Genomic DNA, 143506 nt, shown 5'->3' with positions numbered 1-143506 from the left:
TGCAGGGGTTTGCAGATGGACACATAGCGCTCAAGGCACATGATGGTCAGGAGGGAATGCTCTGATCCAATGAAGAACATAAAGAAAAAGAGCTGAGCAGCACATCCAGTGTAGGAGATGTCCCTGGTGTCCAAGAGGGAATTGTGCATGGCTTTGGGGACAGTGGTGCAGATGGAGCCCAGGTCGCTGAGGGCCAGGTTGAGCAGGAAGAAAAACATGGGCGTGTGCAGGTGGTGGCCACAGGCTACGGCGCTGATGATGAGGCCGTTGCCCAGGAGGGCAGCCAGGGAGATGCCCAGCAAGAGGCAGAAGTGCAGGAGCTGCAGCTGCCGTGTGTCTGCCAATGCCAGCAGGAGGAAGTGCCTGATGGAGCTGCTGTTGGACATTTGCTGTGTCTTGGCATGGGGATCTGTAAGAAAAGTAATCACGGAATAGTTGGGTTTGGAGAGGACTTTAAATATCCCAGCACAGCCTGGGGGAACTTTTCCCCCCTCTCCCTGCTCAGGGTGCTGCTGCCCGGAGCTGTCCCTGCCAGCAGCTGCTTCCCTGTGCCCAGGGCTGGGCCCTGCCAGTGCTGCCAGAGCCCAGCCCAGCCCTGGGGGCTCAGCTCTGCCCTGCAGACCCCTCCCAGCTCTGGCACTGCCCAGGGGCAGCTCTGGCTCTGCAGGCTCTGATGGCAACATCACAGGAACCCTGAGGAGACTGGGAAAGCAACACTAATGCTGCCTCTAAGGGGCCCTGCAAGGATTTCTGTCACTGCCTGGTTTATTAACATCTGAGAGAATTTTGGGGGTTTTTTTGGGGTTTTTTTCTCAACCTGAACTGAGAGATGAATATCTATGTGCACTTTCCTATCCAGGCAACCCAGAACAGTATATTCAAAAAGCAGGAAATTCCCTTTCATGCAGCCCCTGCCTTACTGTGCTCCCTGTATAATCTATTTCTTCTGACATTAAATGCCATCCTGGAAGCAGTCCTGAACAATGCAGCATCCTCCCCAAAAAGGAGAACACTTCCAAGCCTGACCAGCTGTCTCCTCCCACCCAGTCCTTGTTCCCCAGTGCTGGGAGCAGCTGCCAGGGCTGGCTGAGAGCTGTCCCTGGCAGGCAGAAGAGTCCCTGCCCCAGCACACTGCCCGGGGCTGCAGGACCCTGCTCTGCAGGACAGCCCTGGGCACCCCTGGCTGCTCTGCACAAGAGACAATCAGAGAATGTACTCACAGAGTCTGTAGGCATTGGGATGTTCCAGCTTTAGGAGATGGCTCCAGGAGCTGCAGCTGCATTGTCCTGCAGCCAGAGGTTCCTGTGCCAAGGGCTGGAAGTGATTGTGCCCCAGCACTTCTAAGCACATTCCCAGCCCTGACTGATTGAAGCTCTCTGTGCCTCTCTGCTGGGCCCAGGGTGGCTGCAGGCACTGCCCCAGCCCTGCTGGGCTGGAGAAAAGCTGCTCATCAAGAGAAATGTGCTTTTGAAGCTCTTATTGGTTACCAGGAGCTGCCTCTGTGCCAGGAACCCAGCCCAGCTCAGCAGCACAGATACAGCACCAGGACTTTAATGAGCCTCTGGGGCCTTGTGCTCTGGCCCTGAACATCAGTCCCTGAGAGGGAGCTGAGGAAACCTCTCCAGAACTCCAAGTCAGAATCCAACTCCAAAATTACTTGGACATTTAATGGGTCCCACTGAGGGACAGGACAGAGAAAGTGTCCCCAGACCCCAGGCAGAGCAGAGATCTGCAGGCAGTGATGGCAGGTGGGGACAAAGAGAAGCAAAGTCTAGGTGCCCTGGGGCACAGCAGGCTCTGTGCCACCAAGGGCTATGAGGAGACACCTTGTCCTGAGGCGCTGGGGCCTCCTGGCACAGCCCCAGCCAGGCTGGGCACTGTCAGCCCCTTGTCCTGCCCTCAGCATCCCCCCCTAGCCCACATCCCAGTGGCCTCAAGGATCTGCTGGAAGGAGTCCCTGGGGAGCCTTGCTCAGGAATGGCCCTGGGGGCTCCTTCATGCTCACAGAGTTTTTGAAAGGACTTTGGGTTTGGCTTTTGCCTTGGAGTCTCTGAGAGGTTTGTGCAATCATGGCCTCCAATTTTCTGTGGTAATTACTCCCTGGAGAGGCTTTGTCCGTAACAACACTCAGTGGGGCTCATTAATACTGCAGGGTACTTCAGTTATTTTAACGTACTTGGTGTTTCCCTTTTGATACACACTGTGTGAAAGGTTTGTGCCATCGTGGCCCCAATTATCTGCTTTAATGAGTCCCTGGAGAGCTTTGTACTGAAACTTAGAAGGCTTATTAACACTTTGAGATACTAAAGGTTTTTAAGGTACTTTATGGATTTAAGTATACTTTTAAGTACTTTTAAGGAATTTCCTTCCAAAATTGAGTCTCTGAGAGGTTTTTGTGCCATCCTGGCCTCCAATTCTCTTGTCCAAGGTGCCCATGAGGAGCCTGTGTTGGGTATCTTCCTCCTTTCTGTTTTATAACAAAGATGGAACTGAAAGAATTTTGTAAGACTTTCTAAAAGCATCCAAACAAACATGGGACAATTAACAATACAACAATAACCACTAAGAGAATAATTAGTCCTGTTTTAGCTAGACATCATCCAACCCTTTAGTCCCTTGGACTGAAAGAGTTTATTGAACTAGTCGTTGTTTTCCACTAGAAGCTTCTTGAACCCTTCCTTCAGTACCTAAATGCTCTTGTGGATTGACTCGCTGTGGCTGGAGAGGTTCATGCAACACATGCCCTCAGAGTCTACACAGCCATGCCCATGTGCCCAGAGTAAAAACTCTATCACTGTTCTGCAAGGTGGCATGTTTGATGGTCTCTATGTCTGAGAGCAGGCCCCTCAGTGTGAGGGAGGTAGCATTGATTTGCTTACTTAACAGGCACCCAGGATGGTCTAATTGTCCTAGAGCTTTAGCTGCAGCCACCCAAAGTATTTCAAATTGGGGGTGCTACCATCTAATACCTGAATTAAAGCTTTCAAAGCCATCTCTTTGATATCATTCAATACTTCTCTGGCGATACCTACTGCTTGATCATCTGGTAGGCTGTGTTGTCCTTCTCCAGCTAGATGGTTGATTTTCAATTCCGCCCTTGCTTCATTATTAGCATAGTCATTGCTATTAGCATAATAAACACTTCAACCCCTCTTCCCATCGGGTGTATTCTGTAGGTGACAACAACATAATATATTTTAAATCATATGAGGTTGAGACATGTGCTGTAAACATGGCCCTCATTAGGTCATTAAAGCAAGGTAAGTCCTTCCTATGGTCTTTAGATACAAAGATCCTTGATTTCCCTGCAAACCAGTAGCTGATACCTGGGATTCTGCCCCCTTTTTTCATAACATAACAGGGCAATAAGGAATTCCGAGGCTATGTGCCAGTCTCCTTCCTTAACTGGAGGCATGGTCCAGTGTGGAGAGGGAATGATTGACAGTGAGGGCAGGACCTGTAGTTGTGTGGTTGGAGTCTGGAGCTTTTTTCAGGGCAGAGGCGAAAGTTGTGGTAGCAGGAAGTGGAGGAGCCAAGATGGAGGGTGGGTGGTCAGGCTCCTGAGCCATATTTTGGCTCGTTCTGTCTTGAGTATCCAGGGCATGATGCTCCAAGACAGCATGGCCATTGCCATCTTGGACCATCATTAAAGGTTTGAGAAAGGCAGGTTTGAGGGGAGTTCCCGAGTTACGAGTTACCAACGGATTGAGTTTTCAAAACGCTGCTTGCTGGTCAAGTGTTGTGTGGAAGATGAGGAGCACGCAGGGTGCAATGGGGTCCCTTTTGATCAAAAATTATACAGATCAACTCCCACTGAGTCGCAAAATTCAGTGGTATGGATTTCATCAGCACAGGCATCTGGAAAATTGTTAATGATCATCCTCATTATTGATTTTAATTTGTTCTTTGAATGACACCTAGGACTTGAAACTCACGCCCAGTTCTTCCGGGGTAAAATCTGGCTGACTCTGAGTTACAGCTGGGCTAATTCTCACATTGCTGATTTGCAATGGTCCCTTGGGACCATGCAGCCCAACAGAGCCACAATGATGTCCTTGGTTCCACGAGGCTCCACAGTGTCACAATGTCCCTTGGATCCATGGCACTCTGCAGTGTCACAGTGGCCCCTTCATTTCACAAAGCTCCCAAATGTCACATTGGTCTCCATAGGAAGAAAGCCACGGAGCCCCCATGTTTCAGCAGCTGATGCATGGCAACCACCAGAGGCCAAGGCAAGCCTGACCTGTCTGTCCTGGCGTGTTTGCTTGGACCAACCCTTGGATATTTGAAATTATGGATGTGGAATCCTAATTTCAGACATTTGTGCCTGGAGAAGACGGATGTTTTTCTTCCATAAAAAGAAAAGCACAGAGCCCTTTCCAGTGTTTGCAAAACAGGTAAGTGCTGGCACTTGGGAGTCAAAGACCAGCCAGACCTGTCTGTCCTGGCAACTTTTGTCTGGCAGTATTCCTTGGATACACAGAAATTTGGAGGTGGAATCCAAGTTTTGGCCATGGATACCTGGAAAAGATGGACAATTCTTTTCTATACAAAGGAAATCCCAGAGCCCCAGTGTTTCAGGGGCAGATGGGAGTGGCCTTCCACATTCCAAGGTCGGCCAGACCTGTCAGGTAAACCCTGGGAGTCCAAGGCAGCCACACCTATTTCATGTTCCCTTGGTTCCACAGGGCCCTGCAGTGTCACAATGGTTCTCTTGCTTCCATGATGCCCTCAGGTGTCATAATGGCCCCTTGGTTACACAAGTCTTTAAGGATCTAAATGGTCTCCATGGTTCCAAAAGCCCAGGCTATCATAATTATCTATTTGTTCCATGAAGCTCCTCTTTGTCACCGTGGCCCCTTGGTTCCATGGCCTCCATTGGTACCACAATGATCCCCTTGGCTCCAGAAGTTCCCATAGTGTCACAGTGGCCCCTTCCCTCCACGAGGCCCTGCAGTGTCACAATGGTCTCCATGATCCCATGGGGCCTTGCAATGCCACAATTTTCTCCATGGATCCATGGTGCCCTGCAGGATCAAAATGACCCTTTGGCTCCATGAGGGCCTGAAATGCTACAATTGTCTCTTGGTTCCACAAAGCCCCATGGCTTCACATTGGCCCCTTGGGACCATGCAGCCCAACAGAACCACAGCGATGTCCTTGGTTCCATGAGGCTCCACAGTGTCTCAGTGGATCCGTAGTACTCTGCAGTGTCACAATGTTCCCCGCATTTCGGAAGACCCCAAAGTGTCACAATGGCCCCCATAGTTCATCAAGACTCCACAGTGTCATAATGGCCCCTTGGATCCATGGTACTCCCAGTGTCACAATGATTCCCTTGCTTCCACAAGTTCCTACAGTGTAACAATGCCCTTTGGCTCCACAACCCCCCACATTGTCACAATGGTCTCCATAGAAAGGAAACAACTGAGCACCGGGGCAGATGAGAGGCAGTCACCAGAGGCCGAGTCTTGCCACACTTGACTGTATTGGCAGAATTTGTTTGGGAGAAACCCTTGCATATAGGGAATTTTAGAGGTGGAATCCTAATTCCAGGCATAGAAGCTTAACAAGAAAGAGAACTCTTTTCCATAGGAAGGAAAGCACAGAGCCCCAGTGCTTCACAGTCAGATGAGAAGTGGCCCTTGACATGTCAAATTCAGTGGGACCTGTCAAACAGCCCCCAGGAGGTCAAAGCAGGCAGACCTGTTCCATGGTTCCTTGATTTCATGGGTCCCCACACTGTCACAGTATTCTCCTTGATTCCATGAAGTCTTGCAGGGTTACAATGGCTTCTTGGTTTCATGAGCCTCAACAGAGTCACAAGGGTCCATTGGGTCCATGCAGCCCCGCTGTGTCACAATGGTTCCTTGCTTCTATGGGCCCCAGTGTTTGATTTTTGACCCTTGCATGCATACTGCTCCTGAGTTGCACAATGGTCTCCTTGATTCCATGAGGCACCATGAGGTCACAACTGACCCTTGATTCCATGAGATTCATTGTGGTTGCTGTCAGAGGCTGGATGAGATTGATGTCCCGAGACACCTTGGGATGCTCAGAATGCCCATGTGGGGCCAGGGCTGGGTCAGGCCTTGGTTTGTGGTGGGACAAAACCCCACCCCCAGCCCTGGCCTGGCAGAGCTGTCAATCACACAGTACGGGCAGTGCTAACATAGTTCTGATTGGCTGAGCTGTCAATCAATCACACAGCAGCCGCTGGTGCCTACCATGGCTCTGATTGGACATGCAACTGGCAGTCTCACCCCAGGGGCGGGCCCATGAAGGAGCAGGGGGTTAAAAGCTGGGGCACGAGGCCAGTCCAGGGTCTGGATCCTGCCTTCTCCTGTGGTTCCTCTCTTCGCGATGCTGGAACCCCAGCAGTTGGTACCTATGTGCGTGTCGTTCTATGGATCTTCTGTCTTTCTGTTGTTCTCTCTTTCTCCTCCTTCTAATCCTACTTACCTGGAACATTTTTGGGCAACTTCACATATTAAGGGTTAAAGGATTTTAGGTTAAATGTGTGGGAATCCAAGGCACAGGGAATATTTCTCTGTCTGCTCTGAGAGGTCCTGACCCCCAGAGAAACACTGCCTTTCAACTTCCCCCATGGAGAGGATTTCCAAGACTTTGAGATAGATTAGAATTTACCAAAGTGTGAAATAGGTAATAGAGAGTACTATGGTATGTTCCTTGGGTGAGAAATTTAGGTTTTTGAGGTTGTTAGTATGGTGTAGATAGGAAGCAAGATGGAGGAATTGGGGTGTAGTCCCTGTCTTCTTCATCTGCTCTATTTTCTGCACTGTTGGTAGCACAAGGTGATTGGTCATGGAAAGCACAGTGCAGAGGATATGTGGACAGTCAAGGGATGAGTTATTGGTAGATAAGTAGAAATAACGCACCTTTCAAGTGTTTATTGGATGAGACAATGTTAAAAGAGCTTGAAACTGTACATTTTGGGGCCATTTTACAGTGCTTTTCCAGTGCACTGAGCCTGGTGTGGACAGCAATGCAAAACTTTAGATGAGATATCAATAAACAAGAAGCTGAAGACTGAAAAAGTCCCATGCATCTCTTTTTTCCTGGCATAGAACTGCTACAGGAGGGATTCCCCCATCCAGGGATCCCCAAGAAAGGCCCAACATAAAACGAACATCAATAAATGGTGTTATCTGAGTGGATTTTTGTGGAAACACTTGGCTGACAATGTTTGGAATAAGTTGGCTTTTTTCCATAAAATTGTTTACTGAAGGGTGTTGTCTTAATTGGCCAATCATGTGAAATGTGTTGATTAAAGGACCAGTGAAGTCCACCTGTAGCAAACCAAGGTATAAAAGAAGAGGATTGAAAAAACAGGTGGGTGTTAGCCCTTAGCCTTCTGATCTGAGTCTGTGTCATCTCTGATTCAATGGTGATGTTTGGGCATCTATGGGGGCTATTGGGAATCCTTTCTGCACGTTGTGACCCAACAGGAGTTTCCCTAATAAATTTTGCCTGAAGGTCTCACTGTGCCCATGACAGGAACGCCTGTGAGTGTCTGGGACACCCCAGCTCTTTGGCAGCCAGGGGACTCCTGGGATGTCACCACAGAGCCCCAGTGAGTGCCTGTTACAGATCGGTGCCTTTGCAGCCCAAGGTCCCCTGGGATGTCACCATGGAATGGCTGTGACTGCCTCTGACCACACGGCCCTTTACAGTCCCCAGAAATGCCTGCCAGGTGTCCATGGAGCCCCTGTCTGTGCCTGTGACATTCCAGCTGTGGAACAGCCTGGAGACTCTTGGAAAGTCCCCAGGGAACCCCTCTGAAGGCCTCTGACAAATCTGACCCTTAGCGGGGAACCATCACCAGGACCCTGTTGCTATGGTCAATTTCCATGGCAACCGTCACCAGCCCCCTGTTGCTATGGTCAGTCCCTCAGCAGCTCCATGGAGACGCCATGCCAGGGGTGGTTGCCATGGACACCAGCTCAGGCCTGCAGCCAGAGCCCGTTGCCACGGCAACCATTGGCCACCCCATCCCCAGGCTCATGGGATCCCAGAACCACAGAATTGGCTGAGCTGGGAGGGACCCATCAGGATCCTCCAATCCAACTACTGGCCCTGCACAGGACACCCCAACAATGCCAGCCTGGGCCTGGCAGCGCTGTCCAAACACTGCTGGAGCTCAGAGAGCCCTGGAGCTGGGACCCTTCCCTGGGGAGCCTGGGCATGGCCCCAGCAGCCTCTGGGCAAAAACCTTTTCCTGACGTCCAACCTGACCCTGCCCCTCAGCTGCAGCCGTTCCCTCCACTCCTGTCCCTGAATATCCATGTCGAAGGAGAGGAGGATGCACCAGAAGAAAAGGGCAGCTGGGCATCATCCTTCCACAGGGAAGAGGGGGGGCAGAAATCTCTCGCCCTGCCTCTAGATGCTCCCACAGGGATGTGAGGGCTGATCCCAGAGCCCCAAGGGTCACAGTCAGGGCTGCCCTAGGGAATGCTCACCTGGTATTGAGGGGCAGCGTGGGAGCACCTGGATCTTGGAGCACCCAGCTGCCCCCCATGTTTGCAGGTGCCTGAGGAGGGCTGGGACGATGCCAGGGACATCCTGCAGTGACATCCCCCCTGTCCAGCTCTGGGTGATCTCAGTCCCAAACCTGACCCTGATCCTGGTCTCAATCTCACTCCATGTTGAGACACACTCACAGTTCTGTATTTAACCTCATCCCAGTCCCAGACTCGACTAGCCCCAGACCAAATCCCAACCCCAGCCCTGAAGCCAATCCCATGTCTCGCCTTAACCTCAATCCCAACTCAAATCCAAATCTCAGTCCCAACTCCAACCCCAGCCCTAATTCCAGTCCCTTCCTAAATCCTCAGTCCCAAACGAAATCCCAGGTTCAGCCCTTCTGGGGCTTTGGGGTGTCTCTGTCCCTCTGACCCCGATGATGTTTGGGTGGGGTCACAGCAGGGCTGAGAGGGACAGAGACCCCCCCGGCCTCCCCAGGTGTGAGAAGGTCGGAGAGCCCCCCCAGCCCCGAGCACCCTCAGCGGTGAGAGGGACACAGAGTCCCTGGTCCCCAGCCCTGAACAGGCATTTCCGGAGGCCAGAGGGATGGAGACCCCCTGAGCATCCCTCAGGATGAGGGGACAGAGACCCCCGAGCATCCCCTGGGGTGAGAGGGACAGACACTGCCCCGAGCAGCCCCTGGCACAGGGGTGAGAGGGAGGGAGACCCCCCAGGCATTCCCTGGGGTGAGAATGATGGGGGACCCCTGGGGAATGGTCTGGGGTGACAGGGACAGGGACACCCACTGGGGAACGGCCTGGGGTCACAGGGACAGGGACAACCCCCCCAAACTCTTCCCAAGAATCCCCCAGTGCGAGAGGCACAGAGACCCTTGAGAATCCCCTGGGCACTGGGCAAAATAAACTTGGCAGCAATCAAACTTTACTCTGCATAAATCACTTGATGAATATTTGATTTTCCCACAAGTCACATATGATGTAAATGCAAACAAATCCCAAACATGATTACAGTGAAAATCGAAGCAATTCTGTGTCAATTACAAGTCAGATCAATTCTTGCACAGCTCCAACTCAGCTGCTTGCAGGTTCCAATTAAAGAAAAGTGCAAATTTGGCCCAATACAGATTATTAAAAAGAAGGAGAAGTTCTGTGTAGCTGTCACAAAGGTGACAGGGACGAAGAGAATAATGACTCTCACATTTGGCAAAGCCCCCAAGGGTGTGAACTCAGGAGTTATTTGGGAATTTAGCTACTTGAGCTGGGCTTCTTGTGGGACTTCCAGCAGCCCCTTGTGTTCCTCACCTAGGGGTGAATGAACCTTGTCAGGCTCACTCGTATCACATGATCCCTTTCCTGCAGTGATTTTAGTAAAGTTTTCAAGGAAAGACAACAAAATATTTTCTTTTTCACTGGCCACCTTCAACAGCTGTTTTCCTCATCAGTTCTCCCATAAGTCTCTCTGAGGAAGCTGTGTCAAAGTTTCCAGAAGTTCCTCCAGAGAGAACCACAACCTCCTCAGAGGAGGGAGCCATGTAGTTGTCAAAGGCACTTGGGGTCAGACAACAGTGCCCTGAACTCACTGTGCCAAAATAATGTCGCGATTTGGTTAAGAAAATTCTTAGAAAGATGCCTCTGCCCCAAGTAAGGTGCTAACAAGACCAAACCGAAAGTGGATTTTATTGAACAGTAAATGTGAGGTAGAGAGAGAGATGGAAAGAGAAAAGGGGGGAAGAGCAAGGGAGTGACAGGGACAGAGACCTCCCCTGAAGCAGGCAAAGTGTGACATTGTCCCCTGTGTGTGTGTGGCCATCCCAGGCTGGGGGTTTACACCTGAGCCAGTTTGGGTAAGGGGGGTGGTGTTCACCCCCTGAGCAGGGATTACCCCACTGTTTCAGGCTGCAATGTAAGATGTAACCAAATGCATGTTTTCAATTCCCATCTTCATCAACTGCTATAAACAGGTGGGGCAGTGTTCTTTATCTCTTCCATGGCTCACCCCTGATGACATCCTCCAGGGGAGATATCTTCTGTGAATGGGCCATTGAGTTTTACTGCAGGACTGATAAAATTCCATCATCCCATTGTGGGATGCTCCGCCCAGGGGGAGGATCCAAGCATTCCTACCATGATATAAGCTGAGTCTTTCAACAGCAGGAGCAGCTTGCCTACTGGATTGCCAGAGGACAAGAGCTCCATAACCATCACGGGACCTTCAGAGGAAGACCAGACCCTTCTACAGGATCACTGCTTCAACAGAATCACGTTCATCACTCCAACAGGACTGCACCCACCATTTATTGGGACTGCTGCCACCACCCTGACTAACAGTTTGTCAGATTATATCCTGACTCTGTCAGTTTAAGGCACTGTTTCTTGTTGTAGTGTGTTTGTTAAGTTTCCTTGTTTGCTCCCCTATTTTCTGTATTGCTCCCCCCTCCGGTTGATAATGGTTCTGCCCTCCCTGTTTTTCTCGCCTGTCTATTATGTTGTTCCCATGGCAACTCCTGCCACTGGGGTTGTCAGTCCTTTTAGTTATATAATTCCTCCTCCCCCTAATACCCTTATATGTACATTTGTTTCTCCTCCCTGGGCCCAGTCAATCACCCCCACTCCTCCTATTTTGCCAGAATCTTCTTCCCTAGGGGGGTTATGATTGGCTGTGGTCCCGGGGCCCCTCCCTTACTTTGTATTGATTGGGTATTCCCTCATGCCCGTTATGTTAAGTTCATCCCTTCACCCTTCCCTATTGGTTCTGTGTAAACCCCTCCCTGAAACACCAACTCCCTTTATAACCTTGTTCCACCCTCCATTCCTGGTCTCTCCCTGGTTGTCGTCTTGGGCTTCATCTTAAACCTGACTTGACCCCATCGAGAGTCCAGCTCCTTATTTGCCATCGTGTGTGCAGCGAGATCAGTCCGCAGGTGTGCACAGCCCGAGGCCCTCAGACGCCGAGGGGTGCTCGCTTTGGATTGCAGCTGGGTTTCGGCCTACCCTCTGCTAGCCAGACACTGACCTCCCAGGCCAGATACACCTCGCCGCAGTTTCTGTATCATTGCAATTTTGGTTTAGACTCTCCCCCAGGTCTGCCTTCAAACCAGTACAAAATTCAATGTGCTTATCCCTTGTTTTCCTCCCACAACAGAATTTCCCATCCCCAAACCTTCACCAGATGGAACACAAGGCTGCAAGGAAAATGAGGATCCCCCAGGACCCCCAGACAGGTGAGGAGAAAATCAGTGCCCTTTCCCCTTCTCTCCCGCTCCATCTCCCAGCATGGCCCCCAGCTGCAGGACAACCCCGGTGCCAGTGACATCCTGCTGGGGATGCATTGAGGGGATCTCCTTCTCCTTCCCTCTGGCACGGAGGGAAATCCCATCCTCTCCTTGTCCTTCTTCCCCCAGACAAGGAGCTGAGGAGGGAGGACAAATCCCTATGGCAGGACATGGTAGAAAAGGCCATTGTGAGCAGCTCCACGGTCTGGAATCCAGCAGGGAGGAAAAGCCTCTGAGGTAGAACAGGAGGAGGGGCTGCAAACCCAGCCCAGGGTGCTCTGAGGATGAAAGACCCACCCTGTGCCAGGAAGGTGGACAGAGCTTAAGCCAAAGCTCAGAGACAGTGGAGGAAAAATCTCCATGGCAGAACCTCATTGAAGATGTCATTTTGAGTGACTCCACAGTGCAGAATGCCAATGGGGAGGAAAATCCCCAGAGATCCTGCAGGAGGATGGGCTTCAAAGCCAGCCCAGGGTGGCTGAGGAGGAAAGACCCACCCTGAGCCAGGAAGGTGGACAGATTTTCAGACAGAGTTTGGAGCTGGTGGTCCATGAGCAGATTCATGATGGGGAGAAGCCCTACAAGTTCTTGGAGTGTGGGAAAAACTTCAGGCAGAGCAGCACCCTGATCAGCCACCAGAGGATCCACACCAGGGAATGGCCCTATGAGTATGGGGAATGTGGGAAGAGCTTCAGCTACAGATCCACCCTCATGACCCACCAATGCATCCACACTAGGGAGAGTCCCTATGAGTGTCCCCAGTGTCAGAAGAGTTTTCACATCAGGTCCCATCTCCTCAGCCACTAGCATATTCACACAGAGGAGAGGCCCTTTCCGCTGCCCTGACTGCGGGAAGAGTATCTAGCAAAACCTCCACCTCATCAGGCACCAGCGTATCCACACTGGGGAGAGGCCCTGTGAGTGTGGGGAATGTGAGATGAGCTTCAGCTGGAGCTTCAGCCTTAGCTGCCACCAGAGGATCCACACCAGGGAATGCCCTCCCTACAAGTATGGGGAATGTGAGAAGAGCTTCAGTCATAGGTCCCAGCTGATCATCCACCAAATGATGCACACTGGGGAGAGGCCCTATGAGTGTCCCGAGTGTCTGAAGAGGTTTCAGACCAGCTCCAATCTCCTCAGCCACCAGTGGACTCACACTGAGGAGAGGCCCTTCTGCTGCCCTGACTGTGGGAAGGGCTTCAAGGACAACTCCATCCCCATCACCCACCGGCACATCCACACTGGGGAGAGGCCCTACGAGTGTCCCCAGTGTGGGAAGAGTTTTATTGGCAGCTCTGACTTGACCAGACACCAATGGAGGCACCGGTAAGGGAAGCCCTGGAAATGTTCCAACTGCCGAAGAGCTTCGTGCACCGCTCCAGCTTCATCCCCCATGGGAGGATTCACATTGGTCAGAGCCCTAGTGACCCACATTTCCTGTGATCCATGTTGGGAGGACACCTGGCTGGTTATCCTTTTGGTTTGGCCCTAATTTTCTTCTGATTTTTCTTTATCACTTAAAAACACCTGAAATATGACAAAAAAGAAAGTAATTGATCAAGGATATCTAAAATCCTACTATTTCAAAGGTGTTTGAGGTGGAATTTATGGTTTGGGAACATATTCTGGAAGATTTGTGTGTTCTTGGGGGATTTCAGGAAGTATTCTCCATATCCTTGCACTCCAGAATTCAAGATAAATTGGTCTGTCACCTCAAAATTATTCAATCCCACTGAAAACACCTCAATTTTACCCCAAAATGGCTCAATTCATGTCAAATTGCCTTGTTCCCACCTCAGAAAAACTCAGTCCCATGCCATATCTAGTTGATTCCACAATCTCCAGGGTGAGATAGTGTTGGAAGGAGATTGGGAGAAGTGAGATCAAAATTTGAGGGTGTGGGATCAGGATTGTGTAGGTCTGGGTGTGTGTGATCTATTTTGATAGTAAATAAAAGTTTTAGAACTATCGATTTCTGTCCCATTCATTTTCCATCAGTTCCAGTTCTGTTTTTCAGAGTGTCACCTTCTCAGCTGATTGTGTTTGTGTCCTCCTTTCTCTCCTGCCTCACTTTGCCTGCTCTGTTTCTCTCTCAGTGTCTCCCTTAACCCAGGGCAACTCCCACCAAAGATCCTGCCCTGATTTACATCCCAATCCATGAGCTACAACAACCGTGGGTGAAGTTATGGAGGTTGGCAGTGAAACGTCACTGTAAGATCTTGCTCCACTTGGCTTTTGGCTCCTTCTTAAGAGCTTTGCCTTTGAGGGCAGAAACATCTTTTCCTGGCTGGGAACTGGAATTCCAGCCCCTGGGAGTGGGTGCCATGGATCCCAGAGGGGCATTCCCGAGGCTCCTAGGGAGCTGCTCCTGCCGTGCCTCCCAAGGAGCTGTGCAGGGCCAGGGGACAAGGTCCAGCAGCTCTGTTGCTTCTGCAGTGCCACAAGGGCCCCTGGTTCCATGAGTTTCCCTACTGCCAGCAACAGTTCCTTGGTTCCCATGATGCCCTGCTGATCCTGATGTCACCATGGATATTTGGTGCCATGAAGTTCTTCAGTGTCACAATGGCCTCCCTCACTCCATGAGCTTCTGCAGTGTCACAATGGACTCCTTGGATGGGCAGTGTCACCATGGACCATTGGCTCCATGCAGCCCCGCTGGGTCACCATGGACTCCTTGGTTCCAGGAGGTTCTGGGGGTGTCTCCATGGTCTCCTTGGATCCACAGTGTCACAATGGACCACTGGATCCACGTGGCCCTGCTGTATCACCATGGGCCCTTGGTTCCATGGGACTCGAGTGTCACAATTGATTCCTTGCTTCCATGTGACCCCCTCACTGCAAAAAAGGGCCTCTTCATTCCTTGAGGAACACAAAAGTTTTGTAGAAACAAGGAAAAATCCTGCTTAATACACCTGGAAATATTTGTTTGCATTCAAGAGAGATGTTAACGGTGAGGATGGCACCAGCAGCTTCTGTCTGCAACAGAGATCCAGGGAAAGGATAGGGACAGAAAATTCAGCTGGGAGACTCAGAGAATTCTGCTCCCAGAGATCATTTCTGCTCACACTGTCCCTTGGAGAAAGTTGACAACCATTCCAGGCAGCCTGGACTGAGCAGGTGGTTCCTGAGTGGGTTTGTTGTTTAGGAAACCTGCTCAGGCTTTGCCATTCTTTCCTTCCCAAAAGGAAAACTCCTGGGCCTGTGTGGAGGTAGAGCTCTGAGGAGAGTAGGTGGGACATGGTGCAATGGGCTGGACATGGAGCTGCAGAGCTCAGGGGACAAGGTTCTGCTGCAGGCCACAGGGATGTCAGTGCCAGGTGGACCATGTCAGACATGGTGAGGCTGGGGGTGAGGAGCAGCTTGTCCAAACAGGGTCAGCCCTCAAGGGGCTCATTCTTCTCTGTGCCCAGACTTCCTAAGGAGACATTCAGCATCAAGATCACCTGGGTAATGCTTCTCTCAGCTCTTCTCTGATCTGGAAAATAATAAATACTCACTTGATTAAAGAAAAAAAGTATGTGGTGCATTTTGAAATCTTCCTCCTTAGCAGAACTCCAAACTGACTCCAATCAGCTGCACAAACCCTGGAGATGGATGGATGGATGGATGGATGGATGGAAGGAAGGAAGGAAGGAAGGAAGGAAGGAAGGAAGGAAGGAAGGAAGGAAGGAAGGAAGGAAGGAAGGAAGGAAGGAAGGAAGGAAGGAAGGAAGGAAGGAAGGAAGGAAGGAAGGAAGGAAGGAAGGAAGGAAGGAAGGAAGGAAGGAAGGAAGGAAGGAAGGAAGGAAGGAAGGAAGGAAGGAAGGAAGGAAGGAAGGAAGGAAGGAAGGAAGGAAGGAAGGAAGGAAGGAAGGAAAAGAAGGAAAAGAGCTCCTGAGGGCTTTCTGTATTTTGATGATCACCACAGTGGATTTGGGGCTGTGTCCAGGACCCTCAGGCACTGAGAGAAGGCTGAAGAAGCTGCTCAAGAAGTCAGAAGCAAAATTCCAAGTGCCTTGGAGCATCGCTGCGCCCCACTGAGGGCAGGGAGTGCCAAAGGCTCCCCAGGGCCTGCTGAGAGCATATCCTTGAGGCCAGGATTGCAGGCAGCCGTAGGCTCTGTGCAGGGAACTGCAATGCTGAGCAAGACCTGGGCTGGCTGGGGAAAGCAGAAAGGCCAAGCCCTGAGCCCAGCCTGGGCCAGCAGGGCCTGTCCCTCACGAGTGGCTCGGGGCTGTTTGTGGGGCAGGGGGATGTGAGGGGCAGCAAGGACGAATGTCATAAAACTGTGTGACACTCCAGATCCTTATGGAACCAAGGGACCAGTGGGACACTGTGGGAAGTTGTGGAACCAAGGGGATCATTGTGGCACTGTTGGGGCCCATGGAACCAAGGGGCCAGTGTGACACTGTGAGGCCTATTGGGAACAAGAGGCCATTGTGAGCCTACAAGGCTGGAACACCCCAGAACACTGAAATGCTGGGGGTAACCAAAGGTTCATTGACTTGTGTTTGGTGCACAGGAGAAACACCAACCAGATATTGTCAACATGAGCAGATGCAAAGAATATTCTTGGTAGGAAGGGACCCACAAGAATCATCAAGTCCACCTCTTTAGTGAATGGCCCACACAGGGATTGAATCCACAGCCTCGGTGATACCAGCACCATGCAAAAACCGGCTGAGCTAAGATGTCCAAATGACTCAAAATTTTACTGGCAAAATATCAGCAGTCAAGGAACTTGGGCAAAGGGTTTATTACAACATCCACTTTAACATAAGACTTCTATCAAAGCATTAACTTCATTAACTTAGCCCATTTAACCTAAAGACCTTCAACCCTTAAGATGTTTAGTTACGTAAAATGTTCCAGGTAAGTAGGATTAGAAGGAGAACAAATAGAGAACATCAGAAAGACAGAAGATCCATAGAAAGACACACACATAGGTACCAACTACTCAGATTCCAGCTACACCAATAGAGGAACCCCAGGAGAAACTGGGATGCAGGCCAGAGACTGGCCTCGTGCTCTGACTTTTAACCCCCTGGGCCTTCATGGGCCCGCCCGTGTGCTGGGACTGCCAGTTGCTTGTCCAATCAGATTTAGGGTAGGCACCGGCTGGTAGTGTGTGATTCATTGACAGCTCAGCCAATCAGAGTGGGGTTGGCACAGCATCTGCTATATGATTGAGAGATCTGCCAGGTCAGGGCTGTGGGTGGGGTTCTGTCCCACCACAAACCAAGGCCTGACCCAGCCCTGGCCCCACATGGGTGTTCCGAGCATCCGAAGGTGTCTCGGGACATTGATCTCATCTAGCCTCTGACAGCGACCACGGTGGCACTACGGAACCTCATGGGTCAGTTGTGACAATGCAGGTCCAGGGACACCATGGTGACACTACAGAACCTCAAAGAATCAAGAGTACTGTTGTGCAACTCAGGGGGCCCTGTGGAAGGAAGTGTCAATAATGAAACTGTGGGACCAATATATAAAAGGAACCATTGTGACACAGCAGGGCTACATGGAGACAATGGACCCTTGTGACTCTGTTGGGGCTCATGAAACAAAGAAGCCATTGTGACATTGCGAGACCTCATGGAATAATGAGACCATTGTGACAGTATGGGGCTCGATGAAATCAAAGGAACATGGAACAAGTCTGCCTGGTTTGGCCTCCTGGAGGCTGTCTGACAGGTCCCACTGAATTTGACATGTCAAGGGCCACTTCCCATCTGGCTGCGAAGCACTGGGGCTCTGTGCTTTCCTTCCTGTGGGAAAGAACTGCCTTTCTTGTCTAGGCACCTTCACCAAAATTGGGATTCCATGTCTAAAATTCTCTATATCCAAGGGTTACTCCCAGACAAAATCTGCCCATACAGTCAAACCTGGCTAGACTTGGCCTCTGGTGACTGCCTCTCATCTGCCCCTGCAACACGGGGACTCACTTGTTTCCTTCCTGTGGAGATTGTTGTGACACTGTGGAGGATTGAGGAACCAATGGGCCATGGTGACACTGCAGGCCCTTGTGGAACCTGTTACACTGTAAGAACTTGTGGAACCAAGGGGAACATTTTGATCCTGCAGGGTACCATGGATCTAGGGGGCCACTGTGACACTGTGGAGCCTTGTGGAACCAAGGGCATAATTGTTGCTCTGTTGAGCTGCATGATCCCAAGGGGCCAGTTTGAAGCCATGAGGCTTTGTGGAACCAAAAGATAATTGTAGCATTTTAGGGCCTCATGGAGTCAAAGGGCCATTGTGATCCTGCAGGGCACCATGGATCCATGGAGACCATTGTGGCATTGCAAGGCCCCGTGGAATCATGGAGACCATTGTGACACTGCAGGGCCTCATGGAAGGAAGGGGCCATTGTGACACTTTGGGAACTCGTGGAACCAAGGGAATCATTGTTGCACTACTGGGCCCCAATGGAACCAAGGGGCCACAGGCACAGCGAGCCTTCATGGAACCAATAGACCATTAAGATACTGGTCACTATATTGTTGCTTCGACTTTATCTCAGGTCTTTGAATCCCAACCCTTGTTCTGTGCTTGACTTCTCCATGTTAATTGTTTTTCACCCTGTTACTAAAGTTCTTTTTGGGCAACTCCATTGATCCTGCTTGTAGGATCATTGGGGGCTAGGACGGTTGGGACAGACAGAGACAAGAGATATCTGAAGCCAGTTCTTGGAACTTGTGGTTTATTGCAAAGGGTGTGGGTGCAGGGGCCTTGTTTGAAGCTGCCAGCCACAGCTCGGAGCAGGCCTAAAAGAGGAGATCGAAGAGACACCCAAAATGGATGCCCAAAAGAGGAGGGGAGTTCCCATTACAATACAATAAATCTTCTTCTGTGCTGCATATTCTAATTTTCACTAACCAATCTAGTACAAGATACAAATCTTATAGCATTTATATACAGTCTATAAGAATGGTTACATTACCATACTGTGCTACATTTTAAACCCTAAAAACAACTCTTTGGACTCCTTCTGCCAAGCTAGTAGGGTCTGCTCTGACCCTTGGATCTGTCTGCAAGCAGAGGGTATTGTTTCATCAAAGGAAGATTACTTTCAGCTGGCCATACCATTCTTTTCCAGTTGTTCAGTAACTAAGGCTTGGTGTCTCAAAGCTTGATTTCATTTCAATCTCACTTATAGTTTCCATACACTCAAAATCTTTTGCCAGGCAATCATATTTATAAGACTTTCCTGTCTCATCTTACCCAGCATCTGCTTCTTTTCATTTTCACCACCCTTGCCCTGAAGCTGGGGAACCAGAAAGGTTTGTCACAGCCACCCTCATTGCGACCTTTGCCACCCAAACAGAGACCCTGACATTTAGTCTCATCAGAGTGGTTAGCTGATGGATAGACCAGTGCTCCCCAGGATTTTGGATTGTGTCAGGCTGGCAGATTCATCACTCCTTTGAGGGATCTCGGCCAGGATCCCCAGGGACAACGACAGTTTCACCTGTGTAGGATTGCAGGTGGGTTTAGGGAAACGCAGGACAATTATTGCTCATTTTGCCACTGTGTTTTTACAATATGCACCCAAGTGCCATTATTGATTTGGGGTGCTCCAGTGGCTGTTCCACCTAAGGTGGAGAAAGAGAAAAATGGGCAGCCAAATCTCCAAAGTAGAAAGGTGCATATATGGATGCTCTAAGTTAATTCTCACTGATCATGACCAAATATCTTCAAAGAACAAATAAAAATCAATTGTGAAGTGGATCATTAAAAATTTTCCAGATGCCCCTGAGCCTGACTGTCCTCCCTCCATCTTGGCTCCTCCACTTCCTGCTACCACAACCTTCTCTTCCACCCTGAATGAACCTCCAGACTCCACCCCCAGCACTGCAGGTCACGCCCCCACTTTCAATCATTCCACCTTCAGCCTGGGCCATGCCTCCAGAATGCCAGCCCAGGGGTATGCTATCCTAAATAAAGACCCTTCCTCCCCAACACCTGACAAAATGGCAGTGCCCTTTGCCTCACCCTCCGGCAAAAATATAACCCCATGGTCACAGATACTAAGCCCAACTGTCACACTATTTCTAATCCAAATGTTTCTCCTCCAAGTTATTCTTCCTCCTTAGAAAACAGTTTGGATTCCCCAGAGCCACCTTGCCCCTCAACCCCAGAAGATCCCCAGGAAAGGATCCAGAAAGAAGCAGTAAAGGAAGGAGACTGGCAAATAGTCTCGAAACTCCTCGTTGCCCCGGTATGTTATGAAAGAAGGAGGCAGAATCCCAGGTATCAGCCATTGGTTTACGGGGAAGTCAAGGATCTCTGTAGGGCAACTAAAGACCATAGGAAGGACTTACCTTGTTTTAATGGACTAATGAGGGCCATGTTTTCAGCACATTTCTCAACCTCATATGATTTAAAATGTATTAGGACCATGTTGTTGTCTCCTACAGAATACACCCTGTGGGAAGGGGGATGGAAGTGTTTATTAAATCAATTAATAGCAGACTATGCTAATAATGAGGTAAGGGCGGAATTGATAAACAATCATCCAGCTGGAGAAGGACAACACAGCCTACCAGATGACCAAGCAGCAGGTGTCCTGAGAGAAGTATTGGATGATATCAAAGAGATGGCTTTGAAAGCTTTAATCCAGGTATCGGATGGTAGCACCCCCAATGTGGACTGCCTTGAGTGGCTGCAGCTAAAGCTTTAGGACAATCAGACCATCTTGGGTGCCTGTTAAGTAAGCAAACCAATGCTACTCCCTCACATTGAGTGGCCTGCTCTCAGACATAGACACCATCAAACATGCCACCTTGCAGAACAGCGATAGAGTTTTTACTCTGCGCACATGGGCATGGCTGTGTAGACACTGAGGGCATGTGTTGCATGAACCTCTCCATCCACAGCGAGTCAATCCACAAGAGCATTCAGGTACTGAAGGAAGGGTTGAAGAAGCTTCAAGTGGAAAACAAAGATTGGTTCAATAAACTCTTCCAATCCTGAGGACTAAAGGGTTGGATGATGTCTATCTAAAACAGGACTATTCATTCTCTTAGTGGTTGTTGTTGTGTTGTTAATTGTCCCATTTTTGTTTGGATGCTTTTAGAAAGTATCACAAAATTCTTTCAGTTCCATCTTTGTTGTACAAGAGAAAAGGGGGAAGATACCCAACACAGGATCGTCATGGACTCCTTGGACGAGAGAACTGGAGGCCAGGATGGCACAAAAACCTCTCAGAGACTCAGTGTCGGAAGAAAAATCCATAAAAGTACCTAAAATTATACTTAAATCCATAAAGTACCATAAAAACCTTGAGTATCTCAAAGTGTAATTAGCCCTACTGAGTGTCAGTGCAAAGCTCGCAAGGGACTCGTTAAACCAGATAATTGGGGCCATGATTGTAAAACCTCTCACAGAGTCTCTATCAAAAGGGAAACACCAAGTACCTTAAAATAACTGAAGTACCCTGTAGTATTAATGAGCCCCACTGAGTGTTGTTACTGACAAAGCCTCTCCAGGGACTAAGTACAGCAGATAATTGGAGGCCAGGATGGCAGAGACATCTCAGAGACTCAAGGCAATAGCCAAACCCAAAGTCCTTTCAAAATCCTGCAGTCCCTACAGGGAGCATTCAGGAGCCCCCAGGGCCATTCCTGAGCAAGGCTCCCCAGGGACTCCTTCCAGCAGATCCTTGAGGCCACTGAGATGTGGCCTAGGGGGGATGCTGAGGGCAGGATAAGGGGCTGACAGTGCCCAGCCTGGCTGGGGCTGTGCCAGGAGGCCCCAGTGCCTCAGGACAAGGTGTCTCTTCCCAGGCCTTGGTGGCACAGACCCTGCTGTGCCCCAGGGCACCAAGACTTGGCTTCTCTTTGTCCCCACCTGTCATCACTGCCTCCAGTTCTCTGCTCTGCCAGGGGCCTGGGGACGCTTTCTCAGTGGTGTCCCCCAGTGGGACGCATTAAAAGTCCAAGAAACTTTGGAGTTGGATTCTGACTTGGAGTTCTGGAGAGGTTTCTTCAGCAGCCTCTCAGGGACTGATGTTCAGGGCCTGAGCACAAAGCCCCAGAGGCTCATTAAAGTCCTGGTGCTGTGTCTGTGCTGCTGAGCTGGGCTGGGCTCCTGGCACAAAGGCAGCTCCTGGTAACCAAGAAGAGCTTCAAAAGCACATTTCTCTTGATGAGCAGCTCTTCTTCCAGCCCAGCAGGGCTGGGGCACTGCCTGCAGCCACCCTGGGCACAGCACAGAGGCACAGAGATCTTCAATCAGTCAGGGATGGGAAGGTGCTGAGAAGTGCCTGGGACAGAATCTCTGCCAGCCCTTGGCACAGGAACCTCTGGCTGCAGGACAATGCAGCTGCAGCTCCTGGAGCCATCTCCTAAAGCTGAAACATCGCAATGCCTAGAGACCCTGTGAGTACTACTTTGGGTATTTCTGGTGCAGGGGAGGTGAAATGCTCGTGAAGGTCTAAAATGCTGAGGGGTTCTGATCAGTCATACAATATTTCCAAGATAATGATTTTGGCAAAAAAAGGACATGTCCTAATACTTTTTACTCAGTTTCCTACTAGTGGAGATTGGCAGGGAGGAGAGATAAATATTAAAGGTTGATTATGATTTTTGACAAATACCTGAGACATCTGAACTGTTACTTTAAGTGATCAATAAGTTCACAGAGATTTGTGGTCTGTGAGTGCTGGCAAGGAGTGATCAGGTACAGGGAAACACCTGCAGGAGGGAAATCTCCAGGAAGCAAAAGGAAGATCAGGCAAGGAGAGAAAACAATACCCAGAGATGCTGTGGCAGGGAGAGTTTAGAGATGTGCACAGGATCCCCTCCAGTGCAGCCCCTCCCTCTGAACAAGCCCCCTCCCTCCTGTGCCCCCAGCCAAGCCTCTGCTCTCAGGGCTGGGGCTTCAAGGCCTGCAGCCCTTCCTTTGCAGGCAGAGCTGCAGCAGAGCTGTGGGGCAGCTCTGCAGCCCCGGGCCCAGTTCCCTCTGCAGAGAACAGGACTGGGAGCAGCTGCCCAGCCCTGGGGGCTCTGGAGGGGGCACAGCTGGCTCAGGATGATGCTGTCCCCAGTGCCCAGCTCTGGGCAATGCTGTCAGTGCAGCCAGGGAAGGAGCTGCATCTTCCTCCATCCAATGCCATCATAAGGACACTTGGAAGTGTCCCTGAGATCTCAGTCCAAGCTGGGAGCTTCAATCCAGGGTGCAAATGTGTCCTAGAGCATCTCTGAGTTATGAGATTGATGGGGAAAGGCGGAGGTGTTGTGACACAGAAAATGCTGCTGGGTTGGTGAAATGAGCAAAGTGAGTCCTTGGCTACAAATGTGGAGCTGGGCTGTGGTGGATGCATCTGCTCTCAGCAGTAGGTGGTGGCATTCTAAGGGAAGCATAAGAATGTGCTCACCTTCCACCTGAGAAAGTTTAAAGCCCAAAGAAACTCTGAACAGGTCAGAATGACAGACCATCTCTCCTCAGTCTGCATTCATCACCTTGACCCAGGGAACTCACTCTGTTCTCCCTGAGGGCCTCAGACACTCTTATGGTTTGATATCCAAAACTACCAGCAGAGACATGGGGGGAGCTTATGAAGAAAACCTCAGAACTCTTAAAAATTAAAGACAATGCCTGTGTGTTACAGAGGAGGATGTATGGGAAATGGCCTTGATTTTGTTTACAGGTACCTCCCCAAAGTCTTTACTGTCCTTTCTCCATGAACAGGTCCCAATGTGCAGCCCCAGCAAATGTCCAACAGCAGCTCCATCAGGCATTTCCTCCTGCTGGCATTGGCAGACACGCGGCAGCTGCAGCTCCTGCACTTCTGCCTCTTGCTGGGCATCTCCCTGGCTGCCCTCCTGGCCAACGGCCTCATCATCAGCACCGTAGCCTGCGGCCACCACCTGCACACTCCCATGTTCTTCTTCCTGCTCAACCTGGCCCTCACTGACCTGGGCTCCATCTGCACCACTGTCCCCAAAGCCATGCACAATTCCCTCTGGGATACCAGGAACATCTCCTACACTGGATGTGCTGCCCAAGTCTTTCTGATTTTTTTTTTTCTTGCAACAGAGCTTTCCCTTCTGACCATCATGTGCTATGACCGCTACGTTTCCATCTGCAAACCCCTGCACTACGGGACCCTCCTGGGCAGCAGAGCTTGTGCCCACATGGCAGCAGCTGCCTGGGCCAGTGGCTTTCTCTATTCGCTGCTGCACACAGCCAATACATTTTCCCTGCCCCTGTGCCATGGCAATGCCCTGGGCCAGTTCTTCTGTGAAATCCCACAGATCCTAAAGCTCTCCTGCTCCAAATCCCAAGTAAGGGAAGTGGGACTTCTTGCTGTCAGTGCCTGTCTGGTATTTGGCTGTTTTGTGTTCATTGTTTTCTCCTATGTGCAGATCTTCAGAGCTGTGCTGAGGATCCCCTCTGAGCAGGGACGGCACAAAGCCTTTTCCACCTGCCTCCCTCACCTGGGTGTGCTGTCCCTGTTTATCAGCACAGCCACATTTGCCTATTTGAAGCCTCCCAACATTTCCTCCCCATCCCTGGATCTGGCCCTGTCAGTTCTGTACTCGGTGGTGCCTCCAGCCCTGAACCCCCTCATCTACAGCCTGAGGAACCAGGAGCTCAAGGCTGCAGTGTGGACACTGATGACTGCATGCTTTCATAAACATTAAACTGCTGGGCAATATCTGCATATGACTTGTAATCAAAGTCATCTTCACTACTTCTTTTTTGCTTAAGTGTGGAGGTTCTTTTCCTTTGTTTTATGTTTAAATATAGTCCAGAAAAAATGTCGTTGTTTCTGCCATTTCCCTTTTTTTTTCTCTCTCCAACTTGCCTGTGGCCACAGACTCTGTCAATGAGGGGCTGCACTCTGGGCGTCTTTAAAGTAAATAAAGGAACTCCCAGCCAAGTTTTCTGCAGAGATGCCCTTTTGTTGCCTTCTCTGGAGCTGCAGCAGCAATGTCTGTGTGCAGAGCTGGGGGCAGATCAGGGCTGGCACAGTAGCAGTGCCCAGCAGCAGCAGCACTTGGTGTGGCCCTGCCCCGCTGCCCTGGTGGCCCTGGTGTCTCTGCAGGGCCTGAGTGCTCTCAGGGCCGGGCACAGCCCTGGGGGTGGCAGTGCCAGGGCTGCAGCAGGGACAGGCCATGGGCACTGCTGGGGCAGCGCTGATGCCTCAGCCCAGGGCCTGGGGGCTCCAGGCTCCTTGCCCAGGCTCTCTCAAGAACACACCCAGGCCAATGCTCAGCACAGAAAAGCCCCGTGAAGAGCCCCAGGCTGGCCGTGGGCAGGCTGAGGGCAAACAGCATGGCTGGGGCTCTGCAAGGGCCCTGGGGCAGATGGGAAGGAACAGCATAGCAGGGGCTGATCCATCCCCAGTGCGCTGCACAGCCCAGGGCAGCGTCCCAGAGCATCCTCATGGAGCTGCCAACAACATCCCTCCTCTGCAGCCCTGGCCTCTCCCCCAGCTCACACAGGTGCCCCATCCTTGCAGGCACAGACACGGCAGCACTGGCTCAGCAGCCCCTGTTTGCATTGCACACAGCAGGGGGAGCACCCCCATGGTGTTGGTGTGGGGACATGAACCTGAGGGAGCACAAATGCCATCAGCCCCTGGGGCCACTGCAGACGCTGTTGCTCAGAGCCAGGGCTGCCTGACAGCCACCCCCAAACTGCCCTGAGCATTTCCTCTGCTTCACATTTGCTTTCTTTACTCTTCCTGATACAAATTTCTTCTAATTCCCCACCCCAGGGGACCCAGAACTCGACACAGCACTCGAGGTGCTGCCCAACCAGTGCCCAGCACAGGGGAAGAATCCCTGCCCTGCTCCTGCTGGCCACACCATTCCTGATCCAGGCCAGGAGCCATTGGCCTTCTTGCCCACCTGGCCACATTGCTGCCTCATGTCCAGCCTGCTGTCCATCAGTCCCTGCAGGTCCTTTTCTGCCTGGCTGCTGTCCAGTCACTCTGTCCCCAGCCTGTAGTGCTGCAGGGGTTGTTGTGGCCAAAGTGCAGGACCCGGCACTTGGACTTGTTAAACCTCACCCTGTTGGATTTGGGCCCTGGATCCAGCTTGTCCAGGGCCCTGTGCAGAGCCCTCCTACCTCCATCCTCCATCAGATACACACTCACACCCAGTTTGGTGTCATCTGCAGATTTGCTGGTGTTGGACACAATCCCCTCATCCAGACCATTCCATGCAGACATTGGAATCCACGCTGGCTGGCTCTGATCCCTCGGCCATCCTGTGGGTGCCCTGTGATGGCACTCAGGGTGATCTGTTCCAAAACCTTGCCAGGCACCCAGGGCAGGCTGACAGGCCTGGAGTTCCCCAGATCCTCCTTCCAGCCTTTCTTGTGTATGGGCTCACACTGGCACCTCCAGTCCCCTGGGACCTCCCTGCTGAGCCAGCACTGATGGTAAATAATGGAGAGCAGCCTGGGGAGCTCATCCACCAGCTCCCACATCCCCCTGGGATGGATCTCATCTCCTCCTAGAGACACCTGTGAGCATCTGAGTGGCTGAGCAGGTCCCCAGCTGCTTCCTTCTGGATTACAGGGGCTGTTCTGCTCCCTGTGCCCTTCCACCAGCTCAGGAGAATACTTTTCTTGAGGACAACTTGACTTATTCTTGAAAACTGAGGCAAAGAAGGGGTTAAGTACCTCAGCCTTTCCCTCATATTTGGTAACCACATCTCCCCTAATAATGAATGGAGATTGTCCTTGTACCTTGTTTTGCCATTAATGTACTTATAGAAACACTTTTATTATTCTTCACAGATGTGGCCTGGTTAAGTCTTAAGCTTTCACCTGTCTAATTTTCATTTTGCATGAGCTAACAAATCCTTAAACATATCCTGAGATACCTACCTCTCTGTCCGAAGGTAATGCACGTTCTGTTTTGTCCCAAGTTCCTGCAAAAGGCCCATCACATACAGAATGTCACCTGTTGGGTAAAGCACGCCTCAGAGGAGGAAAATACAAGAGTCTATAAATTAAAAGAGGGAAAGCAAGCTAGTAAAGTAAAAGAAGAAGAGGCTGGGAAGGCTAACAAAAATTGGGACCTCCTTGACCACTTACTTCAACCTACCCTTGCAGTACCTCAAATCCTTCCTCCAATTCCTCTTGCTGTGGAACCAATTCCTCCTCCTCTCCCAGCTGTCATTCCTTTACCACCTCCTAACCCAGTTATACCTCCAACACCTTCCCCTCAACCCTCTCCTTACTCTCTTTACCCTTCACTACTGTTCCCTTACCTCTGCCATCTCATGCACCCCTTATTCACCAGCAAGTTCCGGCTCTGCCTCCCTCAGCACAAATGAGAAGCCAAACAACATCTCAGAATCTCATGCCCAAGAGTGAAGTTAACCAGTCAGCCTCCACAGCTGATGTTGTAACACCCGGTCCAAAGTGGGTAAAGTGGAAAAATTGTTCCCCCTCAGAGAAGTTCCCATGTGCAGGGTGGCCAGTGAGATTGGATTTGTAAATGCTCCCTTGACTGCATCCAAATTTTGAAATTTTAAGAAAGAAGTTCAAAATTTAGTGGAAGACCCAGTAGGAATAGCAAATCAAATTAATCCATTTTTAGCCCCCAATATTTATATATGGGGAGAATTGAACTCCACCTTTAACATCCTGTTTTCCCCAGAAAAGACTCGATTAATAAGAACTGCAGGAATGAAAATTTGGGAGCAAGGAAACCAACCCAGGCCCCCAGGTGACAAAAAAAAATGCCTTTACTGGAGCCTGACTGGGACCCTAATCAAGAAGAGGGGAGAAGGAACATGAGAGATTACAGGTCCCTGATGACCAGAGGGATGAAAGAATCAGTCCCTAGAGAGAGTAATACCAGGTTAGGGTTTGACGGCACCCAGGGAAAAGATGAGACCCCAGCACCATGGCTTAATAGGCTAAAGCAAAACTTCCAGATTTACTCTAATGTTGACCCAGACAGCCCAGAAGGCCAATCTTGGGTTCCCTGCAGTCGGGGATGACCCCAAGAATCCTTTTTTCTCAGCCTGATGTTTCTAAGAAGGAGTCTGAATTCTTCGGCTCTGGTTTCCAAGGTTGTTTATTGTTTCTTATCTATAACATTTTTTCTCTGGCCTGCCAAGATGTTTTTAGCAGGTCAGACAGAGGCACACTCCCCATCCCAGGGCTGGTGTCTACATTTTATACTATGAACTACGTGTACTTTATTTATCATTATTTCCCAATACCTATCACCTATGTTAGACAGTCTACTTCTACTCTAAACCAATTCTAAAATGCCACCATCACCAAGAACATGGAGACTAAGAAGAAGAAGGAAGAAGAACAGGACAACATCCACGTCCCTCCATCTTGCCTCCTAGACCTCTATATAAAAATCCCCAAAATACCATTTTATACCCTCTGACAGATTCATTATCATTCTACTTAAATGTTGTGACTTGTAATTCTTCATACAAAGGTGGTAATTTGCTCCATGGGTTAAGATCAAAATCCCAGGCGTCTTTGGCTTCCTGCCAGGACTCCCCAGCCCGCTGCCAGGGATCCCCAGCCCCCTGCCAGGGGCACATGTCCTCCAGGGCACCCAGAGGTGTGTCCTGGGTTCCGACAGGCCAAGTCCTTCTCAAGATACAATTTGTCACTACATCCTGGCAAGATATCAGATGAAAGTTAGAAAGAATAGAGGACTGGCAGGAAAAAAGTATTAATGAACTGCTGTGAGAAGCCATAAGAGTGTATATAGAAAGAGAAGAAGAAAAGACAAAAAATAAAAATTAAAATGATGGTAGCCCTAGCCAGAGAAAGTGTGAGAGCCAACGAATACTGGCCAGTAGAACCACTTAGAAGGGACAAAGGTTTTATTGGACCAAAATAATTGGAGAAGAGTACTGTATATCTAGGAAAGGGAAAATATAGAAAACACCAGTAGGAGAAATGTCCTGTAAGGTATTCAAAAGTAAAACATCCAGTAGCTAGACGGATCCCTAGGGAGCCCAATAAATACTGGTCCATTGGGAGGAAAGAAATGGGGTGTATCTACCAGGAAGGATCTAAATTCCATGAGTGTACTGGAAAAGGAATAAACCCAGTCTAGGGAGTGAGAGAAGTACCCAGGTACTGGGAATTTCCAATGACTATCACTGATGCTTCCTGGAAAGCTCCAGAAAACCTGGTTTGGATATGTGGGAATGTGGCTTACACTGAATTACCCAGGGAGTGGAGCAGCACTTGCACTATTGGAATTATTAAACCGTCATTTTTCTTACTCCCAAAAGAGTATGGATCGAACCTAGGGGTCCCAGTATGTGATGATTTGAACAAATCTAGCTGACCAAAAAGAAACAGAATTGAAATTGAAGGATCACAGACATGAAAAAACACACTATGGACCCCCCAGGAAATAATTTGCACTTATGGACCAGTGACCAAGGCTCAAGATGGGTCCTGGGGACACCGGACCCCAATTTATACGGGGTTAAATCAGATTCTGAGATTACAAGCAGTACTCGAGATGGTATCGAACTGAGCCTCTCTAGCTTTAGACCCCATAAATGACCAACTATCCCAGACTAGAACTGTGGTGTATCAAATGAGACTAGCAGTAGATTATTTACTAGCCCATGAAGGAAGCACATGTGGAAAATTTAACTCCTCGAGTGCTGATTAGAAATGGATTACCGCAGTGAATTAATTAGAAATATCTCAAAGGAAATCTGGAAGTTAGCTTATGTTGGAACACAAGAGTGGACCCCTACATTCGATACCAGCTAGTGGGACAATTTCTGGTCATTAAAAGGAAACTGGTGGGAAAAAAAACCTTTTTCATCTATGTGAAATTGCTGGTTGGATCCTCCTACCTTGCATGCTCCCCTGTATAATCTGAGTTGTAACATCTGCTGTACAAGCAAGTTTAACGATACCAAAAGAGCTTAATAAAAAAGAAGTAAAAGTAATCATGATATTGAATGATCAAGAACGTGAAGATGCCAAGCAAATTTACAACCAGTATTAAAAATTGTACTTCAAGAAGAAGTAATTGCTGAATGATGCAGGCTTGAGCCCAATTGAACAATTAGAGGGGGAAATAGTAGAGAATCGATTATAAAGGAGTTGATATAAAGTTCATTGTTAAAGGAGTTAATATAAAGTTCCAATGTTAGTTAGAGATTGTTTGTTGAATGTTTAATAGTTATGTCAAGTTCCAATGCTAGTTAAAGGATTTATAATTATGTAAATCCCCTCAGTGTCAGGTGTCACCCCCACTGCTCCTGTCAGCGTTCAGAAGCACATAATCATGAGAATGATTCTATGCAGGTGCTTTTATTGAAGAGCTCTGGGTGTCAGGGGTACAAACCCAAATCTGTCTCCGACATGCATTCAGGATGAACATGTTTTTACATTCAATCCTTATATAACTTTCTTGTTAATTATTAAACTTATATTCTTCTATTGTATACATAGATTTCAGCCAAGCATGGCTCCTCGTGACGTCCCCCCTCAAACATCTAACATAGTTTCTCATGATTTTTCTTATGATTATACAATAATTATATTTAATTACTAAACAATCATCACATTGAACAATTATATCATTTATCATATATTGCTTAAGTAAATGCAATTTCACATGATCTGGCAAACACAAAGCCTAACATTTTCAGAGTCTATTTTTCACATTTTTCTCGGGCCCTCCAAAGTCTAACTTCTTTCTACTTCCCCGAATTTTATGATTTTAAAACCTTATACTATCACTCCCACTCTCATCTAAGATGTTGAACCACCCGACACCATAAAGAAGAGGACTGTGTCACATAATAACCAAATATGAAAATCCCATAAGACCAGGAAGAAAAGAATGACCTAACAAAAACCCCTAGAACAATGACCCACCATGCAAATGAAGAATTAAAATAGCACCTCTTACCAGAGAAAACATAATACAACATCAGGACCGTGGTCAGAGCTTTTTGCCTTTGTCACCCTAACCAGAACAGGCCAAAAGCAGCACAGGGACCATGGACCTGAAACCAGCAGTGCCTACCCAGAGACTCTTGAAAGGAGAGAAAACCCAGCCAAGCCGGGCCTTGCCCAGCACTGCAGTTCCCTGCTCAGAGCCTTGGGCTCCCTGCAATCCTGGCCTCAAGGATCTGCTCTCACCAGGCCCTGGGCAGCCTTGGGCACTCCCTGCCCTCGCTGGGGCCCAGCCATGCTCCAAGGCACTTGGAGTTTTGCTGCTGACTCCTTGAGCAGCTTCTCCATCCTTCTCTGTGTGCCTGAGGCTCCTGGAGCCAGCCCCAAATCCAGCGTGGAGCTGATTAAAATACAGAAAGCCCTCAGGAGCTCTTTGTCTCCCTTCCATTGTCTTCCAGTCTCCAGGGCTTGTGCAGGGATTGGAGTCAGTTTGGAGTTCTCTTCAGGAGGGAGATTCCAAAGTGCACATAAGGATTTTTGGTTTTAGTCAAGGAAATATTTTTTTATTTTTATTTCAGAGAAGAGGGGACAGAAGCATTCCTCAGGTGATCTTGATGCTGAATGTCTCCTTAGGAGGTCTGGGCAGGGAGAAGAATGAGCCCCTTGCAGGCTGAGCCTGTTTGGACAAGCTGTTTCTCACCTCAAACCTCACCATATCTCACATCACAAAACATGAAAAAAATTTAAGCATTTTTCTTCTAAATAAAATTTAATTAAGTAACAAAATTATATTTATATTATTCTAATTATGATAGTATTATTCAATATTTTACTACCTAATTTTTATATTTATATTTAAAAATCAATACAATTTTAGCAAACAAAAAAATTATTTCTCATTAGTTCAAAGTAAACACAATACCGTTCATTAATTAATTAAGCTTTATTGGCTATTTATTTCTTCCTCTTTATGGTAACTAATAATATTTGTAGTCCTTTTGGCACCATTTTTATAAACTTTTTCTCTAATAGGGTCAAGGGGCGGCACTTTGGGGTCCATGGAGACATTTCTGGGGCCCAAATGGGGCAGTTTTGGGTATGGGGAGGGAATTCAGAGAGAACTTGAGGGTCTGGAGGACACTTGGGGGAGCCGGGTGGGCACTTGGAGGGGCACTCAGGGATTCTGAGGGACAGTTCGGAGTGCGGGGAAGCACTTGGGGGTCAAGGAGGGCCCTTGGAGGTCAGGGAGGGGAATTTGGGGCCCTTCGGGATCCGGGCGGGCCCTTGGGGGACTCCAACGGGGCGCTCAGGGGAGCAGGGGGTGATGGGAATTGTAAGCACGGGTATCGAAGGGTTAAACGGGGTCACGGAGCATCACGGGAGTTCTAGGCGCAGCTGCAATGGCTCTCGGTGAGGCGCGGAGCATGATGGGAGCTGTAGTCCCAGAAGTGGTTCAAACACGATGTTTGGGGGTCCAGGAAGGCTCTTGGGGCACACTTCTGTGTCCAAGCCGCGACTTGACGACCTTGGGGGAACTTAAATGGTTTGGGAGCACTTGCAAGGATCTCTGGGTGTTCCAACCGGGCTTCTTAGAGCGCGGGACACGGCAGGATTTTTTGGCACGGGACTGTGTTCTGAGGGGCTCTGGGGCCGCGGGAGATGAGAGGAAATGAATTCCCAGAAGTGGCTGTACCGGGCATCTGTGGGGTTGGGAGCACTCAGGGGATCCGGGGACGCTTTTGTCCGAAATGGGCGCTGAGGGGGCACTGAAGGATACTGGAGGGTCTGGTGGACACTTAGGGAACATATGGGGGCGGATCCCGCGGTTCTGTGGAGCGCGGGACCTGACGGGCTTGTAGTCCCGGCTGCAACGGTGCTATACCCGGCCACGGTGCATGATGGGAGTTGTAGTCAAAAATAAAAGATGGCGTCCATCGAGGTACCGCCCCCAGGCCCAGATCTCTGGCGCTGATAGGCTGCTGGAAGTGATGGGCGGGAGCCTCGGCAAATGGTTTGTGGAGGAGGAGGGAACAACCCATGCACCAGCCTCCACTCCATCCCAGTACAGCCCATTTCAACCCAAGTAGAACCCAGTACAAACCCAGTATCCCTCCAATCCCTCCAGGTACAGCCCAGTCCCTCCCAATACGCCTGAGTTTCTTCCCTGTCCCTTTCAGATTCCCCCCAATGTCATGCACAGGATGCACCAGTGTCCCCAGCCTTCCCCGCAATGTCCCCAGTGTCCCCAGTATCGCTAAGTATCACTCCCAGTATATCCTGGTACCTTCCAGTATGTCCCAGTGTACCCTCAGTGTCCATCCCAATCCACCCAGATTCCCCCTCAGCATTCCTTGAGTCCCCAGTTTGCCCCAGTCCTCCCCAGTGTCACTCCCAGTATGTCCTAGTGTCTCCCACAGTGTTCCCAGCGTTCCCCAGTATGTCCCAGTCCTCCCCAGTGTTTCCAAGGTCAGTTTCATTTCTCATGGTGGCCGTGGCAGCCAAACCCAGCAGTGGGGTCAGTGCAGTGCCCATGGCCACAGCCCCTTGCAGGGGCCCAGTGCAGCTTGGGCTGATGATCCACCCTCACAGCTGGCCCAGGGCAGCTCTGCAGTGCCTTCGGTGGCACCTGGGGCTGGCACACACCTGAGCAGTGTGTCTGTTTGCACTGGCGAAACTCAGCAGTTTCAGATTACTTTTAAAAACCCCAAAAAATGTGAAAACCCCTCTTAGGCTGGATGCAGCCAGCTCTCCAAGCACAGCAGGGCCCAGGGCAGTGAGGACAGACAGGATGGGGCTGGGCAATGAGGAGCAAGGTTGTCCAAACTGGGTCAGAGCTCCAGGCACAGCTTCTGTGAGCAGGCCAGAGCTGCTGAGGGGAGACCCTGGGTCAATATCAATCACAGAATTCTGCAACCAGATCTGCTCCAAAGAGAAATAAAATAAAATACTTCCTTTAAAATAGGAATGTGTATTTTTTACAAGGTGTTTGAAATCTTTCTCCATAACAGGACTTTGATAATTTTAATGACACTCTCGGGGCTTTGCTGTTGTTTACGTCAGACTCAGTCCCTGAGAGTGTCTTCAAAAAACTTCTCAAGAACTCAAAGTTAAATTTAAACTCCAAAATTTCTTGAAGTTTTAATGGCTCCCACTGAGGAAACGACTGAGCAAGTGTCCCCAGGTTCCAGTTAGAGCAGAACGCTGGAGGAGGTGATGACAGCTGGGGACAAACAAGGCAAAGGTGTCTCTGGTGCTGAGCAAAGCTGGATGTGTTTGAGGAATGCAAAGGGCCAAGGCCTGAGCCCCAGGCCCTGGCCAGGCAGATCCCATCCCTCCCTCCTTGCTCAGGGCTCTTGCCGGGATGGGCACTGGCATGTGGGGATGCGCAATGCCAAGGGCAGGAGCATGGGGCGGCCCCTGCCAGGCTGCTGAGCAGGGACAAGGAGGCCATGAGGCCCCAGCCCTGCAAGGGTCACTTGTCTCCTGCTCCTGCCTCAGGCCCAGGCCCAGCAGCCATGGCCAAAGTGCTGCCCAAGTTGGCTCTGGCAGGGCCAACTGGTAGAATTACATGTCCATGTGAGATTGAGGGTTATGCCTCCTAGACCTCAGGCCTGAATAAATGATACCCTCTGAAATAGCAAATGAGTGTTAAGGAGCCTTATTCTGATATTTAAGAGATTTGCTGACAGCGGGGCCTCATATAAGCAAGGAGTCAGCTGTGACACTGTGCAAACTCATGGAACAAAGGGTCCATGGTGACACAGCAGAACCCCATGGAACCAAAATCCATTTTGGCACACTGGGGCCACATTGAACCAATGGCCTGTTGTGATACTGCGGATCCAAGGAGACCATTGTGACCTGAGAAATCTCTTGGAACCAAGGGGCCATTGTGACACAGCAAGGCCTGGTGGAACCATGGGTCCATTGTGACACTGCAGAACCTCACGGAACCAAGGTGACCGTGTCCTACTGCAGAACCTCATGGAACAAAGGGTCCATGGTGACACTGCAGAACCAAGGAGACTGCTGCTGGCAGTGTGAGAGCTCATGGAACCACAAGTCCATTGTGACACAGCTAGGCCTCGTGGAGGCAAGGGGCCACTGTGACACTGCAGATCCAAGGAGACTGTGGAGAGTATTATTAATAATTGGTTAGCTGAGAAAGGCCATACTGACATAATGCCGCTGGTTAAGCTGAAGGAGAAAATTCAGCAGTCAGCAAGCTGAAAGGAAAAGTCAGCTGTGACCTTGCTGCAACATGAGGATGGGGAGTAGAGATTAGTCCTGAATATATCCTAAGAATATGTAGAAAGTATCAAAAGTAGAACCATAGGAATGTAGAAGTAGGCGTAGGTGCTGATATGTAACTGACCAATCCTGAGCTCAACTTTTGCAATATGTATGAAGCTCATTATTAACTGTATTTAACCCGCCGTACTGATCAATAAAATCGAGCCTGTGATGATCAAATTGATGTCCTGGTTCCCTTCCGTCGACAAATGGTGGAGAATGCGGGCATAACCGAATCTCTGCCCTTTTTCTCGGATTAAAAGGAAAAGGTATTACGCCACGGTCCGGAAGTTGGGTTTGGGTCCCTGCAGCCGGGACGGTGCCGGAATTTGAAGCACCCTTGATGGTCACAACTGCGAATCAAGCCAATACGTGTCGCAGGAGCCTGGAGAGCTGCAACAGCGCGCGCTGATTAATAGGTATGAATAGGCAAGCGGCATATGATTTATTTACCGCCTATTTAGAGCGGCGTGGAATAAAAGTGATAGATTTAAAAAAGGAGTTACCAGGGTTATTAGCTTATGGCCATGCTAAGGGTATCTTTTCTAATCCTCATACAGTTCATGAGCTAGCAGAGTGGAAGAAGTTTGGGGAAATATTGTGGGATACAGTACTAGACGATGATAAGTCAGCAAAGAAATTCGGGAAGTTATGGCGGGTGGTGTATAACACGTTACTTCAGCAGGTCTCTGAGAGAAAGGCAGCAGAAAGGGCAACAGAAGCTCATAAGAGGATATAGGGTATGGTCGTGAAGATGATCCCCTGGCACCTTCTGTAACTAAGGTACTTATGCCTAAGAGTCCCCAGCAAAGTGGTGTGGAGGATTTTCCTATAGGCGCAGTGGAACCGTCTGCACCTTTTCTGTCAGAGGGGGAGGGCGAGTCGGATGGTGGGGGTAAGAGCAAACCAGCTTTGCCTCCGCCACCAGCTTCAGGCGGGTTGGAAGGTGGGGGTGGGAGCAAGCCAGCTTCGCCTCCGCCGCTACCCCTCAGCGAGCCGGCTCCGGTTACGGCTCCGGCGAGGGGGCGTTTCCCCCGCGCGAGCCAGCTCCGGCGGGGGGGTTGCTTCCCCCGCGTGAGCTGACTCCGCTTGAGTCGGCTCCGGTTTCAATGTCAGCTCCAGCGGGGCTTCCCCCGCGCGAGCCAGCCTCTGCTTCACTGCCCCCACCCGCGCGAAACCTCGGTGTCTGCACCGAAGCGCCAGCAGCATAGCACCCTTAAAGAGTCTGATCCCGTCCCAGGGGCGCACCGTGATCCATGGGGGGAGATGGCTAAACAGAGGAGGGAAGCTTGGGCTGCTTTGGCAAAAGAAGTAATGCAAATGGGGGATGGTGAAGCGGTGGAAATAGCTTCTAGTCTTGCATGTCCAGTTACATACACACCACAGTATGATGCACAGGGGAACCTTACGCATAATATAGCAGAATATACTCCCTTAGATTGGAAGCTGTTAACTCAGCTATGTTCTACGGTTAGTCAGTTTGGAGTAAAAAGTGAACCTGTTAGGCAAATGTTAGATTATCTTTTTAATACTCAGATTTTATGTCCTGATGATTTAAGAGGAATAGTTCGGTTGATATTCACTCAGCATCAGCAGTTATTGTTTAATGCACATGACCCATTACATGGAGTAACAGTAAAGGAGCTGATGGGCTTAGAGGCATTTTTAGGTACAGAGGCACAGATGATATCGGGAGCTGATAAACTTAGAGAGTCTATGTGGTTAGTGTGTGCTGCAATAGATATGGTTAAAGAGCCAGGAGGGTTACCAGCTTATATGGGCATTAAACAAGGTAGGGAAGAATCATTTGGAAATTTTATTGATAGAACAGCTACTGCTATAGATCGGGCTGGTGTTGCAGGGCGCTATTGAAGCAGTGTGCCTTGCAAAATAGCAGTCCAGCAACCCAAAGAGTGTTAGCTACTTTAGGGGCAAATTGGACTATTGAGGAAGCATTAGAGCGAATGGCATTAATGCCAACAGCTTCACAGGCATTTATAGCAGAAGCCTTAAACGAATTAGGATTAGGGTTGCAAAAGCATAGTCTACTCAAAATCAGGTGTTAGCTGCTCTTGCTCCTCTCCAAAGCGGCTCACTGGCATTCACGCAAGGAGGTTCAAAACCATTCATCAAGTGTGGCAATGAGGGACAGATACAAGTTGCCACCGTGACATCAGAGACACCAGCAGCTGCCATAACATCGCTGCTACCTCCTGTCTGCAACCCGCAACAACAGGGAGCCTCGGCTTGGACTTATCAGCAGCAGTAGACGTCACACTAATGACGAACCGGCCTGAGAGGATACCCACTGGAGTAAAGGGTCCTCTTATATTAAATGGACAAACATGTGGAGCATTATTGCTGGGACGTTCTTCTACAACTATGTTGGGATTATTTGTTTTGCCTGGTGTTATCGATGCGGACTTTACAGGGGAAATACAAATTATGGCTTACACCCTTTATCCTCCGAATAAAATTACAAAAGGAAAACGCATTGCACAATTGGTACCACTGTCACAAATGACATCAGGAATACAATCATTTACTGGGCACGCACGGGATGAAAAAGGTTTTGGCTCTACTGGTGTTACACTTTTAACTGTGGATTTACAAAATAGACCAAAACAAAAGGTTTAAATTACCTATGGGCATCAAAGCATAACCCTTTATGGATTACTGGATACAGGAGCAGATACTAGCATAATTTCTCCAGAAGCATGGCCACAACATTGGCCTCTATTTCCTTCATCAAACATGCTCACAGGAGTGGGAGGATTTACATTGGCAAGCAGGTCACCGTCTTTGTCTGTGTGCATCGAGAATCAACAAATATCTGCTGTGTTTTCAATTGTTCAACTGCCTCCTACAGTTTCCTGCTTAATTGGAAGGGACATTTTAACACAATTGGGAGTGGTGTTAACTAATCAGCACCCTTTGGGGTAATTGCCATTGCTTGGACTTTCCCCATTCCACTCACCTGGAAAACGGATACACCGGTGATGGTTAAGCAATGGCCATTAAAAGGGGAGAGTCTTATGCATGCCCATGAATTGGTACAGGAACAATATACAAAAGGGCACCTACGACTGTCCACAAGCCCTTGGAATACACCTATTTTTGTAATCAAAAAGAAATCAGGGAAATATCGTTTGATACATGATTTGAGGGCTGTAAATGACCAAATGGAACCAATGGGGGCCTTACAGCCTGGTCTTCCAAATCCAGCTATGATTCCAGAACACTGGCCACTTTTAATTATTGACCTAAAGGATTGTTTTTTCACTATTGGCCTGCATCCTGATGACATGAAGAGATTTGCTTTTACTTTACCAGCAATAAATCGTGGGGAACCAGATAAAAGATTTGAATGGACATCTCTTCCGCAGGGCATGCGCAACTCCCCCACTTTATGTCAGCTTTATGTTGATGCTGCATTACAGCCACTACGTCGTAAATGGCCAGCAACTATAATATATCATTACATGGACGATATTTTGTTTGCACAGCAACAGCCATTCTCCTCTTTACAGATTAACACCATTAAAAATACTCTTGCTGCATATTCACTTGTTATTGCTGCAGAGAAAATTCAGACTACAAAGCCCTGGAAATATTTGGGATGGACTTTGACGGATCAAATAGTGATACCACAAAAATTGGAATTACAATTGGACATTAAAACTCTACATGATGCACAGAAGTTGCTGGGAGACTTACAGTGGCTGAAGCCTATTGTGGGAATACCAAATCATTTATTAGAAGCCCTACGGCCTTTGTTAAAAGGAGTGGACCCTACTACTCCTGTACACCTGACAAAGGAGCATCGTCTTGCCTTGCAGCAAATTAGTAATTGTGTACAGCAAGGGTATGTGTCTCGTTGACAACTCGACTACCCCATTGACCTTACTATTTGGAATAGCCCTTACCACTTGCTTGGTGCTATCTCTCAGTTGCAAAAGAAAACGGGGGAGATACGGGTGTTGGAATGGTTATCACCACCACTACAGCACAAGAAAACAATATCTTCAAAAATTGAACAATTGGCTGCATTAATCAAAAAGGGGCGTCTCAGAATTCTTGAAGTGGATGGTAGGGAACCTGCTACTATTAGATTGCCTATGGAAAAAGAAACCTTGGACTGGTACTTGATAAATTCAAAGAATTTACAAGAAGCATTATTGATGTCACCTGCTAAAGTAGAGACTAGTAAATTAGTGCCTAGAGTTTTGCAATGGATGACAGAATGGAACTGGATTACTCGACCTTTGAGAGAAGAAAACCCCATAGAAGGAGCTATTACAGTTTTTACAGATTCAGGAAAGAAATCAAGACGTGCTGCTGTCACCTGGCAAGAAAAAGGACAATGGAAGCATCAACTCCTCACAGCAGACCCTGCAGATAGCTTAAGAACTTTGGAATTGTTAGCAGTAGTATGGGCGGTGTCCAACTTACAGGAGCCTTTAAATGTGGTCACAGACTCTATGTATGTTGCAGGAGTAGTCAAACGAATAGAGGAAGCAGCAATTAAGGAAGTGAATAATAAACGATTGTATGAGTTACTGATACAGTTAAGGAAGGCTTTACGAGAGAGAAATGCAGCGTATTCTGTGATTCATATTAGGAGTCATAAATGGTCTGAAGGTTTAGGAGAAGGGAATGAACGTGCAGATAAATTGGTTACCCTACCCATTGATAATTCTTGTCCTATTGACAAGCACACATTGGCCAGAGAAGCACATAGTAGATATCATAAAAATGCAAGAGGTTTAGCAAAACACTTTGAGCTGAGTTTGTCAGAAGCCAAGGCCATTGTCAGAGCATGTCCAACATGTAGTTATCATAATGGTGGGATAGGTCTAGGCATCGGGGTTAATCGTCGAGGTTTAAAAATAAATGAGAAATGGCAAATGGATGTTACACACATAGCTAGATTCGGTAAGGTCAAGCATGTGCACCACCATAGATACATATAGTCATTACATATGGGCTACGGCTCAGGCAGGAGAGAAAGCTATACAGGTTATCAGATGCCTGTTAAGTTGTGTCGCTGTTATGGGAGTTCCAAAGAGTATCAAAACGGACAATGGTCGAGCTTATGTAAGTGCTAGGGTCCGGAAATTTTTGAATCAGTGGTCTGTTAAGCACGTGACAGGTATTCCACACTCTTCTACTGGACAGGCAATAGTGGAAAGAGCAAACGGTACCCTTAAGCAGTATATTGAAAAACATCAAGATTTGACAGATCCACAAGCATGTTTGGCTAAGGTTTTGTATGTGATTAATCATTTATGCATTTTTGGGGAAGATGATACCCCTCCTGCAATGAAACATCATCCGAGGTCAGGTCAGGAAAATACTAAGGAAACAGAGGTCTGGGTTAAGTATAAGAACCCAAGTACAGGATTATGGGAAAAACCTGCAAAAGTATTATATTGGGGTCGGGGGTATCTTTGTGTTTCCTCACCTACAGGACCTTTGTGGGTGCCTGCTAAGTGGACTAAACCTGTTTTTGATGCAGCCTCTGGTGGATCGCCTTACGGAGGAGGACAAGGAGCGGCTGGGGAAGAAACTGCTTCTAGTCCTACAACCACTACTGTTACAATTGAAGGAGTACTCAGAAGCGGTGGAAAGAGCACTGACACGTCACTACCGGACAGCCCAGGAGTTGATTGGTTTTATTGACTCATTATCAACTTTTCGCTTAACAAATCCAGCGAAAGAACATTGTCTTGACTGTCACAATCCACATTGTGCTGCCTGGATAGCTCTACGTTGTAGGGGTTGTGAAAGAACTTTTTGGATAGAACAATCATTATTGTGGGATTTGTGGTGTCACACTTGTGAACACGAGCACACGTGGGGCAAAAGCTGGCAAGATGAATTAAGGAGACAAACGGGGCAAAACGCATATATAGCTTTAAATCTTTATGAGTCTCCTGAACAGAAAATTCTTGCTTATTATCGATGGGAGGTACAATGTATTGTGAATAGAATTAAGGTTCAAAGTAAATCACGTATAGTTTCTATAAGGTGTAGGAAATTAGTGCCTTTAAAACAGCATTCAATTGTAAGACCCTTCAAAGGGGATCCTGATAGGGCATTAGATTGCTGCATTGACAAGTTGCAAAAATTGAGTTTGCAAGTGGCAAGACCGGTAAAATCAAGAGCAGCAAGATTGAAGACAGATAAGAAAAAGAAGACAAAAATGGAACGGTCTCATTTGAATAAGGATATCAGTGATTGCTAATTAATTTTCTATGATTAGAACAATTTTACAGTTGTGGGACCCTCGAGAGGATATAGTTGTTGAGGAGGTTAACGAACAAGAACTACGATTACGAAATAAGATACGCCTTGTATTAAAGAAAGAGCTTGAACTATTAGCCTCATATAGTAAAAAAGCTGAAGAGGCTTTGCGATCACCACCATTGAATTGGTTGCTTTAGATTGAAGAAACAGACTTTTATACTGGTCCTTACTTATATTCACTTCCTTGTTATGTTTGCAAAAGAGATAATGATAAGTGCTATGCATGAGTAGCTTTGCATTTTGCAGATTGTAATCAAGTTTATTGGTATTCACAGAAGTCAGTAGATTATTTATAGTGTGCACCTTGTTTTAGAAGGTAGATTTGAAATTTTATCTGAGTTAGAGCTCTTGAACAAAGTACTGGCCTGCCAGGACGGACAAGATTACAGCTTTTTGAAAGTGCAGAACAAGTAGTTATAGCATATCTTAGATGGAAGTTGCAGGAAATACTTAGAATATTTGAAATTAATAAAGCCTCACGCATCATAGCAGCTCGCTGTAAAGCTGATTTGCCTTCAAACTTACCTCATGCTATACCTGTGAGCAAGGATGCTGATTTAGAATTAGACCAGCATATTCAAAAATTGACTCAGCCTTACAATAGACAATCTAGCAAACCAGGGAAAAGACAGCGAAGAAAAGAAAAACAATGCAAGCAGAAGGAAGAAAAGGAGAAGCAAAGCAAGCAGAAAGAAAAATGAGGTTTGTTTTTGTTGTACTGCTCAATGCTGTAGCAAGTGAAGCAGTAGGAGTAACACACTTTAGTCAACCAAGGGAAAATTTATGGGTAACACTTGCTAATCAAACTAACCAATCATCACTTTGTCTTAGTCTTGGAGGAGTCACTAACCCATTTCGAACATGCCTGGTGGGACTTCCGGTGTGGTCTCCTGGAGAATTTTGTAGTTTGATAAACAATCAAACCTTATGTATGTCTAACATGTCAAACATCACATTGCAGGTGCAACAAGGGTATACTGTAGGTCAGAGTGATGGCTATCGTCAATGCTTACTAATCCAATCACTTAACACCTCTTTGCATTCTCCTCCTGAAGAATTGGATCTTTTTGGAAGTACAAATGCCAGCCTATCTAACACTACAGCTGGTGGATGGTTTAGCTTCAAACTGTCGGGTGCTCAGAATTTAAACCAACCTAAAGAAACATGGGCCACCCTAGATTCATCCCTGAATGTGAGTGAATTCTCTCCACAGCATTACAGTCAATGTAACGGCACAAATATCACAGCACCAATGAAATTCCCCACAGGAATGTTTTTGATTTGTGGAGACAGGGCATGGAATGGTATACCAGCTAAACCACAGGGTGGACCCTGTTTTTTGGGAAAATTGTCATTGTTTCATCCTAATGTGTCCTTGCTAATGCAGCTGAGTCAAAATTCAAACAGGAGAAAATGTAGCATACATGATTTAGACTGCAGCAAGATAGGAGATCCACGGTTTTGGGGCACATTCAAACAGGTGGTGGTTTCAACTATCTTGCCAGGAGGATCTGCCAATAAAGCCATGAATTTAGCAAAACAATTTGGATGCTGGGCAAGGGATGAGCTGAACAAGACATCACAAATTCTAGACATGCTAACTGCAGATGTGCAAAGTGTTAACCATGCTGTTTTGCAAAATAGAGCTGCTGTAGATTTTTTGCTCTTAGCACAAGGGCATGGATGTGAAGAGTTCGAGGGAATGTGTTGCATGAATTTGTCTGATCATTCAGTGTCCATTCACACTAAGATAAAAGAACTGCAACAGGGACTTCACAAACATAAAGAAGAAAACGGTTTAGGAATTGACGAATGGCTTAAAGGCTTAGGACTTGGACCGTGGCTGAGGAACCTTGTGATCTATGCTATAGGACTGCTGGGTGTAATTTTACTATTTTTGCTTATTTTGCCTTGTATCTTTAACTGTATTCAAAACATGGTCAGCCGTACAATAGCAAAAACATGACAAACTAATCTCCTTGCACAAGAAGAAAACGGGGGAAATGTGGAGAGTATTATTAATAATTGGTTAGCTGAGAAAGGCCCTACTGACATAATGCCGCTGGTTAAGCTGAAGGAGAAAAGTCAGCAGTCAGCAAGCTGAAGGAAAAGTCAGCGGTGACCTTGCTGCAACATGAGGATAGGGAGTTGAGATTAGTCCTGAATATATCCTAAGAATATGTAGAAAGTATCAAAAGTAGAACCATAGGAATGTAGAAGTAGGCGTAGGTGCTGATATGTAACTGACCAATCCTGAGCTCAACTTTTGCAATATGTATGAAGCTCATTATTAACTGTATTTAACCCGCCATACTGATCAATAAAATTGAGCCTGTGATGATCAAACTGATGTCCTGGTTCCCTTCCGTCGACAGAGACATAAGAAAATATAATTCTGTGATAGATATAATGACAATTAGGTTGTTGTCTAATGTGATATATATTTGAACATCAGAATGTCTGGACAACTCCCTGAAGTTCAAAGCATGAAGCCATTCAGTTGAGAGGCGCTGTAATGACCAGAGAGCATCTGAAGAAGGAAATCTGGGATCAATGGGAAGGTCATAGATCAGGCTGGTCGAGTGAAGAGATGTCCTTAGACATGGCCATTTAAACATGAGAACTGGAAACACTGGAAGGAAGAGGATCATGAAATATTAGACTAAGTGTTGGAGACTAACATAGAGAAGAAGACTGATATTTTTTCCTGGAATCAGTACAAGAATCCAGTAGATCCAGAAAATTCGTGTTCCTTGTGGAAAAATATGCCATCTCCTAAAAGTACTCAAGTGAGTCAGATAATAAAGATTTGCTTGTATATTAGGAAACTAACAGGTATTAAAACCTCTGCCCCTTTACAGGCAGACATCAGCTGTGTGCCCATGAACAGGAAGTGCCACTTGTGCCCTGAGGTGCCCAGCTGGGATTAGATCTCTCAGAGAGCACCTGAAGGAGAGCAGAGCACTTTGCAAGCTGCAGGTCCCTGAAAGCCCTGCAGGGCTCCTGTCCCATCAACATCTGCTCTGCTCCAGTCTGAAACAGGGCCCAGCACGGTGCCGGGATCCTCAGAGAGCTGTGTGCTGGAATTCAATGTCCTCCCCATCTCGCAGCAGCCCTGCATTTCCCTCCTGCAGCCTTGGTCTCCAGCACAGCCATGGAGGCTCTTTGGGCTCTGGACTGTTGCTGCAGCCCCCAAGGGCAGCTGAGCTCTGCCTTTGGCACAGTCACGTCTGGCCAGCACAGGCCATGCTCAGTAATTCCCTGTGTGTGCCTGGCCTTGCTGTCAGCCCCAGCAGTGGCTGCGTGGCCCCTTTGTGGTCCTGTGCTGGCCCATCCATGGTGGCCCAGCCCCTGTGCAGGCCCAGCCCAGGCCAGTAGCATTGCAGCTGGGAACGGCCCCTGTGCCGTGGTGCCCACAGCATCCTTGGGGCTCTGTGCCTCATGGCCTCCCTGCTGGGCAGCCTCTGCCAGCTCCTGCAGAGCCCAGGGCACCTGTGGGGCTGGCACAGACAGCCCTGCCCCGGGCTCTGCCGGCCTCTGGGCCAGCAGAGAGGCAGCCAGGGCCGGCCATGACCAGGAACAGGCCCTGAGCCCTGCAGGAGGATGGAGCTGGGCCACAGCCAAACTCAGCCCAGGCCAAAGCTGGGCTCAGCAGCCAGGGCTGCCAATGCATGGGGACAGAAGCTGGTGCTCAAAAATGTCCTGGGCCCCTCCCTACTCTGTCCATGCCACCAAGGGCACAGAGCAGCCTCCTCTCTGGGCCACTTGCCTGTTTGCAATGCCTTGCACAGGCGCTGGCCCTGCCCCACAAGGCCTGTCCTGAGTCCTGCCCCTGCACGCTCAGCCAGGCTGAGATGGACACTGATGGTTTCTGGGCCAGGCTCTCTGAGCCCAGCCCAGCTCCCTGCAAGCTCTGCCAGCTGCCCTGAGCTCTGGGCAGCACCAAGGGCCTCTCCCCAGCCCAGCCCAGCCCAGCCGGCTCTGGCCCCAGAGCTCTGCTCAGGCCAGGCTGCTCTGGGCACTGCCCCACGGCCTCAGCGCCTGGCAAGGGCACAGCAGCAGCTGCAGCTGCCACAGGACTCAGCCCCAGCCCTGGGGGAAGGTGCTGGGCCAAGGGCAAAGGAGGCTCCCTGGCCCTGCCCTGCTCCCCTCAGGCTGAGGTGCTGAGAGCTCTGCAGTCCCTGCTGCCATCCCATCTGCCCAGGGCAGCACAAGAGGCCCGTCCTTGGGGCCCTCAAGAGCTGCTCCTGCTCCAGGCCCAGGGCCCATGCCAAAGCTGGGGCAGCTACAAAGCTGTGCCCATTTCTGTTCCTTGCTGCTCTGATGGGGATTGTTTCTCAGCCACTCAGAGTTTGTTGATGAATTTTCCTCCTGCAGAGGCCTCTTCTTTCTTGAGCTCTTCAGTTCAGTAATTCATGGGAAAAGGCTCATAAACATTTGTTCAAAACACCTGAACAAGAAAAGCCACAGGGAATACTCCAGGTTTTCAATTCTTTCGTGGTTAATTAGACACATTTCTGAAGTCTATTCAAACTGAATATACTGTATTGAAAACAATGAAGAGAGAACTGATTTATCCTGTTAAATTTTCTTTTCCTCTTTATAGAGTGATTTCAGCAATGTCCAATTCATATTGACCCCATAACCTTCTAATGCAGTTTGAATAAATATTAAAATCAAGAGCTTTAAAGCTGACGATCAGTAACGCTTTGTCCCCACCACTTACCCACAATTTCCCTCATCCAAGCCCTGAGAATCGTATGGATCAGGAACAGGTAAGATACCATCCCTGGAAGTGTATAAGGAAAGACTGGATGTGGCACTCAGTGCCATGGTCTGGGTGACATGATGATGTTGGGTTCCAGGTTGGACTTGATGCACTCCAAGGTCCTTTGCAGCCTGGTTAATTCTCTGATGATTGTGACACTAAGCAAGGCCCTGGGGAAGCAAGGGGCCATTGTGACACTCAGCAAGGGGCCTGGTAGCACTAAGGGGACAATGGTGACACTGCGTGTGACATGGCAGCACAGAGCCAAGGGGCCACTGTGACACTGTGGGACTGAATGGAAGCAAGGAGTCCATGGTGACAGACAGTCTGGGTCCTGCTGGAACCACAGAGGCCACTGGGACACTGTAGGGCCTTGTGGAACCAAGGGGCCATTGTGCCACTGTGGAACCAAGGAGACCCTTGGGAGAGCGTGGGGACAATGGAATCAAGTAGACATTGCAGCATTGCAAGGACTCTGGGAACTGAGGGAACAATTGTGACACTGTCCAAGGATCCCTGGTGACACAGCAGGATCTTGTGTCGTCAGGGCTCGATTGTGACACTGCAGCACCAAGGAATTCATTGTGGCAATCTGAGGCCTCATGGAACCAAGAGGCCACTGTGACCCTGCAGGGCCTTGTGGAACCATGCAGAGCATTGTGACGGAGCTGGACCTGGTGTCATGATGGGGCCGTTGTGACACTGCAGGCCCCATGGGAGCAAGGGGCCAGTACAGCTCCTCAGGGACTCCTGGAATGAAAGAAACATGTTTGACACCATGGTGGCCCTTGGGACCAAGAGGCCATTGTGACACTATGGAACCAAGGAGAGCATTGCTGCACTGCCAGAGGTCGTGGAACCAAGGATCCACTGTGACACTGCAGGGCCTTGGGGGACCAAGGGCAATTGTGACACTGTGGAGCTCAAGGATCCAAGGGACTTTGTGACACCAAGGGGTCCCATGGAACCAAAGGGACATTGTGACACCAGGAGGCCTCATGGAATCGTGGAGAAAATTGGGACACTCTGGGGCCCAATGGAACCGTGGTGAAACCAAGATGTCTGGGAGTGTGGATCAGCTGGAGGGTAGGAGGGCTCTGTAAAGGGCCCTGGAAAGGCTGGATCCAGGGCCCAAATCCAACAAGGTAAGGTTTAAAAAATCCAAGTGTCAGGTCCTGCACTTTGACCACAACAATCCCTGCAGTGCTACAGGCTGTGGACAGAGTGACTGGACACCAGCCAAGCAGAATGGGACCTGAAGGGACTGATGGACAGCAGGCCGGACATGAGCCAGCAGTGTGCCCAGGTGGCAAAGAAGGCCAATGGCTCCTGGCCTGGCTCAGGAATGGTGTGGCCAGGAGGGGAAGGGCAGTGATTCTTCACCTGTGCTGGGCACTGGTTGGACAGCACCTCGAGTGCTGTGTCCAGTTCTGGGTCCCCCAATTTAGGAAGGCTATGGAGGGGCTGGAGCATGTCCATAGAAGGACAACAAGGCTGGGGAGGAGTCTGGAACACAAGTCCTGTGAGGAGTGGCTGAGGGAGCAGCTGGGGTTGTTTATCCTGGAGAAGAGGAGGCCCAGGGCAGACAAGGCGGTGTCAGGGCATAGGCTGGACTTGATGATCTCCGAAGACTTTTCCAGCCTTGCTGATTCTGGGATTTTACTGGAACCACCCTTGGAGCAGTTGCAGGATGAGCCCTGGGCCTCCTCCAGCCCCAAAGCCCATCCTGTCAGTCCTGCAGAGCCTCTGCAGCTCCTCCTCACTGCCCAGAACAGGGAGCCCCAGAGCCAGACACAGCAGCCCAGATGTGCCCCCCTGGCCTGGGGTGCCTCTGGCAAGGGAGCAGCAGGAGGCACTGCAGGAGCCTGCAGACAATTGCTGCAGCACTTGTAGGATGATCCTGCTGCCCAAGGGACATTCCCATGGTGCCAAGTAAGGAACTGCAATGGGGAGTGGGGCCAGAGAGGGAAAGGCAAACAGAGATGGTCTGTTTGCAGGGCAGGGAACAAGGCTGTGTTATAGGAAGAGATTTGTAGTAGGAAGAGTAAAGAAAGTAAAGGTGAAGCCAAGGAAATGCTCAGGGCAGTTTGGGGGTGGCTGCCAGGCAGCCCTGGCTCTGAGCAACAGCGTCTGCAGTGGCACAGGAAACTCCCAGCTGATGGGAACAAACTTTCTGGCTGACTGCCGAGGCCACGACAAAGCTGAGTGGTTTCCCTGGTGTCCCCCAGGCCTTGCTGGCCCCAGGGGCTGATGGCATTTGTGCTCCCTCAGGTTCATGTCCCCACAGCAACAGCATGGGGGTGCTCCCCCTGCTCTGTGCAATGCAAACAGGGGCTGCTGAGCCAGTGCTGCCGTGTCTGTGCCTGCAAGGATGGGGCACCTGTGTGAGCTGGGGGACAGGCCAGGCCTGCAGAGGGGGGATGTTGTTGGCAGCTCCATCAGGACGCTCTGGGACACTGCCCTGGGCTGTGCAGCGCACTGGGGATGGATCAGCCCCTGCTCTGCTGCTCCTTCCCGTCTGCCCCAGGGCCCTTGCAGAGCCCCAGCCATGCTGTTTGCCCTCAGCCTGCCCATGGCCAGCCTGGGGCTGCTCGTGGGGATTTTCTGTGCTGAGCATTGGCCTGTCCATGTTCTTGAGAGAGCCTGGGCAAGGGGCCTGGAGTCCCCAGGCCCTGGGCTGAGGTGTCTGTGCTGCCCCAGCAGTGCCCATGGCCTGTCCCTGTTGCAGCCCCGGCACTGCCACCCCCAGAGCTGTGCCCGGCACCGAGAGCACTCAGGCCCTGCAGCAACACCAGAGCCAGCAGGGCAGTGGGGCAGGGCCACGGCAGCAGCACTGGCAACACGAAGTGCTGCTGCTGCTGGGAACAGCTTCTGGGGAAGCCCTGATCAGCCCCCAGCTCTGCACACAGACATTGCTGCTGCAGCTCCAGAGAAGGCAACAAAAGGCCATCTCTGCAGAAACCTTTGCTGGGACATCCTTTAGTTCGTTTAAAGGAAGCAAGGGCATAGTCCCTCATTGACACAGTCTGTGACCATAGGGATGGTAGAGAGAAACAAAATGGGAAATGGCATAAAAAGTGACCTTTCTTTGTGGACAAGATTAAAAAAGTAAATAAAAGAAAAAACCCACAACCAAATGAACAAAAAGTATAAAAAATTACTTTTATTACAAATGATTGGCAGAAATAGGCCAGCTCTTTAATATTTCCAAAACCATCCAGTCAGCAGTCTCCTCACAGCAGCCTTGAGCTCCTGGTTCCTCAGGCTGTAGATGAGGGGGTTCAGGAGTGGAGGCACCACCGAGTACAGAACTGACAGGGCCAGATCCAGGGATGGGGAGGACATGGAGGGGGGCTTCAGGTAGGCAAAAAACCCAGTGCTGAGAAACAGGGAGACCACAGCCAGGTGAGGGAGGCAGGTGGAAAAGGCTTTGTGCCGTCCCTGCTCAGAGGGGATCCTCAGCACAGCCCTGAAGATCTGCACATAGGTAGCAACAATGAACACAAAACAACCAAATAGTAAAGAAATGGAAAAAACAATGAGCCAAAATTCCCTGAGGTAGGATTTGGAGCATGAGAGCTTGAGGATCTGCGGGATTTCACAGAAGAACTGGCCCAGGGCATTGCCATGGCACAGGGGCAGGGAAAATGTATTGGCTGTGTGCAGCAGTGAATAGAGGAAGGCACTGGCCCAGGCAGCTGCTGCCATGTGGGCACAAGCTTTGCTGCCCAGGAGGGTCCCGTAGTGCAGGGGTTTGCAGATGGACACGTAGCGGTCGTAGCACATGATGGTCAGAAGGGAAAGCTCTGATCCAATGAAGAACATAAAGAAAAAGATCTGAGCAGCACATCCTGTGTAGGAGATGTCCCTGGTGTCCCAGAGGGAATTGTGCATGGCTTTGGGGACAGTGGTGCAGATGGAGCCCAGGTCAGTGAGGGCCAGGTTGAGCAGGAAGAAGAACATGGGCGTGTGCAGGTGCTGGCTGCAGGCTACGGCACTGATGATGAGGCCGTTGCCCAGGAGGGCAGCCAGGGAGATGCCCAGCAAGAGGCAGAAGTGCAGGAGCTGCAGCTGCCGTGTGTCTGCCAATGCCAGCAGGAGGAAGTGCCTGATGGAGCTGCTGTTGGACATTTGCTGTGTCTTGGCATGGGGATCTGTAAGAAAAGTAACCATGGAGTATTTGGGTTTTGAGAGGACTTTAACTATCCCAGCACAGCCTGGGGGAACTTTCCCCCCTCTGCCTGCTCAGGGCTCTTCTGCCTGGAGCTGTCCCTGCCAGCAGCTGCTTCCCTGTGCCCAGGACTGGGCCCTGCCAGTGCTGCCAGAGCCCAGCCCAGCCCTGGGGGCTCAGCTCTGCCCTGCAGACCCCTCCCTGCCCAGGGGCAGCTCTGGCTCTGCAGGCTCTGATGGTGACATCAGTGCAACCCTGAGGAGGCTGGAGAAGTGATATTGACACTGCCTATGAGGGGTCCTGTGCTGATTTCTGTCACTGCTTGCTTTATTCAGAGCTGAGATCAAATTATTTATTTTTTCTAAACATGAACTGAGAGATAAATATCTACGTGCATTTTTCCATCCCAGCAATCCAAAGCAGTAGATTAATAAATTTTTCTCTTTTATGCAGCCCCTGCCTTGCTGTGCTCCCTTTATAATCTACTTGGAAATGTTCTGCAGTTAAATGCCGGGATGGGAGCAGTCCTGAACAATGCAGCAACCTCCACACATAAGGAGAACACTTCCAAGCTTTACCAGCTGTCTCCTCCCACCCAGATCTTGTCACCCAGTGCTGGGAGCAGCTGCCAGGGATGGCTGAGAGCTGTCCCTGGCAGGCAGCAGAGTCCCTGCCCCAGCACAGCGCCCTGGGCTGCAGGACCCTGCTCTGCAGGACAGCCCTGGGCACCCCTGGCTGCTCTGCACAAGAGACAATCAGAGGATGTACTCACAGGGTCTTTAGGCATTAGGATGTTCCAGCTTTAGGAGATGGTTCCAGGAGCTGCAGCTGCATTGTCCTGCAGCCAGAGGTTCCTGTGCCAAGGGCTGGCAGAGATTCTGCCCCAGGCACTTCTCAGCACCTACCCAGCCCTGGCTGATTGAAGCTCTCTGTGCCTCTGTGCTTTGCCCGGGATGGCTGCAGGCAGTGCCCCAGCCCTGCTGGGCTGGAAGAAGAGCTGCTCATCAAGAGAAATGTGCTTTTGAAGCTCCTCTTGGTTACCAGGAGCTGCCTCTGTGCCATGAGCCCAGCCCAGCTCAGCAGCACAGACACAGCACAAGGACTGTAACGAGCCTCTGGGGCTTTGTGCTCAGGCCCTGAACATCAGTCCCTGAGAGGCTGCTGAAGAAACCTCTCCAGAACTCCAAGTCAGAATCCAACTCCAAAATTTCTTGGACTTTTAATGGGTCCCACTGAAGGACACAACTGAGAAAGTGTCCCCAGGCCCCAAGCAGAGCAGAGAACAGCAGGCAGTGATGGCAGGTGGGGACAAAGAGAAGCCAAGTCTTGGTGCCCTGGGGCACAGCAGTGTCTGTGCCACCAAGGGCTGTGAGGAGACACCTTGTCCTGAGGCGCTGGGGCCTCCTGGCACAGCCCCAGCCAGGCTGGGCACTGTCAGCCCCTTTCTTCCCCTCAGCAGGCCCCCCTAGCCCACATCCCGGTGGCCTCAAGGATCTGCTGGAAGGAGTCCCTGGGGAGCCTTGCCCAGCAATGGCCCTGGGGGCTCCTGAACGCTCCCTGTAGGGACTGCAGGATTTTGAAAGGACTTTGGGTTTGGCTTTTGCGTTGGAGTCTCTGAGTTTTGTCTGCCATCCTGGCCTCCAATTATCTGCTGTAATTATTCCCTGGAGAGACTTTGTCAGTAACAACACTCAGTGGGACGCATTAATACTTAGAGGTACTTCAGTTATTTTAAGGTACTTGGTATTTCCCTTTTGATACTGACTCTGTGAGAGGTTTGTGCAATCATGGCCCCAAGTATGTGCCTTAATGAGTCCCTTGAGAGCTTTGCACTGACACTCAGTAGGGCTAATTACACTTTGAGATACTCAAGGTTTTTATGGTACTATATGGATTTAAGAATACTTTTAGGTACTTTTATGGATTTTGCTTCCAATACTGAGTCTCTGAGAGGTTTTTGTGCCACCCTGGCCTCCAGTTCTCTCATCCAAGTAGTCCATGACGATCCTGTGTTAGGTATCTTCCCCCTTTTCTCTTGTACAACAAAGATGGAACTGAAAGAATTTTGTAATACTTTCTAAAAGCATCCAAACAAACATGGGACAATTAACAACACAACAACAACCACAAAGAGAATTAGCAGTCTTCTTTTAGGTAGACATCATCCAACCCTTTAGTCCTCAGGATTGGAAGAGTTTATTGAACCAATCTTTGTTTTCCACTTGAAGCTTCTTCAACCCTTCCTTCAGTACCTGAATGCTCTTGTGGATTGACTCGCTGTGGATGGAGAGGTTCATGCAACACATGCCCTCAGAGTCTACACAGCCATGCCCATGTGCCCAGAGTAAAAACTTTATCGCTCTTTTGCAAGGTGGCATGTCTGATGGTGTCTATGTCTGAGAGCAGGCCACTCAATGTGCGGGAGGTAGCATTGGTTTGCTTACTTAACAGGCACCCAAGATGGTCTGATTGTCCTAAAGCTTTAGCTGCAGCCACCCAGGGTAGTCCAAATTGGGGGTGCTACCATCTGATACCTGGATTAAAGCTTTCAAAGCCATCTCTTTGATATCATCCAATACTTCTCTCAGGACACCTACTGCTTGATCATCTAGTAGGCTGTGTTGTCCTTCTCCAGCTGGATGATTGTTTGTCAATTCCACCCTTGCCTCATTATTAACATAGTCTGCTATTAATTGATTTAATAAACACTTCCAACCCCCTTCCCAAAGGGTGTATTCTGTAGGTGACAACAACATGGTCATAATATATTTTAAATCATATGAGGTTGAGACATGTGCTGTAAACATGGCCCTCATTAGTCCATTAAAACAAGGTAAGTCCTTCCTATGGTCTTTAGCTGCCCTGCACAGATCCTTGATTTCCACATTAACCAATGGCTGATACCTGGGATTCTGCCCCCTTCTTTCATAACATACCAGGGCAACGAGGAGTTTCGAGACTATTTGCCAGTCTCCTTCCTCAACTGATTTTTCCAGATCGTTTCCTAGGGATCATCTGGGGTTGAAGGGTGGGGTGGCTCTGGGGAATCCAATTCTCGGGAGGAAGAATAACTTGGAGGAGAAACATTTGGATTAGTAATAGTGTGACAGTTGGGCTTAGTATCTGTGACCATGGGGTTATATTTTTGCCGGAGGGTGAGGCAAAGGGCACTGCCATTTTGTCAGGTGTTGGGGAGGAAGGGTCTTGATTAAGGATGGCATACCCCTGGGCTGGCATTCTGGAGGCATGGCCCAGGCTGAAGGTTGAATGATGGAAAGTGGGGGCATGACCTGCAGTTCTGGGGGTGGAGTCTGGGGGTTCATTCAGGGTGGAAGAGAAGGTTGTGGTAGCAGGAAGTGGAGGAGCCAAGATGGAGGGAGGACAGTCAGGCTCAGGGGCATCTGGAAAATTTTTAATGATCCACTTCACAATTGATTTTTATTTGTTCTTTGAAGATACATAGTCATGATCAGTGAGAATTAACTTAGAGCATCCATATATGCACCTTTCTACTTTGGAGATCCGGCTGCCCATTTTTCTCTTTCTCCACCTTAGGTGGAACAGCCACTGGAATACCCCAAATCAATAATGGGACATGGGTGCGTATTGTAAAAACGCAGTGGCAAAATAGGCAATAATTGTCCTGCGTTTCCCTAAACCCACCTGCAATCCTACACAGGTGAAACTGTCGTTGTCCCTGGGGATCCTGGCCGAGATCCCTCAAAGGAGTGATGAATCTGCCAGCCTGACACAATCCAAAATCCTGGGGAGCACTGGTCTATGCATCAGCTAACCACTCTGACGTGACTAAATGTCATGGTCCCTCTTCAGGCGGCAAAGGTCGCAATGAGGGTGGGTGTGACAAACCTTTCTGGTTCCCCAGCTTCAGGGCAAGGGTGGTGAAAACGAAAAGAAGCAGATGCTGGGGAAGATGAAACAGGAAAGCCTTATAAATATGATTGCCTGGCAAAAGATTTTGAGAATATGGAAACTATAAGTGAGATTGAAATGAAAGCAAGCTTTGAGACACCAAGCCTTAGTTACTGAACAACTGGAAAACAATGGTATGGCCGGCTGAAGGTAATCTTCCTTTGATGAAACAATACCCTCTGCTTGCAGACAGGTCCAAGGGTCAGAGCAGACCCTACTAGCTTGGCAGAAGGAGTCCAAAGAGTAGTTTTTAGGGTTTAAAATGTAGCACAGTATGGTAATGTAATGATCTTTATAGGCTGTATGTAAATGCTATAAGATTTTTATCTTGTACTATATTGGTTAGTGAAAATTAGAATATACAGCACAGAGGAATATTTATGGTATAATAATGGGAACTCCCCTCCTCTTTTGGGCATCCATTTTGGGTGTCTCTTTCGATCTCCTCTTTTGGGCTTCCTCTGAGCTGTGGCTGGCAGCTCCAAACAAGGTCCCTGCACCCACACCCTTTGCAATAAACCACAACTTCCAAGGCCTGGCTTCAGAAATCTCTGGTCTCCATCCGTCCCAACCGTCCTAGCCTCCGATGATCCTACAAGCAGGATCATTGGAGTTGCCCAAAAACAACTTTAGTAACAGGGTGAAAAACAACTAACATGGAGAAGTCATGCGCAGTGCAAGGGGCGGCATTCAAAGACATGAGATAAAGGCGAAGCAACAATATATACACTCGAGGGTAGAACACTCTAGAACAATAATCATATAAGGGACACAAGTAACCAGTAGGGGAGGAGAACTTGGACAACTTAGCATAATACACTAAAGGCTTATGGGGGAACTCTCTAACTCACCTTAAGTTAAACAAATGATTCCCAGGGCTTGAAACTCGAGCCCGATACTTCCGAGGTAAAATCTGTCTGACTGAGTTACAGCTGGGCTAACTCACACACCGCTGCTTTGCTCTGGTCCCTTGGGACCATTTGGCCTAACAGAGCCACAAAGATATCCTGGGTTTCACAGTGTCACAATGGTCCCTTGGATCCATGGTGCTCTGCAGTGTCACAATGGCCCCTTCATTTCACAAGGCCCCCAGATGTCACATTGGTCTCCATAGGAAGGAAATCGCGGAGCCCTCATGTTTCAGGAGCTGATGAACAGCAATCACCAGAGGCCAAGGCAAGACTGACCTGTCTGTCCTGGCAAGTTTGCTTGGAGCAACCCTTGGATATTTGAAATGATGAATGTGAAGTCCTAATTTAAAATATTTGTGCCTGGAGAAGAGGGATGGGGGGTTTTTCATAAAAAGAAAAGCACAGAGCCCTTTCCAGTGTTTGGAAAACAGGTGAGTGCTGCCCCTCAGGAGTCAAAGACCAGCCAGACTGTCTGTCCTGGCAGCTTTTGTCTGGGAGCAATCCTTGGATACACAGAAATTTGGAGGTGGAATACTAATTTTGGCCATGGATGCCTGGAAAAGATGGAGAGTTCTTTTCCATAAGAAAGAAAGTGCAGAGCCTCAGAGTTTCAGGGGCAGATGGGAGTGACCTTCCACATTCCAAGGTCAGTCAGACCTGTCAGGTGAACCCTGGGATGCCAAGGCAGCCACACCTATTTCATGTTCCCTTGCTTCCACAGGGCCCTGCAGTGTCACAATGGCTCCTTGCTTCTATGAGGCCTTGCAGTGCCGCAATGATTCTCTTGCTTCCATGATGCCCTGAGGTGTCATAATAGCTCCTTAGTTACACAAGTCCTTAAGGATCCTAATGGTCTCCATGGCTCCACAAGCACAAAGTCCCACAGTGCCATAATGTACTTTGGTTTCCATGAAGCCTTACTGTGTCCAATGGCCCCCTGGTTCCATTGGGGCCCAGTAGTGCAACAATGATTCCCTTGGTTCCACAACTTCCCATAGTGTCACAATGGCCCCTTCCTTCCATAAGGCCCTGCAGGGTCACAATGGTCTCCATGATTCCACGGGGCCTTGCAATGCCATGGTGCTCTCCATGGATCCATGGTGCCCTGCAGGATCACAATGGCCCTTTGGCTCCACGAGGCCCTCAAATGCAGCAATGGCCTCTTGGTTCTACAAAGCCCTGCTGCTTCACACTGGCCCCTTGGGACTGTGAGGCCCAACTGGGCCGCATGTTCGAATAGAACAGAAAAATGTTCTTGGTTCCACGAGGCCCCAGAGTGTCACAGTGGCCCCTGGAATCCATGGTACCCTGCGGGGTCACAATGTTCCTCTTGGTTCCACAAGTCCCTAAGTGCCACCATGGCCCATTGGTTCCACAATGCTCCGCAGTGTCACAATGGTCTCCATAGGAAGGAAAGAAGTGAGCCCCAGTGGTGCAGGGGCAGTCACCAGAGAAGCAGTCACCAGAGGCCAAGCCTAGCCAGACTTGTGTCATCCTGGTTTTTTAAGATTTTCTAAGCCTTCTGATGTTGACATTCTTGTAGTGAACTTTCTCACACACTTTCTGTAAATAACTCATTGTTTAGCATTCCTTTATGGAGGAGGAGAGAGTTGAAGGGCTGTTGGTTTGACCAGTATCATTGGAGAGGTGGCACTGTCACCTTCCAATCCGCTGTCACTTTTGGAAAACTATAAAAGTTGGAGTCAGAATATAAACTTCCCTTTTTTCCTTCACCTTGAGAACAGCCATGTGTGCTTCTGTTCTTTCCTGTCCTCTAGTGACATCTGGTGACTGCCAAAGTGTACTGCAGCCTAGGCTGAGACAGAGTCCGGATTGCCGGTGAGGTTTTATTGTCGCCCCTCTTTGGTGCTTTGCCTGCTGTTCTTGGGGTGATGGCAACCTCTGTGGGTTTCGAGAAGGATTCCCTCATTTTGGACCTCTGGAGGGGGGGTTCTGGAGTGGAAACAGGTTTCTATTTCCTGGAATGATTTTGAGCGATTGTTTCTGTGGGCCCTAGAGCGAGGGCTCTTTTCGGACTCTGGGAAGGTGTTCTCCAAGGAGGAGTGGTCTCTCGTGGGGGTCCGCCGCATGGAGGCCCTCTTTGATGATTGCACTGTAGAGGTGGGATTGCTGCTGGTGCAGTGGAAAAAGTGTGAGGATCTTTGGCGGGGGTCTGGTTCTTGTACCCCTCGGAGTTCCCAGGGGACCCCTTCGGGGTCTCGGAAATGGACGAGGGGAAGTTTGAGTTTCTGTGGTATGTGGAGCTCTCTCCCCATCCTGGGACGATGTGCTGAGGGACGGGTCCAACACAGGGGATGGTGATGGTTCCCCTGGGGTGGATTTGGCTGTGCCAGGCTCCCTTGTGCCGCTCTGCAGTGATGCGGCTCCACAGGCTGCACCTCTCTTGGCACCCCTCCCCTCCTCCATGTTGGGGACAGGGGCCCCTCGCCGGTCTCGTCCTGTCGCAAACATCTTTTCATTAAAATCCTTTTCATTAGGATTTTTCCTGCTGAAGCTGGGACCTTTCAGCAACAAAGTGTAAACAATGGTTATCTGCTGCTGTGCAATGCAACAGGTGGATCCGTGATTTGTTTCCTGTGGATGTTTGGATTTACTGACCACTCACGGCAGAGGTGGGTCTCGCTCTCTGCCAAGACACAGATCTTTGTTATTCATTCTTTTCGATTCTATTCTTAGCTAAGCCTTCTGAGAAACCTTTTGCTTTCTATTTCTTTTTAGTTTAGTTATAATGTAGTACATATATAATAAAATAATAAATCAAGCCTTCAGATCATGGAGTCAACATTCTCGTCTCTCTCTCATCCTGAAAACCACTGTTACCACGGTCACATTGTCCCAGCCCGCAGTGGGTTTGCAGGCCATGCTGGAACCTGTGCCCACCAAGGCGCCCCTGCCAGGACTGTGGCATGACAGGGCGCTGAGGTATTTACCTTTAGCGTGAATGCCGACACGGCCGGTGGGAGGCTGGTGGGTTCCGGGGGCCGTGGCCCCTCCTCTTTGATATTGTGGACGCTTCCCTCGTGCCAGGTGACTGTGTGTCTGAGGAACCCCGAGCGTTTCTGGCGAGAAGCCAAAACTAAGATTGACAAGATGACTGAGCCTGTCTCTTCATGGCATCTGCTGGGTCGTGGAGCGGCCTCCTCTGGCTCTGCCAGTGCTGCAGGGGGTGCAGGGGGGAGTGGTGTTGACCTGTCTCCCTGTCAATCATCTGCTCTTGTCCCTGTGGGGCCCCAAGGACCAGGACACAGCAGGTGCTGTGGCTTTGCCAGGGGGTTCCCAGGCTTTCCCTATGCTCAGGGGTGTCACTCACAACACCCCTGAACCCCTTTCACATAAGCTGGAGCGGGAAGTCTGTGATGTGGTTGCTCAGCACTGTTATGAATAAGAAGCTTCACTAGGCCAATATTCAAGCAGCAATCAATTTATTATTTAATATGGTAAAGTATGAGCAATACAGCTCTGTGTACAGTGGGGGAAGTTTTCCCTCAAACTGCACACCGATAATTGAGGGTTACAGGTATTTATAGGGGTACTCATCAGGTTTTTTTCAGCAATTTTTATTTCCAACCTTTTACTCATCAGCAATTTTTATTCCAAATTACTACATCAAAATTCTATACACTATTGTGATTTTAATTTCTCAGGATGTATCTCAAATGAGTATTCTCAGATGGTGACGGTCCAGTTTCCGAAAGAAGAAAGACGAATCCCATCTGGTGGAGTCCAGCTTCCCAGATGTGTCCACCTTTGACCTGCAGAGACTCTAAATCTCATAACAGTGATGTCCAGCTTCCCTTCGGTCGAAACCATAAATCCTTGAGGTGATGCTCATCTTCCTTTCTCAAGCTGTTTTTCTCTGCTTCAATAAGGCGTGAGATAAGCATATTTCCTTTATATATATTCCAAAGCTATAGTTTCAAGGATAAAAGTAATACTCTAAAATTACACTTCAAAAGGTTATTATTGCAGAGCTTATTATTGATTAAATGCAAGCAAAAAGCAACATCTTTAACACCTTAATTCCAGTGCTCTTAAATCAACCAGGGTTAATTGCAAACAAAAGATAAGTTCAAAAGCCTTTTTCCATGCTTTATTTTCTTCAGTTAATATTAGAATTCACAGCTCTCCCATTGTCGGGGTCCACACATTTCGCATTCACAAATACACGTCGCCTGTTTGTACCTGACATGAAACACAGCTTTGCATCTCACACTGCTTTGCTGCAAAAGTCCTGCTGCACACACTGCGCAGTGTGGAAAGCCAAGAGAAGCTGCAGCTGGTGGCAATCTTGTGACAGAAGCTTGACCTTGTTCTCCATGAGAGGTTCTTGGGAAGAGCAGACAGGAGAAGATTCCTGGAAAACTTAAACAGCTTTCCAGAAGTGAAATGAAAATGAAAGAAACAATCCAAGATGTTTTCCTCTGTTTATTTCTATAGTCCCCTTTTCCATGTTGCACTGCTTCTCCAGCCCAATAATTCCAGATGCGCCTCACCTCTAAAATTGGTGACTTAGTGATTTTTAGATGCTACAAAATACCATAAGCCACACACAGTTTTCCTTCCCCTGTTTTTACAGGAAAGCAACACTGGAGATGTAAGTGCAGTACTGGGCTCAGGTAGGAATCCTACCCCAAGGGAAGGTGGCCCGACAGTGTTTGACGCTCAGCAAGGACAATGCACAGCAGCAAGCGAGGGCATCGCTGTGGCAGAGTGCAGGAGTCAGGGCTCTGCATCTGGGCTCAGCACTGCAAAGTTCCCGTGTTTGGGCAGACGGAGGGGCTGTCCCCGGGGCGTGCGGGGCTCGAACGTGGGGCTCGTGGGGCGAGCGGGGAACGGACACGGGAACGAACGGCCCTGGTGCCTCAGTTGCAGCGGCGGCAGCGGCGGCAGCAGCGGCAGCAGAAGCGGCGGCAGCAGCAAAAGCAGATAGATTAGAAAAATCGTTCTTTCTCTCGCTCTTTCTCTTTCTCTCCCTTTCCCACTGTCGGGCACCCTTCTCTCGGGGTCCCTTGCCCGGCGTCCCTCTCCTCTCCCCGCCTCCCTCCCCCCTGCAGGGCCAGGCCACGCCCCCGGCCCGCCCCCGGCCCCGGGCGGGGCTGCCCCGTGCCCGGCCCCGGCCGTCCCGCCGCGGTCTCGCCTCCGCCCGGCTCTGGCCGTGCTGGCGGTGGCGCTGCTGGGCGGGCATCTGTGCTTGGGGCGGGGGCGGCATCGCCACCCTTCGGCTCCGCCTGGCCCGAGCCCGGCCCCGGACCCGACTCAGGGTCCAGTCCCGACCGCGGCCCCGGCCCCAGCCCCAGCCCCGGCCCCGGCCCTGGCCCTGGCCCCGGCGCCTCCCGGACCCCGTGGAGGACACGCGGCGCGGTCACCGCCGCCGCCTCCGCTGCGGCTTCCCCGGCCCGAGCTCCGCCGCTCGGCAGCGCGGCCGCCGGCCCCGAGCCTCCCGTGCCACGTTCCCGGGAGCGAACGCCTGGGCATGGCCGGCCCGGGGCGGGTGAGGGGCGCTCGGGGGCCCTGGCTGGCCCCGGGCCGAGCGCTGACAGCCGCGTCCCGCCCGCAGGGACGGCGCAGGAGGCCCTGCAGGAGCGGTACCGGCTGGGATCGCTGCTGGGGCGCGGCGGCTTCGGCAGAGTCTTCGCGGCCACGAGGATCTCGGACGGCGCCCCGGTGAGCGGCGGGGCCGGCGGCGGGCGCAGGAGGAGGGGATGGAAGAGGAGGAGGGCAGAGGGCGGAGGATGGGGCTCGTAGTGCGGGCAGCGAGCTCACCCCGCTGCTGCCCTTGACTTGCAGGTGGCCATCAAAAGGGTGCCACGGAACCGCGTCCAGCACTGGGGCGAGCTGGTGAGTGAGCGGGGCCAGCAGCCGGGGTTGCCGGCCGGGGATGAGCCGGGCACCGTCACGGTGGGAGCCGCCAGGATGCCCCGAGGGAGAGCGGGCGTGGGGCCAGCACAGGGCACAGAGCATCCCGGGCTGGCTGAAGGCTCCCCGAGCCCCGGCATGGCATCAGCCCCACTGATGGCATCGTGCTCCTCCCGCAGCCCGACGGCACCAGCGCACCCCTGGAGGTCGTGCTGCTGGCCAAGGTGTCCACTGGCTTCCCCGGTGTGGTCCAGCTGCTGGAGTGGCTCGAGCTCCCCAACTGCATCGTGATGGTGCTGGAGCGGCCAGAGCAGTGTCAGGACCTGCAGCGTTTCATTCGGGCACGGCGGTTCCTGCCCGAGGAGGAGGCGCGGGAGCTGTTCCGCCAGGTGCTGGAGGCCGTGCGGCACTGCACCAGCTGTGGGGTCCTGCACAGGGACATCAAGCCAGAGAACATCCTGGTTGACCTGGACACCGGGCAGGCCAAACTGATTGACTTTGGCTGTGGCACCTACCTGCAGGACACAGTCTACACTCACTTTGCAGGTGAGCCTACACAGGGCTGTGCTCCCGCTGCTGACATCTCATGGCCCAACATCTCCCATCCCAAGCTGGCTGTGGCAGCGGGAGTTCTCCCTTTTGCTGCCAGTCAGGGCACTGAGTCTTCAGCTGAGTTGCTTTAGAGTGGGGCTGGGTGGGCAGCGATCTTCCAGCCCTGCTGGCAGCCTTTGCCAGCCACTCCGCCCAAGACTGGGGCTGGGCTGGGGCAGCCAGCCCGACCAAAACCCCCGTGGGTGGGGGTAGCAGAGAGGGGGGCTGGAACCTGTGCCCCAGCCACTTTGGTGTGCAGATGAGAGGAAGGGCTTGGACTGCTCCACTCGCACTGTTTCCCTTGGCTTCATAATATTTTCGGGCAATGTAGGCAGGGAGGATAAAGGCAGGTTTTTTCCCCAGCATGGAGTGGGTTTTTCCTTTGCATGTCATGGTCGGGCCTAGCCAGGGCTGCCCTCTTCCAGCACCAGAGGCTTCTTTTCCAACCCTAACTTTGTGCACAAGTCCCAGGTGCTGGCGAGAGGGCAGTGGTCACCTTGTGTCCCCCTGATGCAGCCCCCGCAGCCGCAGGGATGCTGGGGCCAGGCTCTGGGAGCAGCAGCATCCCCCTGATGAACTCCATCTGTATTCCATAGGAACACTGTCCTACAGCCCCCCGGAATGGAACGACTTTGGCTGGTACCATGGCGAGGCAGCAACGGTCTGGTCCCTGGGCATCCTGCTGCACCAGATGGTCTGCGGGGAGCACCCTTTCAGGAGGGGCCAGAACCTCAGCTGGGGCCAGCTCCCGCTGCCACAAAGGCTCTCTCAAGGTGGATCCTCTTCTCTGGGCACGGGGGGAATGCCAGTGCTGGGAGCCAGCAGCGAGGTCATGGGCATCCCTCTCTGGCAGCTGCTGAGGAGGTGGCACATGTCCTGCTCTCCTCCAAAACAGGGAATTGATGGGAAAGTTTAGGCCCAGCTCTGAGCACATCCAGCATGGCCTGGGCACGGGAATAGTGGGGTAAAGCAGACAGGAGCCTTCTCTGGCTGACCGTCAGTTTCTGCTTTCTCTCCCCAGAGTGCAAAGACCTGATCAGGTGGTGTTTATCCGTGAACTCCTTGGACAGACCCGCACTGGAAGACCTGTTCTGTGATCCTTGGATGTGGGATATTCCTTTGCCATAGAAGAAGGGAGAGAGCCACAGGCACACTTTGATCCAGGGCCCTGGTAAGTTCCTGCTCTACATATGCCTTGGCAATGAGAAGCAAAGGAACCCAGAGCTTTTTGTGCTGCCAGTGTCACTGCACTGGGGTCATGGGATGGGAACACACAGCCCTTGTGCTGGAGCTGAGCTGCTCTGCCCAGCACTGGTGGCCGCCATCCCAGCTGGTTTTGTGTGTCCTGGTTCCCTGACAGCTGGGGCCCTGGGCAGAGCCCTGAGAGCCTGGTCTGCCCCCAAGGAAGGAGAAGGAGCCCCTGGAGAAGCTGTACCCGGTGGGGATGCTGCTGTTGCTGCTGGAGACAGCAAGGGTGACATCAGGGGTGACAAGCTCTTCCTCAGCCTGGCCACGGGAGGCTGAAGGTGATGCACTTTGATTCTGGCACCTTCTTCAAAGCCAAACTCCACAGGGAATTTGCAGATGAGTCCCCATCTGGGGAAATTCTGCCAGATGTGGGCATGACCCAGCGTGGCGGGGAACCAAAGGCTCCCCTTTGCTGGGGCAGATGCAACTCATTCTTCAGTCACTGCCCAGATGCTTTTGGCAGGGCTGGGAGGATGGGCTGGGGTGGGTACGAAATGGGAGTGGGCTCCTGGCCCTGCCAACAGCCCCCAGCACCCACCGTGCCCCGGGCTGGGGCTGGGGCTGGTGAAGCCAGCCCGACACAAACAAAGACCCATGGTGGGAGCAGAGGTGGGGCTCCAGAACCTGTGCACAGCTGATTTGCTGTGCAGGCAAGGAAGGGCTGGGCTGCTCCACTGCCCTTGTTTGCTTCAGGGTCACCGTGATTTTGGGGGGCAGTGCAGGGGGGAAGAAAGTGTAGGTTTTTCACAGCCATGGCTGGGTTTTTCCCTACCATGTAGGGGTTGGGCCTTCCTCAAGGCCCTGAAACAGATAAGAGTTTTTACCGTTTTTCTTGTTTTCCCTTTTTGTCTCTAAACTCTTTTTAATAATGTGTTGTTTGTTTCTCCAGAGGAAGCATTCCAGATGGTCCAGTGTGGATGGGGAAGCACTTGGGAGCAGCTGTGGCGTGGATGGGCCATGCCCTTGGAGAAGGCTGAGGCCATGGTTTGGGAGCAGCTTTCCTTGCAGCCGTGGGTGGCGTGAGGTGGGTCCCTGTGTGCTTGGCAGGGTGGGATCAGAGCTTTTGGGAGATGGCAGCGAGCACAGGAGCATCCTGCTCTGGGCAGCTGTTGAGGGCTGAATGTGCCGTGGCTGGCTGCAGGCTGGGAACATGTCCTGCCCTCCTGCTCTGTGCCAAAGGCAGCAGGGATGGGCAGCTCTGGGCACAGCTCTGGGCACAGCCAGCATGGCCTGGGCACCGCAGGCCTTGGCACAAGGGCACAGGAGCCCTCAGCTGACGAGCACTTTCTGCTTTCTCTCCTTGCAGCCGGGCTCTGCGGGTGCTAAGGCTGCTCTGGGCTCTGCCAGGGCTCTGCTGGGCTCAGCCCTGGGCCCAGCTGGGCTGGCTCTGCCCTCACATTGCTCTGACAGCTTTGCATCAGACGAGCCCATTGTGAGCACAGTGCCTGAGCTTTCTGCTTTGGCAGGTGAGTGAGACTCTGCTGCAGGCCCAGAGATTGCAGCTGGGGACACACATCCAACTGGCAAGGACCCAAACTCTCCACAGTCCCAGCTGAGCGCCTGGATCTGCACAGGGTGTTTTGTCTGTCCCATTCGTCCTTCTTGATTGGATGGAATTGTGCAACTGCACTTTGTTCCTCCTCTAGAAGTGCTGTGAGTGGGCCAAAGCTGGCAAGTGGGCCGTGCTGCTGAGGCAGTGCAGTCTGGACCTGGTGGATGGAGAATTGCCCTTCTGCACTGCCAAACCAGAGCAAAAAGCCATAAGTGGGACTTTGTGACTCTAAGAAACTCCTGGTGGTTTCAAAGGGAATGTGCAGCTCATTCCCAGGCTGAGAAGGAAGGTCATCTTCTAAAGGATTTGGGCTTTGACAGAGTTTCCATTCCCAGTCCTGCTTGGAGCTGGAAGGGCACAAAGCAATTTCCTCTTGCTTCGAGCACAATTTCAAACACCAGTGTTGGGAACAAAGCCCAAAATCTTTTAAGAGGCTGCTGAGGTCAGTAAGATGGATCCATGCCATCAGCACATTTACAATGTAAATGACTGAGTTCTCTTTTTAAAAAGATCATTTACCTCTTAATGCAAAGAATGTATCTTTGCATTTATGTTTTGGTTTTTTCACTAACGTTGTGTTATGTTTGTTCACTAACACTTGGATTTTATTCTTAACTTTTACAATTTACCTATTTTTTTCCTTTTTCTTTTTATTTCCCTCTAAATAGAAAACATGTCCTACAAAAGGAATGTCCTTTGCTCCTGATTCCCGTGTGGAGCAGCTCCCTTCCTGCTGGCTGAGCTGCTCAGGCAGAGCCCGGCAGCTCCTGGCCCTGCAGGGCTGAGGCTTTTCCCCCTTGCTGGGCACAGACTGATGGAGCAGCACTGCTCAACACGGGCACACACAGAGGGACCAGCAGCAGCTGCCTTTGCCAACCTGAGGCTCCAAGGCCCAAACTCTGAGCAGCCAGGGCTGGAAGAGACTGGCAGGATCTGATCCCTGACTCTGGGCAGACAGGGCTGCACAAATGACCCCACAGCAGCAGCAGCAGCAGCAGATGGAGCTGACTTTGAGCACAGCCCCTGCCCCTCTTCCCTCCCGTGTGCAGCGGTGTCACAGCAGCCTGAGGCACCTGGGAGCCCCCAGTGCCAGCAGGGACTGGAGATGGCAGCCCTGGGCTCCTGGAGGCTGTGAAAGGAACAGAGCTGGGCACTCCCTGTCTATGGGGAGCTTCCAGATGGAAAAGGCTGCTGTGCCCAGGCAGCTGCAAGGGCACAGAAAGGAGGCTCTGGAGCACTGGATCTGTGCCAGTGCCACAGTCCTGGGCAGCAGCCAGCGAGCCCTGGGGCAACAGAGGGCACAGCAAGAGGGACAGAAGCAGGCAAGGGCAGAGACTGGGAAGAGCCAGGCCCGGGAGCAGGAACAGCTGCTCCATTGCACTCTTGGAGAAAGCTCTTGGCTGGTTCAAAGCAGTGAAAGGCGTGAAGGGCAGAGAGGAGGCCACAGCAAACAATGCTCCTGTTTGCACAGCCTCCCCTCTCCGTGTCCCAGAAGGAATTGCATGGGCTGTGTTCTTCTCTCCGAGTCGTCTCGTTCAGCATGAGCAGCTCAGCACCAGGAGCTGAAGCCTCAGGCCACAGGAGCTGGGCAAGACGGAACTTTTGGAGCAAAGGAATGCTGCTAAAATAGCCCCAGCTGAATGCAGTGGATATAATCATGGAATCACAGAATCCTTTTTGTTGGAAAAGCCCTCTGAGCTCGCCCAGTGCAGCCGCTCACCCAGCAGTGCCAAGCCCAGCACTAAACCACGTCCCTGAAGTGCCAAGGCCTGGACACCAGGCCTGAGTGAGGCCTGGACAGCAGGCCCTGAGCCAAAGGTGGCCTCTGGATGAACCTTCCAAGCAAAGGTTATATTTGTATCTGCTGCCTGATGAAGTATGCATGGTTTTTAGCACTGAGATAGATGTAGCCACTCATTAGTGAAACATGTATTGACCTTTGTGTATTTAGAAGCCAGACAAGGCCATGAAATCTGACATCTGGCCTTGTTTGGGGCTGAAGGATCAAAGTCAGCTCCCTTGGTTCCTCCTTGAGCCCTGGCCAGGCTTTGGGAGGGACCCAAGAGGAGGATGAAAGCAGATGTTGCCACCCTAGCAGTGCTGTCAGCTTGTTGATTCAGCACTGTCAGAGCTGGGCCCTCTCCCAGCGGGGTTGGAGCCTCACCTGGGTCTGGAGGCACCTGCAGGAATTCCCAGTGCCCAGGAGTGGCTCTGCAGCCCTTGGCTGTGACAGCTTCCCCAGCTGCTGTGTGGGTCTGGGGGATGGTAAAGGCTGAGGGTAAATGCTGCTGGATCTTTCTTAATCACTGCAGGCAGTCTTTGGTGGGGATGGTTGGGTGCATTGCTGAGCTGATCCTTTTGTGATTCTTTGCTACTCTGAACTGCAGGAAATGACACTGATTCCTTCAGTTGGAGTCTGTGTCTCTGGTGCTGACTTTGCCCACTGGTAAAACAAAACTGGCACAGTCTGGCCAGATCCCAACAAAATGTCACTTGTTCAGTGTCAATGTGAGGAATCAGTCCCCTCAGAAATACCCTGATGGGAAGCCCTTCCCTGGAGTTCCCTGGCTCTGGAGTGGGCTGAGGTTGGATCCCTGTGTGGGCAGTGGGGCAGTCAGGTAAAAGAAGCTGCACCCCTGGATGGCTTCAAATGCATCCAAAAATTGCAAATGGAAAAGATCCTTTGGGTTTGGGCAGACAAAGATGAATTTGTTGAGAATACATTGGGAACAGCACCTTCAGAAGAAACAGTTATGGTTGGAATGCTTCCACATGGAGCAAGAGAAGAAGGTTTTTATCCTGAGCTCAAATGCATTTGTGCAAGTGAAATATCTATATACATAACAATTATATATGTATTTATAGTATAATAAGACCTCAATATATCTATTTATATATATTTATTTATGTCTGCATCTATCTATATTTCTATATCACTATCTATGTATAAAATTATATAATAATGTGAAATAGTGCTGACAATACTAATTTTGTAGCTTTACCTGCTCAGGGATGTAACACTAAATACCCTACAGAACAGGATTGGCCAGGACCCTCATGTCAGTGGTCAACTTTTTGAGATTGTATACAATGAAAAAGGGAGAAAGGGAGGAAATTGGCTATTTTTGCAGGGTTTGCTGATACTGTGATGCAGAGTGCTTTGTCTGTTCCTGTGAAAAATACAGTGATTTTGCCTCCAGGGTTTTTCATGTACCAGATTATGCACAAGCTGCAGGATTGGTTAAAAGGGTGAAGGGGTTGTTAAAAGAGCAGTTGGAAAAATGAGGAGATGGGAACCTTTGCCCATGGAGAACCCATCTCCCAGATGTGCTCCATGCCCTTCACAATGGCCCACTGGGGAAATGGAAACCCCCTGGCTGTGCACGGCTGCCCCCAGTTTGCAAATCCAGCCATGGGCAGTGAGACTTGGGCTGCCTGGGAAATTGTTCTGGCTGTGATGGCCCCTGGCAGGGCCAGCCCAGAGGCTTCAGGGCTGGGCCTTCATGCATTGGAATTAATGAGAAGAAATTCAAGGCAAATGAGAGCTGTCAATTCTGAAACAGGAATTCAGATTCCTCCAGGACACTTTGCTTTGGTAACTGCTCCCTTGGAGCTTGGCATTGCAAAGTATTCCTGTCATGTCAGGAGGAAATTATGCAGAATATCAAGGAGAAATTACAGTAATTCTGTTAAACTATAGTGACCAGGATTGGATTGTTCAACCCCATGACAGGGTAGCACAATTATCAATCTTGCAATTTTAAGAACGATTGTGAAAAAAAAGAGATCCACCTCCAGTCACCACCATTTGTGGAGATAAAGGGTTTGATGCAGCAGCCCTGATAATGGAGCCAGAGTGTGGGTCCGGAGGCCAAATGGCCCTCCCAAGGCAGCTGAAGGAGCAGCTCCTAGGAAAGACAACTCTGAGTCCTGAACCCTGGGCAGGAACAATGGGAATGCGTCCCTGCAGCCAAGGATTCTGTGTGAGAACAAGTAGATCTGCCAGGAGATTGTTTTACACATCCTGCCAGACCAGATCTCCCTGTTTGCCCCAAGGGCCCTTTGGAACATGCTCTGATCCACGGGGCTCCATGGGAAGGCTGCTTTGACACTGAGGGACTTGCACAGGAATTCCATCCAGGAGCCTGGGTGCCCCTCAGGGACTGGGACCCGGCCCCTTCCAGCCAGAGGGGAAAGGGCCCCCCCAAGCCCTGTTAGCCACAGACAGCATGGTAAAGCTGAACAGCAAAGGGCCTCGGGGCATTATTCTGGAATTAAAAAGGTGCCAGCTCCATGCACAACATAATTCTTGTTCCTAACTTGAATGAGATTGAAAAAAAAGAATGAAGAGCAGTGTCACTAAAGTACTACTGATGTCTGTAAGGTGTACCTTGATAGTCAGCCAGAATATTTGTCTGCCACAAACACATCTGGTGTTTCACCAAGGAATTGGTCATCAAAATGTAATGATGGGTTATGATGGATTGCTGAGCCTCTTTTGTAATTCTTTGCTAATGATGATGTGCTTTGCTGAGCTTATCCTTTTGTAAATCTCTGCAGCTGTGCATGATATAAATGACACAATTCCGTTCAGTTGGTGTCTGTGTCTTTGGTCGTGACCCTGCCCACTGGTGAAACAGGGCCCCCTCTTGCCTAAGTGTTCCCTGGGAAGGCAAAAGCCCTCACTCCAAAATTCCCCCCTTTCTCCCTGTTCCCCCCTTCATACCCTGAGCATGATGTGCTCTGGTCTGGGCTATGCCCAGGGTCAGTTGCGGTCCCCTGTCCTGGCTGTGTCCCCTGCCCAGCTCCCCCGCAGCCCCAGCCCTCCCCAGCGTGGCTGGATGAGGGGCAGGACAGGCCTTGGCTGTGCTGCCGCTCAGCAAGAACAAAACCATCTCTGCGTGCTCAGCCCTGTGCTCAGCACCCGGCCCAGCAGTGTCTCAGTGCCAGGGGCTGTGCCCTCAGTCCCTGCCAGGGGTTTCCATGGCAACTGCCAGGCCAGGTGACCCAGGTGTCCCCCCCAGTGCCGGTTGCCATGGAAACAGTGCCCAGCCCTGCCCCTTTCTGTCTGGCTGACCTGGCCTTTGGCCCTGGCAGTGCCGGTGGCTGCTGGTTCCTGGTGCCTGAGCGGCCAGCGCGGCACAGGGCAGGTGGCCATGGCACAGCCCCCAGCAAGGGATCCATTCTGGCTCTGGGCACTGACACCAGCCCTGAGCAAGGGCCCAGGGCAGCTTTCCATGGCCACCAACCATCACAAGGGGGCCGGGCATTGGTTGCCATGGCACCAAACCAAGGAACAGGTCCCCGTGGCCATTGCCATGGCACCTGGTGGCACCAACGAGTGTCACTGCAATTGTACCTGGAACAGCCCTGGCACCGCTTTGTCCTGAGGGTTGCCGTGGCAGCTGAGGACAGACACAGCTGGTGCTCTGCAAGGGCCCTGGGGCAGACGGGAAGGAGCAGCAGAGCAGGGGCTGATCCATCCCCAGTGCGCTGCACAGCCCAGGGCAGCGGCCCAGAGAGTCCTGATGGAGCTGCCAACAACATCCCCCCCTCTGCAGCCCTGGCCTCTCCCCCAGCTCACACAGGTGCCCCATCCTTGCAGGCACAGACACGGCAGCACTGGCTCAGCAGCCCCTGTTTGCATTGCACACAGCAGGGGGAGCACCCCCATGGTGTTGGTGTGGGGACATGAACCTGAGGGAGCACAAATGCCATCAGCCCCTGGGGCCAGCAAGGGCTGGGGGACACCAGGGAAACCACTCAGCTTTGTCGTGGCCTCTGCAGTCAGCCAGAAAGTTTGTTCCCATCAGCTGGGAGTTTCCTGTGCCACTGCAGATGCTGTTGCTCAGAGCCAGGGCTGCCTGGCAGCCACTCCCAAAATGCCCTGAGCATTTCCTCTGCTTCACCTTGGCTTTCTTTACTCTTCCTGATACAAATTTCTACTAATTCCCCCCCCCCCGGGGGACCCAGAACTAGACTCTCGAGGTGCTGCCCAACCAGTGCCCAGCACAGGGGAAGAATCCCTGCCCTGCTCCTGCTGGCCACACCATTCCTGATCCAGGCCAGGAGCCATTGGCCTTCTTTCCCACCTGGGCACACTGCTGCCTCATGCCCAGCCTGCTGTCCATCAGTCCCTGCAGGTCCCTTTCTGCCTGGCTGCTCTCCAGCCACTCTGTCCCCAGCCTGTAGCGCTGCAGGGGTTGTTGTGGCCAAATTGCAGGACCCGGCACTTGGACTTGTTCAACCTCACCTTGTTGGATTTGGGCCCTGGATCCAGCCTGTCCAGGGCCCTGTGCAGAGCCCTCCTACCTCCATCCCCCATCAGATCCAAACTCACACCCAGTTTGGTGTCATCTGCAGATTTGCTGATGTTGGACACAATCCCCTCATCCAGACCATTCCATGCAGACACTGGAATCCACGCTGGCTGGCTCTGATCCCTCGGCCATCCTGTGGGTGCCCTGTGATGGCACTCAGGGTGATCTGTTCCATAACCTTGCCGGGCACCCAGGTCAGGCTGACAGGCCTGGAGTTCCCCAGCTCCTCCTTCCAGCCCTTGTTCGGGGTGGGCTCACACTGGCACCTCCAGTCCTCTGGGCCCTCCCTGCTGAGCCAGGACTGATGGTAAATGATGGAGAGCAGCGTGGGGAGCTCATCCACAGCTCCCTCATCCCCCTGGGATGGATCCCATCTGGTCCCAGAGACACCTGTGAGCATCTGAGTGGCTCAGCAGGTCACCAGCTGCTTCCTCCTGGATTACAGGGGCTGTTCTGCTCCCTGTGCCCATCAACCAGCTCAGCAGAGCACTTGTCCTGAGGACAGCCTGTCCTAATATCGAAAATTGAGAGAAACAAGATGTTAAGTAGCTCTGCCATCTCCTTATCTTCAGTTACTATATTCCCCACTGCATCCAATAAAGAGTAGAGGTTTTCCATATCCCATGTTTTGCTATTAACTTAATTGTGGAAACATTGTCCATTTTTTTTTCACGGAAGTGGTCAAGTTAAACTCTAATTGAGCTTTCACCTCTTGACTTTTTTTCTGCACGACTACACAACATCCTTAAACATTTCCTCAGCTGCTTGACCTTCTGTCCAAAGTTGATGCACCTCTTGTTACCCTTGAGTTCCCACAAAATCTCCACGGCCAGCCAGGCCAGTCATTTTCCACACTAGCTCATCTTTTGCCACACTGGGACAGGCTGCTCCTTTCCCCTTAAGATTACTTCCTTGAAATGTGTCCATCCTTCCTGGACCCCTTTGTTTTTAAGGGATGTTTTCCTTAATAAAAATCAGTGCCTGATTCAGTACCCCACACATCAGCATCCTAAATAGTTCAATGTCTACCCTTCCTAATTCCAGTCCAGAAGTTTTGTTGCTGCCCCTCCTTCTTTCCCAGAACATTGAAAACTTGATTATTTCATGGTCACTGTGGTCCAGGCAACCTCCAAGCCCCACATCTGCCACCAGCCCTTCTCTGTTTGTGAACAGCAGCAGACAGAGCTTTCCTTGCCAGTGGGACTGTTACAAAAAATTTGGTGAAAAAGAAAACTCCTGAACCCCAATGTAGCATTAAGAAGCAGCATTCATTATTCAGCTGGATGCACGGGGGATAGCTCCTCCCAAAGCCGTGCATGGTGAGTACAGAAAAGTTTCTGTTTATATTCTGTATTTTGCACACATATTCATTGATTTTCCCTGACTAAACACACATATGATGATCATGTCCCCAAAATCATTAACATATTTCCCCTTCTCTTTACCCATGTGTTCTTCCAGACCCGGGGGTCTCTCTGGTGGTCCCTGGTGGTCTCAGACCCCAATGTTCCAGTGGCCCTGGCTGAGCTGGCAGGACTCTGAGGCTGCTGAACTTGCTGTTCCCCTTCTCACACAATGGGCGTTGTGTGGTTTCCATAGGCTTGGGGTTGTGGAGAACAAGCTCCACGTGTCAGCTCAGCAGGTGGAGACAATTTATCATCTCGTAGCATGAGGTCACAGCGTGGACTATGACATTCCAAAGGGGGAGATGTGAGGTCATGGAGGAGCTGTGACATCATAGGCCATATCTGTGACATCCCAGGGCAGTGGTCTGACATCACAGAGTTGTCTGTGACATCAGAGACCAGCTGTGTGATATTAGACAGTGGCTGTGACATCACAGAGCGGGCTGTGACATCACAGAGGGGCTGTGTGACATCCCAGCAGGGCTGTGTCAGGTCACTGGGTTGATCAGCCCCAGCTCCCCCTCACTGTTTCTCCCAAAAAGTCCAATGCTATTCGTGCCCAGCAGGGTCCCTGTCCCCCGGGATCCCCCCGGCCCACCTGGAGCCACAGCCTCCACCAAAGGATGTTCCACAGGATCCACCCCAGAGCCTGACAGGGGGACAAGGGACCAGGGCTGTGTGACCAGGACATCAAGGACAAGGATTATCCAGGTCACTGTGGCCTGGGTTGGGTTGCCCATGGCAGGAAAGATGTCTGGCAGCTGGAGCAGGGTCTGGGAAGGGCCTCCAAGGTGGGGCTGCAGCCCTTGGGCTGTGAGCAGAGGCTGAAGGAGCTGGGCTGGTCCAGCCCAGAGCAGGGAAGGCTGAGGGTCTCTTCATCCCAGCCTGGCAGTGCTAGCGAGGAGGGGATGGAGAACACAGAGCCAGGCTCTTCACTGGGGGGCTGGTGGGAGACAAAAGCCAATGGGTGGAAGGCGAAAGAGGAGACATCAGCCAGGGCATGAGGAGATGAAATGAGTCAAGCTGGTTTCAGCATTTCCTCAAGACCAAAATCAGCCTGACCTCCCTTCTCCACCCACCACTGACAGCTTTGCAAATCAGGAATCATTCGAGCTGTTTTACACCCACTCCAGGATGAGCATCCTGATACAGGAACTTAATTGTGTTTACATCGATCATAGAACCATGTTTGTCTAAATAATTTTAGTATGGAAATCACTCGTGAATGGTGCACTCATCAGACACTGCTGGGACATTGCACATAGCTCAGGGAAGAGCTGTGATTGATATTAAATTTTGTCCTGTTCAACTGTGGTCTGTTGGCCATTAAGAGAAACTTCCTGTGCCTCTGAGTCCCACCAGTTCCTGACCCCCAAAGGACACAAACCCGGTGAGTTCTGGTTCCCACTCCAGTGGTGGCACCTGCACCTCGCTCCATGGCGAGAGCAGAGCTCCCTTGTCCCAGAGAGTCCCTGGCAATGCAGGGATGAAGGAAACAGGACAGGCTGTGGGGATCGGGGAAGGGCACAGCCAGGGATTTGGAGCCTGGTTGTGAGCCCAGGGCAGGACCCGGCCATTGGCCTTGGTGAACCTCATCCCATTGTCCTGGGCCCATGGATGGCTCCAGCCTGGCCAGATCCCTTTGCCGAGCTTCCTGCCCTTCAGTACAGCCACAGTCCCACCCAGCTTGGGCTCACCTGGGAACTGACTGAGGGTGCCCTCAAAGGCCTCGTCCAGATCAGCAATAAAGAGATTTCACTGACTTGGCCCCAATCCTGAGCCCTGGGGACACCCCTGGATGTGACTCCTTTCCTCAGCTGCTCTGAGTGCCAGGGATTGGATTAGGGAAATGGTGGGGAGGGGTGGGGACAAAGTGATTGATTGTCAGCCATGAAGGGTCTTGATTTTCATAGCTGTTCAGACTGCATGAGGAGGTGCTGGGGATGAATTATCAGTTGGAGATTGCTGATATCAATCTATAAACAGGAAAACTAAACAGAACAAAACAATTCTCTCTTCATTGTTTTCGATATAGTAGATTCACTTTGAAAACACTTCTGAAATCTGTCTAATTAACCACAGAAGAACTGAAGATTTGAATTATTCCCATTGGCTTGTCTTGTTTGGATGGTTTCAACAAATGTGAATGAGCCTTTGTCACTGAATTCCTGAACTGAAGAGCTCAACAAAGAAGAGGCCTCTGAAAACTAAAGTTCATCAGCAACCTCCAAGGTGCTGAGGATCCATTCCCATCAGATCAGCAATGAACAGAAATGGGCACAGCTTTGTGGCTGCCCCAGCTTTGGCATGGGCCCTGGGCCTGGAGCAGGAGCAGCTCCTGAGGGCCCCAAGGCCACGGCTCTTGTGCTGCCCTGGGCAGATGGGAGGGCAGCAGGGGCTGCAGAGCACTCAGCACCTCAGCCCGAAGGGAGCAGGGCAGCCAGGGAGCCTCCTTTGGCCTTGGCCCAGCACCTTCCCCCATGGCTGGGGCTGACTCCTGTGGCAGCTGCAGCTGCTGCTGTGCCCTTGCCAAGGGCTGAGGCCGTGAGGCAGTGCCCAGAGCAGCTTGGCCTGAGCAGAGCTGTGGGGCCAGAGCCGGCTGGGCTGGGCTGGGGAGAGGCCCTTGGTGCTGCCCAGAGCTCAGGGCAGCTGGCAGAGCTTGCAGGGAGCTGGGCTGGGCTCAGAGAGCCTGGCCCAGAAACCATCAGTGTCCATCCCAGCCTGGCTGAGTGTGCAGGGGCCAAGAAGAGCAGCCCAGGGTCTGCAAGTTCTATGGGTGGGAGCTGAGCTTGGGAGCCCTTGAGCCCTGCCAAGTGCTGGGGCTGCACCTCCAGCTCCAGAGGAGATGGGACAGATGGGAGCAGAGACAAATCATTCCTGCTGGATTCCTTCTTGTGTCTGCTTAAACAGGTTACCTGGATCCATATGTGGAGGAGGTGTTTTGTGTCAGATAACACTGGTAGAACTAGAAGATTAATGTTATTTACCTGAAAATAATATTTCATGCATAATACACAATAAGTAATAAAAGACATATATGATCAGAAGAGCATCTGAGTTTTTCAGAGGAGGAGAGACTCATTGATATTTCAGAGGTCAAACCTGTTCAAATACTTTCCTCAGGGCTTCCTTGAGATGAGAGGTGACCAGCAGAGGACAAGGCCAGCCAGAGCTCTCTGTCCTGGCAGGTTTTGTCTGGGAGAATCCTTGCACATAGGGAATTTTTCAGGGGGAGTATCAGTTTTGTCCATGGACACCTGGAAAGAGGGATGGTTCTTTTCCATAGGAAGGAAAGCACAGAGCTCCAGTGCTCCAGGGGCTGATGAGAGGCAGCTCTCAACATTCAAGATCGGCTGGACCTGTCAGGCGGACCCTGGGAGGCCAAACCAGCCAAACCTGTTTCATCTACCCTTGGTTCCAGGAGGCCCTGCAGTATCACAATGTTCTCCTTGCTTCTGCAGTGTCACAATGGCCCAGTGCTTCCATGAGGCCCTGCAGGGTCACAGTGGCCTTTTGATTCTATGGGGCCCCACAGTATCACAATGGTCTCCATGATTCCATGGGGCCTTGCAATTCCACAATGCTCTCCATGGATCCACAGTGCCCTGCAGGATCACAACGGCCCTTTGGTTCCACGAGGCCCTGAAAGGCAGCAATGGCCTCTTGGTTCCACAAAGCCCTGCTGCTTCACACTGGGCCCTTGGGACCATGTGGCCTAGCAGAGCCACACTGATGGCCTTGGTGCTCAGTGTCACAATGGTCTCTTGGATCCATGGTACCTTGCAGAGTCACAATGTCTACTTAATTTCTGAAGGCCCAGAAGTGTCACAATGGTCTGCATTGTTCCATTAGGCACGTGAGGAAGCTCTCAGGAAGTCAAGGGCAGGCAGGCTTGTTGGGAAAGGCAGCTTTTGTCTGGGAGCAACCCTGGATATTGGGAATTTTGGAGGGGGAAGCCCATTCTGGCCATGAATGCTTGAATGAGAAGGGCAGTTCTTTTCCATTTGAAGGAAAGCCCAGAGCTCCAGGGTTTCAGGGGTATGTGAGAAGAGACCCTCGACATGCCAAGGGCAGTTGGACCAGTCAGGCCAAGCCAAACAGACCTGTTCCCTGTTCCCTGGGATCCATGGGGCCCTGCAGTGTCACAGTGGTGGTGTCATATTGGATCCTTGGTTGCATCAGGCCCAGATGTGTCACACTGGCCTCTTGTGTCCATGGGGATCCAGAGTGTCACAATGGTCCCTTGCTTCAATGAGGCTTTGCAGTGTCATAGGGGTCTCCTTGGTGCTGCAGTGTCACAATGGCCCCTTGGTTCCATGGGGACTCACAATGTCAGAAGGGTCTCCTTGTTCCATGAGGCCTTGCAGAACCCCTTGATTCAAAAAGGCCTCCAAGTGTCATCATGGCCTCCAGGATTCCATGAGGCCTCACAATGTCACAATGGACCTTTGGTTCCATGGGGTCCTGCACTGATCCATGAATCCTTAGTTCCATGGGGCCCTGGAGCGTTACAATGGACTCCTTGGTTCCATGGTGCCGCACAGTGTGACAACTGCCCCTTGGCCTGCCAAGACCCCACAGCGTCACAATGGTTCCTTGCTTCCATGAGGCCTTGTAGTGTCCCAATGGTCTCCATGATCCCATAAGGACTTGCAGTGTCACAACAGACCATTGGTTTCATGGAGCCCCACGGTGTCACTGTGGTCCCCTTGGCTCCACAAGGCTCTGAAATGCCACAGTGGCCCTTTGGTTCCACAAGGCCTCCAAGTGTAAAAATGGCCTCCATGGTTCCATGAGGCCCTGCTGTGACACAATAGACCTTTGGTTCCATGATGCCCCAGATTGTCACAATGGAATTGTTGCTTCCACGGTTTTAGAATGGACTCTTCATCCCATGGCCACCAACAGTGTTCACTGTTGTCCCCTTGATTCCACCAGGCCCTGCCATGCTCTAATGGCCCCTTGGTTCCAGTGGGTCCCAAAGTGTCAGAACAGTCTCCATTGTTCCATGAGGCCCCACAATGTCACTGCGCTCCCCTTAGTCCCACAGGTCCCCACAGTGGAACAAAGGACTCTTAGTTCCATCAGGTTCCTCAGTCCCAATGGTCTCCTTTGATCCGCAGTGTCACAGTGGCCCCTTGGCTCCATGTGGCCACGCTGTGTCACAATGGCTCATGGTTCCATGAGACCACACTGTTTAACAAGGGACCCTTGGTTCCTCGAGGCCTAGCTGTGTCACAATGGACTTGTGGTTCCATGAGCTTTCACACTGCCAGTAGCAGTCTCCTTGGTTCTGCAGTGTCACCATGGACCCTTTGTTCCATGAGGTTCCGCAGTAGAACACGGTCACCTTGGTTCCGTGAGGTTCTGCAGTGTCACAATGGACCCATGGTTCCACCAGGCCTTGCTGTGTCACAATGGCCCCTTGGTTCCAAGAGATTTCTCAGGTCACAATGGTCTCCTTGGATCCGCAGTATCACAACAGGCCATTGGTTCAATGTGGACCCAATGTGCCAAAATGGATTTTGGTTCCATGGGGTTCTGCTGTGTCACCATGGACCCTTTGTTCCATGGGTTTGCTCAGTGTCACAGCTGACTCCTTGCTTCTATGAGGCCCCGCTGTCAGCAAATCTCTTAAATATCAGAATAAGGCTCCTTAACACTCATTTGCTATTTCAGAGGGTATCATTTATTCAGGCCTGAGGTCTAGGAGGCATAACCATCAATCTCACATGGACATGTAGTTCTACCAGTTGGCCCTGCCAGAGCCACCTTGGGCAACACTTTGGCCATGGCTGCTGGCCCTGGGCCTGAGGCAGGAGCAGGAGACAAGTGACCCTTGCAAGGCTGGGGCCTCATTGCCTCCTTGTCCCTGCTCAGCAGCCTGGCAGGGGATGCCCCATGCTCCTGCCCTTGGCATTGCACAGCCCCACATGCCAGTGCCCATCCCGGGAAGAGCCCTGAGCAAGGAGGGAGGGACGGGATCTGCCTCGCCAGGGGCTGGAGCTCAGGCCTTGGCCCTTTGCATTCCTCAAACACATCCAGCTTTGCTCAGCACCAGAGACACCTTTGCCTTGTTTGTCCCCAGCTGTCATCACTGCCTCCAGTGTTCTTCTCTAACTGGAACCTGGGGACCCTTTCTCAGTCGTGTTCCTCAGTGGGAACCATTAAAACTTCAGGAAACTTCAAACTTTCAATTTAAGTTTGAGTTCTTGAGAAGTTTTTTGAAGACACTCTCAGGGACTGAGTCTGACGTAAACAACAGCAAAGCCCTGAGAGGGTCATTAAAATTTTCCAAGTCCTGTTATGGAGAAAGATTTCAAACACCTTGTAAAAAAATACACATTCTTATTTTAAAGGAAGTATTTTATTTTATTTCTCTTTTGAGCAGATCTGGTTGCAGGATTCTGTGATTGATATTGACCCAGGGTTTCCCCTCAGCAGATCTGGTCTGCTCACAGAAGCCGTGCCTGGAGCTCTGACCCAGTGTGGACAACCTTGCTCCACATTGCCCAGCCCCATCCTGTCTGTCCTCACTGCCCTGAGCCCTGCTGTGCTTGCAGAGCTGGATGCACTAAGCCTAAGAGCGGATTTCTCTTTTTGTACTTTTTGCAGCAATCTGAAACTGTTGAGTTTCTCACTGCAAACAGACACACTGCTCAGGCGTGTGCCAGCCCCAGGTGCCACCAAAGGCACTGCAGAGCTGCCCTGGGCCAGCTGTGAGGGTGGATCATCAGCCCAAGCTGAACTGGGCCCCTGCAAGGGGCTGTGGCCATGGGCACTGCACTGACCCCACTGCTGGGTTTGGCTGCCACGGCCACCGAGAGAAATGAAACTGTCCTTGGAAACACTGGGGAGGAATGGGACATACTGGGAACACTGCGAACACTGTGGGAGACACTGAGACATACTACGAGTGACACTGGGGAGGACTGGGACAACCTGAGGACACTGGGAGCATTGCGGAGAAAACTGGGGACACTGCGGCATCATGTGGATCACATTGGGAGGAACTGGGAACGACTCGGAATGAACTCAGGTGTATTGGGACGGACAGGGCTGCACTGGGAGGGACTGGAGGGCCACTGGGGTTGAACTGGGTGGATTGGGATGGACACTGAGGGTACACTGGGACATACTGGAAGGTACCAGGATATACTGGGAGTGATAATTAGCGATACTGGGGACACTGGGGACATTGCGGGGAAGGCTGGGGACACTGGTGCATCCTGTGCATGACATTGGGGGGAAACTGAAAGGGACAGGGAGGAAACTCAGGTGTATTGGGAGGGACTGGGCTGTACTGGGAGGGATTGGAGTGGTACTGGGTTTGTACTGGGTTCTACTTGGGTTGAAATGGGCTGTACTGGGATGGAGTGGAGGCTGGTGCATGGGCTGTTCCCGCCTCCTCCCCAAACCATTTGCCGAGGCTCCCGCCCATCACTTCCAGCAGCCTATCAGCGCCAGAGATCTGGGCCTGGGGGCGGTACCTCGATGGACGCCATCTTTTATTTTTGACTACAACTCCCATCATGCACCGTGGCCGGTTATAGCACTGTTGCAGCCGGGACTACAAGCCCGTCAGGTCCAGCGCTCCACAGAACCCCGGGATCCTCCCCCATCTCTTCCCTAAGTGTCCACCAGACCCTCCAGTATCCTTCAGTGCCCCCTCAGTGCCCATTCTGGACAAAAGCGTCCCTGAATGCCCTGAGTGCTCCCAACCCCACAGATGTCCGGTACAGCCACTTCTGGGAATTCATTTCCTCTCATCTCCCGCGGCCCCAGAGCCCCTCAGAACACAGTCCTGCGCCAAAAAATCCTGCCGTGTCCCGCACTCTAAGGAGCCTGGTTGGAACACCCAGAGATTCTTGCAAGTGCTCCCAAACCATTTAAGTTCCCCCAAGGTCGTCAAGTCGCGGCTTGGACACAGAAGTGTGCCCCAAGAGCCTTCCCGGACCCCCAAACATCGTGTTTTGACCACTTCCGTAACTACAGCTCCCACCATGCTCCGCGCCTCACCGAGAGCCATTGCAGCTGCGCCTAGAACTCCCGTGATTCTCCGCGACCCCGTTTAACTCTTCGATACCCGTGCTTACAATTCCCATCACCCCCTGCTCCCCTGAGCGCCCCGTTGGAGTCCCCCAAGGGCCCGCCCGGATCCCGAAGGGCCCCAAATTCCCCTCCCTGACCTCCAAGGGCCCTCCTGGACCCCCAAGTGCTGCCCCGCACCCCGAACTGTCCCTCAGAATCCCTGAGTGCCCCTCCAAGTGCCCACCCGGCTCCCCAGAGTGTCCTCCAGATCCTCAAGTTCTTTCTGAATTCCCTCTCCAGACCCAAAACTCTCCTAAATGGGCCCCAGAAATGTCTCCGTGGACCCCAAAGTGCCGCCCCTTGACCCTATTGGAGAAAAAGTTTATAAAAATGGTGCCAAAAGGACTACAAATATTATTAGTTACCATAAAGAGGAAGAAATAAATAGCCAATAAAGCTTAATTAATTAATGAACGGTATTGTGTTTACTTTGAACTAATGAGAAATAATTTTTTTGTTTGCTAAAATTGTATTGATTTTTAAATATAAATATAAAAATTAGGTAGTAAAATATTGAATAATACTATCATAATTAGAATAATATAAATATAATTTTGTTACTTAATTAAATTTTATTTAGAAGGAAAAATGCTTAAATTTTTTTCATGTTTTGTGATGTGAGATATGGTGAGGTTTGAGGCGAGAAACAGCTTGTCCAAACAGGCTCAGCCTGCAAGGGGCTCATTCTTCTCCCTGCCCAGACCTCCTAAGGAGACATTCAGCATCAAGATCACCTGAGGAATGTTTCTGTCCCCTCTTCTCTGAAATAAAAATAAAAAAATATTTCCTTGACTAAAACCAAAAATCCTGATGTGATTTTTGGAATTTCCCTCCTGAAAAGAACTCCAAACTGACTCCAATCACTGCACAAGCCCCGGAGACTGGAAGACAATGGAAGGGAGACAAAGAGCTCCTGAGGGCTTTCTGTATTTTAATCAGCTCCACGCTGGATTTGGGGCTGGCTCCAGGAGCCTCAGGCACATAGAGAAGGATGGAGAAGCTGCTCAAGGAGTCAGCAGCAAAACTCCAAGTGCCTTGGAGCATGGCTGCGCCCCAGGGAGGGCAGGGAGTGCCAAAGGCTGCCCAGGGCCTGGTGAGAGCAGATCCTTGAGGCCAGGATTGCAGGGAGCCCAAGGCTCTGAGCAGGGAACTGCAGTGCTGGGCAAGGCCTGGCTTGGCTGGGTTTTCTCTCCTTTCAAGAGTCTCTGGGTAGGCACTGTTGGTTTCAGGTCCATGGTCCCTGTGCTGCTCTTGGCCTGCTCTGGTTAGGGTGACGAAGGCAAAAAGCTCTGACCATGGTCCTGATGTTATGTTTTCTCTGGTAAGAGGTGCTATTTTAATTCTTCATTTGCACGGTGGGTCATTGTTCTAGGGGTTTTTGTTAGGTCATTCTTTTCTTCCTGGTCTTATGGGATTTTCATATTTGGTTATTATGTGACACAGTCCTCTTCTTTATGGTGTCGGGTGGTTCAACATCTTAGATGAGAGTGGGAGTGATAGTATAAGGTTTTAAAATCATAAAATTCAGGGAAGTAGAAAGAAGTTAGACTTAGGAGGGCCCTAGAAAAATGTTAAAAATAGACTCTGAAAATGTTAGAATTTGTGTTTGCCAGATCATGTGAAATTGCACCTGCGTAAGCAGTATATGATAAAACATATAATTGTTAGATGTGATGATTGTTTAGTAATTAAATACAATTATTGTATAATCATAAGAAGAATCATGAGAAACTATGTTAGATGTTTGAGGGGGGACGTCACGAGGAGCCTATGCTTGGCTGAAATCTATGTATACAATAGAACAATATAAGTTTAATAATTAACATGAAAGTTATATAAGGATTGATTATAAAAACATTTTCATCCCGAATGCATGTCGGAGACAGATTTGGGTTTGTACCCCTGACACCCAGAGCTCTTCAATAAAAGCACCTGCATAGAATCATTCTCATGATTATGAGCTTCTGAACGCTGACAGGAGCAGTGGGGGTGACACCTGACAGTGAGGGGATTTACATAATTATAAATCCTTTAACTGGCATTGGAACTTGACATAACTATTAAACATTCAACAAACAATCTATAACTAACATTGGAACTTTATATTAGCTCCTTTAACAATGAACTTTATATCAACTCCTTTACAATCGATTCTCTACTATTTCCCCCTCTAATTGTTCAATTGGGCTCAAGCCTGATCATGTAGCAATTACTTCTTCTTGAAAGTACAATTTTTAATATTGGTTGTAAATTTGCTTGGCATCTTCACGTTCTTGGTCATTCATTACCATGATTACTTTTACTTCTTTTTTATTAAGCTCTTTTGGTATCATTAAACTTGCTTGTACAGCAGATGTTACAACTCAGATTATACAAGGGAGCATGCAAGGTCAGAGGATCAAACCAGCAATTTCACATAGGATGAAAAAGGTTTTTTTTCCCCACCAGTTTCCTTTTAATGACCAGAAATTGTCCCACCAGCTGTTATCGAATGTAGGGGTCCACTCTTGTGTTCCAACATAAGCTAATTTCTGAATTTCCTTTGAGATATTTCTAATGACTTCACTGCAGTCATCCATTTCTAAGCAGCACTGGGGGAATTAAATTTTCCACAAATAATAAATAATCTACTGGTAGTCTGATTTGATACACCGCAGTTCTAGTCTGGGATAGTTGGTCATTTATTTAGTGGTCTAAAGCAAGAGAGGCTCAGTTCGATACCATCTCGAGTACTGCCTGTAATCTCAGAATCCGATTTAACCCCGTATAAATTGGGGTCCGGTGTCCCCAGGACCCATCTTGAGCCCAGGTTGCCAGTCCATGAGTGCAAATTATTTCCTGGGTGTTCCATACTGTATTTTTCCGTGTCTGTGTTCCTCCAATTTCAATTAAGTTTCTTTTTGGTCAGCTAGATTAGCTGAAATTATCACATACTGGGACCCCTAGGTTCGATCCAGACTCTTTTGGGAGTAAGAAAAATGACGGTTTAATAATTCCGATAGTGCAAGTGCTGCTCCACTCCCCGGGTAATTCAGTGTAAGCCACATTCCCACATATCCAAACCAGGTTTTCTGGAGCTTTCCAGGAAGCATCACTGATAGTCATTGGAAATTCCCAGTACTTGGATATTTCTCTCACTCCCCAGAATGGGTCTATTCCTTTTATTCCTTTATTTACTCTTTTATTTTTCCTTTATTTATTCCTTTATTTATCCCTTTTCCAGTACACTTATGGAGTTTAGATCGTTCTCGGTAGATACACTCCATTTCTTTCTTCCCAAAGGATTTTCAGTGTTTAATTTATTATATTAAAATATTCATATCAATACTCATGTTAATAATAATATACTTTATTAGTATATAATATAATATATATTATGTTATGTTATGTTATGTTATGTTATGTTATGTTATGTTATGTTATGTTATGTTACTTTTATATTGATTATTAGTTTATATTATTATATATAATAATAATATATAGTAATTTATAGTTATTATTACTATATTAAAATATTATTTTAATAAATAATATTACTTCCTATTATTTTATAAATAATATTTTAATAAAATATTATTTATAATTATTTAATAAATATGAAAATTATAAACTAAAATGGTATTATTTATTATTTAATAAATAATATTTATTTATCCAATATATAAATAATAAATAATACTTACAATATTTATTGGGTTCTCTAGGGACATACCCAGCTACTGGATGTTTTATTTTTAAATATCTCTTACAGGATATTTCTCCTACTGGGGTTTTATAAATTTATACATTTTATACATTTTCCCTTTCCTAGATATACACTACTCTTCTCCAATTATTTTAGACTTTAATTCCCACCATTCTTTTCCTTTTTGTCCAATAGCTGGTACCTTTTGCCTTGTTTGTGTCCATTTTAACATATCTATTGGTCTTAAGCTGATCCTTTTTCAAGGCGAGACTTTGGCCATTTGTGTATTTCCACAGATCCAGCAATTAGTTAAATATAACTCTTTCCTGATCTTTTCCACTAAATCTATGAACAAGTTTTTCCCACGAGATGTTTCTAGGTCCTCTTTCTCATTTACTGATGTTGTTACTTCTTTCTCTTTTATTAAGTTTTCTGTGCCTTTTTGATTGGACTTACGTTCAAAGCAAAGCCAAGCATCTCCTATAGGATGCTTCCCAAGCAGTCATTGCAGTCATTCTATATTTTGTGAAATCCAGTAAGTCTTCCCGTGCCCTTGACAGGTTGCTAACAGAGAGAGGTTTACACAGTTTAGGTTTAAATTTTTATGTACTTGTATTAAAGATCCCATTTCTTCCCCTCTGTAAAGGGGGTAGTAACATTTAGCACATGGGCTCTTCTGACTTCCCAGCGTGATGTTAACCAGTAAGATCAGTAAGAGCATTCCCAGGAGTCTGGTATGAGGCATTCCCCTAAACTCTACAACTACTGAGCTGCACCCAGTGATTGGAGTGGCTGTTTTTAGGTGGACTGTAGACTCACCCAGCCTTGCCTCCTGGTTATGCTTTTCTCATACAGAAGAGCTCGTTGGTTTTAGTACAGAGTTTTTTATTCTCTCAGTGTGAACACATTTGACTTTTCTTTACTAATTTATTTTTGCCCTGTGGGATGTTTTATAGAAGATTGCTTTGTACACTAAGATTGGAGTTAACTGGGGTATTTAAACTTTTTCACACAAAAACATGACCTAAAAACCTTGAACTCAATGGTCAGATGACTTTAAGAATTATCGGTATCCAAAATGATAGAAAAAATACTCCAAACAAATAACGAGGTATTTACTCTTACGCCTAATCCTACAAAATCACAATAGACACCAAAACAAACAAAGGCTCCAACACAAAATAAAAACTGTACATTCATTAATAAACACTAACTAATAATAAATGCAGCAGGAAAATATCTGCTTTTCAAACTCAAAAGTAAAATATAAATAACATTAACTGAAATTTTTAACACTTCTTTAAAAGTTTTGATTATTTAAACAGTTCTTAACAAGTTTTTGACTATAGACAGTCTCCAATAGTCTTTAGGTCTCCTCTGGAGGGTTAGGTTTAGGATGTCTCCGTGACTGGTCACAATCCATTCATTAGAAGACTTAGTAGGGGATGTGGTTGGTTTTGACTCTTCAGTGGGAGGTGATGCAGGTCCTTTAGTCTGGGTTATATGTGTCCACCCCCTCTCTTGGGTCATATGGCTGTATTGGTGGTGAGTAGGACCTGAAAATTGCCTTCAAACTTAGGGGTTAAAGGTGCAGAGTTCCATGATTTAACTAACACCCAGTCTCCTGGATTGATGTTATGTCCCTTAGTGTCTAAGGGAGAGGTTTGAAGGACCTTTTTCCTAAGATCTTTGAATCTCCTTTCTATGGCCTTTACCTATTTTTGGGTGGCTGTCTCTCCTTCTGGATAAATTCCCGTGCTATACGGGGTTCTCAAGAAGGGGAGTCCAAACATCATTTCATAAGGTGAGACTCTTATACCTGTTCGAGGCCTTGTTCTAATTTTTAACAGTGCTAAGGGTAGACATTTAAGCCAATTCATCTGGATTTCTGTAACTAATTTAGTTAACGTGTTTTTGATGGTTTTATTCATTCTTTCTACTCTTCTGGAGCTCTGGGGATGCCAATGGGTTGTGCAACCTCCATTTCATTCCCAGGGCCTCAACAACTTGTTGTAAGACTTTGGCAGCAAAATGTGGACTTCGGTCAGAATCAACATTGTTTATCAACCCATATTGGGGAATGATGTTTTCTAGGATTGCTTTTGTGGCTGCTTGGGCTGTCTCTGTTTTTGTCAGGAATGCCTCTACCCAATGGGTGAGGTGATCCACGGTCACTAATAAGTGTCTGTGTCCCTGGACAGGGGACATTTCTGTGATGTCTACCTGCACGCTTTGGAACGGCCGCAAGGACAACTCTCTTCTCCCAGATCAGACAGTACTCTTCTCATTAATTTCTGATTGATTTGTTGGCAAGTTAAACATCCCTTGGTAACTGCCTTTGCTATGTTAGGTACTCCTATGCACGTTTGATCCCTTGGAAAGGGGTCACATAATCCTTGTATTCCCCAATGGGTCAACTCATATAACTCTGTCATCACCTTTCGGGCTAGAGCTTTATTTAAAATTTGCCATCCATCAGGGGTCCACCATTCTCCATTTTCTTTTTGCTGTCCTCTCATCTTTTCTAACTCTCTTAATTCGTTCTCGTCAAAGATGGGTCTTTCCTCTTTTCTTTCTCTACTAGGTGTTCCCTCTATCTTAAGAATTTTAATTGGTCTACCTTGGTCCAAGGCTACTTCTTTTGCTACTTGATCAGCTAAATGATTTCCCTTTATTTCAAGGGTGTCTCCTTTTTGATGACCTTCTATGTGACCTTTGGCTATCTCTATTGGTTTCCTTAGGAACTCTAGTACTAATTTTCTTATCTCTTAATGTATTAAATTTTTGCCTTTAGAATTTAGGTACCCCCATTCTTCCCATATTTTTCCAAATGTATGGACAATTCCAAATGCGTACTGGGAGTCAGTATAGATTGTTCCTTTATCTTTTTCTAGTAAATCTAGCCTCTCTTCAGGGCATAGATTTCACAGCACTGGGCAGATCAATTTGAGGGTAGCTTTCCCATTTCCTCAACTTGCATGTTCTGCCCATTTATGATTGAACACCCTGAGACCTGTTTACTGGCTACCATTTGTGATGATCCACCTGTAAATAAAATTCTCCCATATGGGAAGGGCTCATCTTCTATATCTTCTCTCACTTAAGCCTGCATTTCAATAATTTCTAAACAATCATGATCCAGGTCTGTTTACAGCTCTCCCATGAGGAACTGGGCTGGATTTAAACATTTTGAAGTGACTAATTCGAGGCCCTTGGTACTTATTAGGATGACTTCATGGTTTAGTATTTGGGCGTTGGTTAGCCACTGAGGGGCCTTGTGACTTAAAACATCTTTCACATTGTGTGGGGTATGAACCTGGATCTTCCCCTTTCAGGTTAGTTTCTGTGTGTCTTCTATTGAGGTGGCTGTTGCCTCTATCACTTGTACACAGGCTGGCCACCCTCTGGCTACTGGATCTGGTAACTTGGAGAGAGATGCGACCGGCTTCCTGCATCCTCCCCAATCCCGTGTAAGGACTCCGCAAGCTATCCCCTCTTCCACGTTTACCAATAGGTCAAAGTTCTTTATAAGGTCTGATAGGCTCAGTACAGGGGCAGAAGACAATTTAGTTTTCAGATTCCGAAGCTGTTCCTCGTCATTTGAGGTCCAGGTTGCAGGCCCTGAGTCTATCAATTTGTCATATGGAAATTTAACACTTTTAGTATACTGATCAAGCCATAATCTGCAATACCCAAATAAACCTAGTAATTTTCTAACGTCTCTTTTGGTCTTTGGGGCAGGGATGGACGGAATTCCCAAAATTCTCTTGGGGCTTGACCTTTTATACCCTTGGCCCATTATATGTCCTAGATATGTTACTTCTTGTTCCACAAATTGCAGTTTCTTTTGTGATACTTTTAGGCCTTTTTTCCCCTAAGAATTTTAGATGCTAGTATGTTAGAACTTCTAACTTTGTCTTGTTCTCACCCAGATACAAGTAAATCATCAATATATTGTAAAATAGGCACCCCATTCTCAGGTTTAAAGTGTTCTAAGTCTTCTTCTAAAGCTTGCCAAAGAGGTTGGGGGTTCTTTAAACCCCTAGGGAAGATGTGTCCACCTTCGTTGTTGTTTTCTTTTCTTTTCAATGTCCTCCCATTCAAAGGCAAACCAGTTCTGGCACTCTTCAGCCAGGGGACATGCCCAGAAGTCATCCTTTAAATCCATGACAGAGACCCATGCATGCTCCTCAGGTACTTGGCTTAAAACGATGTATACAGGTTTTGTACTACCGGGTGCCTCGCAACCATTCTTTTATTAACTTCTCTTGAATCTTGTAGTAATCGATACCTTCCATCAGCTTTTCTCACTGCTAGTATGGGAGTATTATGTGGAGACATGCATGGTGCTAAAATCCTTCCTTTAATAGCTGGTCAATTACTGGGGCTAGTCCTTTCTTTCCCTCTGGGGAAATTGGATACTGCCTTACCCAAATGGGGGAGATGTCTTTCTGCAGCTCTACTTTTACTGGTGAACTATTCAAACAACCAATTTTCCCTCCTCTGCCCACACATTTGGGTTGATTTCATCTATGTCTCCCTTTGTTAAGACCATTATTTGTACTACCATTTTTCCTTCTTTTGGCATTACTCCAGTTCTCAATTTGATTTGTAAATCATGTCCTAATAAATTACAACCTAACTTGGGGATGTAAATGAACTTAGCTCTACACTCTCTTGAATTTCATCTAATTTCTACATCTTCTATAATCTGGGCCTCAAATGGTTCTCCTTTGGCCCCTTGTACTTTGCAGACCATTTTACCAACTGTGATTCCTGTTGGTATTTTAGTCACACATGACTTGTCTGCTCTGGTATCAACTAAAACTTCAAATTCATCATTCTGGGGACCAATCTCAAAATTTACAAAGGGCTCTTCTAGATGATTAATTAAATTCTCCAGGGCATAGAACTTATTTCGCATACCTCTCATCTCTTCTTAAGTTTTTCTCTAGAGTTTCTTGCTCCCAGGCTATGGCTTCATCTAATTGGAGTTTCTTACAGTTTCTCTTTAGGTGTCCTTTCTCTCCACAGTAATAACAATATTTGTCACTGAGTAGAGCCCTCGCCCCTTTTGGTCCAATAAAACCTTTGTCTCTTCTAAGTGGTTCTACTGGCGTGTATTTCTACTGGCTCCCACACTTTCTCTGGCTATGGCTGCCATAATTTTAATTTTTATTTTTTGTCTTTTCTTGTTCTCTTTCTATATATACTCTTATGGCTTCTCACAGCAGTTCATTAATACTTTTTTCCTGCCAGTCCTCTATTCTTTCTAACTTTCATCTGATATCTTGCCAGGATGTAGTGACAAATTGTACCTTGAGAAGGACTTGGCCTGTCGGAACCCAGGACACACCTCTGGGTGCCCTGGAGGACATGTGCCCCTGGCAGGGGGCTGGGGATCCCTGGCAGCGGGCTGGGGAGTCCTGGCAGGAAGCCAAAGACGCCTGGGATTTTGATCTTAACCCATGGAGCAAATTACCACCCTTGTATGAAGAATTACAAGTCACAAAATTTAAGTAGAATGATAATGAATCTGTCACAGGGTATAAAATGGTATTTTGGGGATTTTTATATAGAGGTCTAGGAGGCAAGATGGAGGGACTTGGGTGTTGTCCTATTCTTCTTCCTTCTTCTTCTTAGTCTCCATGTTCTTGGTGATGGTGGCATTTTAGGATTGGTTTAGAGTAGAAGTAGACTGTCTAACATAGGTGATAGGTATTGGGAAATAATGATAAATAAAGTACACGTAGTTCATAGTATAAAATGTAGACACCAGCCCTGGGATGGGGAGTGTGCCTCTGTCTGACCTGCTAAAAACATCTCGGCAGGCCAGAGAAAAAATGTTATAGATAAGAAACAATAAACAACCTTGGAAACCAGAGCCGAAGAATTCAGACTCCTTCTTGGAAATATCAGGCTGAGAAAAAAGGATTCTTGGGGTCATCCCCGACTGCAGGGAACCCAAGATTGGCCTTCTGGGCTGTCTGGGTCAACATTAGAGTAAATCTGGAAGTTTTGCTTTAGCCTATTAAGCCATGGTGCTGGGGTCTCATCTTTTTCCTGGGTGCCATCAAACGCTAACCTGGTATTACTCTCTCTAGGGACTGATTCTTTTATCCCTCTGGTCATCAGGGACCTGTTATCTCTCATGTTCCTTCTCCCCTCTTCTTGATTAGAGTCCCAGCTAGGCTCCACTAAAGGCATTTTTTTTGTCACCTGGGGGCCTGGGTTGGCTTTTATGCTCCCAAATTTTCATTCCTGCAGTTCTTATTAATCGAGTCTTTTCTGGGGAAAATAGGATGTTAAAGGTGGAGTTCAATTCTCCCCAAAAATGGATTATTTGATTTGCTATTCCTACTGGCCAATCTCACTGACCACCCTGCACATGGGAACCTCTCTGAGGGGGAACAATTTTTCCACTTTACCCACTTTGGACCGGGTGTTACAACATCAGCTGTGGAGGCTGACTGGTTAACTTCACTCTTGGGCATGAGATTCTGAGATGTTGTTTGGCTTCCCATTTGTCGTGGGGGAGGCAGAGCAGGAACTTGCTGGTGAATTAGGGTGCATGAGATGGCAGAGGTAAGGGAACAGTAGTGAAGGGTAAAGAGAGTGAGCAGAGGGTTGAGGGGAAGGTGGTGGAGGTATAACTGGGTTAGCAGGTGGTAAAGGAATGACAACTGGGAGAGGAGAAGGAACTGCGTCCACAGCAAGAGGAATTGGAGGAAGGATTTGAGGTACTGCAAGGGTAGGAGGAAGTAAGTGGTCAAGGGGGTCCCAGTTTTTGTCAGCCTTCTCAGCCTCTTCTTCTTCTGTTACCTTACTAGATTGCTTTCCCTCTTTTACTTTATACTCTTGTATTTTTCTCGTGTGAGGTGTACATTAGGCAACAGGTGACGTTCTGTACGTGATGGGCCTTTTGCAGGAACTTGGGGTAAAAAAAGAAGGTGCATCACCTTTGGACAGAGAGGCAGGTAACTCAGGAAATGTTTAAGGATGTTATTAGGTCATGCAGAAAGAAAGTTAGAGAGGTGAAAGCTTAAGGCTTAACCAGGCCATTTCTGTGAAGGATAATAAAAATGTTTCTATAAATACATTAATAGCAAAAGGAGGTACAAGGCAAATATCCATTCATTATTGGGGGAAATATGGTTTCCAAATATGAGGGAAAGGCTGAGGTACCTAACCGCTTCCTTGTCTTAATTTTCAAAAATCAGACAGGTTGTCCTCAGGACAAGAGTTCTCCTGAGCATGTGGATGGGCACAGGGAGCAGAACAGCCCCTGTAATCCAGGAGGAAGCAGCTGGTGACCTGCTGAGCCACTCAGATGCTCACAGGTGTCTCTGGGAGGAGATGGGATCCATCCCAGGGGGATGAGGGAGCTGTGGATGAGCTCCCTAAGCTGCTCTCCATCATTTACCACCAGTGCTGTCTCAGCAGGGAGGGCCCAGAGGACTGGAGGTGCCAATGTGAGCCCATCCCCAAGAAGGGCTGGAAGGAGGAGCTGGGGAACTCCAGGCCTGTCAGCCTGACCTGGGTGCCCAGCAAGGTTATGGAACAGATCACCCTGAGTGCCATCCCAGGGCACCCACAGGATGGCTGAGGGATCAGAGCCAGCCAGTGTGGATTTCAATGTCTGCACTGATGATCTGCATGAGGGGACTGAGTCCAGCATCAGCAAATTTGCAGATGACACAAAGCTGGGTGTGAGTGTGGATGTGGTGGAGGGTAGGAGGGCTCTGCACAGGGACCTGGACAGGCCGGATCCAGGGCCCAAATCCAACAAGGGGAGGTTGAACAAGTCCAAGTGCCGGATCTTGAACTTTGGCCACAACAACCCCTGCAGTGCTGCAGGTTGGGGACAGAGTGGCTGGAGAGCAGCCAGGCAGAAAGGGACCTGCAGGGACTGATGGACAGCAGGCTGGGCATGAGCCAGCAGTGTGCCCAGGTGGCCAAGAAGGCCAATGGCTCCTGGCCTGGATCAGGAATGGTGTGGCCAGCAGGAGCAGGGCAGGGATTCTTCCCCTCTGCTCAGCACTGCTTGGGCAGCACCTCGAGTGCTGTGTCCAGTTGTGGCCCCCCAGTTTAGGAAGGACACGGAGAGGCTGGAGTGTGTCCAGAGAAGGGCAACGAGGCTGGTGAGGGGCCTGCAGCAGAAGTGCTGTGAGGAGTGGCTGAGAGAGCTGGGGTTGTTTGTCCTGGAGAAGAGGAAGCTCAGGGTAGACAAGGCGGTGCCAGGGCACAGGTTGGACTGTATGATATCCAAGGCCTTATCCGGCCTTGCTGACTCTGGGGTTCTCTGAAATCACCCTTGGAGCAGTTGCAGGATGAGCCCTGGGCCTCCTCTTCAGCAGCTCCAGCAGCCCAGGTCCCTCAGCTTCTCCTGCCAGCCCCAAAGCCCATCCTGTCAGTCCTGCAGAGCCTCTGCAGCTCCTCCTCATTGCCCAGAACAGGGAGCCCCAGAGCCAGACACAGCAGCCCAGATGTGCCCCCCTGGCCTGGGGTGCCTCTGGCAAGGGAGCAGCAGGAGGCACTGCAGGAGCCTGCAGACAATTCCTGCAGCACTTGTAGGATGATCCTGCTCCCTAAGGGACGATCCCATGGTGCCAAGTCAGGAACTGCAATGGGGAGTGGGGCCAGAGAGGAAAGGACAAACAGGGATTGGCTGTTTGCAGGGGAGGGAACAGGGATGAGCAAGAGGAAGAAATTTCTACAAGCAAAGACTACAGAAAGCAAAGGTGAAGTAAGGGAAATGCTCAGGGCACTTTGGGGGTGGATGCCAGCCAGCCCTGGCTCTGAGCAAGTGTCTGCAGTGGGACAGGAAATTCCCAGCTGATGGGAACAAACTTTCTGGCTGACTGCAGAGGCCAGGACAAAGCTGAGTGGTTTCCCTGGTGTCCCCCAGCCCTTGCTGGCCCCAGGGGCTGATGGCATTTGTGCTCCCTCAGGTTCATGTCCCCACACCAACAGCATGGGGGTGCTCCCCCTGCTATGTGCAATGGAAACAGGGGCAGCTGAGCCAGTGCTGCCGTGTCTGTGCCTGCAAGGATGGGGCACCTGTGTGAGCTGGGGGAGAGGCCAGGGCTGCAGAGGGGGGATGTTGTTGGCAGCTCCATGAGGATGCTCTGGGACGCTGCCCTGGGCTGTCCAGCACACTGGGGATGGATCAGCCCCTGCTCTGCTACTCCTTCCCATCTCCCCCAGGGCCCTTGCAGAGCCCCAGCCATGCTGTTTGTCCCCAGCCTGCCCATGGCCAGCCTGGGGCTGCTCACGGGGGTTTTCTGTGCTCAGCATTGGCCTGTCCATGTTCTTGTGAGAGCCTGGGCAAGGAGCCTGGAGCCCCCAGGGCCTGGGCTGAGGTGTCAGCGCTGCCCCTGCAGTGCCCATGGCCTGTCCCTGCTGCAGCCCCGGCACTGCCACCCCCAGGGCTGTGCCCGGCCCCGAGAGCACTCAGGCCCTGCAGCAACCCCAGGGCCACCAGGGCAGCGGGGCAGGGCCACGACAGCAGCACTGGCAACACCAAGTGCTGCTGCTGCTGGGCACAGCTGCTGGGCCAGCCCTGATCTGCCCCAGCTCTGCACACAGACATTGCTGCTGCAGCTCCAGAGAAGGCAACAAAAGGGCATCTCTGCGGAAAACTTTGCTGGGAGATCCTTTAGTTCGTTTAAAGGAAGTAAGGGCATAGCCCCTCTTTGACACAGTCTGTGACCATAGGGATGGTAGAGAGAAACAAAATGGGAAATGGCATAAAAAGTGACCTTTCTTTGTGGACAAGATTAAAAAAGTAAATAAAAGAAAAAACCCACATCCAAATGAACAAAAAGTATAAAAAATTACTTTTATTACAAATGATTGGCAGAAATAGGCCAGCTCTTTAATATTTCCAAAACCATCCAGTCAGCAGTCTCCTCACAGCAGCCTTGAGCTCTTGGTTCCTCAGGCTGTAGATGAGGGGGTTCAGGACTGGTGGCACCACTGAGTACAGAACTGACAGGGCCAGATCCAGGGATGGGGAGGACATGGAGGGGGGCTTCAGGTAGGCAAAAAACCCAGTGCTGAAAAACAGGGAGAGCACAGCCAGGTGAGGGAGGCAGGTGGAAAAGGCTTTGTGCCGTCCCTGCTCAGAGGGGATCTTCAGTACGGCCCTGAAGATCTGCACATAGGAGAAAACAATGAACACAAAACAACCAAATAGTAAAGAAATGGAAAACACAATCAGCCAAAATTCCCTGAGGTAGGATTTGGAGCAGGAGAGCTTCAGGATCTGTGGGATTTCACAGAGGAACTGACCCAGGGCATTGCCATGGCACAGGGGTAGGGAAAATGTATTGGCTGTGTGCATGAGAGCATTGAGAAAGGCACTGGCCCAGGCAGCTGCTGCCATGTGGGCACAAGCTCTGCTGCCCAGGAGGGTCCCGTAGTGCAGGGGTTTGCAGATGGACACGTAGCGGTCATAGCACATGATGGTCAGGAGGGAAAGCTCTGATCCAATGAAGAACATAAAGAAAAAGAGCTGAGCAGCACATCCTGTGTAGGAGATTGTGCTGGTGTCCCAGAGGGAATTGTGCATGGCTTTGGGGACTGTGGTGCAGATGGAGCCCAGGTCAGTGAGGGCCAGGTTGAGCAGGAAGAAGAACATGGGCGTGTGCAGGTGGTGGCCGCAGGCTACGGCGCTGATGATGAGGCCGTTGCCCAGGAGGGCAGCCAGGGAGATGCCCAGCAAGAGGCAGAAGTGCAGGAGCTGCAGCTGCCGCGTGTCTGCCAATGCCAGAAGGAGGAAGTGCCTGGTGGAGCTGCTGTTGGACATTTGCTGTGTCTTGGCATGGGGATCTGTAAGAAAAGTAATCATGGAATAGTTGTGTTTGGAGAGGACTTTAAATATCCCAGCACAGCATGGGGGCACTTTCTCCCCTCTGCCTGCCCTGGGCTCTGCTGCCTGGAGCTGTCCCTGCCAGCAGCTGCTTCCCTGTGCCCAGGGCTATGACCTGCCAGTGCTGCCAAAGCCCAGCCCAGCCCTGGGGGATCAGCTCTGCCCTGCAGACCCCTCCCTGCCCAGGGGCAGTTCTGGCTCTGCAGGCTCTGATGGCAACATCTGTGCAACCCTGAGGAGGCTGGAGAAGTGATATTGACACTGCCTGTGAGGGGTCCTGTGCTGATTTCTGTCACTGCTTGATTTATTCAGAGCTGAGATCAAATTATTTATTTTTTCTAAACATGAACTGAGAGATGAATATCTACATGCAATTTTCCATCCCAGCAACCCAAAGCAGTAGATTAATAATTTTTTCCCTTTTATGCAGCCCCTGCCTTGCCGTGCTCCCTGTATAATCTACTTGGAAATGTTCTGCAGTTAAATGCCATGCTGGGAGCAGTCCTGAACAATGCAGCAACCTCCACACACAAGGAGAACACTTCCAAGCCTTACCAGCTGTCTCCTTCCACCTAGATCTTGTCCCCCCGTGCTGGGAGCAGCTGCCAGGGCTGGCTGAGAGCTGTCCCTGGCAGGCAGCAGAGTCCCTGCCCCAGAACAGCGCCCTGGGCTGCAGGACCCTGCTCTGCAGGACAGCCCTGGGCACCCCTGGCTGCTCTGCACAAGAGACAATCAGAGAATGTACTCACAGGGTCTGTAGGCATTGGGATGGTCCAGCTTTAGGAATTCACTCCAGGAGCTGCAGCTGCATTGTCCTGCAGCCAGAGATTCCTGTGCCAAGGCCTGGCAGTGATTCTGACCCAGGCACTTCTCAGCACCTTCCCAGCCCTGACTGATTGAAGCTCTCTGTGCCCCTGTGCTGTGCCCGGGGTGGCTGCAGGCAGTGCCCCAGCCCTGCTGGGCTGGCAGAAGAGCTGCTCATCAAGAGAAATGTGCTTTTGAAGCTCTTCTTGGTTACCAGGACCTGCCTCTGTGCCAGGAGCCCAGCGCAGCTCAGCAGCACAGACACAGCACAAGAACATTAGTGAGCCTCTGGGGCTTTGTGCTCAGGCCCTGAACATGAGTCCCTGAGAGGGAGCTGAAGAAACCTCTCCAGAACTCCAAGGCAGAATCCAACTCCAAAGTTTCTTGGACTTTTAATGGGTCCCACTGAGGAGCACAAATGTGAAAGTGTCCCCAGGCCCCAGGCAGAGCAGAGAACTGGAGGCAGTGCTGACAGGTGGGGACAAAGAGAAGCCAAGTCTTGGTGCCCTGGGGCACAGCAGGGTCTGTGCCACCAAAGGCTGGGAGGAGACACCTTGTCCTGAGGCCCTGGGGCCTCCTGGCACAGCCCCAGCCAGGCTGGGCACGGTCAGCCCCTTGTCCTGCCCTCAGCATCCCCCCCTAGCCCACATCCCAGTGGCCTCAAGGATCTGCTGGAAGGAGTCCCTGGAGAGCCTTGCTCAGGAATGGCCCTGGGGGCTCCTTCATGCTCCCTGTAGGGAATGCAGGTTTTTGAAAGGACTTTGGGTTTGGCTTTTGCCTTGGAGTCTCTGAGAGGTTTGTGCAATCATGGCCTCCAATTATCTGCTGTAATTATTCCCTGGAGAGGCTTTCTCAGTAACAACACTCATTGGGGCTAATTAGTACTTCGGGGTACTTCAGTTATTTTAAGGTACTTGGTGTTTCCCTTTTGATACTGACTCTGTGAGAGGTTTTACAATCATGGCCCCAATTATCTGCTTTAGTGAGTCCCTGGGGAGCTTTGTACTGACACTCAGTGGGGCTCATTAATAGCTTTAGATACTCAAGGTTTTTAAGGTACTTTATGGATTTAGGTATACTTTTAGGTACTTTTAAGGAATTTCCTTCCAAAATTGAGTGTCTGAGAGGTTTTTGTGCCATCCTGACCTCCAGTTCTCTCCTCCAATGAGTCCATGAGGAGCCTGTGTTGGGTATCTTCCCTCTTTCTGTTTTACAACAAAGAAAAAACTGAAAGAATTTTGGAAGACTTTCTAAAAGCATCTAAGCAAAGATGAGACAATTAACAATACAACAACAACTAGGAAAATTAAATGTCCTGTTTTAGCTAGACATCGTCCAACCCTTTTATCCCTTGGATTGGAAGAGTTTATTGAACCAGTCTTTGTTTTCCACTTGAAGCTTCTTGAACTCTTCATTCAGTACTTGAATGCTCTTGTGGATTGACTCGCTGCGGCTGGAGAGGTTCATGCAACACATGCCCTCAGAGTCTACACAGCCATGCCCATGTGCCCAGAATAAAAACTCTATTGCTGTTCTGCAAGGTAGCATGTCTGATGGCCTCTATGTCTGAGATCAGGCCACGCAATGTGAGTGAGGTCACATTTACTTACTTAACAGGCACCCAAGATGGTCTGATTTTCCTAAAGCTTTAGCTGCAGCCACCCAATCTAGTCCAAATTGGGGGTGCTGCCATCCAATACCTGGATTAAAGCTTTCAAAGCCATCTCTTTGATATCATCCAATACTTCTCTGAGGATACCTGCTGCTTGATCAACTGGTAGGCTGTGTTGTCCTTCTCCAACTAGATGGTTGATTGTCAATTCTGCCCTTGCCTCATTATTAGCATACTCATTGCTATTAGCATAATAAACACTTCGATCCCTCTTCCCACAGGGTGTATTCTGTAAATGAGAACAACATAATATATTTTAAATCATAGGTGCCAGAATTTTGAGGCACCCTCGGGGTTCACATCGGTGACCTGAGCTATACTTGCTGCCAGAAGCCTGGAAAGCTGCAAGAGCGCTCACGAAAGAGGTGTGAAAAGGCAAGCACCATATAAGTTATTCGCCACGTATCTAGAATGGCGAGGGATAAAGGGGATAGATTTGTTATTAGCCTACTTTTATGCTGAAGAACCTTTCCTTAACCCACATGAACTTTCGAAATGGAGAAAATCTGGGGATATACTGTGGGAAGCAGTGTTAGAAGATGATAAGTCAGCAAAGAAACCGAGCAAGCCATGGCGGGTGATATACAATACACTTCAGCACGTCTCTGAGTGCACAGCAGCAGCTGTGGCTCAGGGTGGCTGCAGGGCTGTGCCGCTCCAAACTCGGCATGGGCGCAGTGGCAGCAGCGGCGGCATCCTCGGGGGGGTTCGCCCCCTCCGACACAAGCGCCGCGGGACCGGAGCGCTTCTTGCAGCAGGAGCGCTCTCCCTCCGCCCCGCAGCTGGCAAAAGCTTCAGTGTGAGACCTAACAGCTTAATAAATGTAACTCTTGTCAACAAAAGAAAGCTTCCTACTGCAATTAAGAGACCAGTGAAAATAAACAAGTGACACAAGGACCATTGTGGCAGCGTTTCTCACCCAAGTTAAAAAGGCTTTTTGTTCTTCCTAGCAGAGACTGTAAAAGAGACTTTAACATCAGAAGCCCAAATAACTCAGTGAGTGAAACATCAGACTCTAAAATTATATTTTGAAAAATTTAAAATTTTTAAAGCACTGAATTCAAAAGAATTTTTTCACAGGTATACCTTGAACAAATTTCTTATGTTTAAGTGCATTCAAGTATAAAAATGCTGCAGCAAATACACGAAGAAGGAAGTTGTTTTAGCTTGGTATTTTAGAATCAGGCCTGTAAGTAAGTTATAGTAAATGCTATATTCTATTTCTATACTAAGTTTTATCTGTTGTTAAGTAGTTAAAGTTAAATTATCTATTAGGTGTTATTAAGTTTAAGTAGAGCTAGATTCTGTTTAAATTATATTAGGTTTAAGTTATGTAGAATTTAAAGTCGGTTAAGTTTTGTTAAAGTTTTGTTAGATTTAAGTGATTTTACATGTAAGTTCTGTTGATTTAAAAATCTGTTAAGTTTAAGTAAAGATAAGTTTAAGTAATGCTAAGTTCTATTAAGTTTAAATATTTTAAGTTTAATTATTTTAAGTCTAGGTACTATAAAGTTTAAGTGATGTTAGATAGATTTATCCTTTTATGATAGGCGTTTATTTTTATCACTTGTGTGTAAAGTGTTGTTGTGAACATCAGAGAAACTCTAGTTAAAAAAGGACAATCAGAAGCATTTGTAAGTAGAGCCATTCCTGTTTGAAGTATATCTGCTGTTTGAGAATAGAAAGCAAACTGACCAGACAGTTGACACGGGTGAAACCTGCGCACATGTTACTCCTTTAGCTTATTTTTGTAGGTTGTATTAGCACAGCTGAGTTTGGTTTGAGCCTTGTAGCACATAGAATTCTTTTTGTATCTGTTATATAGCATATCTTATAAATAGTGACAGCCTTTTTGGTTTGTTTCCCTGGCTTAGATCCCTTGTAGGGGAGAAACCTTGCTAGCTGAGAATATTGTTTAGTTGTTAGAATTGCCTATTTTTGTGTTGCAAAGAGTGTGACACAGTTAGCCCATAGAATTTTGCTTTTTTAAAAAAATAAAAACAGGGGAGATGTTGGGAATTTAGCTGCTAGAGATTGGAAAATTACAAAGCTGTGGCTAATTCCAAGTCCTGCACCTGTGAGATAGTGTGTCCTTGGCCTAGCTGTACTAGGATAACAAATAGTAAAAGAGACATGAGAAAAGAGAAATGTAACCCCTAAGGAATGAGGAAGAGTTCATGGTATAGTTTAACCAGTAGATTGCTTGGCTTACAGAATATTCATAAGGTTATTATTTGCTGTATAAGTGCTTGATGCTTTCTTCAATAAACTGGACCAGTGATGAACCACCTGGTGTCCTGGTCCCCTTCCTGCGACACCCCCAGACAGAAGAAGATCCCTCCCCCAGAGGTTGGGAGGAGTTGAAGTAACATGAGGCCTAACCCAGGCTGTCTGTCCCTCTGGGTTCGCAACCAGCATGGGCCGCAGGCTCACATAGCATTGCGCTGTCCCTTTCAGACCCGCGACAGATGTCCCCACTGGATCCAGGGGCCACTCTGAGGGCCAGGCTGAAAGGGAGAGAACCATGACGTCAGCACCGCTGTTGAGAAGCCGGCGGAGGTGGATTTCTGATGGCATCGCACCAGGAACAGACAGGGTACACAGCATCTCGGGACGGTCCTTGGTCAGGACAGCAACTCAGCTAACTTGAGGCATCCCAGTGGATCCAAAGCCACCAGCTACACACAACTGGTCAGCTGTCCTGCCAACAGAGGACTTAAAAGGCACAAGTTGACAGGAGGGGGTGGGTGTGGAGACCATGGAAAAAATCTGCCCTGTGAAATCTGCATCAATGAGCCCCAGGGGCACAATGATGCCCTGAAGGGTGGCACTAGATCTCCCTATCAGGAGAGCACTCATGCCCCCACCCAAGGGATCAAATGAATCCAGGGGAACCTTGTGTATTTTACAAGATTCTAAGACAACTGTTGCTGTGGTGCAGACATCCACACCTGCTGATCCGCGGGTGCTGGCTACAAGCCGGCAAAGGAGACCTCCATCATCTTCGGGGTCTGGAGAGAAGCTTGTGTCTGGGTGCGTCCCTTCTGCGTGCTCCGCTTCACATTTCCCAAGCACGGTAAAGCCTGGCCATTAACATCAACAGTCCCCTTGCAGATATTGGACATGTGATTCGACCTACCACACCGACCTCATAAGAACATGGGAAATCTGAACTTCTGTGCTTTCTTCCCCTGCTTCTTGCCAGCCTGTGCAGTCCCCTGCTGTGGCCGCCCACCCTGCGGTACTGCCCAGACTGGCTGCACGGTGGCAGCCACGGCAGCCAACTTCTGGCCCGAGGGGATGATGTCCGCACAGGCCTCCGCCATCTGAGAGATAGAAGGAAAACCAGGCAGAGCCAATATGACCCTCCTACAAGCATCATTCCAATTACACCTCACATGGTTTGCAATCACAATCCTCTTTGCCACAGGATCAGGAACCTGCCTCTCCACAGACGCAGTCAGCCTTGCTGCAAATGCCATGAAAGGCTCATCATCCCCCTGGACAATGGTTGCAAACGGCTGCCTCGGAGCAGCCATTTCCAGGGTCTGAACAATCGCTGCCATGCCCAGTGTGGGGCACTGGTCAAGCACAAGGGGATCGAAGCCAACGTGCCCCTGAGCATTTTCATAAAGCCCTGTGCCCAGCGGCATGTCAGTGACATCCACACGCCTGGGGTCCTGCGGCGCCAGTGCAGCATTCTGCACCACCGCTGGGCCACCAAACGAGCCCACTTGGTCTCAAAAACATCAAACTACACAAAGTCAAAAAGTGAATGTGCTACACGACAGAGGTCATGAGATGTCAGCACATCCATAGCAACCCTCCCGAGAGTCTGCATAACCTCAGCAGACCCCAAACCATGCTGAGCAACCGCATCATGGACTTCCCTCTCCAGCTTATACAAAAGCGGTTCATGGGTGTTATGAGTAACACCCCTGAGCATAGGGAAAGCCTGGGGACCTTCCGACAAAGCCACAGCACCTGCTCTGTCCCAGTCCTTGAGCCCCACAGGGACAGGAGGAGATGATTGACTGGGAGCCAGGTTACACCACTCGCCCCTGCACCCCTTGCAGCCAGAGAAGCCCCCTCCATGACCCTGCAGATGCCATGAGGAGGCAGGCTCAGACATCTCATCGGACTTGGTTTTGGCTTCTTGCCAGAAACGTTCGGCGTTCCTTGGACACACGGTCACCTGGCACCACGGAAAGTGTCCACAAATTCGGTGAGGAAGCGCCACGGCCCCGGGCACCCAACGGCCTCCCGCTGGCCATGTTGGCATTCACACTAAAGGTAAATACCTCAGCGCCCTGTTGTTCCACAGCCCTGGAAGGGGGCGCCTTGGCGGGCACAGGGGCCAGCACGGCCTGCAAACCCAGTGTGGACTGAGACAATGTGATGGTGGTCACAAGGGTTTTCAGGATGAGAGAGAGACACGAATGTTGACTCCATGATCAGAAGGCTTGATTTATTACTTTATTATATATATACACTACATTTTAACTGTACTAAAAAGTAATATAAAGGAAAAGATTTCTCGGAAGACTAAGCTAAGAATAGAATCGAAAAGAATGAATAACAAAGATCTGTGTCTCGTCAGAGAACAAGAGCAGCTCTGCTGAGAGTGGTCAGTAAATCCAAACATCCACAGGAGACTAATCACGGATCCACCTGTTGCATTGAACAGCAGCAGATTACCATTGTTTACAATTTGGTGCTGAAACTTCTCAGCTTCGGGAGGAAAACTCCTAATGAAAGGATTTTAATGAAAAGATGCCTGCAACAGCACGAGACTGGCGCGGGGCCCTGTCCCCGACATGGAGGAGGGGAGGGGTGCCAAGAGAGGTGCAGCCCGTGGAGCCGCATCACTGCAGAGCAGCACAAGGGAGACTGGCACAGCCAAATCCACCCCAGGGGAACCATCGCCATCCCCCATGTTGGACCCGTCCCCCAGCACACCGTCCCAGGGTGGGGAGAGAGCTCCACATCACACAGAAACTCAAACTTCCCCTCGTCCATGTCCGAGACAGAAGGGCTCCACTGGGAACTCCGAGGGGTACAAGAACCAGACCCCCGCCAAAGATCCTCACACTTTTTCCACTGCACCAGCAGCGACCCCACGTCTACGGTGCAATCATCAAAGAGGGCCTCCATGCGGCGGACCCCCACAAGAGACCACTCCTCGTTAGAGAACACCTTCCCAGAGTCCGAAAAGAGCCCTCGCTCTCGGGCCCACAGCAGCAATCGCTCAAAATCATTCCAGGAAATAGAAACCTGTTTCCACTCCAGGACCCCCCCTCCAGAGATCCAAAATGAGGGAATTCTCCTTGAAACCCACAGCGGTTGCCATTACCCCAAGAACAGCAGGCAAAGCACCAAAGAGGGGTGACAATAAACCTCACCGTCAATCCGGACTCTGTCTCAGCCTAGGCTGCAGTACACTTTGTCAGTCACCTGATGTCACTAGAGGACAGGAAAGAACAGAAGCACACATGGCTGTTCTCAAGGTGAAGAAAAAATGTGCAGTTTATATTCTGACTCCAACATTTATAGTTTTCCAAAAGTGACAGCGGATTGGAGGGTGACAGTGCCACCTCTCCAATGACACTGATCAAACCAACAGCCCTTCAACTCTCTCCTCCTCCATAAAGGAATGCGAAACAATGAGTTACTTTCAGAAAGTGTGTGAGAAAGTTCACTACAAGAATGTCAACATCAGAAGGCTTAGAAAATCTTAAAAAACCAGGATGACACAAGTTGGGCTAAACTTGACCTCTGCTGACTGCTTCTCTGGCGACTGCCCCTGCACCACTGAGGCTCAATTGTTTCCTTTCTATGGAGACCATTGTGACACTGCGGAGCATTGTGGAACCAATGGGCCATGGTGACACTTAGGGACTTGAGGAACCAAGAGGAACATTGTGACCCTGCAGGGCACCATGGATCCCAGGGGCCACTGTGACACTCTGGGGCCTCGTGGAACCAAGGACATCTTTCTGTTCTCTTCGAACCAAGAACATGTGGCCCAGCTGGGCCTCACAGTCCCAAGGGACCAGTGTGAAGCAGTAGGACTTTGTGGAACCAAGAGGCCATTGCTGCATTTCAGGGCCTTGTGGAGCCAAAGGGCCATTGTGATCCTGCAGGACACTGTGGATCCATGGAGAGCATTGTGGCATTGCAAGGCCCCATGGAATCAGGGAGACAATTGTGACCCTGGAGGGTCTCATGGAAGGAAGGTGACATTGTGACACTATGGGAAGTTGTGGAACCAAGGGAATCATTGTTGCACTACTGGGCCCCAATGGAACCAAGGGGCCATTGGACACAGCAGGACTTCATGGAACCTATAGACCATTATGGCACTGTGGGGCCTTGTGGAACCATGGAGACCATTAAGATCCTTAAGGACTTGTGTAATCAAGTGACCGTTATGACACCTGAGGGCACCATGGAAGCAAGGAGCCATTGTGACACTGCAGGGCCCTGTGGAACCAAGGGAACATGAAATAGGTGTGGCTGCCTTGGCTTCCCAGGGGTCACCTGACAGGTCTGCCTGACCTTGGAATGTGGAAGGCCATTCCCATCTGCCCCTGAAACATTGGGGCTCTGAGCTTTTCGTTTTATGGAAAAGAACTGTCCATTTTTTCCAGGCATCCATGACTAAAATTACGATTCCACCTCCAAATATCTGTGTATTCAAGGATTGCTGCCAGACTAAAGTTGCCAAGACAGACAAGTCTGACTGGTCATTGACTCCTGAGTGGCAGCAGTCATCTATTTTCCAAACACTGGAAAGGGCTCTCTGCTTTTCTTTGTATGGAAAAAAAAATCCCTCTTTTCCAGGCACAAATGTTCTAAATTACGACTCCGCATTCGTAATTTCAAATCTCCAAGGGTTGCTTCAAGCAAACCTGCCAGGACAGACAGGTCAGGCTTGCTTTGGCTGCTGATGGCTGCTGTTCATCAGCTTCTGAAACATTGGGGCTTTGTGATTTCCTTCCTATGGAGACCAATGTGACATTTGAGAGCCTTGTGAAATGAAGGGGCCATTGTGACACTGCAGAGCCTTGTGGAACCAAGGACAGCATTGTGGCTCTGTTTGGCCGCATGGTCCCAAGGGACCAGTGCAAAGCAGCGGTGTGGCAATTAGCCCAGCTGTAACTCAGTCAGAGAGATTTTACCCTGGAAGAACTGGGCATGAGTTTCAAGTTCTAGGAATCATTCAATTTACTTAGGGTGAGCTTGAGACTTTTCCCATAAGCATTTAGTGTTGTTATGCTAAGTTGTCCAAGTTCTACTCCTGTATTGGTTTATTGGTTACTTGTTTCTTCTATATGGTTATTGTTCTAGTTTTCTAGTCCCAGGTGTCTATGTTGTGACTTCCTCTTTGTCTCAGGTTTTAGGATACTGTCCCTCCTACTGTGCTCAACTTCTCCATGTTTATTGTTTTTCACCCTGTAATTAAAGTTCTTTTTGGGAAATTCCATCGAACCCATTCCTTTTCATTTTTGCCACCCTCGCCCTGAGGTCAAGGACTCAGAGAGGTTTGTCACAGCAACCCTCACTGTGACATTTGGCACCCGAACAGGCACCATGACATTCAGGCCTCCCTGTGTCAGTCACGTCAGCTGGGGTTAGCTAATGGATAGGTCAGTGCTCCCCGGGATTTTGAATTGTGCCAAGCCTGGCAGATTCATTGTTGCTTCAAGGGACCTTGGCCCAGGATCAGCAGGGGCAAAAACAGTTTCACCTGCATAGGATTGCAGGTGGGTTTGGGGAAATGCAAGACATTTATTGCCTATTTTGCCACTGTGTTTTTACAATATGCACCCACATCCCATAATTGATTTGGTGTGTTCTGGTGGCTGTTGCCCCTAAGGCAGAGAAGGAGAAAAATGGGCAGCCAGATGTCCAAAGTAGAAAGGAGCATATATGGATGCTTTAAGTTAATTCTAACAGATCGTGACAAAATATTTTCAAAGAACAAATTAAAATCAATCATGAGGTGGATCATTAAAAATTTCCCAGATGCCTCTGCTGATGAAATCCATACCACTGAATTTTAGGACTAAGTGGGACTTAAACTGTACAAGCTTTCAATCAAAAGGGAGCCCATTGGAGCCCACATGCTCCCCATCTTCCATACCATCCTTGAGACCCTTCACCAGCAAGCAGTGTCTCAAAAACTCAATCCGTTGGTCACTCCTAACTCAGGACCTCCCATCAAACATGCCTTTCTCAGACCTTCCACGATGGTCCTGATGGCAATTGCCACGTGGTCTTGGAATATCATGCCCTGGAGACTCAAGATGGAAGGAGCCTGAAAGTGGCTTGGGAGCCGGATCATCCTCCCTCCATCTTGGCTCCTCCACTTCCTGCTACCACAACCTTCTCTTCCGCCCTGAACAAACCTCCAGACTCCATCCCCACAACTGTGGGTCATGTCCCTACTGTCAATCATTCCACTTTCACCCTGGGCCATGCCTCCAGAACTCTACCCCAGAAGTCCGCCATCATAAATCAAGGCCCTTCCTCCCCAACACTTGACAAAATAGCAGTACCCTTTGCCTCACCCTCCAGCAATAATATAACCTTATGGTCACAGATACTAAGCCCAACTGTCACACTATTTCTAATCCAAATGTTTCTCCTCCAAGTTATTCCTCCTCCTCGGAAGACAGTTTGGATTCCCGAGAGCCACCTTTCCCCTCAACCCCAGAAGGTGCCTAGGAAAGGATTCGGAAGGAAGCAGTTAAGGAAGGAGACTGGCAAATAGTCTTGAAACTCCTCGTTGCCCGGGTATGTTATGAAAGAAAGGGGCAGAATCCCAGGTATCAGCCATTGGTTTACAGGGAAATCAAAGATCTGTGTAGGGCAGCTAAAGACCATAGGAAGGACTTACTTTGTTTTAATGACCTAATGAGGGCCATGTTTACAGCACATCATAACTCCCTATGATTTAAAATGTATTAGGACCATGTTGTTGTCGCCTACAGAATACAACTTGTGGGAAGGGGGATGGAAGTGTCTACTAAATCAATTAAGAGCAGACTATGCTAATAATGAGGCAAGGGCAGAACTGACAATCAACCATCTAGCTGGAGAAGGACAGCAAAGCCGACTAGATGATCAAGCAGCAGGTATCCCCAGAGAAGTAATGGATGATATCAAAGAGATGGCTTTGAAAGCTTTAATGAAGGTATCGCATTGTTGTACCCCCAATTTGGACTACCTTGGGTGGCTGCAGCTAAAGCTTTAGGACAATCAGACCATCTTGGGTGCCTGTTAAGTAAGCAAACCAATGCTACTCCCTCACACTGAGTGGCCTGCTCTCAGACATAGAGGCCATCAGACATGCTACCTTGCAGAACAGCGATAGAATTTTTATTCTGGGCACATGGGCATGGCTGTGTAGACTCTGAGGGCATGTGTTGCATGAATCTCTCCAGCCACAGAGTCAATCCACAAGAGCATTCAAGTACTGAATGAAGAGTTCAAGAAGCTTCAAGTGGAAAACAAAGACTGGGTCAATGAACTCTTCCAATCCAAGGGACTAAAGGGTTGGATGATGTCTATCTAAAACAGGACATTTAATTTTCTTAGCTGTTGTTGTATTGTTAATTGTCTCATGTTTGTTTGGATGCTTTTAGAAAGTCTTACAAAATTCTTTCAGTTCCATCTTTGTTGTAAAACGGAAAAGAGGGAAGATACCCAACATAGGCTCCTCCTGAACTCCTTGGACAAGAGAATCAGAGGTCAGGATGGCACAAAAACCTCTCAGACACTCAGTGTGGGCAAGGAAATACTTAAAAGTACCTAAAAGTATTCTTAAATCCATAAAGTACATTAAAAATCTTACGTATCTAAAGCCATTAATGAGCCCCACTGAGTGTCAGTACAAAGCTCTCAAGGGATTCATTAAAGCAGAAAATTGGGACCATTATTGCACAAACCTCTCACAGAGTCAGTATCAAAAGGGAAACACCAAGTACCTTAAAATAACTGAAGTACCCCGAAGTACTAATTAGCCCCAATGAGTGTTGTTACTGAGAAAGCCTCTCCAGGGAATAATTACAGCAGATAATTGGAGGCCATGATTGCACAAACCTCTCAGAGACTCCAAGGCAAAAGCCAAACCCAAAGTCCTTTCAAAAACCTGCATTCCCTACAGGGAGCATGAAGGAGCCCCCAGGGCCATTCCTGAGCAAGGCTCACCAGAGACTCCTTCGAGCAGATCCTCGAGGCCACTGGGATGTGGGCTGGGGGGGATGCTGAGGGCAGGACAAGGGGCTGACCGTGCCCAGCCTGGCTGGGGCTGTGCCAGGAGGCCCCAGGGCCTCAGGACAAGGTGTCTCCTCCCAGCCCTTGGTGGCACAGACCCCGCTGTGCCCCAGGGCACCAAGACTTGGCTTCTCTTTGTCCCCTCCTGTCATCACTGCCTCTAGGTCTCTGCTCTGCCTGGGGCCTGGGGACACTTTCTCAGTCGTGTCCTTCACTGGAACCCATTAAAAGTCCAAGAAACTTTGGAGTTGGATTCTGCCTTGGAGTTCTGGAGAGGTTTCTTCAGCTCCCTCTCAGGGACTGATGTTCAGGGCCTGAGCACAAAGCCCCAGAGGCTCATTACAGTCCTTGTGCTGTGTCTGTGCTGCTGAGCTGGGCTGGGCTCCTGGCACAGAGGCAGCTCCTGGTAACCAAGAAGAGCTTCAAAAGCACATTTCTCTTGATGAGCAGCTCTTCTGCCAGCCCAGCAGGGCTGGAGCACGGCCTGCAGCCACCCCGGGCACAGCACACAGGCACAGAGAGCTTCAATCAGTCAGGGCTGGGAAGGTGCCGAGAGGTTCCTGGGTCAGAATCACTGCCAGCCCTTGGCACAGGAATCTCTGGCTGCAGGACAATGCAGCTGCAGCTCCTGGAGCCATCTCCTAAAGCTGGAACATCCAAATGCCTGCAGACCCTATGAGTACATTCTCTGACTGTCTCTTGTGCAGAGTAGCTAAGGGTGCCCAGGACTGTCGTGCAGAGCAGGGTCCTGCAGTCCAGGGCGCCTTTTTAGGGCAGGGACTCTGCTGCCTGCCAGGGACAGCTCTCAGCCAGCCCTGGCAGCTGCTCCCGGCACTGGGGGACAAGATTGTGGTGGGAGGAGACAGTTGGTCAGGCTTGGAAGTGTTCTCCTTGTGTGGGGAGGATGCTGCATTGTTCAGGACTGCTCCCAGCAGGGCATTTGACTGTAGAATATTTCCAAGTAGATTATACAGGGAGCATAGTGAAGCAGGGGCTGCAGAAAAGGGAAAATCCTGCTTTTTAAAATCGACTGGTCTGGGTTGGAAATTGCACATAGATATTCATCACTCAGTTAAGGTTGGAAAATTAAATTCTCTGTGATCTTAATAAAACAGGCAGCAACAGCGATTAGCACAGGACACCAAAGGCAGCATCAGTGTCACTTTTCCAGATTCCTCAGGGTTGCACAGATGTTGCCATCAGAGCCTGCAGAGCCAGAGCTGCTCCTGGGCAGTGCCAGAGCTGGGAGGGGTCTGCAGGGCAGAGCTGAGCCCCCAGGGCTGGGCTGGGCTTTGGCAGCACTGGCACAGGGAAGCAGCTGCTGGCAGGGACAGCTCCAGGCAGCAGAGCCCTTGGCAGGCAGTGGAAGGAAAGCGCCCACCGGCTGTGCTGGGATATCTAAAGTCCTCTCCAAACCCAACTATGCCATGATTACTTTTTTACAGATCCCCATGCCAAGGCACAGTAAATGTCCAACAGCAGCTCCATCAGCCACTTCCTCCTGCTGGCATTGGCAGACACGCGGCAGCTGCAGCTCCTGCACTTCTGCCTTTTGCTGGGCATCTCCCTGGCTGCCCTCCTGGGCAACGGCCTCATCATCAGCGCTGTAGCCCGGGACCACCACCTGCACATGCCCATGTTCTTCTTCCTGCTCAACCTGGCCCTCACTGACCTGGGCTCCATCTGCACCACAGTCCCCAAAGCCATGCACAATTCCCTCTGGGAAACCAGGAACATCTCCTACACTGGATGTGCTGCCCAAGTCTTTCTGATTTTCTTCTTCCTGTCAGCAGAGTATTTCCTCCTGACCATCATGTGCTACGACCGCTACGTGTCCATCTGCAAATCCCTGCACTACAGGACCCTCCTGGGCAGCAGAGCTTGTGCCCACAGGGCAGCAGCTGCCTGGGCCAGTGCCTTTCTCAATGCTCTCATGCACACAGCCAATACATTTTCCCTACCCCTGTGCCATGGTAATGCCTTGGGCCAGTTCTTCTGTGAAATCCCACAGATTCTGAAGCTCTCCTGCTCAAAATCCTACCTCAGGGAACTTGGGCTCATTGCAGTTAGTGTCTGTTTGGTATTTTGGTTGTTTTGTGTTCATTGTTTTCTCCTATATGCAGATCGTCAGGGCTGTGCTGAGGATCCCCTCTGAGCAGGGACGGCACAAAGCCTTTTCCACCTGCCTCCCTCACCTGGCCATGGTCTCCCTATTCCTCGGCACTAGTACATTTTATTATCTTAAGCCCCCCTCCATGTCCTCCCCATCCCTGGATCTGGCCCTGTCAGTTCTTTATTTGGTGGTGCCTCCAACCCTGAACCCCCTCATCTACAGCCTGAGGAACCAGGAGCTCAAGGCTGCAGTGTGGAGACTGATGACTGGATGGTTTCAGAAGCATTAAACTGCTGGCCAGTTTCTGCAAATCACATGTAATAAAAGTCATCTTTGATACTTCTTGATGGTTCCATTTTGGTGGTTCTTTATCTATTTATTTTACTTTTTAAATCTTGTCCACTAATAAATATAATTATTTGTGCCATTTTTCGTTTTGTTTCTCTCCACCTTCCCTGCGGCCCCAGACTGTCCAATAAGGGACTGCACTCTTTGTTGCTTTAAAGAAATTAAAATCTCCCAGCAGAGTTTTCTGCAGAGATGCTCTTTAGTTGTCTCCTCTGGAGCTGCAGCAGCAATGTCTGTGTGCCGAGCTGGGGGCAGATCAGTGCTGGGCCAGAAGCTGTGCCCAGCAGCAGCAGCAGCACTTGGTGTTGCCAGTGCTGCTGCCGTGGCCCTGCCCCGCTGCCCCGGTGGCCCTGGGCTCTGCATGGGCCCTGGGGCAGACGGGAAGGAGCAGCAGAGCAGGGGCTGATCCATCCCCAGTGCGCTGCACAGCCCAGGGCAGTGTCCCAGAGCGTCCTCATGGAGCTGCCAACAAGATCCCCCCTCTGCAGCCCTGGCCTCTCCCCCAGCTCACACAGGTGCCCCATCCTTGCAGGCACAGACACGGCAGCACTGGCTCAGCAGCCCCTGTTTGCACTGCACACAACAGGAGGAGCACGCCCATGCTGTTGGTGTGGGGACATGAACCTGAGGGAGCACAAATGCCATCAGCCCCTGGGGCCAGCAAGGGCTTGGGGACACCAGGGAAACCACTCAGCTTTGTCCTGGCTTCTGCAGTCAGCCAGAAAAATTGTTCCCGTCAGCTGGGAGTTCCCTGTGCCACAGCAGATGCTGTTGCTCAGAGCCAGGGCTGCCTGGCTGTATCCTGGGGTGACGTTATGATGCTTGTATCCCCATTCATCTGTTCTGTGCCTTTAAGCCCGGCTCTGAAGAGTGGAAGTTTTGTTTGGGTTTCTCTTATCAGGGACACAGAGACAGGCAGTACATAGGGCTGTTTTTCACTTCTTGCTTTCAGCTTGCTGCTTTGCTTGCTCTCTTTTCTGCTCTCGCTTCTGCTCTGCTTTGGCCTCTGCTTATTAGCTAGTTTAGCTAAACAGTCCAAATTCCTTCCTGGACTGTTTCTCCTCTCCTGTTCCTGTGACCATCTCGAACCTGCTCCGGACTGGGACCCGGGAACACCGAAGGTTCGGCTGCAGCAGCTGCCCCAGCGCCGGAGGGACTGAGAACAGAGCAGCCACCCCTGAAAGAGACTTTCTGATTTTGTCATCTTTCTCAGAGCAGTGTCATCTGGTATTGTTCACTTTGTGTGCTGGGGGGTGCTGTGCCTGAAATAAACAGGTTCTTTCCACCTCTCTCCAAGGAATTTTTTCCCAAACCGGTTGGGCGGAGGGGCCGTGTGGGTTTTGCTTTCTGGAGGGGCCCCCTTTGCAGATTCTTTAACAAATTTGCCCTAAACCAGGACAGTCCCCAAGGTCCCCAACATCCCCAGTGCCCCCAATGTCCCCAAGGTCCCCAAGGTCCCCAGTGCCCCAACATCTCCAGTGTCCCCAAGGTTTTCCAATGTCCCCAAGGTCCCCATCACCCCAACATCTCCAATGTCCCCAGTGTCCCATCACCCCAACATCTCCAAGGTCCCCAACATCTCCAATGTCCCCAAGGTCTCCATCACCCCAACATCTCCAAGGTCCCCAATGTCCCCAACGGCCCCAACACTCTCCATATTCGCAAGGTCCCCAAGGTCTCCAAGGTCCCAAACATCTCCAGTGTCCCCAAGGTCCCCATCATCCCAAATGTCTCCAGGGTCCTCAAGGTCCCCATTGCTCCAACATCCCCAATGTCCCCAGTGTCCTCCATACTCCCAAGGTCCTCAAGGTCCCCAATATCTCCAATGTCACCGAGGCCCCATCACCCCAACATCTCCAATGTCCCCAAGGTCCCATCTACCCAACATCTCCAAGGGCCCCAACACCCTCCATATTCCCAAGGTCCCAAAGGTCCCTAACGTTCTCCAATGTCCCAAAGCCCCAATGTCCCCAAGGTCCCCAGCACCCCAATGTCCCCAAGGTCCCCAATGCCCTCCATATTCCTGAGGTCCCAAAGGTCCCCAGCTGTCTCCGATGTCCCAAGGTCTCCAATGTCCCCAGTATCCCCAAGGTTTCATCACCCCAACATGGAGGTCCATCAGGGTCATGGGGATTTATTGTGGTTATGGGGGTCCATCATGATTATGGGGTTACGAGTTCCATCACGGTCATGTGGTTATGAAGGTCTATCAGGGTCATGGGGTTCCATCATGGTTATGGGATAGATCATGGGGTTATGGGGGTCCATCAGGGTCATGGGTCCAGGGGGTTTCATCAGGGTTATGGGGCCATGTGGTTATGGGGGTCCATCATGGTTATGAAGTTATGGAGGCCCATCAAGGTCATGGGGCCATGTGGTTATGAGGGTCCATCATGGTTATGGGATCATGGGGATCCATCAAGGCTATGGGGTCATGGGGGTCCATCAGGGTCATGAGGGTCCATCAGGGTCATGGTGGGTCAGCAAGACCATGGGGTTATGGAGTTCCATCACGGTCATGTGGTTATGGGGTTCCATCAGGGTTATGGGGTCATGTGGTTATGGGGGCCGATCAAGGTCATGGAGTCATGGGGTTATGGGGTTCCATCAAGGCCATGTGGTTATGGAGGTCCATCAAGGTTATGGGGTTACGGGGGTCTATCAGGGTTATGGGGTTATGGGGGTCCATCCGGGTCATGTGGTTATGGGGTTCCATCAGGGTCATGGGGGTACATCATGGTTATGGGGTCATGGGGTTCTATCAAGGTTATGGGGTCATGGGGTTCCATCAGGGTCCGTGTGGTTATGGAGCTCCATCAGGGTCATGGGGTCATGGGGGTACATGGAGGTCATGGGGTTATGCAGTTCCATCAAGGTCATGGGGTCATGGGGTTCCATTAAGATCATGTGGTCAAGGGGGATCACCAGGGCTATGCAGGGCCACCAGGGTCATGATGGTCACCACATGGCCACGGGGGCCAACTGGGGTCACGTGAGCCACCTCTGATCCCCTGACCCCATGTGCAGGTAGGTGATGGTGCTGGGATGGCTCCAACCCCACCCAACCCAAACACCCCATGGTCCCACCACCCATCTCATGGTCCCACTGCTGACCCCATGGTCCCACCACCCATCCCATGGTCCCACCACTGAGCCCAAAACCCACCCAACCCAACTCAACCCAACTCAACTCAACCCAACCCAACCCATTTCAACCCAACCCATTTCAACCCAACCCAACCCAACTCAACCCAACTCATCCCAACCCAACTCAACCCAACTCAACCCAACCAACCCAACTCAACGCAACCCAACTCAACCCAACTCAGCCCAACCCAACCCGACCCAACCCATGGTCTTATCACCACCCCATGTTCCCATCACCCATCCCATGGTCCCACCACTGATCTCATCATGTCCAGGTGATACGCTGGGGGCACTCCAACCGGTAACCTGATGCCACCTCCTGGTGCCACCATCACCCCGATGTCCCCAAGGCCACCAATGCCCCGATGTCCCCAAGACCACGATGGCCCCGATGTCCCCTCCCGGTGCCACCGGTGTCCCCGTGTCCCTTCCCCCAGGGACCAAAATCCCATTTTTTCATCCATTTTTATTCATTGCCTTTGCTGGGGACATTTGGGGCCATTTGGGGACATTTTGGGGACATTTTGGGGGCATTTGGGGACATTTTGGGCCATTTGGGGCCATTTGGGGACATTTGGGGACATTTTGGGGCCCTCCCAGTTTGTCACTCACCGTACTGGAACAGACTGGAGGCACCTGGGGGGGAGGGGAGGGGTCAGAGACCAGTACGGACCAGTATGGATCAGTATGGACCAGTATGGACCAGTGTGGAGCAGTACGGACCAGTATGGACCAGTATAAACCAGTACGGACCAGTATGGACCAGTGTGGAGCAATACGGACCAGTATGGACCAGTACGGACCAGTATGGACCAGTATGGACCAGTATGGACCAGTATGGACCAGTGTGGAGCAGTACGGACCAGTATGGACCAGTATAAACCAGTACGGACCAGTATGGACCAGTGTGGAGCAATATGGCCCAGTATGGACCAGTACGGACCAGTATGGACCAGTATGGACCAGTACGGACCAGTATGGACCAGTAAGGACCAGTATAAACCAGTAAGGACCAGTATGGACCAGTATGGACCAGTATGGACCAGTATGGACCGGTATAAACCAGTATGGACCAATATAAACCAGTATGGACCAGTACAGACCCTCCCTCCCAGTATAAACCAGTAACCCCAGTTTGTCCCAGTCCCTCCCAGTATGACCCAGTTCCCCCCAGTTCCCTCCCAGTATAAACCAGTCCCTCCCAGTTTGTCCCAGTTCATCCCAATCCATCCCAGTTCCCTCCCGGTATAACCCAAATCCCTCCCAGTTTGTCCCAGTTCCCTCCCAGTATAACCCAGTTCCATCCCAGTCCCTCCCAGTTCAATCCCAGTCCCTTCCCAGTTCCCCCGTCTCACCCAGTCCCTCCCAGTTCCCTCCCAGTATAAACCAGTATCTCCCAGTCCCTCCCAATCCTCCCTCAGTTCCCTCCCAGTCCTTCCCAGTTCCCTCCCAGTCTGTCCCAGTTTGTCCCAGTTTGTCCCAGTCCCTCCCAGTTTGTCCCAGTATCACCAGTGCCCGCAGCCGCTCTCACTCCATTCTGTGACCTTTAAAGGAACTGGGACAGACTGGGATGGACTGGGAGGGAACTGGGAGGGACTGGGAGGGAACTGGGATGGACTGGGAGGGAACTGGGAGGGAACTGGGACGGACTGGGAGGGACTGGGATGAACTGGGAAGGACTGGGAGGGACTGGGATGAACTGGGAGGGAATGGAGGGATACTGAGAGGAGGGAATGGGACAGACTGGGACAAACTGGGGGATACTGGGAGGGAACTGGGAAGGGATTGGGACAAACTGGGGGGGGACAGGAGGGGAACTGGGACAAACTGGGAGGGACTGGGAGTTACTGGGAATTACTGGGAATGTACTGGGATGAACTGGGGAGGTACTGGGATGGATTGGGGAGTACTAGGGGTTACTGGGAGTTACTGGGAGTTACTGGGAGTTACTGGAGAGTTACTGGGAGTTACTGGGGGGTTACTGGGAGTTACTGGGATGAACTGGGATGAACTGGGGCCCCACGCACCTTCCCAGAGCAGCTGCTGGAACTGGAAACGGGAGGGATGGGACTGTGAGGGGGCGGGGCCAATGGAGGGGGCGGGGCCAAGTAAAGAAGGGGCGTGGTCATAGAAGGGGCGGGGGCAGAGCTGAGGAGGGGCCGGGGAGGGACTGGGACAAACTGGGGCATACTGGGATGGACTGGGAGGGACTGGGACATACTGGGAGGGGACTGGGGCAAACTCGGACATACTGGAAGTGATACTGGGATGAACTGGGAGGGACTGGGAGCGACTGGGAGTGATACTGGGAGGGACTGGTCCGTACTGGGATGGACTGGGAGATACTGGGAGGCACTGGGGCAAACTGGGATGTACTGGGAGCGATACTGGGATGGACTGGGAGGCACTGGAGGGTTAAAGGGGCTGTTCCCGCCTCCACCGCCTGCCATTGGCTGACGCTCCCGCCCGTCACTTGCTGAGACCAATCAGCGCCCGGGAACATGACCTCGGGGCGGGGCCAGGAGGCGGTGCCATTTTAGAAACTTTTAGCCTTCAACTCGCCTAATGGAGCCGGGCCTTCAACTCCCGTCATGCCCGGCGGCCCAATAGACCCTAATGGTACCGGGCCTACATCTCCCGTCATGCCCCGTGCTCCCCACAGCGCCCGTTATCACCTTCCCGTGCCCCATTGGCACCCCCAGACCGGGACCCCCGGCTGCCCCCCAGAGTTAATCCAGGACCCCCAAATGCCTCCTGGGACCCCCAAATGCCCCAGGGCACACAAAAGCCTCCGAGCGCCGCTTTCGGGCCTACATCTCCCGTCATCCCCCGCGGCCACAGAGCCCTCTCATGGCCGAGGTCCGGCCCTGCCACTCCCGTTCACGTCCCGCGCCCCACGGAGACCCCTCAGAGCCCCCCCAGGTGCCCTCCAAGGGCGCCCCGAGGCCACAGGGTCCTCTCAGGTGCCCTCCCGGATCCTCGAGCGCTCGTCACAGGCAGTTCCAGGACTACAGCTCCCATCGTGCCCTGCGGCTCCATTAAGCACCATTAAAGCAGGGCCTCTATCCCCCATGATGCCCCGCGGCCTCATTAAACAAAGCCTTCATCTCCTTTGATGCACCGGGGCTCTAATAAAGCAGCGCCTATATCTCCCATCATCCTCCGCGCCCCATCAATCCCTATTGTATCCGTGCATACAACTCCCATCATCCCCTGAGCCCTATAGAGCTCTATTATACCCGTGCATACAACTCCCATCATTCCTCGCGCCCCGTTGAGCCCCATTATACACAGGCCTCCATAGAGCTCTATTACACCCACGCCTACATCTCCCATCATCCCCCGCGCTCATTAGAGCCCCCTTATACACAAGCCTCCAACTCCCATCATGCCCCGTGCTCCATAGAGCTCATTATACCCACGCCTCCAACTCCCATCATCCCCTGCGCCCCATAGATCCCTATTATATTCGTGCATACAACTCTCATCATCCCCCGCGCCCCATAGAGCCCAATTATATCCGTGCATACAACTCCCATCATCCGTCACGCTCCATAGATCCCTATTATACCCGCGCCTACATCTCCCATCATCCCCTAAGCCCCATTGGGCCCCATTATACCCGCGCCCACATCTCCAGTATATCCGCGCATACAACTCCCATCATGCCCCGCGCCCCATATAGCCCCATTATATCTGCGCCTCCAACTCCAATCACCCCCCCACAGATCGCCATTAATTCCCTCCCACACCCCAAAAACCCCCCAAAACAACGAAAAAACACTAAATTTTTTTGACCACCAACACCCAGACACCTCTGAGCTCCCAAATCCTTTAATATTCGCAATTTCCCCCTGTTTAAACCCTCCCTCCCATCGAGTTCAGCTCAGCGTGTTTGACTGAGCTCCATCTCCTCCACCGGGGGTTTTTGGGGCGATTTTGGGTTTTTGGGGGTTTTTGGGGTCCCTCAGAGCAGGGCCCGGCCCCGCTGGGTGGGCAGGACCCTGAATCTCCGTTTCAGGGCCAGGTGGTGCCGCGAGAATTTGTCATCGGAGGAGAAGCGGGCGGGGTGGGCCGAGCGTGTGGGGAGCCCGGCCGGGGACACTTTCTGAGGGGAAAATTACACAGAATCCTATAAAATCCCACAAAATCCCACAAATTATCCCAAATCCCCCCTCAGGACAAGCAAACTCCCCCAAAATCCCCCCAAAATCCTTAAAATTCTCCCCCAAATTCCTCTCCTCAGGACACCCAAAATTTCCCGCCAAATTCCCCTCTCAGGACACCCCAAAATTCCTCCAGAATCTCAAAACTGCCACCTCAGGACACTCAAAATCCCACAAATTCCCCCCAAAATTCCCCAAATTCCCCCCAAAAATCCTCCAAATTCCCCCAAAATCGTCCCCATTCCCCCATCAGAGTCCCCCCCCCCCCAAATCCCCCTAATGTCCCCCTCAAATTCCCCCCAAAATCTCTCAAATTGCCCCTCAGGACACCCAAAATCTCCCAAAATGCCCCAAATTTTCCCCAGATTCCCCAATTTCCCCAAAATCTCCCAAATTTCCCCCTCAGGATCCCCCAAATGGCCCCAAAATCCACAAATTCCCCCTCAGGACATCCAAAATGCCCCAAATTCCCCCCAAATCCTCCAAATTTCCTCAATTATCCCCTCAGGACTCCCAAATTCCCCCCAAATTCTCCAAAATAACCCAAATTCCCCCTCAGGACAACAAAAGTCTCCCAAATTCCCCCAAAAACCACAAATTCCTTCCTCAGGAAACCGAAATTCCCCCAAATGCCTCAAATTCCCCCAAAATCTCTCAAATCCCCCCTCGGGACACCCAACTTCCCTAAGTCCCCAATTTCCCTCTCAGGAAACCAAAAATCCCCCAAAATGCCCCCAAATTCCCCCTCAGGATGCCCCAAATTTTCCAAATTTCCCCAAATCCCCCAAAATCCCCCAAATACTCTAAATTCCCTCAAATTCCCCCTCAGGACATCAAAAATCCTCCAAAATTCCCCTGATTCTCCCCCAGATTCCTCCAAAAATCCCCCAAATTCCCCCTCAGGACAGCCAAAATCCACAAATCCCCCAAAATTCCTCAAATTCCCCCCTCAGGACATCAAAAATCCCTCAAATTTCCACCAAATCCCCAAAATCCTCCAAAATCCCCTAAATTTCCCCCCAGGAAACCCCAAAATCCACAAAAATCTCCCCAAAATTCCCCAAATTCCCCCCTCAGGACACCTAAAATCACTCAAATTTACCCAAAATCTCCCAAATCTCCCCCTCAGGATCCCCCAAATTGCCCCAAAATCCACAAACTCCCCGTCAGGACACCCAAAATCCCCCAAATTCCCCCAAAAATCCCCAAATTCCCCCTTAAGACACCCAAATTCCCATAAATTCTCCCCAAAATCCCTCAATTTCCCCCTCAGGACATCCCAAATTCCCCCCTCAGGAAACCAAAAACTCCCCAGATTTCCCCCAAATTGCCTCGAAAATCCATGCTCAGGACACCCAAAATGTCTCAATTTCCGCCAAAATCCCCAAATTCCCCCTTCTGGACACCCAAAACCCCCAAAATGCCTCAAAAATCCCCCAAATTCCTTCCAAAGTCCTTCAAATTTCCCCCAAAATTCCCCAAATTTGCCCTTCAGGGCACTCAACTTCCTCCAAGTTCCTTCCCCCAAATTCCCTCAAAATCTCCCCTCAGGACACCCAAAATCCTCCAAATTTCCCCAAATTCTCCCCAAATTCCCCCCTCAGGACACCCAAATCCTCCAAAATCCCCCAAAATTCCCCCTCAGAACACCCAAATTCATCCAAATTCCTCAAATTCCCCCTCAGAACACCCAAAATCCCCCCAATTCCTCCCAAACTTCCACAAATTCCCTCAAAATCCTCAAAATATCTCCCCAGATCCCCCAAATCCCTCAAAATTCCCCCAAATTCCCCCCTCAGGACACCCAAATTCCCCCAAAATTCCCCCTCAGGAAACCCAAAATCCCCAAATTCCCCAAAATAACCCAAATTCCCCCATCAGGACAACAAAAATCCCCCAAATTACTCTCAAATACCCCAAAATTCCCTCTCAGAACCCCCAAATTCTCCCAAATCCCCCCCCTCAGGACACCTAAAATCCCTCAAAATCCCCAAAGTCCCCAAATTCCCCCAAACTCCCCCTCAGAACATCCAAAATCGCCCAAATTCTCCCTCAGAACACCCAAACTCCCCCAAAATGCCCCAGATTTCCCCCTCAGGATGCCCAAATTCCCCCCAAAATCCCCCAAATTCCCATTAATGAACTCCACCAAATTTCCCTAAAATTCCCCCAATTTGCCCAAAATTTCCCAAATTCCCTCCTCAGGACAACCTGAATCCCCCTAAAAAAACCCTTGGGACACCCAAATTCCCTCAAATTCCCCCCAAAATTCCCCCTCAGGATGCCCCAAATCCCCCAAGTTCTCCCAAAATGCCCGAAATTCTTCCCCAAATTCCCCCCTCAAGACATCCAAACGCCCCCAAAACCTCCCTCAGGATGCCCCAAATCCCCTCAAATTCCCCCAAAACCCTCCCAAATTCCCCCAAATTCCCCCAAATTCCCTGAATTATCCCTCAGGACACCCCAAATCCCCCCCAAAATCCTCCAAATTTCCTCCTCAGGACACCCAAATTCCCATGAATTCCCCCCAAACTCCCCCAAAATTCCCCTCTCAGGAAACCCAAACTTCCCCAAAATGCCTCAAACTCCCCCAAATCCCCCCTCAGGACACCCCAAATCCCCCAAATTCCCCAAAATCCCCCAAATTCCCCCCTTGGGACACCCAAAATCCCCCAAATTCCATTTTTGACCCCAAACTCCCCACCTAAGCACCCAAATTCCCATTTTTAGTCCCAAACTTTCCCTTCTTTGACACAAATTCTCCTTTTTTTTTTTTTGTGTTACAAATTTCTCATTTTTGGACCCAAACCACTTGATTCCAGTTGGTGGGAGAACCCGGAGATTTTCAAAAAGGATGTATGGGGAAGAGTAGTTTTTGTCACTGTGTGTATACTTGGAGGATTGCTCTTTTTACTGTACTTATTTATCTGTTTCACTAAAACAGCATTTGCCGTGCAGACCAACCTAAAGAAACCAAGGAAAGTGACAAAGTTAAGTAACCGTGATTACCAAAGTGCACAAGAAATTTACAGTCAATTCAAGAAATTAAATAGGAAACCCACGAATCAAAAATTGTGAGTTGATGCGAGCTTAAAATTTAAGCTCGATCAAAGAGAAAGAGGGGAGACTGTTATGAACAAAAATTCTGTTGATTTTTTCTGTGAGAAAAAGGTTACCACTGTTGCTGCTGGGGTTCTGCCTGTGTTATGGTAGTTACAGGTCGCTGTTGTTAATGGTTGTTTCTGTATCAGTGAAAGCCCAGGCTGGGGCGAGGTAATGGCCCTGCTCTGAGATGGTGAAGGGTGGGGACATCCCGAACAGCGAGGAGAAGAGACTTTGGAGGGGAGGGATGTGCAAAATACTCCAAGGACCAGCATGCTGTGTGGGACCGCTGCTCCGAATGCGCTGAGAAAACCCCAAAAACAACGAGCCAGCTAAGAGTTGAGAGATTGGAGTGATGTCTGGATGAGAGGAGCAGAGTGCTGGGCGTGCAGAGATGCTGAAAACCTTTGTTGTTCCTCACCCTGCGTTTGAGAGCCCCTGGGCCGGGTCTGGGAGGAAGTGAGACTGAGACCAATTCAACATCAGAGATTGTTGATGCCCTAAAGGCTCCCACGAGGACCGGAACCCCAGCTTTGCCCCTTGTGGACAAAGTTGCGCATGCCGTCCTCCTCCTCTGAGTCGCCCTGGGAGAGACGACAGGGACTGCAGCCCCGCTGAGCTGCCCAATCCTGAGCTGATCACTTTTAATAAAGGCATTAAAAAGGAGAAGAAGTCTCCTGGCCCTGTTTATTTCAAACAGCACAAAGTTCCTTGGCAAGAGTCACTCTGCTCCTGAGGGGACATTTAAGGCACACCAAGGCAACAAAGCAACAACAAAACCAAACCAAATCCAGACAATCAAACCAGAAATGAACCGAGAACAGTCCCTGTGTGTGTGTGTGACACAAGGACAGTGAGGGCAAGGATGTCGCAGACATTTCTCCACAGAAATCCTTTCTTTCTGATTTCTATGTCTTCTGCAGGCCAGAGGCCTCAGAAGACAAGGTAAACAATTATTATCAGATGCTGTGGAATGTAACAGGAGTTTCCTGATTGGCTCATTTTCTATGTTTATTATTAAGGGCCAATCACAAAGTGCAAGCCAGGGGACTGTGTCCTTGGCCACAGCATTGTTGTGGATTCTTTCTATCTATTCCTAGCCTAGCCTAGCTGCTCTGCAAACCTCTCTCTCTATTCTATTAGTATAGTAATAATGTATTGCATATAATATCTTAATAAATCCAGCCTTCTGATTCGAGAAACAAGATTCACCGTCTATCTCTCACCAGCTGCGACACACTCAGGCGCGGTAATATCTGGTGATCCGACGTGTCAGAGCAGTAATATCTGGTGACCCGACGTGTCAGAGCAGAAATTAATTTTATAAGACCAGAGGAGCAAAATTGCTGCACTGGGTAAAAATCCTGTATGTGTAGCATTTGATGGTTGCTGTGAAGTGACCACAAAAGTGGATTCAAGCCAGGAGCTGAAGAACTGAAGATCCTGATTCGGACAGAGTTCACAGCCAAGGCTGACCACAAAGAGAACCTTCTGGAAAACCTTCAGGAAAGATGATGGAAAAGAGCAGCTGGCCAGAGCAAGCTGGACTTTTGAAAAAGGTGCTGTTCAATTTTCCATCGCTGAGGATTCAGCCCTTCGTAGTCTGTGGCTGTTCGTATGGCAGACACATGCCTTGCGGGAAGAGGTTCCTTTTACTCCTTCAGAGGAGAAGCTTATTGCCCTCTGGAAATACTGGTGTAGGGAAGACGGTTTCTTTTTTTCAGAAACAGATCTCTATAAATTCTTTAGATGGGCAAATCTTTTTGGGTTTTTTACTCATGTCCTGTACACTTTGGATGTTTTTGTCTGGGAGTGCATTGACTCCATTTTCCAGTTTGTCTGGAGCCAGGGACGTGTCCTGCCTTCTATCTACCCAGCATTTATAAAGCTTTTCCCAGTTCTGAGACGCAGAGCAGTTATCTTTCAATGGATCTCTAACTGTTATGGCCAAGCTCCGTTTCCATCGGCCTTGGCAGAAGACGCGGTGGGTGATGACTTTGGGCTTTTCCCGGACCCCCCTGCTTCGCGGTGGGGGGGCTGAAATTTCACCGAGCGAAGAAATTTTTTTTACTCTTGCTCCGGAGCATGCTCAGATGGAGTTTTCTCCTTCCCCCCCTTCTCTCTCTCCGGGGGGATAGGAGGAGGTGGTGCTCAAGCCAGCGCCGGCATCTCAGATTCCGCCTCCTTCACACATGGGGCGGCACCGGTCTCTGAAGTTTCCTCCACGCCCCTGCCAGAGCCGTCACTCCAGGAGATCCCGTCTCCGCCTCTCCAGGCAGGCCCGCAAGCAGTTTCACCGGCCTTCCCGCCCCCTGAGCTGTTGCTAGGCAATGACGAGGGTGCGTCTCCAGCTTCCAGCTCAGCGTCAGAGAAGGCAGAAGAGACAACACTTCCGGTGATTGACCTGTTGCTAAGCAACAGCGATGATCTGCCGCTTCTCCCGGCTCCGCTGCTGTCTGTCTGCGCTGCGACGGAGACTGCAACTGCGCCTCCGCAGCGAACCCCGGAGTCAGTGGCAGGGGATGGCGCCGGCCCCGTGCTGCGCCTGCCGCCGCTTTCAGGGACAGGGGACACGGCGATGGCGTGTTCCCGCACGTCCCCCCCACCTCAAGCCAAAACCGTCCCAGAGTCAGCGGCGGAAAACAGCGCTGAACCTGCGGGACCCTCGGAGCAGCCCACAGCTGATCTTACAATCAGCATGATTCCCTCCTCGGCCGGCTCCTCCGCGGCCAGATTCACTGTCATGTTCCGGGCCAGCCCCAGCATCACCCACAGCCCCGCGGGCCCCCACCCCAGCCCGGCGCCCCCCATGGCCAGCCCACCAGCCCTGGGCCCGCCCCAGGAAGCGGCCCCAGAGGCTGGTCTCTCCTTCAGTGGAGCGGGGGCTGCCCGCTAGCTGGTTCTTGCGGCAGTCCAGCTGCCAGATTTTAAAACCAGCGGCAGTTTGGGGGGTGGTGTTTCGCTTGCTGTCCCATGGCAGCTCCCATCTCTGCCACCTCTCCTGCGTCCTAGTGGCATGGGGGGGCAAGTGGATCCCGAGAGCCCAGCCCGGTGGGGGTGGTGCCATGTTACTGTGGGAAACAAACATTTCCAGACCCCAGATGGGATTTCTGGGGAAAGCTTCTATTTCCCTGCTGCTGGCATGCCTCAGTGGTTTTGGGGAAAGGAAGCATCTCACTACCTGTGCTGCCATTGTGCTGGCAGCAGGGTTCAGGCCTGCTTTATGGGTTTGGCCTGGGCTGTTGGGTTCAGAAAGTTTCTGGGCTGGGCCCACTGCGAGGCCTCCTGATGTTTTTGGAGACTCTGGTTTCTCCTACTGGTCCTGGTCCCCCTTTGTGAGCCAGTTTTGGGGTCCTGGTCCAGCATGGGCCAGGGCCCCCAGGGCCTTTTCCTTCTCTGGCACTGCTCTGCTTGGCTGCTGCTCTTTTGCTTTTCAATTTAAAAAAAAAAAAAAATTAAATTAAATAAAAAAGATTGAAAATAGCGGGCAGCAGCTCTGAAGCGCTGAAGCACTGAAGGGCCAGAAAAGGACATTCTAAAAATTGTTCAAATAGTTTTAAAGTTGTGTTTAAAATTGTGTTATGCTGTTTCAGGAAAAAAAGGACTCTCAGATGTCCGAAAGAAACAACTTCAGCTGATGGACTGTTCCTGAAACTCAGCTGCATGGACTCAAATTCTCTTTACATTGTATTTTGGATTTTTCTTATATTGTAGGATTGTTTTAGTGATTTGTGAGTATTCTATATTTTATAGGTGAAGGAATTTCCTGTTCATTCCACATCAGCATTTTTCTTTTATTTTATACAATTTAGAAAGGTGAGATGTCGCAGACAGTTCTCCACAGAAATCCTTTCTTTCTGATTTCTGCGTCTTCTGGAGGTCAGAGGCCTCAGAAGACAAGGTAAACAATTATTATCAGATGCTGTGGAATGTAACATGAGTTTCCTGATTGGCTCATTTTCTATGTTTAAAATTAAGTGCCAATCACAAAGTGCAAGCCAGGGGACTGAGTCCTTGGCCACCGCTTTGTTGTAGGTTCCTTCTATCTATTCCTAGCCTAGCCTAGCTGCTCTGCAAACCTCTCTCTATATTCTTTTAGTATAGTAGTAATGTATTACATATAATATCTTAATAAATCCAGCTTCTGATTCGAGAAACAAGATTCACCGTCTATCTCTCACCAGCTACGACCCACTCAGGCGCGGTCATACAAGGATTAAAGGAATATGGCCTAAAAGCTTAACAGAGCTCGATCTTACCAGGATTTGTACCTTAATTTTAACTGATACAGTCAACTACACAATTTAGCAAAAGAAGAGCACTTAACAGTATTTAACCTAACTTAAAACCTATGTTAGAAATTTACCAGAGGAATAAAATTTAACAATATTCAACTTAGCTTATAAGTTATATTTAACATACGTAGCAAAAGAACAACTCTTAGAAGCATTTGACTTAGCTTAGACCTCATGACTTAACCTCACTTACAGGCCTGACTGACTCAGCTATCCAAGGCACTGAAGCCCCTAAGGAATCAGCATTTCTGCCACATTTCCCCAGCACAGGCACTCCTGTGTGCACACAGACACAAAGAGTCAGTGCCAGGCACCTGTGAAAAATTCCCCTGAGGGAAGGGAATGCTCCCTGTGGATCCTTTGGCATCTCCCCAGCGGGCAAAGGGCTGAGCCTGGAGGAGTGGGAGGATCGGCCCAGGCTCCGTCGTTGTTGGGGATCCCAGAGTGCAGCAAATGGGAGAGTTCCCGGTTTGGAGAGGCCCCACTCAGAGGGAGTCGCTGGCCCAGGAGAGCTCCAAGGGCTCCTTTTGGAGCGCTGTTTGCAGGGCCCCAAGAGAGGGGCTGCAGTCCCAGAAATGGCTCATCCTGGCCACACTTGGCACCAACAGCTTTCTTTGGCAGTGTGAGAACAGGGATGTTGTGCCACTGAGGGAACAAAAACAGTTCCCAGGGCTGATCCTACAGAATGCAGGAGCTGGTTGGGCAGCAGCAGTGCCTGGAGCAGACAGTGTTTGTGATGAGCTGCAGAGGAGCTGAGCCCAGGGACTGTTGGCCAAGGCCAAGGCCCAGTGAGCATTTCTCAGCTGGCAGGCCTGCCTGAGAAGGGGAGGGGGGAATGCAGCAGCGCAGGGCCCATGGAACCAAGGGACCATTGTGACACTGCGGGGCCCTGTGAGACCAAGGGACCATTGTGATACTGTGGGGCCCTGTGAGACCAAGGGATCATTGTGACACTGTGGGTACTCATGGAATCATGGAGAGCACTGTGACATTGCTGGGCCTCATGGAACCAAGGGGACTGTACTGACACTGTGTGGCTCCATGGAATGTAGGGTTCATTGTGACACTGAGAGACACCATCAAACCAAGGGTCCATTGTGGCAATGCGGGGAGTCCTCAAACTGTGGAGACCATTATGACACTTTGGGGTGTCATGGAACCGAGGGGCCATAGTGACACTGCAAGGCTCCACGGAGCCAAGGGTCCAAACTGTGACTTTGCAGGGCCTCATGGAACCCCGGAGAGATCATTAGGACACTTTACAGCCTCATGGAATGAAGGCGACCATTGTGACACTGAGGGGCACCATGGAATCATGGAGACCATTGTGACACTTTGAGGCCCCATGGAATAACTAAAGCATTGTGTCACTGTGAGGCCTCATGGAACCAGTGAGACCACTGGGACCCTGGAGGTCACCAGAGAACCAAGAGCACCATTGTGGTACTGTGGGGCCTCGTGAAAACAAGAGGCCTATGTGACACTGCAGGGCTGCCTGGAACCAAAGGTCCAGTGTGACATTGCAGGCCCTCATGTCATCAATGGTCCATTGTGACACTGTGGAGCCAATGGAGACCATTGTGACACGGCAAACACCCAGGGTACAAAGGTCCATTGAGACATTGCAGGCCTCGTGGAACAGAGGAGTCACGTGACATTGTGGGGCCTGGGGAACCATGGAGACCACTGTGACACTGCAAGGCCTCATGGAATCAGTGGGACCATTGTGAGACTTCAGGGCCTTGTAGAGACGAGGGGACATTGTGACGCTGCTGGACCCCATGGAAACAAGACACCAATATGTCACTGACATTTTTTCATAAAAATCCTTTTTTGGGGTTTTTCCTCTTCTGGGAAGCTGAGGCCCCAGAAGAAAAATGTAAACAATTGTTATCTGCTGCTGTGGAATGTAGCAGGTACACCTATGATTGGACCATGTTCCATGTTTACAATTAAGGGCCAATCAGGACCAAGCTCTCTGGGACAGATTCACAGAGAACTCTCTTGTTTATTGCTATTCCTATTCTTTTCTTAGCTTAGCAGCTTCTGAACTTTTCTCTCTATTCCTTTTAGCATAGTCATAATGTATTACATATAATGAATTAATAAATCCAGCCTTCTGATCATGAAGCCAAGATTCTCGTCTATCTCTTCACCCCTGAGGAACCCTTGCAAAGCCATGTAACAGCATTGTGGCACTGTGGGGCCTCATGGATCCAAGGCACCATTGTGACACTATGGCGCCCCACAAAACCATGGGAAGATGGAACAGGTCTTGCTGGTTTGGCCTCCCCGGGGCCACCTGACTGGTCCAGCTGACTTTGGAACATTAAGACTCTCTTGTCATCTGCTTCTGAAACACTGGTACTCTGTGCTTTCCTTCCCAATGGAAAAGAACCGTTCTTTTCCGCCAGGCACCCATGGTCAGAATTCGGATTTCACCTCCAAATTTCCTTATATCCAGAGATTGTTCCAATAGGAATATTGCCAGGAAAAGTCTAGCTGCCAGTGGTTTCATGAGGGTCACTTCCCATCCGTCCCCAAAATACTGGGGAAGGCTCCATGCTTTCCTTCCTGTGGAAAGAACTGTCCTGCTTCTTCAGGTGCCCATGGCCAAGACTGGCCTTCCACCTCCAAAATTCCTTCAGTTCAAAAATGCTCCCAGACAAAATCTGCCCTTATTGGAAGGTCTGACAGGCCTTGGCCTTGTGAGGCTCTCAGCTGCCTTCCAAACACTGGAGCCCTGCGTTTTCCTTCCTGTGGAATAGAACTGTCCTTCTTCTCCAGGCATCCAAGGACAGAATTGGGATTTCACCTCCAACATTCCCTGTTGTGAGAGACTGGAGGAGATTGTTGGCTCAAAACATTTTTGCACAGGGGAGGAAGGGGCAGGTCCAGCCTTGCCCTGCCCTGGAACTGCAATGCTTCTGTGCCCTGGAACCCCAATCCCCCCAGAGCCTCTATCCCAGCCCAGCAGTGTCTGCCAGTCCCTGGCACAGCACAGGCAATGCTCCACAGCCACCTCTGCAGCCCCAGCCCAGCTCCTGAGGGACCAAATGAGCCCAAGGCCCACCTGGGGGAAGGGCCCAGTGAAACCAAGGGGTATTTAAGGCTGACCACAAGGCAAGCACATATCTTGGCCCTACCTCCTCTTGGAATTTCCATCTGAAATGTGCTGGAATCCAGGAGTTGTTACCTCTGTTTGTGCTCCTCTGTATTTTTTTGCCTTTCCCTCTTTCTGTCATTTCCTTCTATTTCTGTCCTTTTGTAAATTTGAGTAATGTAAAATTCAAATAGCTTAGAGTTTGTGAAGTTGAATGGGCCAAGTCAGTGCTTTAAGAAGTGTTCTGTGTTGATTGAATGTCGTTTTAAACCAGTTGCTAAAATTTCTCTCATTTTGTGAAGTTACCAGCAAAGTCTGTTTTGTTGTTTTGGGGTCCTGAAAATCTCTTGCTGGTAGTTCTCCAGTACATCCTACTCAGTGGACACAAACAATTGTAATTCCTTTTAAATGTCTCCTTGAGAGAGTTTTTTGGGGGATGGGAGTCAGGGCTTGTCTGTCCTGCTTGGCACAGCCCAGGCAGGGCTTTCCCAGCCACATTCCACACTCCATTTCCCAGCTGGAGCCGCTGCTGCCTCTGAGTTGTGCTGCCCCAGCCCCAGGGACGCTCTCCTTGTCTGCCCATTCCCCCACGGTCTCTGGGCAGGGATGGTCTCAGTGGGGCTACTGACATCCTCAGCACCTTGGAGGCTGCTGCTGAATTTCACTGCTCCAGGGGCTTGTTCAGCCTTCAGCTCTTCAGTGCAGGAATTCCGTGTCCCAGGGTTCATTAACATTCAGAACAGCTGAACAAGCCAAGCCTCTGGGAATAATTTGATTTTAATTTTCAAATCTTTTGTGGTTAATTAGATGAATTCCAGGAGTCTTTTCAAGGTGAATCGATTCTATCTAAAAAGACAGTGAGAAAAGATTACTTAGGCCAAATTTAAGAGTTTTTTCCCTGTCAATTTATTGATACGTGCTATCTCCAGCTGACACTGAATCCAAGGACCTCCTCATGCAGTTTGAATAGATATGAAAGTCAAGACCCTTCAAGGCTGACAATCAATCAGACTCTGTCCCTGCCCCCACCCCACCATTTCCCCCATCCAAGCCCTGGCACTCAGAGCAGCCTTGTGCCAATCTGAGCTCCCTGCAGCCCAGACTGCACCTGCAGCTTTCAGCTCCTTGGCTCCAACTCCCACCTGCTTTCCTTGGAGAAGGAGCTGCCCGAGACACAGAGGGCTGTTCATTTCTTGTCAGCCAACAAAGCCAAGGGAAGGCACAGCTCCATCAAATGCAAAAGTCATTCCTCTGCTGGATATTAAATCCACTTTCCACAGCAGACAGTCTCAGCGCAATGGAAAACACCTTCTGTGCCCAGCACAGATCCCAAGGTCCCCCCAAACTCTTCCTGCCCCAATTCTGCCCAGTTTTGCTCTTTGCACACACGAGTCCCACGCTGAAGTCAGGAGCTCCCTCCATGCCCAGAGGGAGGAAAAGAGAGAAAGGGGATGAAGAGCTCTCCTGTGCAGAGCCCCTGCAGTGGGAACCACAACTTATCAGGTTTGTGTCCTTTGGGCTCAGGAACTGGTGACATTCAGGGGCACAGAAGGGTTTCTTGCCAAAAAACACAATTTGAACAGGATACAGTTTAATATTGCAGCAAACAGAGTTCTCCATGATGTCCCAGCAGCATCTGACATGTCCATCATCCGTAAGGGATTTCTGTACAGGAACAGTTTTAGACAAAGACATAAGAAAAGGCAGTTCTGTGATAGATATAAACACCATAAAGATGTTGATTATTTATTTGCACTTTGGAATGACTGGGCAACTTCCTGCAGCTCAAAGCATGAAGCCAGTCAGTTGAGAGGCATGACCAGAGAGCATCTGGAGGAGGAAATCTGGGAGCAATGGGAAGCATAAATATCCAGCTCGTCTAGTGAAGAGATGTCCTTAGACATGGCCATTTCAATAGGAGAGCTTGAAACCCCAAATGGAAAAGAGAGATTTATATAATAGAATGAATACTGGTGACACCAGTAGAAAGCAAGATCAGTATTTCTTCTCCTGCCATCTGTACACCTCCAGGAAAACCCTGTTCTTGGTGGGAAAACTTTGCCGTTTCTTAACAGTACTCAAATGACCCAGATGATAAAGTTGTGCCTGTATATGATGAAACTAACAGGTATTAAAACCTGTGCCCCTTTCCAGGCAGACATCAGCTGTGTGGCCATGAACAGGCAGTGCCACTTGTGCCCTGAGATGCCCAGCTGGGATTGCATGTGTCCAAGAGCACCTGAGGGAGAGCAGAGAACGTTGCAAGCTGCAAGGCCCTGACAGCCCCACAGGGCTCCTGTCCCATCAACATCCGCTCTGCTCCAGTCTGAAACAGGGCCCAGCATGGTGCCGGGATCATCAGAGAGCTGAGGTGTATGCTGGAATTCAATGTCCTCCCCATCCCGCAGCAGCCCTGCATTTCCCTGCTGCAGCCTTGGTCTCCAGCACAGCCATGGAGGCTCTTTGGGCTCTGGAATGTTCCTGCAGCCCCCAGGGGCAGCTGAGCTCTGCCTTTGGCACAGTCAGGCCTGGCCAGCGCAGGCCATGCTCAGCAATTGCTTGTGTGTGCCTGGCCTTGCTGTCAGCCCCAGCAGCGGCTGCGTGGCCCCTTTGTGGCCCTGTGCAGGCCCAGCCATGGTCGCCCAGCACCTGTGCAGGCCCAGCCCAGGCCAGGAGCACTGCGGCTGGGAACGGCCCCTGTGCTGTGGTGCCCACAGCAGCCTTGGGGCTCTGTGCCCCATGGCCTCCCTGCTGGGCAGCCTCTGCCAGCTCCTGCAGAGCCCCTGGCACCTGTGGGGCTGCACAGACAGCCCTGCCCCGGGCTCTGCCGGCCTCTGGGCCAGCAGAGAGGCAGCCAGGGCTGGCCATGGCCAGGAACAGGCCCTGAGCCCTGCAGGAGGATGGAGCTGGGCCACAGCCAAACTCAGCCCAGGCCAAAGCTGGGCTCAGCAGCCACGGCTTCCAAGGGCCGGGCACAGAGGCTGGCGCTGACAAATGTCCTGGGCCCCCTCCCTGCTCTGTCCATGCCACCAAGGGCACAGAGCAGCCTCCTCTCTGGGGCACTTGCCTGTTTGCAATGCCTTGCACAGGCGCTGGCCCTGCCCCACAAGGCCTGGCCTGAGTCCTGCCCCTGCACGCTCAGCCAGGCTGAGATGGACACTGATGGTTTCTGGGCTGGGCTCTCTGAGCCCAGCTCAGCTCCCTGCAAGCTCTGCCAGCTGCCCTGAGCTCTGGGCAGCACCTAGGGCCTCTCCCCAGCCCAGCACAGCCCAGCCCAGCTCTGGCTCCACAGCTTTGCTCAGGCCAGGCTGCTCTGGGCACTGCCCCACGGCCTCAGCCCCTGGCAAGGGCACAGCGGCAGCTGCAGCTGCCACAGGACTCAGCCCCAGCCATGGGGGAAGGTGCTTGGCCAAGGCCAAAGGAGGCTCCCTGGCTGCCCTGCTCTCCTCTGCTGGAGATGCTGAGAGCTCTGCAGCCCCTGCTGCCATCCCATCTGCCCAGGGCAGCACAAGAGCCCCGTCCTTGGGGCCCTCAAGAGCTGCTCCTGCTCCAGGCCCAGGGCCCATGCCAAAGCTGGGGCAGCCATAAAGCTGTGCCCATTTCTGTTCATTCCTGCTGTGATAAGAATAGTATAAAATTTTTTACAAAATGGTTGCATATTCATTTATTTCACCTAAACACAATGTGAGATTCCCTTCTTACACAATTTCTCTGAGTCACACAAGTAGGAGGGATAATGAAATTGAAGGGGGTGGATAAGATCATTTCTTTTATTGTATAGAATCAGAAGCAGAAAAAAATTTAAAATATACTTAAGGGGAGACTTGGCCTCTCATGATATGCACTGAGAGCTGCTGACAGAAGAAAGCAGGCCTTCTGTGGCTTGTTCTGGTGGGTTACCTCTGCTGGAGTCCATGTGCCTACCAAGCCACTCTAGCATTCCCCTCCTTGGCTGCACAGGGGAAAGAAAATGTTATGGGGACAAATTGTGGACTGAGATAAGGCAGTTTTCTATAGCAAAAGGGGAAGTTTTTACAGGCACCAGCAATGAGGAAAAACCCCAATAATTTCAATCTCTTCTTCTGTCAGCAAGTGATGTTTAGCCACTTCCTAGGAAGCAGAACTTCAGCAGTTGGAGTGGTTTATCAAGAAGACAAACACTGTAAATAGGAAATGCCCCCTATTCTTCCTCCTTCCTTAGCTTTTATACCAGAACTGAGGCCACACAGTCTGGAATATCTCTTTGGTTAATTTGGGTCTCTGGCCTGCTGGCCCTTCCCAGGATCTGACCCACTTGCAGCCCCTTAACAGAGGGAGAATGCTGAGAGACAGCAGGAGCCAAAGCAGGGGTGTGTTTCCAGCTCCTTTGGGGCTCCCAATGCAAAGCACTGTGAGGGCTCTTATGGGACAACAAAAAGGCTGAAAAGCATCCAGTCACAGCTTTCCTGAGAGATTCCTTGAGCTGCTGGTTCCTCAGGCTGTAGATGAGGGGGTTCAGGGCTGGAGACACCACCGAGTACAGAACGGACACTGCCACATCCAGGGATGGGGAGGACATGGAGGGGGGCTTCAGGTAAGCAAAAATGCCAGTGCTGAGGAACAGAGAGACCACAGCCAGGTGAGGGAGGCAGGTGGAAAAGGCTTTGTGCCGTCCCTGCTCAGAGGGGATCCTCAGCACAGCCCTGAAAATCTGAGTGTAGGAGAAAACAATGAACACAAAACAACCAAATACCAAAAAGACAGTAACAGCAAGAAGACCAAGTTCCCTGAGATTAGAGTGTGAGCAGGAGAGCTTGAGGATCTGGGGGATTTCACAGAAGAACTGGCCCAGGGCATTGCCATGGCACAGGGGCAGGGAAAATGTATTGGCTGTATGCAGCAGAACATGGAGAAAGGCACTGGCCCAGGCAGCTGCTGCCATGTGGGCACAAGCTCTGCTGCCCAGGAGGGTCCCGTAGTGCAGGGGTTTGCAGATGGACACGTAGCGGTCATAGCACATGACGGTCAGCAGATAAAACTCTGCTCCAATGAAGAACAGAAAGAAAAAGAGCTGAGCAGCACATCACAGTAGGAGATGTCCCTGGTGCCCAAGAGGGAATTGTGCATGGCTTTGGGGACAGTGGTGCAGATCATGCCCAGGTCAGTGAGGGCCAGGTTGAGCAGGAAGAAGAACATGGGCGTGTGCAGGTGGTGGCCGCAGGCTACGGCGCTGATGATGAGGCCGTTGCCCAGGAGGGCAGCCAGGGAGATGCCCAGCAAGAGGCAGAAGTGCAGGAGCTGCAGCTGCCGCGTGTCTGCCAATGCCAGCAGGAGGAAGTGCCTGATGGAGCTGCTGTTGGACATTTGCTGGGGCTGCACTTGGGGACCTTTTCATGGAGAAAGGACAGTGATAGGTCAGGAGAGGCTGCTTGGAGCCAAACCTGGGCCATTCCCTGCAGACTGTCTTGCTGGGACTCACCCACCCTTGTTCCTTCTCTGGGAAAACCTTCACCTGGGTCCCCTGCCTGAGCTCCAGTTGTGCAGGCTGAGTTTGCTAGAAGCAGCCAGGCTTGTGCCTGGAGGCTCTTGAGGAGCCATCCCTGCCTCACTGCCCTGGGTTTGTGGCCATGGGGCAGAGGGACAAGCCTGGATAGTCAGGATTTGTCAGAGGAACCACTCCTAATGCAGAACGGCTTGGTAGTGTCTGCACTCCCATTTCTAAACGAAATAGAGGGCAGGAGTTGGTTTTAGGAATTGTTTTCCTCCCCACACATCATTCCTGGCTCTCTGAGGTAAGAAATCCCCAGCATTTCGGCTGCACTCAGAGTTTCCCACTTAGACATGTGAGAGGGAAAGTATTCCCTGTGGCTAAAGGAAGGTGAGGGGCTGGATGGGCTGGTTCCCAACTGCCCTGGCTTTGCACCTTAGGCTGCAATCAGAGCACAATCACACTCCTGGATCACCATGGGATAAACCAGACCCTGCCCAGAGCAAAGCGATCCCTGAATGTCTCACTCTCTCTCAAGGTCTCTGGGCAAGGTCTCATCACCCCCTTGTGCCAAGGACACTCACGGCTCCCTTGGCAAACCCAACAGCATTTTCTCAGCTCTGGCAGCTCTGCCCTTCCCCGTGGGACATTCAGGGAACTCCCAAAGGCTCTGGCACAGATTTGCACCCAGGAGGGCGGCTCAGAGCTTGGAAGGGCACAGCAAGGAGATCCCTGGCTCTGCCCATTATGGGATCTCAGGGAGGGGGCTCAGCTCATTCCCCTTTCCCATGGACTGCTTTGCCCACAGCCCCACAGGTGCCAGGGAAGCTTGGACACCCCATTCCCATGGACAGCCCTGCCTGGCAGGAATGCCAAGGGCAGTGCCTGACTCAGCTGCTGCAAATGCCAGAGCCTCCCTGAGAGCAGCAGATAACAGTGACAATATCAGGGCAGTGCAGAACCAAGAGAAGATGTTGTGGTGCTGTGCCTGAGAGGGCAGGGCAGAGACAGCCGGGCACTCAGGAAAGTGTTCCCATGCCCAGCTGTGCCTGGCACTTCCCACACACCAACAGTGCCCTCCTTCCCCCAGCACTGCTCTCTTCAGCCCTCTCTTGTCACAGACTTTTTTTCAGAAAATCCTCTCTTTGGGATTTTTCCTCTTCTGGGATGCTGAGGCCTCAGAAGAAAAATGTAAACAATTATTATCTGCTGATGCGAAATGCAATAGGTGCACCTGTGATTGGCTCATGTTCCATGTTTAGAATTAAGGACCAATCACAGGACCAAGCTCGGGGACAGATTCTCAGACAGCTCTCTTGTTTTTGGATTCTATTCTATTATATTCGTAGCTTAACAACTTCTGCAACTTCTCTCTCTATTCCTTTTAGTATAGTCATAATGTATTATATATCATAAATCAATAAATCCAGCCTTCTGATCATGAAGCAAGATTCTCTTCTATCTCTCTCACCCTGAGGAACCCTCATCAAGTCACTGCAATACTCTCTCCCTCCCTGAGCATCTCCCTGGGCCTGGACATTCCCTCCTGAGAGGAGCCTTGTCCCTGCCAGCGCTCACAGAGCCCATCCCAGCCTGTGCGCCCTGGCCGGGGCCCTACAGAAACCTACCTGTGTACAGGGCCCTGGCTGGGGCAGGCTCTGTGTGCAGCTGGGCAAGGGCAGCTCAGGAGAGCCCTGCTGGGCCCTGCAGAGGTGATGCTGCTGCTGTCCAGGGCTGAGGAGAGGCTGAGGGCCCTTTGGGAGGCTCCCAGCAGAGACTGACCACCCAAAGTTACAGTTCTGGAGTCTCTGTAAATGCTCAAACATTCCTTTGATGATCCTGTGTGTCCCTTTCAACTCAGAATATCGTGGGATTCTGGCATTACAATTCCTATTCTGCTTCTCTCATTCCCCTCTTGTCTATAATCAAAACCCTTGCAACAAAAAACAAAACCCTTGCAACAGTGTTAGAACAGTAAAGTAAAAACCAGACATTAATTGGAAGCTTCCAGGTGTCCCAGTGGGGATGGGGCACACCCGGGGCCTGATTTCAATGATTTATTAAGGTTGATTAATTAGGATATTTAACAGGAGCATCCAGTACGAGATTCAGGCGCCCCAGTTACACACCCCTGGGTCAACCCATTGGAGTAGGTCCAAGGGTTTCTTTGCCTTCACTTTTTGCTTATGACTGCTCACATTCTGGTGAAAAAAGAAAATGTTCTTGTGGGTCCTTTTCCTGATAATAAGACTATATAGTATTCCAGGAATGTATTAAGACAGTCAGCTTAGTGTTCTAAAATCTAAGAGAAAGGTAAGGAAACAAACTAGAGTTAAAGAAGGATTAAAGTTATATAAGTATATAATTGTAGTTTAATATAGTTAATTAGGAGTTTAACAGAGTTAAGTAAGGATTATGGTATCATAACTATATAATAGTAATTTACAGAGCTATGAATATATAAAAAATTATAAAATGGAAAAATCTTTTTGTCATTACCCCAACTTTCCAATCCTTCTCCAAGCAGGAAATTGAAACACTCTCAGGAAAGCTCCTGATCTTTCCAGCAATCCCTGGCTTACCTTCTCTGGGAAGTGTCCTCCAGAGCTGTGCCCAGGCAGGTCTGGAGCTGGGAGCAGCCCTGCCCCACCCAGCCTCTCTCAGCAGCAGCCCCTGCCCTGCTCACGGTGGCTCCTTCCCCCCACAGCTTCTCTCCAGCGCTGGGAGCAGCTCCCCGGGCTGGCTGAGAGCTGTCCCTGGCAGGCAGCAGAGTCCCTGCCCCAGCACAGCGCCCTGGGCTGCAGGACCCTGCTCTGCACGACAGCCCTGGGCATCCCTGGCTGCAGCCCCGGCTGCTCAGCCCTGCAGCAGAGCCTGGCAACAGGAGCTGCCTTGGGCTGTGCCTGGGCTGGGGCAGCAGGGAAAGCCAGCCCTTCCCTGGGGCCACAGCCCTGCCCTGGAGCAGCTCTGAGAGTCCTCCTGAAAGGTCCCAAAAGCTGTGGGATGTGCCAGCTCCAGGAGATCCCTGCAGGAACAGCAGCTTCTCTTCCCACAGCCAGGGAATGACTGTTTCAAACCTGGGCTGATTTCTGCTCTAGTGAGCCCTGAGTGAGCTCTGCTCTGTGCTCCCAGCCCAGGCTGAGTTTAACCCCTCTGTGCCCCTGTGCTGTGCCCAGGGTGGCTGCAGGCAATGCCCCAGCCCTGCTGGGCTGTGCACAGGAGCTGCTCCTGGCCAGAGCTGCCTCTCTGCAGCGCTGCCCTTGCCAGGAGCTGCCTCTGTGCCAGGAGACTCTCTGCAGGTTTTTGAAAGGATTTCGCATTTTGCTTTTGCCTTGGAGTCTCTGAGAGGTTTGTGCAATCATGGCCTCCAATTATCCGCTGTAATTAGTCCCTGGAGAGTCTTTGTCAGTAACAACACTCAGTGGTCTCATTTATGCTTCAAGGTACTTCAGTTATTTGAAGGTACTTGGTGTTTCCCTTTTGATACAGACTCTGTGAGAGGTTTGGGCAATCATGGCCCCAATTATCTGCTTTAACGAGTCCCTTGAGAGCTTTGTACTGAAACTTAGCAGGGCTCATTAATGCTTTGATATACTCAAGGTTTTTAAGGTACTTTATGAATTTAAGAATACTTTTCTTTTAGGTACTTTCAAGGATTTTCCTTTTCTCACTGAGTCTCTGAGAGGTTTTTGTGCCATCCTGGCCTCCAAATCTCTCCTCCAAGGAGTCCATGAGGATCCTGTGTTGGGTATCTTTCCCCTTTCTTTTTTACAACAAAGATGGAACTGAAAGAATTTTGTAAGACTTTCTGAAAGCATCCAAACAAACATGAGACAATTAACAATAAAACAACAGCTAAGAAAATAAATGTCCTGTTTTAGATAGACATCATCCAACCCTTTAGTCCCTTGGACTGGAAGAGTTTATTGAACCAGTCTTTTTTTTCCACTTGAAGCTTCTTGAATCCTTCAAGTACCTGAATGTTCTTGTGGATTGACTCACTGTGGATGGAGAGGTTCATGCAACACATGCCCTCAGAGTCTACACAGCCATGCCCATGTGCCCAGAATAAAAACTCTATCGCTGTTCTGCAAGGTGGCATGTCTGATGGTCTCTATGTCTGAGAGCAGGCCACTCAGTGTGAGGGAGGTAGCATTGGTTTGCTTACTTAACAGGCACCCAAGATGGTCTGATTGTCCTAAAGCTTTAGCTGCAGCCACCCAAGGTAGTCCACACTGGGGATGCTACCATCAAATACCTGGATTAAAGCTTGCAAAGCCATCTCTTTGATATCATCCAATACTTCTCTCAGGACACCTGCTGCTTGATCATCTAGTAGGCTGTGTTGTCCTTCTCCAGCTAGATGGTTGATCCGCTCTTGCCTCATTATTAGCATAGTCTGCTATTAATTGATTTAGTAAACACTTCTATGCCCCTTCCCACAGGGTGTATCCTGTAGGTGACAACAATATGGTCATAATATATTTTAAATCATAGGGAGTTAAGACATGTGCTGTAAACATGGCCCTCATTAGGCCATTAAAACAAGGGAAGTCCCTCCTATGGTCTTTAGCTGCCCTACACAGATCCTTGATTTCCCCTCAAACCACTGGCTGATAGCTGGGATTCTGCCCCCTTCTTTCATAACATACCAAGGCAACCAGTAGTTTCGAGACGATTTGCCAGTCTCCTTCCTTAACTGCTTCTTTCCAGATCATTTCCCAGCGATCTTCTGGGGTTAAAGGGGTGAGGTGGCTCTGGAGAATCGAAACTGTTTTCTAAGGAGGAAGAATAACTTTGAGGAGAAACATTTGGATTAGAAATAGTGTGACAGTTGGGCTTGGTATCTTTGACCATGGGGTCATATTGTTGCCGGAGGGTGAGGCAAAGGGCACTGCCATTTTGTCAGGTGTTGGGGAGGAAGGGCCTTGATTTACGATGGCAAACAACTGGACTGGCATTCTGGAGGCATGGCCCAGGGTGGAGGTTGAATGATTGACAGTGGGGGTGTGACCCACAGTTGTGGGGGTGGAGTCTGGAGGTTCGTTCAGGGCGGAAGAGAAGGTTGTGGTAGCAGGAAATGGAAGAGCCAAGATGGAGGGAGGATGGTCGGGCTGTTGAGCCACGTTCAGGCTCCTTCCATCTTAACTCTCCAGGGCATGATACTCCAAGAGAGCATGGCCATCACCATCTTGGACCATCGTGGAAAGTCTGATAAAGGCAGTTTGGGGTGAGGTCCCGAGTTAGGAGTGACCAATGGATTGAGTTTTCAACACACTGCTGGCTGGTGAAGGGTCTCAAGTGTGGTGTGGATGATGGGGAGTATGTGGGATGCAATGGAGTTCCTTTTGATCAAAAGGTTGTACAATTTAAGTTCCACTTAGTCTCAAAATTCAGTGGTATGGATTTCGACACCAGAGGTGTCTGGAGATTTTTTAATGATCCACCTCATGATTGATTTTTATTCGTTCTTTGAAAATATTTCATCATGACCAGTGAGAATTAAAGCATCCATATACACTCCTTTCTACTGTGGACATATGGCTGGCCATTTTTCTTTATTTGCCTTATGGAGAAGAGCCACCGCAACGCCTCAAATTAATTATGGGACATGGGTGCATACTGTAAAAACACAGTGGCAAAATGGGCAATAAATATCTTGCATTTCCCCAAACCCATCTGCAATCCTATGCAGGTGAAACCATCGTTGTCCCTGCCGGTCCTGGGCAAGGTCCCTTGAAGCAACGATGAATCCGCCAGGCCCGGCACAATCCAAAATCCCAGGGAGCACTGGCCTATCCATCAGCTAACCCCAGCTGACATGACTGACACAGGGATCCCTGAATGTCATGGTCCCTGTTTGGGTGCCAAATGTCACAATGAAGGTGGCTCTGACAAACATCCCTGGCTCCCTGAGTTCAGGGTGAGTGTGGTGAAAATGAAAAGGAGCAGGATCAATGGAGTTGTTTAAAAGGAACTTTAATAACAGGGTGAAAAATAATAAACATGGAGAAGTCCAGCACAGTACAAGGGGCAGGATCCTAAAACCTGAGACAAAGGGGAAGCAACAACATAGATACTTGGGGCTAGAAAACTAGAACAATAATCATATAGAAGAAATAAGTAACCAATAAACCAATAGGGGAGTAGAACTTGGACAACTTAGCATAACAACACTGAAGGCTTATGGAGGATTTCTCAAGCTCACCCTAAGTTAAAAGAATGATTCCTAGGACTTGAAACTCATGTCCAGTTCTTTTGGGGTAAAATCTGTCTGACTTTGAATTACAGTCGGGCTAACTCCCACATTGCTGATTTGCACTGGCCCCCAGGGACCATGCAGCCCAACAGACCCACAATGATGTCCTTGGTTCTACGAAGCTCCACAGTGTCACAATGGTCCCTTGGATCCATGGTGCTTTGCAGTGTTCCAATGGCTCCTTCATTTCACAAGGCTCCCAAATGTCACATTGGTCTCCATAGGAAGAAAGCCATGGAGCCCCCAGGTTTCAGCAGCTGATGAACGGCAACCACCAGAGGCCAAGGCAAGCCTGATCTGTCTGTCCTGGCAGGTTTGCTTGGAGCAACCCTTGGATATTCAAAATTATGAATGTGGAATCCTAATTTAGAACATTTGTGCCTGGAGAAGGATGATTTTTTCCATACAAAGAAAAGCTATGAGCCCTTTCCAGTATTCAGAAAATAGGTGAATGCTGGCACTATGGAGTTAAAGACCAGCCAGACCTGTCTGTCCTGGCACCTTTAGTCTGGCAGCAATCCTCCATACACAGAAATTTGGAGGTGGAATCCAAATTTTGGCCATGGACGCCTGGACAAAATGGACAGTTCTTTTCCATAAAAAGAAAAGCCCAGGTCCCTAGTGTTTCAGGGGCAGATGGGAGTGGCCTTTCACATTCCAAGGTCAGCCAGACCTGTCAGATGACCCCTGGGAGACCAAGGCAGTCATACCTATTTCATGTTCCCTTGCTTCCAGAGGGCCCTGCAGTGTCACAATGGTTCCTTGCTTCCATGATGCCCTCGGGTGTCATAATGGCCCCTTGGTTACACGAGTCCTTAAGGATCTTAAAGATCTCCATGGTTCCACAAGGCCCCACAGTGTCCTAATGGTCTTTGGGTGCCATGAAGCCCCTCTTTATCACCATGGCCCCTTGGTTCTATTGAGGCCCAGTAGTGCAACAATGATCCTCTTATTTCCACAAGTTCCTTTAGTGTCACAATGGCCCCTTCCTTCCATGAGCCCCTGCAGGATCGCAATGGCCCTTTGGTTCCATGGGGCCCCACAGTGTCACAATGGTCTCCATGATTCCATGGGGCCTTGCAATGCTCTCCACAGATCCACGGTGCCATGCAGGATCACAACGGCCCTTTGGTTCCACAAAGCCCCGCTGCTTCACACTGGCCCCTTGGGACCATGTGGCCCATCAGACCCACAATGATGTCCTTGGTTCCATGAGGCCCCACAGAGTCACAATGGTCCATTGCAGCCATGGTACTCTGCAGTGTCACTATGATGCCCTGCATTTCACAAGGTTCCCGAGTGTCACAATGGTCTCCATGGCTCCTCAAGACCCCACAGTGTCACAGTGGCCCCTTGGATCCATGGCACTCACAGTGTCACAATGATCCCCTTGGTTCCACAGGTTCCTACAGTGTAACAATGCCCTTTGGCTCCACAACACGCTGCAGTGTCACAATGGACTATAGGAAGGAAACAAGTGAGCCCCAGTGGTGCAGGGTCAGATGAGAGGCAGTCACCAGAGGCCAAGGCTGGCAAGACTTGACTGTATTGGTAGATTTTTTTGGAGCGTAACCCTTGAATATAGGGAATTTTAGAGGTAGAATCCTAATTTTGGCCATGTGAGCCTAGACAAGAAAGAGAGTTCTTTTCCACAGGAAGGAAAACACAGAGCCCCAGTGCTTCACGGTCAAATGGGAAGTGGCCCTTGGCATGTCAAATTCAGTGGGACCTGTCACACAGTCCCCAGGAGGCCAAACCAGGCAAACCTGTTCCATGTTCCTTTTTTTAAAATGGTTCCCCACACTGTCACAACGGTCTCCTTGATTCCACGAAGTCTTGCAGTGTCACAATGGCTTCTTGGTTTCACGAGCCCTAACAGCGTCACAGGGTTCCCTTGGCTCCATGCGGCCCTGCTGTGTCACAATAGCTCCTTGTTTCTATGGACCCCAGTGTTTGTTTACTGACCCTTGTGCCCATAGGGCCCCGGAGTTGCACAATGATCTCTTTGATTCCATAAGGTTCCATAGTGTCCTTGGACCCGCATTGTCACAAGTGACTCATGGCTCCATGAGGTTCCATATTGTCACTTGGGTCGCTGTCATAGGCTGGATGAGATCGATGTCCCGAGATACCTTGGGATGTCTGAAATACCTGTGTGTGGCCAGGGCCAGGTCAGGCTTTGGTACATGGTGGGACAGAGCCCCGCCCCTAGTCCTGGCCTGGCAGAGCTTTCAATCACACAGCAGATGGTGTGCCAACCCCACTCTGATTGGCTGAGCTGTCAATCAATCACACAGTAACAGCTGGTGCCTAGCCTGACTCTGATTGGACAAGCAACTGGCAGTCCCACCCCAGGGGCAGGCCCATGAAGGCCAGGGTGTTAAAAGCCAGAGCACAAGACCAGCCCATGGTCTGGATCCTGCCTTCTCCAGGGGTTCTTCCATTGGTGATGCTGGAGCCCAAGAAGTTGGTACCTATGTGAGTTTCTTTCTATAGATCTTCTGTCTTTCTGATGTTCTCTATTTCTTCTCCTTCTAATCCTGCTTACCTGGAACATTTTTGGTTAACTAAGCATCTTAATGGTTAAAGTTTTTTAGGTTAAACCCTTTGCCAAATTTCCTTGACTGTCCATATTTTGCCAGTAAAATTTGGTGTCATTTTGACCTCTTAGCTCAGCTGATTAGAGCATGGTGCTGGTATCACTGAGGCTGTGGGTTCAATCCCTGTGTGGGCCATTCACTTAAGAGCTGGACTTGATGGTCCTCGTGGGTCCCTTCCTACCAAGAATGTTCTTTGCATCTGCCCATGCTGAGAGTATCTGGTTGGTGTTTCTCCTGTGCACCAAACTCAAGGAAAGGAAGCTTTGGTTATCCCCAGCATTTCAGTGTTCTGGGGTGTTCCAGCCCTGCAGGCTGACAATGGCCTCTTGTTTCCATGAGGCCTCACAGTGTCCCACTGGCCCCTTGGTTCCATGAGGATCTGCAGTGTCACACAGGTTTATGACATTTGCCCTTGCTGTCCCTCACATCCCCCTGGCCCACAAACAGCCTCAAGGCAACCATGAGGGACAGGCCCTGCTGTCCCAGGCTGGGCTCAGGGCTTGGCCTTTGTGTTTCCCCCAGCCAGCTCAGGCCTTGCTCAGCATTGCAGTTCCCTGCACAGAGCCTGTGGCTCCCTGCAGTCCTGGCCTCAAGGATCTGCTCTCAGCAGTCCCTGGGGAGCCTTTGGCACTCCCTGCCCTCAGTGGGGCCCAGCGATGCTCCAAGGCACTTGGAGTTTTGCTGCTGACTCCTTGAGCAGCTTCTTCATCCTTCTCTCAGTGCCTAAGGGTCCTGGACTCGGCCCCAAATCCACTGTGGGGATCATCAAAATACAGAAAGCCCTCAGGAGCTCTTTTTCGTCCTTCCTGCCTGCCTGCCTTCCTTCCTGCCTCCCTCCCTCCCTCCCTTCCTCCCTTCTTTCTATCCAGGGCTTTTGCAGCTGATTGGAGTCAGTTTGGAGTTCTGTTAAGGAGAAAGATTTCAAAATGCACCTCATACTTTATTTCTTTAATCAAGTGAGTATTTCTTATTTTCCAGATCAGGGAAGAGCTGATAGAAGTATTCCCCAGGTGATCCTAATGCTGAATGTCTCCTTAGGAGGTCTGGGCCCAGAGAAGAATGAGCCCCTTGAGGGCTGACCCTGTTTGGACAAGCTGCTCCTCACCCCCAGCCTCACCATGTCTGACATGGCCCATCTGGCACAGACATCCCTGTGCCCTGCAGCAGAACCTTGTCCCCTGAGCTCTGCAGCTCCATGTCCAGCCCATTGGACCATGCCCCACCTGCTGTCCTCAGAGCTCTGCCTGAACACAGGCCAGGAGAAGTCTTCCTGTTGGAAAGGAAAGCATGGAAAAGCCTGAGCAGGTTTCCTAAACAACAAACCCCACTCAGGAACCACCTGCTCAGTGCAGGCTGCCTGGAATGGTGTCACCTTTCTCCAAGGGACAGTGTGAGCAGAAATGATCTCTGGAAGCAGAATTCTCTGAGTCTTGCAGCTGAATTCTCTGTCCCTGTCCTTTCCCTGGATCTCTGTTGCAGATGGAAGCTGC

The 143506-nt window shown here is 50.1% G+C and overlaps 1 protein-coding gene across 1 annotated transcript; it reads left to right on the top strand.

The window, feature by feature from the left end:
* Positions 1 to 23817: 23817 nt before the first annotated feature.
* On the top strand, positions 23818 to 123188 carry LOC134434579 (olfactory receptor 14J1-like). Its single transcript, XM_063183239.1, has 3 exons — positions 23818 to 24336; positions 122568 to 122687; positions 122790 to 123188. The coding sequence occupies exons 1-3, from the start codon at positions 23818 to 23820 to the stop codon at positions 123186 to 123188; spliced, it is 1038 nt and encodes a 345-aa protein (XP_063039309.1).
* The last annotated feature ends 20318 nt before the right edge of the window (positions 123189 to 143506 follow it).

Source organism: Melospiza melodia, unplaced genomic scaffold (assembly GCF_035770615.1).
Source record: "Melospiza melodia melodia isolate bMelMel2 unplaced genomic scaffold, bMelMel2.pri scaffold_44, whole genome shotgun sequence".
In the NCBI taxonomy this organism is placed as follows: domain Eukaryota; kingdom Metazoa; phylum Chordata; class Aves; order Passeriformes; family Passerellidae; genus Melospiza; species Melospiza melodia.
This window is presented reverse-complemented; position numbering and strand designations above follow the sequence as displayed.

Excerpts from the sequence above, each read along its gene's own strand:
- LOC134434579 (XM_063183239.1), top strand. The coding sequence starts at position 23,818 with ATGTGCTATGACCGCTACGTTTCCATCTGCAAACCCCTGCACTACGGG. Across the intron at positions 24,337-122,567 it reads CCCTGAACCCCCTCATCTAC|GCAGGCCCGCAAGCAGTTTC; the intron begins AGCCTGAGGAAC and ends CCGCCTCTCCAG. Across the intron at positions 122,688-122,789 it reads CAGAAGAGACAACACTTCCG|CGAACCCCGGAGTCAGTGGC; the intron begins GTGATTGACCTG and ends GCGCCTCCGCAG.